Source organism: Lampetra fluviatilis, chromosome 3, assembly GCF_964198595.1.
Source record: "Lampetra fluviatilis chromosome 3, kcLamFluv1.1, whole genome shotgun sequence".
In the NCBI taxonomy this organism is placed as follows: Eukaryota; Metazoa; Chordata; class Hyperoartia; order Petromyzontiformes; family Petromyzontidae; genus Lampetra; species Lampetra fluviatilis.
The window spans coordinates 30391923-30536101 of NC_136277.1; the positions used below are offsets into that span (position 1 = coordinate 30391923).

At 49.5% G+C, this 144179-nt stretch overlaps 3 protein-coding genes across 3 annotated transcripts; all 3 read right to left on the minus strand.

The window, feature by feature from the left end:
• Positions 1-26569: 26569 nt before the first annotated feature.
• Positions 26570-44254, minus strand: SLC25A42 (solute carrier family 25 member 42). Its single transcript, XM_078854828.1, has 7 exons — positions 44148-44254; positions 40591-40696; positions 40200-40225; positions 38512-38678; positions 36708-36824; positions 33405-33556; positions 26570-32459 (listed from the first exon to the last, which is right to left on the minus strand). The coding sequence occupies exons 1-7, from the start codon at positions 44232-44234 to the stop codon at positions 32050-32052; spliced, it is 1065 nt and encodes a 354-aa protein (XP_078710954.1). The 5' UTR covers positions 44235-44254; the 3' UTR covers positions 26570-32049.
• Positions 44255-68701: 24447 nt separating this feature from the next.
• Positions 68702-87917, minus strand: LOC144949755 (ammonium transporter Rh type C-like). The gene is made up of 10 exons (XM_078879737.1): positions 87442-87917; positions 79886-80075; positions 78554-78704; positions 77368-77515; positions 74999-75165; positions 72339-72476; positions 71952-72088; positions 71322-71437; positions 71001-71074; positions 68702-69196 (listed from the first exon to the last, which is right to left on the minus strand). Exons 1-10 carry the CDS (start codon positions 87626-87628, stop codon positions 69098-69100), a joined length of 1407 nt encoding a protein of 468 aa, XP_078735863.1. The 5' UTR covers positions 87629-87917; the 3' UTR covers positions 68702-69097.
• A 13280-nt stretch (positions 87918-101197) lies between these two features.
• On the minus strand, positions 101198-118287 carry LOC144949771 (ammonium transporter Rh type C-like). Its single transcript, XM_078879738.1, has 10 exons — positions 117947-118287; positions 114165-114354; positions 111369-111519; positions 110291-110438; positions 109151-109317; positions 108529-108666; positions 108029-108165; positions 102371-102486; positions 101517-101590; positions 101198-101311 (listed from the first exon to the last, which is right to left on the minus strand). Exons 1-10 carry the CDS (start codon positions 118131-118133, stop codon positions 101198-101200), a joined length of 1422 nt encoding a protein of 473 aa, XP_078735864.1. The 5' UTR covers positions 118134-118287.
• Between the last annotated feature and the right edge of the window lie 25892 nt (positions 118288-144179).

Consider the following 144179-nt stretch of genomic DNA (forward strand, 5'->3'; position numbering starts at 1 on the left):
ATACTTGTGGTGAACATGCAAACAGAAAAACATGCTTTGCTAGTATATACTACCACAACTATATTGTGATTAATGCAGACATGAGTCCTTGCAAAAAGGTTTCAGTTTGGTGTTTTAACATCTTAACACAACTGTTGTATTGCAAAAAAGGGGCTAAACATATTCTTATATTGTGATTAAACATTGCTGGTTTCAGTCCAAATATCGCAGTAAAGCACGTGTTTACTTTTATCGGTAGGACGTTTAGTCCGTTAAGATGTTTGCTTTTTTAACTCTAACCCAGGGGTCCAGTGGCGCATAGCGCTGGTTGGCATGAGCCCTGGTGCAAGGATTTGAAGTGGGGGGGGGGGGGGGGGGGTGTTCCCCCCCCCCTGTCCACTGTCACTGGCCCAGCATTAGTGGCACCGGAAAATTTAGGAAACTCAGTGGCGTTGTATAGCGAAGTGTATGGAATGCGCGGGGTTCATGGAGTGTACGGGGTGGGTGGGATGAACGGTGTATGGGATGAGATGCACGGTGTATGGGATGAGATGCACGGGGTATGGGATGAGATGCAGGGTGTATGGGATGAGATGCACGGTGTATGGGATGAGATGCAGGGTGTATGGGATGAGATGCACAGCATATGGGATGAGACGCACGGTGTATGGGATGAGATGCACGGTGTATGGGATGAGATGCACGGTGTATGGGATGAGATGCACGGTGTATGGGATGAGATGCACGGTGTATGGGATGAGATGGACGGTGTATGGGATGAGATGCACGGTGTATGGGATGAGATGCACGGTGTATGGGATGAGATGCACGGGGTATGGGATGAGATGCACGGTGTATGGGATGAGATGGACAGTGTATGGGATGAGATGCACGGTGTATGGGATGAGATGCACGGTGTATGGGATGAGATGCACGGGGTATGGGATGAGATGCGTGGGGTATGGGATGAGATGTGCGGTGTATGGGATGAGATGCACGGTGTATGGGATGAGATGCACGGGGTATGGGATGAGATGTGCGGTGTATGGGATGAGATGCACGGTGTATGGGATGAGATGCACGGTGTATGGGATGAGATGCACGCTGTATGGGATGAGATGCACGGGGTATGGGATGAGATGCGTGGGGTATGGGATGAGATGTGTGGTGTATGGGATGAGATGCACGGTGTATGGGATGAGATGCACGGGGTATGGGATGAGATGTGCGGTGTATGGGATGAGATGCAGGGTGTATAGGATGAGATGCACGGGGTATGGGATGAGATGCACGGTGTATGGGATGGGGTGTATGGGATGAGATGCGCGTTGTATGGGATGAGATGCAGGGTGTATGGGATGAGATGCACGGGGTATGGGATGAGACGCACGGGGTATGGGATGAGACGCACGGTGTATGGGATGAGATGCACGGTGTATGGGATGAGATGCACGGTGTATGGGATGAGATGCACGGCGTATGGGATGGGTGGGATGCTCGGTGTGCAACGGGGAGCGATAATGGCGGCGCTGCCGGGCCGCGTGGAGCGCGCAGACATTTTAGAGATTTGGCCCCAAATCTTCGCCCAGCAGCGGCCTCTCGTGGCCGCGAGACTCCACTGCGAATGGGGGCAGAAACCCCCCTTACCCCCACACACGATTCGTCGTTCGTGTGCTGCATGCCAACGTCACCGTCGGCATTGTAATCATTATTGCCATTGCGATAATGACCCAGGGTCTATTCACTGCTGGATGAAATCCCCCCATTTCCCCGCAGTCCGTTGCCATACCCTGACAGCCCCTCGAAAATTAATTGCGCTCCTGCGCATTGGCCGATCTCATCGCTCCGTCTCCCACTGCAGTATACGCGCCCACCTACACACACATACAGTATACGCACGCACGCCATATACAAAGATACAATTCGGCAAAAAAATATGCCGCGTATAGCCCAACAGATGCGTAGTGGGGGGGGGGCAAGTGCTGTTAGCGAGCACCTATTAAGGCGATCGAGGGCAACCCAGCGAACGATCTGGCGGTGGTGACGGGACCACGCCCTCTCCCGCCTTTGTCTCCCCAGTGCCTGGGTGTTGACACACCGCTCCCGGTACGCATTTAATGGCCGCGTCGACCTCGAAAGAATTTCCAAAAAACCGGTTATCAATCGCCAATGATGGTAACCACCCCCCAATCCCCCCCCCCCCTTGGCCAAGAGTCGAACCTTCAGACCGCCGGGTCCGTAGCGTAGTGTGCAAACCGATGCGCCACCACTCCCCACACGTGTGTGTGTGTGTATATACACACACGCGTATATATACACATACACATATAATAGGCAATGTTATAATGAGCCGCTGTGTGTCCACTGCTAGATGAAGACATCTCTGTGTCTGTGTGTGTTTCGTAGATGCAGTGATGACCAGTAGAGAGCGGTGTCCAATCAGGGTCAGGGAGTCAAGGGCGCGGACATCATCAGAATGTTTATTTATACTGCAGGAGGAATCTGATGAGCTCTCAAGCTCTTTATCACTGATGTCCCGTAGTTTTCACAGATGTCCAGACGACTGGGGCAAGGGAGTTAGCTGCAGCCCCTGGGAACAGAAGGTGACCATCATCATAATCCGTGGTCTATCCACTGCTAGATGAACATTACAATGTATCAACGTGGATAATCTTGAACATCATTAAGTACAGCTTTGGAACATTCTCTCCCGTCCAGCAGGGAAAAAAAAAACTGAAAACACTCAAATGACAACAATCGACGGCGCGGTTGGAGGAACAGAATGGACGTCTTGTTCCATGTTCGCGCGAACGCCACCAGAACAGCTGCCCGCTTGTTCGGAGCGAGCGACTTCACGCGTCAACGCGTCTCTCATCGCGCATGTTCCGAACGAAGTCCCCGTTCGGTGCCTTCGTTCCAAACAAAGGCCGCCTCGTTCCGAACAAATGCTGCCTCGTTCCGAACAAATGCCGCCTCTTTCCGAACAAAGGCCGTCTCGTTCCGAACAAATGCCGCCTCTTTCCGAACAAAGGCCGTCTCGTTCCGAACAAAGGCCGTCTCGTTCCGAACAAAGGCCGTCTCGTTCCGAACAAGGACGTCTCGAGAAAACCCGCACGCGTCGTTCCCCCGAAACGGACGTGCCAAGGCGCTCGTGACGCAGCTGGAACTCGCCATGAGGAGGAACAAGACTTGTGCCGCAAAATAACGACAACTAAACGAGACATTTTTAGTTTTTTTTATTTCACCAGGTCAGGCCCACTGAACTCTAAAGCTCTTTTTTCACAAGCCACCTGGCGACCACAAATGTATCGCAGTAGCCAAATCCTCTCTAAACGCGTGGATGTTCATTCTAAATGTGGAGGGGGAAAAACCGGAGGACCCCGTGAAAAATCCACGCGACCACGGGGAGAGAGAAAGAGAGACACGCAAACTCCAAATATGCAGCAGGCGTCAGGGTCGAGATCGAACCCACGACCTCCTGTATACCAGGCGAGGTAGTTAACATCTTCTAGCCACCGTGATGATGATGAGCGAGAGAGACACGCAAACTCCAAATATACAGCAGGCGTCAAGGTCGGGATTGAACCCAGGACCTCCTGTATACCAGGCGCCGCCTTTTTGTGACGCCGTGTGACGAGGGGGGGGGGGTCAAAATCGTGCAAAATCGCGTGACGTCATTTATGGACGGCCCCTTACAAAAACATTTGTTTTTTATCGGTAAAGCTTTCCTCCATGAGGGGAATAGCATACAATTTTCAAGGATATATATATTTTTTATAAGAGTCTTTGTGCACTCGCATTCACGCAGGGCGAGTATTAGAAAGTCTGCTAATCGATAAACGATCGCGAACTGTGAACACGCCTCCTGTCCAATCGTCTCCTTCTCTCTCCCCGACCCCCTCCTACCCCTGTGCAGTTGCACCGCCTGCACACCCGACGGCTACGCCACCGTTCCTGCAAACGAGACTCCTGAAAAATCCCTCTCGTTCCTGTCGTCCTTTCCCCGCAACCTCCGATTAGCACGGTGGGCTACGTAGGGTGCGAAAGAAGTTCAACACACAGTGCGAAACAAAGGAGTATAAGGATTCATATTCTTGTTTTTTTCGGTAAAGTCACGTAGAAGGGAAACAATAAAATAAAAAATATATAAAACAATAAAATTCTCACGACGTTTCGACTGCAACACAAGCAATCGTCTTCAGGTGTGAAATCCACAGCAAGAAAATTTCACGGAAAATTTTCTAATTTTCTGCAACACAAGCAATTATCATCAGGTGTGAAATCCACAGCAAGAAAATTTTCAAATTTTCTTGCTGTGGATTTCACACCTGATGATGATTGCCTGTGTTGCAGTCGAAACGTCGTGATAATTGTATTTTATTATTGTATTGTTTCCCTTCTACGAGACTTTACCGAAAGAACCAAGAATATGAATCCCTGCAGTCACGAAAGCTTTAAATCAAGAGTCTCAGAATAGTGAGGTGGTTAGAGGTAGGACCCCAACCACACATCTCTCCGCTCTCTTTCCCCCACGCCCCCAGCCCCCACCCCCGTCCGTATCCCGATGACCTCGCCGCCCTCTGCTGTCCGCTTTGTAGCCGAGGTCACGGGGTCACGACCTGGGGGATGGAGAGGTCAAAAAGGCGCCGTTTATTGCCACCCCACGCGCCGACTCGGCGATTGTTTGAAGGCTGGAGTGGCCGCATCCATCACGAGCCGGGGTCCACGGGGGTCCAGGGGGGCTCACGGCGGACACGCGCAACGCAGGCAGGCGGGAGGGGGCACCGTCAGCCACGTGGACATCAACTCGGTGGCCGGCACCACGGTGCACGAACTGCTGCGATTTCTACTGCAGCAGCAGCGGCAGCCATGCCAATCACAGGAGCCGAGGTCAACGCAGCCACATCACACTAAACAAGATACAGTGACAAAGCCACCACGGTAAAGAAGATACAGTGACCCAGCCACCATATAAACAAGGTACAGTGACCCAGCCACCACAATAAACAAGGTACAGTGACCCAGCCACCAGGTAAACAAGATACAGTGTCCAGCCACCACGGTGAACAATGTACAGTGACCCAGCCACCACAATAAACAAGATACAGTGACCTAGCCACCACGGTAAACAATATACAGTGACCCAGCCACCACGGTACACAAGAAACAGTGACCCAGCCAGCACAATGAACAAGGTACAGTGACCCAGCCACCACAATAAACAAGGTACAGTGACCCAGCCACCACAATAAACAAGGTACAGTGACCCAGCCAGCACAATAAACAAGGTACAGTGACCCAGCCACCACAATAAACAAGGTACAGTGACCCAGCCACCACAATAAACAAGGTACAGTGACCCAGCCAGAACAATAAACAAGGTACAGTGACCTAGCCACCACAATAAACAAGTTACAGTGACCCAGCCACCACAATAAACAAGATACAGTGACCCAGCCACCACAATAAACAAGATACAGTGACCCAGCCACCACAATAAACAAGATACAGTGACCCAGCCAGCACAATAAACAAGGTACAGTGACCCAGCCAGCACAATAAACAAGGTACAGTGACCCAGCCACCACAATAAACAAGGTACAGTGACCCAGCCACCATATAAACAAGGTACAGTGACCCAGCCACCACAATAAACAAGGTACAGTGACCCAGCCACCACAATAAACAAGGTACAGTGACCCAGCCACCACAATAAACAAGGTACAGTGACCCAGCCACCACAATAAACAAGGTACAGTGACCCAGCCAGCACAATAAACAAGGTACAGTGACCCAGCCACCACAATAAACAAGGTACAGTGACCCAGCCACCACAATAAACAAGGTACAGTGACCCAGCCACCACAAAAAAACAAGATACAGTGACCCAGCCACCACAATAAACAAGGTACAGTGACCCAGCCAGCACAATAAACAAGGTACAGTGACCCAGCCACCACAATAAACAAGGTACAGTGACCCAGCCACCACAATAAACAAGGTACAGTGACCCAGCCACCACAATAAACAAGGTACAGTGACCCAGCCAGCACAATAAACAAGGTACAGTGACCCAGCCACCACAACAAACAAGGTACAGTGACCCAGCCACCACAATAAACAAGGTACAGTGACCCAGCCACCACAATAAACAAGGTACAGTGACCCAGCCACCACAATAAACAAGGTACAGTGACCCAGCCAGCACAATAAACAAGGTACAGTGACCCAGCCACCACAATAAACAAGATACAGTGACCCAGCCAGCACAATAAACAAGGTACAGTGACCCAGCCAGCACAATAAACAAGATACAGTGACCCAGCCACCACAATAAACAAGGTACAGTGACCCAGCCACCACAATAAACAAGGTACAGTGACCCAGCCAGCACAATAAACAAGGTACAGTGACCCAGCCACCACAATAAACAAGGTACAGTGACCCAGCCACCACAATAAACAAGGTACAGTGACCCAGCCACCACAATAAACAAGATACAGTGACCCAGCCACTACAATAAACAAGGTACAGTGACCCAGTCACCACAATAAACAAGGTACAGTGACCCAGCCACCACAATAAACAAGATACAGTGACCCAGCCACCACAATAAACAAGATACAGTGACCCAGCCACCACAATAAACAAGGTACAGTGACCCAGCCACCACAATAAACAAGATACAGTGACCCAGCCACCACAATAAACAAGGTACAGTGACCCAGCCACCACAATAAACAAGATACAGTGACCCAGCCACCACAATAAACAAGGTACAGTGACCCAGCCACCACAATAAACAAGGTACAGTGACCCAGCCACCACAATAAACAAGATACAGTGACCCAGCCACCACAATAAACAAGGTACAGTGACCCAGCCACCACAATAAACAAGATACAGTGACCCAGCCAGCACAATAAACAAGGTACAGTGACCCAGCCACCACAATAAACAAGGTACAGTGACCCAGCCACCACAATAAACAAGGTACAGTGACCCAGCCAGCACAATAAACAAGGTACAGTGACCCAGCCACCACAATAAACAAGGTACAGTGACCCAGCCACCACAATAAACAAGGTACAGTGACCCAGCCACCACAAAAAACAAGGTACAGTGACCCAGCCAGCACAATAAACAAGGTACAGTGACCCAGCCACCACAATAAACAAGGTACAGTGACCCAGCCACCACAATAAACAAGGTACAGTGACCCAGCCACCACAATAAACAAGGTACAGTGACCCAGCCAGCACAATAAACAAGGTACAGTGACCCAGCCACCACAATAAACAAGATACAGTGACCCAGCCACCACAATAAACAAGATACAGTGACCCAGCCAGCACAATAAACAAGGTACAGTGACCCAGCCAGCACAATAAACAAGATACAGTGACCCAGCCACCACAATAAACAAGGTACAGTGACCCAGCCACCACAATAAACAAGGTACAGTGACCCAGCCAGCACAATAAACAAGGTACAGTGACCCAGCCAGCACAATAAACAAGGTACAGTGACCCAGCCACCACAATAAACAAGGTACAGTGACCCAGCCACCACAATAAACAAGATACAGTGACCCAGCCAGCACAATAAACAAGGTACAGTGACCCAGCCAGCACAATAAACAAGGTACAGTGACCCAGCCACCACAATAAACAAGATACAGTGACCCAGCCACCACAATAAACAATGTACAGTGACCCAGCCACCACAATAAACAAGATACAGTGACCCAGCCAGCACAATAAACAAGGTACAGTGACCCAGCCAGCACAATAAACAAGATACAGTGACCCAGCCAGCACAATAAACAAGGTACAGTGACCCAGCCACCACAATAAACAAGATACAGTGACCCAGCCACCACAATAAACAAGGTACAGTGACCCAGCCAGCACAATAAACAAGGTACAGTGACCCAGCCACCACAATAAACAAGGTACAGTGACCCAGCCACCACAATAAACAAGGTACAGTGACCCAGCCACCACAATAAACAAGGTACAGTGACCCAGCCAGCACAATAAACAAGGTACAGTGACCCAGCCACCACAATAAACAAGGTACAGTGACCCAGCCACCACAATAAACAAGGTACAGTGACCCAGCCAGCACAATAAACAAGGTACAGTGACCCAGCCACCACAATAAACAAGGTACAGTGACCCAGCCACCACAATAAACAAGGTACAGTGACCCAGCCAGCACAATAAACAAGGTACAGTGACCCAGCCACCACAATAAACAAGGTACAGTGACCCAGCCACCACAATAAACATGGTACTGTGCTACTCGCAACTCCTTTTTCCAGGTTTGCTCCTGTATTTATTGAATTTCGAGTCCCGCCTGCGGTTGCCTTGGCGGGGCCACACCAAATGATTTTGTGGGCCTCATACGGCCCGCGGGCCGGACGTTCCCCACCCCTGATCTACGCGCACGCAAGTACACATGGATGTTGAAAGATCTATTTCTATCAAGAACGTCTGTGAATATTGCCTGGACTCGGTGCATATTTCAAACAGATATCCATGCACAGGAGGCTGATCGGGGTTTATGATCGGCGATTTAACGAGTTCTCTCTCGTTTTGAACGCGTGGAATATTTTTTCGAGGGCGCGTTTCTAAAGAAGAGAATTCGCACGTGGCGACGAAATGGCGGCAACGCTCGTACAGACGTAGTTACAGGGTGCGGGCGTTTGTGGGTTCAAGCAAGGCGCCTTTAAAAGCACAGCAAATTCCATCTGTCGAAATTGTAGTCAACGAGTCCTGTACCGACTAACTAGATCAACTACGTGACGAGAGAAGAACGAAGCAGGATGATGTCTCCACAAATCTGGCTGTCGCCTGATGATGCTAGTTGTCACTACTGGCGAAACCTCACGCTACTCGGATTGTAAATGCTGTGGGTTTACTCTCCAACACACCGGTGGTGCTGCACTAGTAACGCATTTGCCACGTTTTGTTCACCTGACAAACCTTACTAATTGGCTGTGTCGGGCGATGGCGGGTTTCACGGCACATTTATATTGACGCGATCGAATCCCTTAAAAAAACCTCTATTCTGGATATGTGATGTACGGTGAGAGCCATATCAGGAGCAAAATATCTTGAGCCATGGATTAGGTGAAACACATTGAACAGAAAAAGTGACACACGCAAACGAATATCACGAGAGATACACTACAGCAAGCCTGACTAATAACATGATACATTACCACGTAGTTAAAGAAACATATATAAACTCAATTAGATTTCACACGCTGTTGATGAAGTTTATATTTTTGATGATGAAGATGACGATGTTGATTACACAATGACGATTGGAGGCATCGGCGCTGTTCCGCCAAAAATGCTGACGGAAATAAAAGAAATTCGCCAGCTCCACGTGGATGGAGTTCAATGCTTGTGTACACCCCGTGGTCGTGTGTGTGTGTGTGCATCCCGTGTACGTGTGTGTGTGTGTACACCAGGGACGTGCAGTCAGGGGAGGCAGGGCCTCACCTGCCATACTCCAATGCAAATAGCTGTTACGAAAAGTAACAAAAAAGAATAATCAAATAAAATAAATATTAAGATTTTTCCACTGATCTGTGTTATAAATGTCATTTCTGTACGATTCCAATCATTTGTATGGTCAAAATCGCCAAATTTGCGGAGCTCCGCTGCAAATAGAGGAAGAAACGAGAGGTGAGGCAGCGACGAGCTCAGCCTCCCCTCTGATTGCGCAACCCCTCAGTAACTGGAAGGAGCGTGGGCAATAAGCGCGTGCCTGTTACTATCTCAGTATGTCACCAATGTAATGTTTGTAGACCCCTTCATTTCATATCCTCGCCTTCCATACTCCAGGTAACTTATTTCACGTATGTGTATGAAGATATTTAGGCTCGCTGGTCTCGTCATGAAACTGCAATGAAAAAGCACCAGGGGAGGCATCTGTCACATCTGCCTCACTGAGGGGGAAGTGTCTAACACGCCCCCCTCAGTGAGGACACGCCCCCTCTGTGTGAATCTGGCTCCGACACTTGCCAGTGCCTCCCCAGCCATTGACCTCACCGCACGTCACTCATCATCATCACGGTGGCTAGGAGATGTTAACTACCTCGCCTGGTATACAGGAGGTCGTGGGTTCGATCCCGACCCTAATGCCTATTGTATATTTGGAGTTTGCATGTCTCTCTCTCTGTGGTAGCGTGGATATTTCTCTGGGTACTCGGGATTTTTCCGCCACATTTAGAATCAACATCACGCGTTTAGAGTATTTGGCTGCCCCTATAAATGTCCACGTGATAACGAGCCCACTTCGTTGAGCTGTCATTTGTGGTCGCCAAGTCGCTTCTGAAAAAGAGCCACGTAGCTTCGTGGGCCTAACCTGGTAAAATAAGAACGTCGTTTATAGTTTTAAAATAGTAAAAAAAGATAAATGTGTTTGTTATAAAATTAAAATAGGTGATGTCGCTGCTGTGTCAACAAGGGGTGCACAAGAACGGTTCACAAAAACGCCCTCCGCCAACAATGCCCTGAAAGAAAATAATACATAATCGGCAACGTTTCGGGCAATGACCCTTCCTCATATGCTGTTAACTTTCGCAAGGGATTGTTTTCTTTTTATCTTACATGCAACAGTGAACATTAACTTTTGAAGGTGTCTAAATAAAATAAAGAAATTAAATAATTAAAATTGGAGAATTTTTTTTCCCACTTGATTAATCACTCCGTTTACTTAAAAATAGAGCATATTGATCCACTTTTAATTATTTCGCTACCCCTATCACCGCATCCCGTGATACTACAATCCCACCACCTGGCCACGTGTCGAAACAATCCCGTAACGTGACCATGTGAAACTACCATCCCACCAGCAAACCACGAGTTGGTAGTAAAACCGCTACTCGATCACGTTGCTACTAAAAAAAACAAAAAGTATGAATCCTTGCAGTCACGAAAGCTTCAAATCTAGAATCCTCCCTATGTTGTGTAAAAGCAAACGAACATTGGAACTAGGCAGTGCAACACGTACAGTCTACATGAACATAAAGGATACGCGTAAAGTAACCCATGCCAGATCGTGATGCCGAATTGGCTCGTGTGGGTCGTGACATCGCCGGAGAGCGAGGAATGGTGGCGGTGGCTTGGTGAGGTCTTCATCCAGCAGCGGATTGACCATGGCTGATGATGGTGATGGGAGGCTTGTGGGAGGCATTCATCCAGCAGTGGATTGACCCCGGCACGGTTTTTTCCGTACGGTGCGAAAGAAGTCCAACATACATACATTGTGACGACATAAAAACCGGCAGCTTGGTGCCTCTCTCGTGTTTACAGTCACCGAGAAATAATGAAGAATCGACGTTTCGGGCGATTGGCCTTGGGTGAAATATAAAGAAAAACCCCCTGCGGTTTATAAATTGTCCCTTACACTACACGCCGCGGACACTTAACCAATCAACGAGCGCGACGCGATGGCCACGAGAGGCTCTCGCTCTTTAATTACCTGCCGAGTGCTTTCGAGAAAGGGTCGATTACCCGGTCCCGCGGAGGTCCATTCAAAACGGGCAGCAGCAGCCATCAAGGACAACATTGCGAAGAGCGGTGAGGGAGTTGGTGGGGGGGGGGTGAAGTGGGGGGTGGGGGGAGAAGTGGGGGGTGGGGAGAGAAGTGGGGGGGGGAGGTCGAGAATATGAACGGAGTGGCAGCCCAAGGCAGGAGCCGCGTCCGACGAGATGGGGGGGTTGGAGTGGGGGGGAGTTGGAGGGGGGGTTGGAGGGGGGTTGAAGTGGGGGGGGGGGTTGGAGGGGGGGTTGAAGTGGGGAAATTGGAGTGGGGGGGGGGGTTGGAGTGGGTGGGGGTTGGATTGGGGGGGGATTGGAGTGGATTGGGGGGGGGTGGAGTGGGGGGGGGTTGGAGTGGGGGGGGTGGATGGGGGGGGTTGGAGTGGGGGGGGGTTGGAGTGGGGGGGGGGTTGAAGTGGGGGGGGGGGGTTGGAGTGGGGGGGAGTTGGAGTGGGGGGGGAGTTGGAGTGGGGGGGTAGCGATGATATCGCCTCGGTTCGTAAACGCGTTCAGGTGATTGCGACAGTCGCAAGGCCGTGAGTGATCGCGTTGTCGGGGCACGCGGCTCCCCACGTGGGTGCAGAGAGAGAGAGCGCGCGAGGGGGATACGGGGAATCTTTCTATATGTATCCTGTGTTTGTGTTTCTTGTCTAAACCGATCCTGGGCCTTCCCTAGGTCGATTCAGCCTAAAATGAGTACCTGGTGTGGTGTGTAAACATCGCCACTGGGGGAGACACAGGCGGCCCGGCGTTGGTGCTGGCCACCCCCCCTCGTGTACCGTTCCGGCCTTCATATGTGCTCCCTAACAGCACTTGCCCCAACACTCTGTTAGGGTTACACGGGGGATATTTGTCTCTTGTGTGCTGGGAGACGATTCCATTGTGAATGGGTACAGAGTTTTTGCGAAAGACCGGTGGAGTGATTGTTCCAACACCGCACATCCCGTTATCGCGGTTGGGTACGTTCCGTGCGAATGAAGTTCAACACACTACATACGTACATGCCAAGCGATCGCACCTGTGTACACCTTTACTGATCCGGTTCAGGAGTATTGCGTTTGGGAGGGAGGGGGGCGTTTGGGGCATAAGTGATTAGCCAAGGAGCTCAGGTGAGATGAGTTTAATCTCGTGCACGGGGGGCTTGGCTATTCAGAGGGCTTTAAGCACGCAGGTGTTTTAAGAGGAGATAATTTGGATAGATATACGATGGGTAGATAACCGGGCGCTTCAGGTACAAATGTGGAGAGGAAAACGGGGAAATGTTAAATAGCTAAACTATATGCGGACAGAAGGATTGGCCGCTTTAGATATTAACAGATATATTATTTTTCGTTTTAAAGCTTTCGTGACTGCAGGGATTCATCTTCTTGGTTCTTTCGGTAAAGTCACGTGACTTTACCGAAAGAACCAAGGAGAGATATATTCTTGGTATTCTAAATACATACATTAACTATACGGTATTTAGACAGAGATAGACATAGACACACGGCATTTTATACGTACAGTATATAGATAGAAATCATATTGTAGATAGACATATATAGAGATAGACTTCATATATGTTAGATATCAGTCGAGGACATGCGAGTTAAACCAGCGAGACACGTGAACACGCGCTTAGTTTGCGGAATTAAATCGTCAATTTATGAATACGTTGTTTCAATTACATCTCGTACGCAATCGCCCGTATCGCTAGCTCATTGCACGTGTTGCATGATCGCGTGATGACAACTCTTAAGTGGGCAGGAGCACGAGAAATGTTCATGCAGGTTAGCCAGGCGCTCGCGTTGTTCAGTCGGAGGAGGAGCTACCGGGAGAGTAGACCTCCATGGAGTGGATGGAGATGATAGAGGAGGATGAGTGCCTTTTGGAAATCAGAACTTGATCGTGAAGATTCGCGCTCGTTGCACAACACAATTGCTTGCTACAAATTAACCACGAACATCTCACTGCCAATCTCGTTAAAGAGCACAGACCATCATCACGTGAACTCCGCTCATCCTCGCAGCAGCAGCAGCAACATCGGCGTGTGGCTCAGCCATCGAGCAAAGACGGCGGTCACCGCATCGCGCGTTTTCAGATGCGCTTCTGCGGCCGTCTGGAACGCTCTCCCTTCCGATATCGGGAAGCCACTAGGAGCTGTGCACTTTTGAATACAGATTGAAAAGTAATCTATTAAGAACCGCTTTTGTGTTTGATTCGCTGTGCTCTCTCCGCACCTCCGATGAGCATGCTTGGCTACCTACGGTGCGAACGAGGTCCAACATACGCATTCGTAATGCATCAACTTCCAAGAGGAAAGTTTTCAATCGGTGCGTGCTACTTACTACCTGCCGCGACACATGGGTTCAGAAAAAGCCGTTGCACGGCCAGAAACGGGAGGGTAAAACATGCAAAACCAAAAACATGAAAAGTGCGCAAAGAAGCGTGGAGAGACGCGTGCCGAGAATGGCACTTGAGAGGCAGAAAGAGGAACGCCTGGGCGAGAGGGCGCGCGCAGGTTTTGCCACTTCATCCAAACTGTTCAGGAGAGGTGAGTGAGGCTTGGGCAGAGCGCGCCAGAAGGTACGAGGGAAGATGAGCCCAGAGTAATAATCTCAATTATTTAAACTAAAACTATTTTTTTCCAGGTAAGGTCCCCCCGCTGAGCTATGGAGTTATTTTTTTTTATTCAGAAGCGACCTGGCTATCGCGAATGATAGGTCAACGAAGTGGATCATCGTCAGAGTGGAAATAGTGCGACGTTGATTCTAAATGTGGAGGATGAAAAACCACGCGGCCGCGGGGAGAGAGACACGCAAACTCCAAATATACAGCAGCAGGCGTCGGGGTCGGCATCGAAGCCACGACCTCCTGTGTACCAGGCGAGGTAGTTGACATCTCCTAGCAACCGTGATGATGATGATGAGAGAGAGACGCCCAAACTCCAAATATACAGCAGCAGGTGTCGGAGTCGGCATCGAAGCTACGACCTCCTGAGTACCAGGCAAGGTGGTTGACATCTCCTAGCAACCGTGATGATGATGAGAGAGAGACACCCAAACTCCAAATATACAGCAGCAGGCGTCGGGGTCGGCATCGAAGCCACGACCTCCTGTGTACCAGGCGAGGTAGTTGACATCTCCTAGCAACCGTGATGATGATGAGAGAGAGACGCCCAAACTCCAAATATACAGCAGCAGGTGTCGGGGTCTGCATCGAAGCCACGACCTCCTGTGTACCAGGCGAGGTAGTTGACATCTCGCCACGCGCGGCGCCAAATAACGGAGTAGTAGCCAAGGCATGGAACGCGTCTGAGCGGACGTCCCGTGAAGGAGGAGATGGAGGGATGAAATCGGATCGTGTGCGGGAGTGGTTTGACCATGGCTGATGACATGGCTTAGTTGGTTGGTAGAAGATATGTATTGCCACGGGTTGGTGTGTATACATTGACACGTGTGTGTGTGTGTGTGTTTTACTTCTTTAGGTCGACTTAGCCCTTAATGAGTACCCGGTGCGGTGTGTGTAAACATCAACATTCGGGAGACAAAGGCGGCCGGGTGTGGTTCTGGCCACCTTACCACCTCGTGTGTCGCGCCGGCCTTCATAAGTGTTCGCAGACAGCACTTGCCCAGACAGTTTGTTAGAGACTTTGTCTGAGTGTAAGTCTGCGTGTGTGTGTGTGTCTTTGTACGTGTGTGTGTGTGTGTCTTTGTACGTGTGTGTGTGTCTTTGTACGTGTGTGTGTGTCTTTGTACGTGTGTGTGTGTCTGTGTACGTGTGTGTGTGTCTTTGTACGTGTGTGTGTGTCTTTGTACGTGTGTGTCTTTGTACGTGTGTGTGTGTGTGTCTTTGTACGTGTGTGTGTGTCTTTGTACGTGTGTGTGTGTGTGTGTCTGTGTACGTGTGTGTGTGTCTGTGTACGTGTGTATGTGTCTTTGTACGTGTGTGTGTGTGTCTGTGTACGTGTGTGTGTGTCTGTGTACGTGTGTGTGTGTCTTTGTACGTGTGTGTGTGTCTTTGTACGTGTGTGTGTGTCTGTGTACGTGTGTGTGTGTCTGTGTACGTGAGTGTGAGTCTGCGTGTGTGTGTGTGTCTGTGTACGTGTGTGTGTGTCTGTGTACGTGTGTGTGTGTCTGTGTACGTGTGTGTGTGTCTGTGTACGTGTGTGTGTGTCTGTGTACGTGTGTGTGTGTCTGTGTACGTGTGTGTGTGTCTTTGTACGTGTGTACGCAGAACGGTGTGTGTATTGGCACGGAGAAATATTTGGCAGAAATATTTTTCACCATTTTGATATTCACAAAGGCTCAATTATTTTTTTCTTTACGTATAACTTCAGCAAAGTCGCGCAAGTATAGACCACGTATTGTCAGTATGCTGTACGTATATGCTTGTATGTCCATCGGTATATTATGTATAGATTACGGTCGTTAGACGATACAAGAAAACAAAACCGTTCCCGGTCTAACTTTAGTGAACGAACGCGCCCGAGTCGCCGCGTGGCGTACGAATTGGCTCCGCACGTGCCTACCCAATCCATTCCGTACCTCCGGGTGCGATTTGTATTCGCGCGTACCTGTGCTGCACATACAACTGGCGGTGCGGGGATTTCGTAAAGCTCGCACCGTTGTTGCAGATGCCGCAACGGGAGGTCGAATGTATGGTTACTGATCGATAACCCAAGATCGCCAACCCTGCCTTTCGGTATACTCAACTAAGCACGTGATGTGTTCCATTGCTCAATAAATATTTCTATATACGGGGCAAACCGGTTAGTTTTTAATATGAACAGTGATTGCGTAGTATATGAACAGAACGTGTTTGTATAAGATGTGTTTACATATATTAACCTATTACCGTGTTAGCTTAGTGTATACATTTGAACATGATACCATATGTTGCAGTTGTATATGCATGTTTGCGCAATTAATAATATATTTTTTACACGGTTATGTTTTTTTCATATTTTTTTATAAATGTAATATTTCCTGTTGTGTTTATCGATGTACAATATTTATGTATATGTATAAACTACGTACATGTCGATGTGTAATTTTTTGTGTAAATGTATCTGTGTTTATGTATGTGTGTAATATTTTTGTCTCAGTTCTAGAACTATATGTATATTTATATTTACGTGTATAAATGCATGTGTGTGTGTGTGTATATATATTAAACAAAGACGATGATCCCCCGTGTAGCCTTAACAGATTGTTGGGGCAAGTGCTGTTAGCGAGCACCGATGAAATGCCGGAACGACACGCGACGGGATGGAATGGTCAGCACCACGCCCGGCCGCCTTTGTCTCCCCAGTAGCGATTTCTACACACCGCACCAGGTACTCATTTGAAGCTGAGTCGACCTAGAGGAGGCCCATGACCGGTTCAGATAATCGTCACTCGTGTTGGCCGTGAGCTGGAATCGAACTCGTGGGGTCAGGTTTGTAGTGCAGCGCGCTAAAGAATACATACACATACACACATATAAACGTGTATATATGTGTGTGAGCGTTCGCGTGGAGCGGTGGCGCAGTGGTTAGCGCCCGACGCGACGAAGCCGGCAACCCAAGTTCGTTCCCGCTCACGGCCAACATCGGCGAGGATATCTGAACCGGTCCTGGGCCTTCCCACACGATCGACTCGGCCTTAAATGGGTACCTGGTGCGGTGTGTAAACATCAGCATCGGAAGACAAAGGCGGCCGTGAGTGGGTGCTCCTCCTTCCACCCCCTCGCTGACGGCACTTGCCCGAACAGCCTATGTAGGCTGCACAGGGCATCTTTGTCTTTAATGTGCATGGTGTATATATGTGTGCGTGGGTATCGCAACATCCGGTGATATATTCCAAATTAAAATGAACGAATAAATAAGTACAATATAATAATTACACTCGTTCAATTAAGATTGTTAAAATCTCGTTTAATTGCTTACAATTCTAAGAAATATACAAATTATGACTTTATCAAATATAGAAGAGAATACACATCCACATTTATATCAACAAAAATTGTGTGTAACCGCGAGATAGCCTGAGCCCACCATCCCTGGGTGATCGTTTAAACGAGTAACACGTTGCGAGTGCAGTACTCAACAGGCGAGCGTACTGCGGATGGATGAACTGTCTCCCGACACCGGAACGTGGAATGTCCACAGGGGCTCAGAGGCGTCGTGTCCTGTTTGCTCGCTTGGGCAGGGATTCATTGTGATCGTTTGATCTCAAGAAAAATAATTTGTCGACGCATTTCATCATCCCCGTATACAAAACATTCATTCGATCCACTTGCAGTTCCGAGTCGGTGGTATAAATCCCACGGTGTCCTGTCTTAGAGTATAGGACTTTCCGGCGTAAGGTACTACCACGAGAGTGCAAGATACGCCTATCCAAAATATAATGTTACGTAATTTTTTAAAATCATATATTAGTATTGCTATAATCCTACGAACAGCTATAGGGTTGGGGACACAAATGAGGCAAGATGGGTCTGTGACTGGTCTGGTGTGGCCAAAACAATTCCCGTCACAGCATTCCGCACTTCTGGCTGATGATGATTGCTTGTGTTGCAGTCGAAACGTCGTGAGAATTTTTTATTGTTTTTTATATTTATATTATTTTATTATTTCCCTTCTACGTGACTTTACCGAAAGAACCAAGAATATATGAAACTGAACTATTTCTTATTTGAGCAGCACTCGGTTAAATCGCTTTTTTTCCAGAAGCGACCTGGCCACAAATGATAGCTCACCAAAGTGACCTATCGTCACGTGGACATTTATTGCAGCCAAATACTCTAAACGCGTGATGTTGATTCTGAATGTGGAGGGGGGGGGGGGGGGAAACCCGGAGGACCCGGAGAAAAATCTACGCGAACACGGGGAGAAGACGCAGACTCCTACATGAGTCGGGATCGGACCCACCACCTCCTCCATACCAGGCGAGGTAGTTAACATCTCGCCACAACGCGGCCCACCACTACTACCACTCCCCGCTGCTTTCAAATACAAATCAACTCGTTCCACGCCGCACGCGCCCAATGGTTGTTAAAGACGTCTCACGTGACGCGCGAAACAACGTAACATCACGTGGATTACGTGTACACGCACGTGCGCGCACACACGCGGAACACGTGGAATACGTGTACAAAGATCCCCCCGTATAGCCTTAACAGGCTGTAGGGGCAAGTGCTGTTAGCGAGCACCTATGAAGGCCGGAACGGTACCCGAGGGGGTGGGTGGCCAGAACCACGCCCGACCGCCTTTGTCTCCCCAGTGGCGATGTTTACACACCGCACCAGGTACTCATTTCAGGCTGAGTCGACCTAGGGGAGGCCCAGGACTGGTTCAGATAATCGTCACTGGTGTTGGCCGTGAGCGGGAATCGAACCCGGGTCGTCAGGTTCATAGCGCAGCGCGCTAACCGCGACACTATCGCTCCCCGCGGAAATACGTGCACGCACACACACGTGCACGCACACACACGTGCACGCACACACACGTGCACGCACACACACGTGCACGCACACACACGTGCACGCACACACACGTGCACACACACACCACGTGTACCACTTGCGCGCACGGACACAGATTTGAATCGTAATTCGAATCGCCTCGAACGCAGACGGCGGTTAATTACTCCGCGGGTCACGTGGGACGTGTTTAACAATCATCCGGCACGTGCAGCGTGGAACGAGTTCATTTTGCATCCCTGCAGTCACGAAAGCTTTAAATCGAAATTTGAGTTCATTTTTATTTGAATGTGGAGGAGTAAATTGGTGAAAGCGGAAAGACGGAACGTGGTGGTCGTGGTGGGTGGCAAGGATTGTCGTTTGGGAAACCCTGGCTTTAGCACTGCCCAGAGGTGTGGACTCGAGTCATGTGACTTGGACTCGAGTCAGACTCGAGTCATGAATTTGATGACTTGCGACTCGACTTGGACTTGCATAACAATGACTTTGTCCCACCTATGAGATGTGGACTCGAGTCATGTGACTTGGACTCGAGTCAGACTCGAGTCATGAATTTGATGACTTGCGACTCGACTTGGACTTGCATAACAATGACTTTGTCCCACCTATGAGATGTGGACTCGAGTCATGTGACTTGGACTCGAGTCAGACTCGAGTCATGAATTTGATGACTTGCGACTCGACTTGGACTTGCATAACAATGACTTTGTCCCACCTCTGCGCCTGATTTACAGTCTATATACACACACACGTGTGTATATAGACTGTATATTTCAACACAGACGTGTGTGTGTGCATATATACTGTATACTCTACTATCCTCTCGCCTTCTCTGCCGGTTCGATTCCATGTGGGCGCCACGGTGGCTAGGAGATGTTAACTACCTCGCCTGGTATACAGGAGGTCGTGGGTTCGATCCCGACCCTGACACCTGCTGTATGTTTGGAGTTTGCGTGTCTCTCTCTCTCATCATCATCACCACGGTGGCTAGGAGATGTTAACAACCTCGCCTGGTATACAGGAGGTCGTGGGTTCGATCCCGACCCTGACGCCTGCCGCTGTATATTTGGAGTTTGCGTGTCTCTCTCTCTCTCATCATCATCACCACGGTGGCTAGGAGATGTTAACTACCTCGCCTGGTATACAGGAGGTCGTGGGTTCGATCCCGACCCTGACGCCTGCCGCTGTATATTTGGAGTTTGCGTGTCTCTCTCTCTCTCTCATCATCATCACCACGGTGGCTAGGAGATGTTAACTACCTCGCCTGGTATACAGGAGGTCGTGGGTTCGATCCCGACCCTGACGCCTGCCGCTGTATATTTGGAGTTTGCGTGTCTCTCTCTCTCTCATCATCATCACCACGGTGGCTAGGAGATGTTGACTACCTCGCCTGGTATACAGGAGGTCGTGGGTTCGATCCCGACCCTGACGCCTGCCGCTGTATATTTGGAGTTTGCGTGTCTCTCTCTCTCTCACCGTAGTAGCGTGGATATTTCTCTGGGTCCTCGGGTTTTCCCCTCCACATTTAGAATCACCACCACGCGAGTCGAGTATCCGTCTGCCACAAATCTCCACACGATGATGCGCCACTAAGTTGAGCTACCATTCGACAGCCGGGTGGCTTCTGACACAAAAAAAATATCTCAGTGGGGCCTCACCTGGTCAAACAGAAAGTGTCTCGATTTGTCTATCGGTGAACCCGCAACACTCGAGCCTGTCCCGTAACCTCCTGCCACAGCAGAGCCTTCGACACTTCACATGGCCTCGGAAGTGCACCGAGTCTGGCACAAGCACCGCCGTGACGTCACCGCCACCTGGTAAAATAAAAACAAATATATTTAAATAGTTTATTTTAGACGCGGGGGTGTCATCGTTACCATAGCGCGCCCCCTGCTGGAAGGATCCAATAATTGGCCACCGCCTATACAGGGAAGGGACACGGCAGTTGAATCCAAAGCATCATCATCATCAGCAGCAGCCATGCTCAATCCACTGCTCGATGAAGGCGTTCCCAAGACGAAAACCATCTCCCACGCTCCTGCCACGCAACGATCCACCCAGCGCGGCTGCACGCGAATGTATCGCTCCATCTCCTACGGACGGAATGGGGTTCCTCCCCGTTTGCGGCACGCTTCCCTCCTTTGGCTGGCACTCACGACTCGGGCTTGCCCCGTCGGCCAACAGGAAAGCAGCGTGACGTTCATGAGAACCACATCGTGTTTCCGCATCGTCAATGCGTGTTCCATGGTCGTTCCTCCAGATGTAACTGTCCTGTATCGCAGCACAATCGAGTTTGCTCATACAGCTCTTACCACAGTTCATCACCATTCTCATCATCATAAATATCGCCAACATCATCATCACTCATCAAAATCATCGCCATCACCATTCCCATCATAATTATTACCATCATCAATAGAACCAACATCATAATCGCTATCATCATCAAAATCACCGCCATCACCATTAACATCATCACCATCATATTCACCACCACCAACAGCAACAGCCGCGATTCCTCACTTAAGTGGCGGGGACGTCATCACAGCGCTTGTGCCAGGTTAGGTGCACTTTGAGGCTGTCACGTTTAGTGGGGAAGGCTCGCTGGCAGGAGGTCACGGGACAGACCCTGGGGCCGTGGCTTTACAGTTTCACTAACTTGTTCCTTTTTAACCGCCCCGCACTCCGCTCGTTGTTGTGAGCATCGCTCCTCCTCTCTCCGCTGTAGTTAAGAGGGCGACTGCCTCCAACTGCCTAGCAGCGTCGTTCACGAGCCTTCCTCCACAGAGGCCGATCTTGACACCGCTGGTACCGGTCATCGGCAAGTCCACTCAACTCCACCCCCCCCTGTACCACATGAGCTCCATATCTTCTCACGCCCGTGCCGCGCCCGTTTAGCAGTTCATATTCACCACCAAAAACAACATACCCCTTACAACCTGAGAGACTGTTGGGGCTTGTGATGTTAACAAGCACCTACGCAGCCAATAACCACCGTCATCATCATGAACTGCGTTTTGTGTTTAGTGTGTTGCCCTTCCCCCGCACCTCCGGTTATTACGCTTGGCTACGTGCGGTGCGAAAGAAGTTCAACATACGTACGTACATCATCCTCGACAAATACCGTTCCACGCAGCTTCTCCTGCAATTCGTAAAAAGAGGATGTCAGGTGCAGTGGTCCCCAGATCTCTCTGCAAGCAAAGTCATTCGTTAACCAATTCAACCACTACCCAATGCCACGCGCGCACACACACACACCTGGGCATTGGTGTTGGGGTGAGTTGTGTGGCGAAGCTATGGTGAGTTTAGTATTGATGTTGGTGAGCTGTGTGGCGAGTTTGGTACTACCAGTGTTGGAGCGCGGTTTGGTGAGTTATTATTTTGTTGTAAACCTGATCATTACTTCCGATGTAATCTCAATCGTTTAAATAAAGGACAGCCGTTTATTGATCTCACGTTACTGTGCATTCAAAAAAAAAACGACGACGGATTCCACGTATAACAAAGACAAAGATCCCCCCCCCCCCCTTAAAGCCTTAACACACGTTCGGGGCAAGTGATGCAAGCGAGCAGAACGCCCGGCCGCTTTTGTCTCCCCAGTGGTGATGTTTACACACCGCATCAGGTACTCAAGTTTAGGTATTTTATTTTATTTAGGCTCCCCTAGGGGGAGGCACGTGACCGGTTCAGATATTCGCCACGGGAATTGAACTCGGGTCGCCGGGTTTGCAGCGCAGCGCGCTAACCACAGGGCCACCGCTCCCCACAGACACACACAACAACCGCCATTCGCCACGAAGTGGCAGTGACGTCACCACGACGCTTGTGCCAGGCCATGTGCACCTTGAGGCCACGTGAAGTGTCGAACGCCCGCTGGCAGGTCACAGGACAGACCCAGGTGCCACGGGTCGACCGACTGAGACGACTGGCTGATGCACCACCTGTGCCAACTTGCTGTGCTTTAGCCACCCGGCGCTCCGCTCGTTGTTGTGAGTGTCGCTCCTCCGCCCTCCGTTGTTGTTGGAGGGCGACTGCCTCCAACTGCCAAGTAGCGTCCTTCACGAGCCTCCTCCACAGAGGCCAAGACACACAGACACACACACACGCGCGCACACACACACCCTGTCGCGTTCAGTGCGCACGCACGCACCAACAGGGAGCCCTTTTAATTCATGGCGAGACGGGGCAGGCCCGTGCGGGGCAGGAGGAGGATGCTGATGATGATGAGGCGGTGGGATTGGGGGCAGGGGTCAGTGGGGGATTGTGGGGGGGGGAGGCGGCGGGGGGGGGTGACACAGAGAGGCCCGGCAGATCGAATGGTGAGGGACGTTAACGGGGCGGAGGAGGAGGATGCTGATGGTGAGCGGAGGTGGGGGTGGTGTTAAGGGAGGGGTGTGGGTGGGGTGGGGAAGAGGGGGGTATTTGTGGGGGGGGAGGGGTTAGTGGTGGTGGGGGGGGTGTTGGGGAGGGGAGGGGAGGTGATGGTGAGTGGTGCGACAGCTCTAACGGCACGGGACTTGAGAGAGGAGGATGCTGCTGCTCATGATGATGCTGCTGCTGGGGGGGTGTAGGGAGGAGAGGGATGAAAATGGGAGGGAGGGGGGGCAGTAGGGGGTGAGGGAGGGGGGGTGTGACACGGAGAGGCGAGCCCCGCTAGAATGGCTCGGGACGTGAGCGGGGAGTCTAAGGCGGAGCTTTTTGTGCGCTGATTGTTCGCGCGCGCCGGGCCCATGAATAGCGCCGTCGCGTTCCCACAGTCCCAGCAGAACCGGCTCCGTGAGCTCCTTCCGTAATGAGCTGCGACGGACGGCGGAGGAGACACGGGGGCGCACACACACACACAAGACAAAGATCCCCCGTATAGCCTCAACAGACCGTTGGGGCAAGTGCTGTTAGCGAGCACCTATGAAGGCCGGCACTGCGGCACACGAGGGCGTGGGTGGTCAGCACCACGCCCGGCCGCCTTTGTCTCCCCAGTGGCGGTGTTTACACACCGCGCCGGGTACTCACTTGAGGCTGAGTCGACCTAGGGGAGGCCCAGGACCGGTTCAGATAATCGTCACTGGTGTTGGCCGTGAACGGGAATCGAACTCTGCTCGCCGGGTTCGTAGCGCAGCGCGCTAACCGCTACACTACCACTCTCCCCACACACACATACACAGACCCCAATACAGACACGTGGAGGCAGACAACAGACACGTGCAGAGACAGGCAGACAGGCGGAGAGACAACACAAATGTAGAGACGGTAAGGTGAACGAACAGGCACGTGACTGGACCCAACAGGCAGACAGCCAGATGAATGGACACGCGTAGAGAATGTAAAGAGACGGGCAGACAAAGGAACGCTCAGGCGAAATGACAGGCAGACTGATAAATTCATTAAGGCACGTGAAGACACAGAGGCTGACCAATAATTATCAGAGACAAAGGGATGAACACACATACACAGTCACGTGAACGGACACGCACATGAACGCTTGGACAATCACACAACGGGTGTTCCCACACACGGAACAACTTGCACGCGAACCGCAAGACGGGTGGACGGAGGCAAGAATGGGCAGAGTTGATATGAGATGGAGGAACGGAAACATGCACACGAGCACGAACGGACGGCCATAGAGACAGCTTACAAGATCGTGACCGCGGTGGCTTACGAGATGTTAACTACCTCGCCTGGTATACAGGGATTCGTGAGGTCGATCCCGACCCTGACAACGCTTGCTGCTGTACATTTGGAGTTTGCACGAACATCCCCCTGTGGTTGCGTACATTTTTATCAGGGTCCTGCGGTGTTCCCCTCCACGTTCAGAAGCACGCGTCAAGAACCTCAAACTCGGCGCACCGCTCACGGATGGGGGAGCGCACGACGCGGAGATGGAGCGATTGGGTCGACTCGTTTGCACGACCAACGGTGGGATGACTGCGGGTCCCAGTGGCCTTCATCCGCAGCGGTGGCGAGATGTTAACTACCCTCGCCAGGTACACAGGAGGTCATGAGTTCGATGCCGAACCTGACGCCTGTTGTATATGTGGAGTCTGCGTGTCTCTCTGTCTCATCATCATCACGGTGGCGAGGAGATGTTAACTACCTCGCCTGGTATACAGGAGGTCGTGGGTTCGATCCCGACTCTGACGCCTGCTGCTCTATATTTGGAGTTTGCATCTCATCATCACGGTGGCTAGGAGATGTGAACGACCTCGCCTTGGTCCTCTGGGTTTTCCCTCCACATTTAAAATCAACATCCGTTTAGGGTAGTTTGGCTGCTCTAAATGTCCACGTGATAAGCCACTTCGTTGAGCTATCATTTGTGGCCCGGTCACTTCTAAAAAAAAGCTATATAGCTCAGTGGGCCCTATTTGGTCAAATAAAAATATTTAGTTCTGAAAAATAGCTACACGGCCCAGTGGAGCCTTACCTGGTAAAACAACAAAGTGTCTGATTCGTCCGCCAGTTAACACCCATAACACCAGAGCACGTCCCGTAACCTCCCGCCACAGAGCTTCCTGACACTTCACGTGGCCTCAAAAGTGCACCCAGTCTGGCACGAGTGGTCCGCACCACCGCCACCACCACCCACGTGGCGATCGGCGGCTGCTGTTGTTGTTGTTCCTGTGCTGACGGCGGTTAGCGCTGCACTGCGAACCCGGCCACCCGAGTTCGATTCCCCGCTCACGGAAGCGGTCACGGGCCCTCCCTCTAGGTCGACTCAGCCTCAAATGAGTACCTGCTGCGGTGTGTAAACATCGCCACTGGGGAGACAAAGGCGGTTGGGCGTGGTGCTGGCCAACCCACCCCCTCGTGTACCGTTCCGGTCTTCATAGGTGCTACTCGCTAACAGCACTTGCCCCTACAGTCTGTTAGGGCTATACGGGGGATCTTTGTGTGTGTGCGTGCGTGTGTTTCGGGGGGTGCGAGACAGTCCAGCAGGCGGGTGGGTGGGGAGAGTAGCGAGGTGGGGGGGGGTCGTGGGAGGGTGCGTGGTGGTGCGTGGTGGTGGGGGTAAATAGTGACGCACACCAAACATAAACCATCAGCTGCTGTCACCCACACGTCTGCTGGGCTCATTCTCCGCGTCTCCCCTTTAGAAAAGGGGGGGGGGGGGGCACGATGATGTTGAGCTCATTAGTAGTCATCACCGGCTGCGATTAGCGGCTGGCTTGGATTATTAATTATCGGCGTAAGGCACTACCACCAAGGGACGCCGCATTTTATCCATAATACTCCTCTCTGCTGTTTGATGCCCGATAGAGGAGCATTTACCGTGAGCTTAGCGACAAGTTTGTAAGCATGAAGACATCCACGCGGTGCGATGGGGACACGCCAAGGCGGCATGGATGCGGCTGAGTGCCGAAAGCGATTGCCGGTCCGGTCTGTTCCGGCTCAAACTAAGCGCTGGACATCACCATCGTAACCAACGATTGTCTACAACACATCCGTGGAATACGATCCTACAATGAAATCGTATCACACAACCATACACTGCAGCCATCGAAGACAACCATGTCATGCAATGTTACAATACAATACAAACGCACACGACAACCACACAATACTATACAATGCAGCCGTACAATGCAAACATGCGATACAATCCTTTAATAAAATCATACGATGCAACCATACAAGGCAATTATACAACACAAGCATAAAATACAACCATGCGATGAAAGCATATACTACCATACAAAGACACTCATACAATACAATTCATACAATACAATCACTATACACACACAGTGCGTACAACCCCTATGTTAATACACTAGGCTGCCTTTGGGGCCATCCATAAATGACGTCACGCAATTTTGGACGATTGACCCCCCCTCTCGTCACACGGCGTCACAAAAAGTCAGACCCCCCCTCAAATGACGTCAGAAAGCTCTGCCCCCCCCCCAAAACCATATTTCCATTTTGAAAATAAAACATGCTTCAAATCGCTTTAAACTATTGTCATTGTAGTGCGTATTTAATGTGGCGCTGCACTCTGATGTTGTAGGAGTGTTGTTCTAACAATTAGTGTTCTTATAAAAATTCTATATTTATTTAAAGTTGCGCATTTTGATGTGACGTCACATTTCTCAACCCCCCCCCCCGTCACACATCGTCACAAAAATCTGACCCCCACCCCCAAGTGCGTGACGTCATTTATGGACGGACCCTTTGACCATACTTCACCTCGCGCGAAGGGAGGCTGGGACGAGCAGGACCGGTTCTGACATCCGCCGCCACTGATGCGAGCCGTGGTCGGCGAATCGAACTCGGCTCGCTGGGTTCGTAGCGCATTGCGCTAACCACTGCGCCACCGCTCCACCCCACATGTGCACTCACTGTTAATGTACGTTGAACTTGAACCTCTTTCGCACCGTACGTAGCCAGCCGTGCTAATCGGAGGTACGGGGGAAGGCCGAAACTGCCGAGACCACCGTTTGTTTGCGAACACCTGGCACTCGAACAACAACCGCCAATCTCCACGAGGTGGCGGTGACGTCACAACGGCGCCTGTGCCACGATAGGTGCACTTTGAGGCCACGTGACGTGTCGAAGACCCGCTGGCTGGAGGTCACGGAACAGACCCAAGGTGCCACGGGTTGACCCACCGAAATGACTGGCAGATGCACCGGCCGTGCTAATCACTGTGCCAGCTCTCTGCGTTTTAGTCGCCCGGCGTTGTTGTGAGCGTCCTTCACGAACCTCCTCCACCGAGGCCGATCTCGACACCGCCGGTAACGCTCATCGGCAAGTCCAATCAACTCCACAACCTCCGTCTCTTCTGTAGGCCGCGGCACGTGCAAGTACCATGCACTGCCCATTCAGTCGTTCTGATGCTCACCACCCGAACAGTTACAGTCGACCTAGGGATGGCCCAAGTTTCAGAGGAACAATTTGCCCTATGGGTGCTGCGTAGGTTTAGGAAGGGCATGGGCGCTATCAGGTGCGACGATTCACAACCCTCGATTTCATGTTCAACAAGTCGGGTACTTTCGACTGTCGTGAGTGTAGCGGCCTCTAGCGGCTGCGAGGGGGTGTCGCGCGAACCCCAATGCGCGTAGACGCGTCTTGAAAACGAGCCTTACAGAATGTTGGGGCAAGTGCTGTTAGCGAGCACCTATTAAGGCTAGAACGGCACACGTGGGTGGTCAGCACTACGCCCAGCCGCCTTCGTCTCCCCAGCGGCGATATTGACGCACCAGGTTACTCATTTGAGGCCGAGTCGACCTAGGGGAGGGCCAGGACCGGTTCAGATAATCGTCACCGACGTTGCCGGCCACGAGCGGGAATCGAACTCGGGTCCGCCGAGATTCGTGGCGCGGCGTTATTTGACGCGCACACGCATCGCAAGCTTGCGGATATTCAATTCGCGACGCACAAAGGCAGCCTAAAGCACAGAGGAGCTGGGGTTATTCTAATGAGGTCCGCTCACTGATTGCTCCCAACCCCCCCCCCCACAACCCCCACAACCCCCACAAGGTCGCTTCTCCGATTTTCAATCATTGAGCGCCACCCTCAGGCGAAACGTTGTCATCATCGTAACAGCATCAGCCCGTGCAAATTTCCAGCAAGAGTGACTTGATTTGGCTCTAATGTTGCCCCCCACCCACTCATGCCTTAACGCAGAGCCAAACCATGACAGATAAAAGATACCCCGTACAGCCTGAACAGACTGTGGTGGAAAATTGCCGATAGCGAGCAGCGCACCGATGAAGGCCGGCGTGGCACATGCAGCGGGTGGGTGGCCAGCACCACGCCAGGCCGCCTTTGTCTCCCCAGTGGCGATGTCTACTACACCGCACCTCGGGAAGGCCCTGGACCGGTTCGGATAATCGTCACCGGTGTCCGCCGTGAGCGGGAATCGAACCCGGGTCGCTAGGTTCGTAGCGCGGCGTAGCGCTAACCGCTTGCTCCACCGCTCCCCACACGCTAGATAACACAGACACAGACTCATTGAAAACATTCGACAGGGACATACGACGTTGCTTATATACACAATGAATTGTATTTTAAAAACACCCCCCCACCCCCCCCTCCAACATCCCTCCAAATTTAAACTCATCATCGAGCAGGGGACACACACAAAAAGGCACTTCTGTGACTTTTACGCGTCACGTTTCACGGCAAAGGAAATCAAAACAAACAACAAATGAACAAGAGCAAGAGTGGGGCAACGACACATTCGTTTTGGCTCGTTAATAAAGAGCAGCAGCAGCAGCGGCGTACGGAAAACGGCGTCTCTGTCTGGAGTGTGCTCACGCAGCGCTGTGCTGTTGGACATCGTCACCTCGGCGCGAGGGTTCAACCGGCAGGGTTTTCCAAACGCCAGCCCTTGCCACCCACCACCACGCTGTTCAACAATCATCCGGCGCGTGCAGCGTGGAACGAGTTGATTTGAATGGGAGTGAGGAGTACATTGGTGAACCCGGATAGATGTAGCATTGTGGAGGCGGTGGTGGTGTGGAGGGGGGGGTCAGCAAAGACTCGAGTTTGGGACATCGCACGTGTAGCACCGGAGCATAAAAACACTGAAAGCTGGGCGTCGAGTGGCAACCCAACTATCGCACCATGCTCGCACACACACACGCACACACACCACGCGCACACACACATACGCACACAGACACACAAAGACAAAGATCCCCCATATAGCCTTAATAGACTGTAGGGGCAAGTGCTGTTAGCGAGCACCTATGAAGGCTGCAACGGTACACGAGGGGGTGGGTGGCCAGCACCACGCCCGACCGCCTTTGTCTCCCTAGTGGTGATGTTTACACACCGCACCAGGTACTCGTTTGAGGCTGAGTCTACCTAGGGGAGGCCCAGGACCGGTTCAGATAATCGTCACTGGTGTTGGCGGGAATCGAACTCGGGTCGCTAGGTTCATAGCGCAGCGCGCTAACCGCTACACTACCGCTCCCCATACAGACACACACACACGCACGCACACACACACGCGCGCACACACGCACGCACGTCATAATGGCAACAGGGCAGACTGCAGTTCGAAACTTGTGAATACACCACGAGGTTGGTACAGGAGTAAAGGGAGGGGGAAGAAAAAAACCAATAATACTCGAAGTGAAGAGGCAGTACCGTTCGCGTTCAACGTTCGGTAAAGATGTTCCGTAAATGTTTCAATTACAAAAACATAATATTCTCACTCAAACTTATTACAATTGCGCCATCGTGGACAGCATACGACGCTGTCAAGAATCCATCGGGAAATCTCGCCCCACGTGTCGGAGAGCGACTGTGGAAGAAGTGCTTCACAGGACTCCTCTACCGAAAAATCCTACGTGCGGCCTTTTCATCGTTATACACAGCAAGGTGGGCTGGGTCCACTTTTCCCCGCGAAAGCAAACGCAACGCGATGGATTTATTTTGTAGTCATTGTTATCCTTGTTGCTGCAATCTTTGGGGTGACCAGGTTGAGCGAGACCCATCACCTCGCCAAGACACGAGAATCCAGATTGATCATGGGGGGGGGGGGGGCAACTTTTAACCGGGATATACGAGAACCCAGGATCTCGACAGGTGCCGGGTCTCACGGCACTGACCGCACAGAGCCACCCGGCAATCTCGAACGTCCCGTAATTCTAAAACGCGTCATCTCCACAAATGATTGTCCAAAAAGTGCTAGTGCTCATTTACGGGACAAACGCAGTTAGAGAGGAGGTAGGGGCACGGGGGGGGGAGTGTAATACTGCGATCACACAAAGACACCGACAACCACATCGCCTTCTCCCCTTTTGATCTTTAAAAAAGCTCATCGCCACCGTTCAGTCAACTTTGGCACGCTCCACATGATCATAACAAACCACGGACAAGAACGCAGTAAAATACTCATCAGCACCGAGCAGTTTCTACCTCTCTCGCCGTTAAACGTTTAATACACTTTACATAATAAAATAAGGCCATCGCACGCGCCACACGAAAAAATATCGCGGGTCAACGAGTCTCATTTGTCGAATTCGCACGATCACCTCCCGACTCGTCGAAGTTGCATTGTGTGCTTGGAGTTGGCTCTTGGAAACGTGGACTACATTTTTCCCGCCGGCTAAGATTTTGTGCGGGGAAAAAAAAAACCTCACGGCAAAAAGAGGCGCCGGTCGATCGTCGCAACTGCACGGCGATCCGCCCACTGGCGGCGTTTGTTCTCCACCGCCGCCAAAAGGGCAGTCCCAGCTCCCCCCACCCCTCTTGTGACCTCTCGAACCACGAACATCGCACATCGAAACCCCCCCCCCCCCCCCGAGAGCGCTTGCACCAAACATGGCAACGTTCACGGGGCGTTAAATCAGCGCAGCGCTAGGGGGGGGGGGGTACGTAGGGGGTCTGGGGCAAAAAGAAGACGGGATGCACTTAGACTTGCATTGAAAAAAGAAAATTTTTAGTTTTTTTTTACTTTTAATCAAAAGAACCCAATTAAGTAAAACAGCCGTTGCACGCTGGCAAAAGGCACAATCGGGGGACCCACGCTCGCACGCTCGTCTGGCAGAGTGAGGGAGCAGGGGTTGCTTGAAAGCGAAGTTTACCCGACTCCAGACCTCGTGACCCACCGCAGAACGCCGTTTCCACGACTCGCCCACCTTCTCTGTTCAAGTGCAAAATCAGTCGCCGCATGTCACGCGCGTCCGACGATCGCCAAACGCGTCCCCAGGCACTCAAAGCGAGTGCCTGGCCCCTGGGGAGACAAAGACGGCCAGGGGCAGCGCCCTTCCAAATCTCAACAGGTGCTCGCCAACAGCACTTGCCCCAACAGCCTATTTGAAGGCTACAGCGAGATCTTGGTCTCCCGACTTCTTCCCCACGTGACTTACACCGCGTTTCTGGATTCGAACCAAGGCTCTCCCCGCGTCAACGTGGAACAGGTTTTAGCGACCGACCGACGCATCCGGCAAGCAGCGGACTCAACGTGCAATTGTGAACAATTTTAGAAGACTGGCAGACGCACATCGGCGGTACCCAGGGTGGGACGCGACCAATGGACTATGGGAAACCCCGAGTAAAAGAGAACGGAGAAAGGGGGTGCGTGCCCCCCCCCCACACCTCCCCTCACCCAAACGCGACTACGTGAGCCCGAGCCAGCGGAAGACGTCCTGGATGAAGTCAAAGGTGGTGAAGCTGATGCCCGTGCAGATGGGGCCCTTCACCCAGTTCATGCTCAGGCCCTTGTAGAGGCCGCGGCGGAATCCCTCCTCGCGCACGATCAGCCGCGCCGTCGACAGCACCGAGGTGTAGGCCCCTCCGGCCCGGCGAGGTTCGCCCATCAGCAGCATGGGGTGAGCGGTGGCGGCGGGGTGGCCGTGGCCGCTCCCCCCGTGGACCAGCGCCATGCGCGCTCCGCCCGTCACCACCGACGTCTGCATGCGACGCCGCACCACGTCCAGCGGGTAGGACGCCGTCTGGCTCAGGAGGCCCGCGCAGCCGCCAAACAGGAGACGCTCCATCGGGCTGGGCTCCCGGCGGCCAGAGTAGTCTGCCGACGGCGGACAAGGACGGACAGACAGACGTACAGGGACGGACGGACAGACGGACGGATGGATGGAATAGATGAGCGGACAGACAAGATGGATGTACGAACATGTCAGAATCAGAATGTTTCATCAGACTGGAGGAATCCGATGAGCTATAAAGCTCTTTTTCACAAATGTCCAGTAGTGGATATATGGACAGATGGATGGCGAAATGCACTTGAGATGTAAAATAGTCATCGATTGAAATCCATGGATTAGATTATATTTCTACAGAATCTAAATGAGAATGCATCCTGAAGTTGCCATACAACAAGAGTGGAACATGTGCACCATGGCAGAAATGAGGCACACATATGTACATCTCATGTCATCATCCGACATCTATCCACTGCTGGTTGAAATCTTCCTCAGGCCATCGCCATCCCTAAGGGTGTCATAATGCAAACATTCAACTGGGCTCCTGCGCATGAAGCTCATCTCATCGCTCTATCACCACGAAGGACGCCCTCACGAGCGCGTTCCCTCCTTTAGCTGCCACTCCATCATCGGTCTCATTTCTTCCGGCGACGCGCAGGGCTGCGCACGTCAAAGTCGTACGTCTACGCTCCCCGACTTCACCAACCCGCACGGTGAAGTACAGTCAGATCGCTCCCAACTAAAGTTTCGTCGCGGCAGGCCCTCATCCAGCCGTCGAAGGACACACGGGCCGCACGTGTTTACGTACAGACCACCACAAAGGTGGCGCAACAACAACAACAAACAACGACCAACTAAACTGCGACGATCCGTTGAACCTGAAGCAGCGTAACACAACTGAAAAAGGGTCGGGGGAATCGTGGCCCAAACTCGTATCGCGAGCTCCGGTGGACTGAGCGCGAGCGGGGACAGGGCGGAGCGGACAGAGTAGGCAACGGCATGCGGGCAGGCGGGCTGGCCGCAGCTGGCACCTCTGTGCAGGTTCTTGCACGTCTCGTAGGTGAAGAAGCTGAGGCCCGCGTAAGGGATGATGCCCAGGATCGTGGGGCTGAACCCGCGGAACAGCGTCGCCACCCCTTCCTCTCGCCGGATTCGAACGAACATGTGCACCACGCTGCTGTACCTATGGGGTGGTGGGGAGGGGGAAGGGTGGGGGGAGGAAGGTGGGGGGGGAAGGGTGGGGGGAGTGAAAGACCGGACCAGAGGTTCACGCTTAGAATAAACTACTAAACTATTTTATTTCCCCAGGTAAGGCCCACTGAGCAACGTAGCTCTTTTAAGGAACCTGGCCATCACAAATCATAGCTCAACGAAGTGGCTTAACATCACGTGGGAATTTGTAGCAGCCAAATACTCGAAACACGTGTTGATTCCAAATGTGGGGGGGAAAACCCGGAGGAACCTGGAGAAAAATCCACGTGACCACGGTGGAGAGACACATGCAAACTCCAAATATACAGCAGCAGGCGTCAGGGTCGAGATCGAACCCACGACCTCCCCCATACCAGGCGAGGGAGGTACCCCACCTCACCACCGTGGCGATCGATACAACGGCAACCCCGAAAAAATACCGCGGCGTGTGTGCGTGTGTTAACCGGAGAAAGATACGCGCCGTCTGCGTCAATAGTGGACGTTCACGATGCCGTGACGTCGCTTGCCAAGAGTGGGCCAATGCGTGTTGGCTTCATGCACAAATATTTGCCAAATTAGAAAAATTTACCGGCAAATCTCTCAATCATCGCCCCCTACCGGTGGACCACAGAGTTTTGGGCAATCGTTTCCACTGGTTTTTTACTGCCCTCCAGGGTTTCCTGCCCCGAGTGAGCTAGTTGGAACAAATAGCCCTCTCTTATTAGCGACCTTTATGGCGTTCCAATACGATACAATATATAACGTAACAAAACAATGGTAATCACGAGATCAGTTTCCCATAGCCTTGTAATCATATTGAAATGTTTTGTTACACCGTGTTTGTGCTGTAAGTCTGCCATCTGATATTCGTTGGAACTTGACAATCTGTACATCGCTTATATCGCGCGCACTGCAAGTCGCACACGGAATGATTAAGTAATTAAATGAACGGCAAAAATGATGACGTCTATAATCAACACGGTGTCAATTACTCCGGAAAATAAATTACAAAGCATTAACTTAACGGATAATAACCCTCACCATACAACCTAGTTAAATAACCACGATGAAAGCAATATTAGGCAAACCTTCACGATACAATTATTGTGTCACAAACATTCGACGATATCGAATTTAATTAATATTTATTATCCGTAATAAAGTTTTTTTCACGCTATCTATCCCAAAAAAAACCCTTTATTATGGATATTTGTCGCGAAAGCCTGTGCATTATATTTATTAATTCATATTTATAAAGCGCTTTCACTCAAGGTGCTTGACACAGCTTACAAAACGGTGACATAATGGAGAAGCGGTGAGGCTTTAAGAGAGGATCAGAAGGCGGTCAAGGAGGGGGACTGCTTCATGTACTGGGGCAGTGTTGAGTCTGTGGGCAGTGTTGAGTCTGTGGGCAGTGTTGAGTCTATTGGCAGTGTTGAGTCTATGGGCAGTGTTGAGTCTATGGGCAGTGTTGAGTCTGTGGGCAGTGTTGAGTCTATGGGCAGTGTTGAGTCTATGGGCAGTGTTGAGTCTATGGGCAGTGTTGAGTCTGTGGGCAGTGTTGAGTCTATGGGCAGTGTTGAGTCTATGGGCAGTGTTGAGTCTATGGGCAGTGTTGAGTCTATGGGCAGTGTTGAGTCTATGGGCAGTGTTGAGTCTGTGGGCAGTGTTGAGTCTATGGGCAGTGTTGAGTCTGTGGGCAGTGTTGAGTCTATGGGCAGTGTTGAGTCTATGGGCAGTGTTGAGTCTATGGGCAGTGTTGAGTCTGTGGGCAGTGTTGAGTCTATGGGCAGTGTTGAGTCTATGGGCAGTGTTGAGTCTATGGGCAGTGTTGAGTCTATGGGCAGTGTTGAGTCTATGGGTAGTGTTGAGTCTATGGGCAGTGTTGAGTCTATGGGTAGTGTTGAGTCTATGGGCAGTGTTGAGTCTATGGGTAGTGTTGAGTCTATGGGCAGTGTTGAGTCTATGGGTAGTGTTGAGTCTATGGGCAATATTGAGTCTATGGGTAGTGTCGAGTCTCTGGGCAGTGTTGAGTCCCTTGGCAGTGTTGAGTCTATGGGCAGTGTTGAGTCTATGGGTAGTGTTGAGTCTATAGGCAGTGTCGAGTCTATGGGCAGTGTTGAGTCTATGGGCAGTGTGAGTCTACAGGCAGTGTGAGAGTCTCTGGGTAGTGTTGAGTCTATGGGCAGTGTTGAGTCTATGGGCAGTGTCGAGTCTATGGGCAGTGTTGAGTCTATGGGCAGTGTTGAGTCTATGGGCAGTGTGAGTCTACAGGCAGTGTGAGAGTCTCTGGGTAGTGTTGAGTCTATGGGCAGTGTTGAGTCTATGGGCAGTGTCGAGTCTATGGGCAGTGTTGAGTCTATGGGCAGTGTGAGAGTCTCTGGGTAGTGTTGAGTCTATGGGCAGTGTTGAGTCTATGGGCAGTGTTGAGTCTATGGGCAGTGTTGAGTCTATGGGTAGTGTTGAGTCTATGGGCAGTGTGAGTCTACAGGCAGTGTGAGAGTCTATGGGCAGTGTTGAGTCTATGGGCAGTGTGAGTCTACAGGCAGTGTGAGAGTCTCTGGGTAGTGTTGAGTCTATGGGCAGTGTTGAGTCTATGGGCAGTGTCGAGTCTATGGGCAGTGTTGAGTCTATGGGCAGTGTTGAGTCTATGGGCAGTGTGAGTCTACAGGCAGTGTGAGAGTCTCTGGGTAGTGTTGAGTCTATGGGCAGTGTTGAGTCTATGGGCAGTGTCGAGTCTATGGGCAGTGTTGAGTCTATGGGCAGTGTGAGAGTCTCTGGGTAGTGTTGAGTCTATGGGCAGTGTTGAGTCTATGGGCAGTGTTGAGTCTATGGGCAGTGTTGAGTCTATGGGTAGTGTTGAGTCTATGGGCAGTGTGAGTCTACAGGCAGTGTGAGAGTCTCTGGGTAGTGTTGAGTCTATGGTCAGTGTTGAGTCTATGGGCAGTGTTGAGTCTATGGTCAGTGTTGAGTCTATGGGCAGTGTTGAGTCTATGGGCAGTGTTGAGTCTATGGGCAGTGTTGAGTCTATGGGTAGTGTTGAGTCTATGGGCAATATTGAGTCTATGGGTAGTGTGAGAGTCTGTGGGCAGCGTTGAGTCTAAGACGCAACACATGAACAAATACACGGTGCACGCCCTTACATCTCCTTATGCGTGACGGCCATGCACGCGCGCATCATGTCCAGCGGGTACGTGAGCATCACCGCCGTCACACCGGCAAATGCTCCAGCGAGGAAGCGCGGTAATGGGGGCAGAGGCCTGGAAGGGGTGGGATGTGGTGTCGGAGGGGTGGGGGTGGAGCCATTCGTAAAAATCAAGTGATTACAAATGTCTGAAAGTATCTCCACACTCTCCTGTGGAATGAAAAGAAATGTAAAAAAACAAATCACCTGCAAACAAACTTAAAAATGATTGGCAGCAAGTCACCGACACACCCACACACACTCACGCATGAATGCACACACCCCTTCTTAACTACAAAGATCCCCCGTATAGCATTAACAGACTGTTGGGGCAAGTGTCGTTTGGGAGCACCTATGAAAGCCGGCACCGCACACGAGGTGGGTGGCCAGTACCACGCCCGACCGCCTTTGTCTCCCCAGTTATGATGTTTACACACTGCACCAGGTACGCATTTGAAGCTGAGTCGACCTAGAGGAGGCCCAAGACTGGTTCAGATAATTGTCACTGATGTTGGCTGTTAGCGGGAATCAAATTCGGGTTGCCGGGTTAGTAGTGCAATGTGCTAACCACTACACTACCTCCCCCTGCACTTAACTACAGGCACATACCCATATCTAACCACATACACCCCACCAGCCCACATATTCACCTGCCTACATTTTTCACTTCCCCACCTGCACACACCCACCCACGAATGGACAGACACATGCATGCATCCACCTGCCCACACACTTCCCAGCCACACACAAAGATATCCCCTTGATTTAAAGCTTTCGTGACTGCAACACAAGGAATCGTCTTCACCTGAAGACGGTTGCTTGTGTGGCGATCGAAACGTCAGGTGAAGACGATTGCTTGTGTTGCGATCGAAACGTCGTGATCTATTATTTTTTATTTACGTGACTTTACCAAAAGACCCAAGAGTATAAAAGATATCCCCGTATAGCATTCAACAGACTTTTGGGACAAGTGCTGTTCGCAAGCACCACGCACATATACACAGGCACACACCTGCCCACACACTTTCCACACACACACACAGGGACCCAACGGCCCACACACTTCCTACCCACCCACCCACCCAGAGACAAAGATCCCCCGTATAGCCTTAACAGACTTTAGGGGCAAGTGCTGTTAGCGAGCACCTACGAAGGCCGGAACGGTACACGAGGGGGTGGGTGGCCAGCATCACGCCCGACCGCCTTTGTCTCCCCAGTAGCGATGTTTACACACCGCACCAGGTACTCATTGAAGGCTGATTCGATCTAGGGAAGGCCCAGGACTGGTTCAGATAATCGTCACTGGTGTTGGCCGTGAGCGGGAATCGAACCCGGGTCGTTGGGTTCAAAGCGCAGTGCGCTAACCGCTACGCCACCGCTCCCCACACACACACACATGGGGACACATACATGGGGACACACACACTTTCTACCCACCCACACACACATAGACACACACACACTTTCTACCCACCCACCCACACTCACACACATGGACACACACACACACACATGGGGACACACACTTCCTACCTACCCACCCACCCACACTCACACACATGGACACACACACACACACATGGACACACACACACACACATGGACACACACACACACATGGGGACACACACACTTCTTACCTACCCACCCACCCACACTCACACACATGGGGACACACACATGGGAACACACACACACACGGACACACATGGGGACACACACTTCCTACCCACCCACCCACACTAACACACGCAGGTACCGACCTGCCCGTGGGGTAGTAGTAGCGGCTGAGCAGGCGCTTGTACTGCTCGTGGGCGCAGAACTGGATGGCGGCGTAGGGCACGACGCGCGCCATCGTGGCCGAGTTTCCGCGCCACAGGCTCAGCAGGCCCTCGGCCTTGTACGTGGCGTAGATGAGGCGGTACGCTTCCTGCCAACGGGAACGCGAAAGACACAACGCGGGCCCAGTGCACGTGGATCGCGCGGGGAACGAGGGGAGCGGCGAGGGCACGGGTCGCGGGCCACCGACTGCGGCGGCGATTTGGGACGCGGGAGTTGGTGGAACGTGCCGCGATGAATGTGTTTGTTAGGAGGAGGGCGACCCACAAGTTAAAGACGTTGGTGGGGAGGCGGTTGTGCAGCTTTCGGCGCGCTGCGCTACGAACCCGACGACCCCGGGTCGGTTTCCCACTCACGACTAATAACAGTGGCGAATATCTGAACTGGTTCTGGGCCTCCCCGAGGTAGACTCAGTTTCAAATTAGGACCTGGTGTGGTGTGTAAACATCGCCACAGGGGAGACAAAGGCGGCCGGGCATAGTGCTGGCCACCCACCCCCTCGAGTGCTGTGCCGGCCTTCATAGGTGCTTGTTAACAGCACTTGTTCTTAGTATGTTCCAGGCTATAGTTCATCTACATACCTACAATTATCCATTTTGGCTCGTTTATTATTTACTTTGGCTCGTATTTACCATCTCGTTTACACTATTTTCCCATTTCCAAACTCATTTGTTCACTCCACAAGCCTTCATGCTGCACTGGCATATAATTTGCATAGATTAAGAATATATATTCTGACCTATGTATCGTAATCCTTAGTAATTAATCGACAAGTCAAAAGCATTGTTCCTTCCGTAATACACATACACAGTACGTGTATATATGTGAACAGACTCGAGTGTGGCTTTGAAGATGTGATTATTTAAATATTTCCATTTTTTCCCGGAGGCAGAAATCTTGGACTTAGACGTTAACATGTTTCATTCTTGGCCTTAATTGCACCACCAAACATCATTAATTATTTGCCTTAATTGCAATAAATACAATTAATCCTTGGCCTCAATCGTTCACAGCAACATCATTCAATCTTTGCCTTAATTGCAACAAACAAATAATTAATTAGTGGCCTAAAAATCGCAAAACAATCATCCGACTGCTGTTGGTTAGGGGGATGGGATGAATTTTACACCTGACCAGTTGTTGGGTCAACTCCTCGACCTTTGTGTGACTGGGATATTCATCCCTACTCGGAGCGGGGGAAGAGGACGTTATATTTTATATGCATTTAGATTATTTGGATTATTTTGCCTGCTATAAATGACCACGTGATAAGCCACTCTGTTGAGCTATCACTACGCGTGGCCAAGTTGCTTCTGAAAAATGAGCTAATCGCTCAGTGGGCTTTACCGGGATAAATAAATAATAGTTTAGTGTTTGTATTGTTTGTTGTTATCACGTTCTGATCTGCCCCGGTTGGACATTATGTGAAAAAGAGCTGCATAGCTCATCGGATTCCTCCAATATAAATAATCAGATTTTTGTTGAAAGACACAAAAAATAAATAGAAATACTAAGGTTAATAATTGTGTCGAATCCTTTCGAATACAGAGGTAATCACTCAAGCTTGGTGCAACTGAAAACGGGGAGCGGTGTAATTTATGCGAGGCCTCACCTTGGCAGAGAAGCGATTGGACGACACTGCAAAGCAAAACAACCAACATGGCGTCAAAGACGCATCCATCACGGGCATCGACGATGAATGAATATCGCCAAAAAGAAGGCGGGGGGGGGGCTTGTGTGCTTTCCCCAATCATTTATTTTATTCGAGGAGGGAATCTCCTGCAGCCTCGCGTCTGCAACACGACGGGAGGGAACGTGACCGACAGAGCGTCCACCGGGGAGACGGAGTGATAGAAAAGGACTAACGTACAGGCGCAAGGTGGATTCTCATATTGCAGGACCATGGAGGCTTTGATCGAGCAGCAGCGGATAGATCACGGCCGGCGAAAGATTCACGGCGAACGAATGCAGCGACCGTTGAATAGTGAGGCTCTTTGCCGTACCTTGGAACATGATTTTGGTTCTGTCCAACGGAGCGATGGACGTTTTCGCTACGGCCCCTGCCATCGCGCCCCCCACCAGGGAGTTCAACACAGGCTTGTGCTGCACCTGCGGCAACACAGCGAGCAGCGTCGTCAGCGGTGGTCTCCTCCCGGATTCCAAACCCTCCGCAGGTGAGCTCGGTGAATTTTCACGAGCTGCCAGCCAGGCGTTTCATCACTACCACCGTGAAAAATCGCTGCTCTCACGAACACAATATGATGCAGATGTCTCAGATGCTGGCTTTCGACTGCCCTGCCCTATCGTCCGTCTTTAATCTCGGGTCCCTATGAAGGAGAACTTGGTGATAAGTTTTTTTCTTTGGGTCTTTCGGTAAAGCCATAGAGATAGAACAAATAATAAAATAATAAAGATAATAACAATATCACGACGAAAAATATAACGCTATTTTTTCACCCGATGACGACTGCTTGTTGCGATCGAAACGTCGTGATATTGTTATTATTTTTATTATTTGTTCTATCTACGTGGCTTTACCGAAAGACCCAAAGAATATGAATTCCTGCAGTCACGAAAGCTTTAAGTCAAGATTGGTGAGAAGTGTTAAGCAGAAAGGGCTAGCGTGCCAGACCACGCACATTTAATGAGAGACGCTGCGACTCCGCCAAGATCAAAAGGTGCGCGCGGACGACTCACAGGAGGGAAGCAATTGTTCGCAAACTTTCTTCGACTTCAAGCTCAAGAATTCAAACCGAGTGCATGGTCACGTGCCGCCCGGTCACCAATGGGCATGCGTGTACATGCACAGCCCCTTTTGTCAAATCCACTGCTGGATGACGGCCTTTCCATATGCTGTGTGAGTCACCAATCACAAACTCATACTGTATAAAAACCGGTTTGTACTTAATCTGTTCTGGCCCTGCTCCGACTATATACTTGGGCAGATATGCTCTGGCAGAAACATGTGTGGTTCTGCTGTGTGTAGTGGGGGGGGGGCAAATCTGCAATGGATTAAACATAAAAGCTTTGCTCTGCTCCCAAACGCAGAGATCTCGGGGCATGCGATGACACTTCAATTCAACAATCAACAAGTATTGTTACACTCACAACACATGCATTGCATGGAGCACGTGTATTGCAATATATATTTTTTCAGGATCAGAAGTTTATTTCCCCGAGTAAAGCCCTTTGAGCTCAGAATCTCTTTTCCAAGGGTGACTCGGCTGGCAGACAATGTCAAAGCATTCCACAATTACCGATTAAAATTACATTCACACTTAAACTTTATAGATTTTAAGAGAGTCGGTTTAAATGAGGACAGAGATGACAGAATAGGGATCCCAAGACACACGAAACGTAGGCGGTTCCAAACACTTTGGGGCAGCTACACTAAAATGCTTCCGATCCAAATTGTGCACAAAATATGGGAACTATTAATAGACGATCAGAGATGCATCGCAGATAATATTCATAAGCAACATGCCCAAGAGTACGTGCACCGTGGAGGTGGAGCGATGGACTCAGCTCGCGTGCAGGAGCTCGCTGGATTACTACGTTGCAGGATCGTGAGAGATGGCTATGGCTTGGGAAAGCCTTCATCTAGCGGTGAATTGGTCATGGCTAATGATGGTTATTCTACTACACAAACCTGTGAATGGGGGATCACTATACATTACGTTTACAGCTCTCTGTCAATCCACTGCTGGATGAAGGCCTCCCCACGCCGTGTTGGTCACGGGTGAAGTGGGGGGGGGGGGGCTGAATCAAACTCAAGCGGCGAGGTTCAGAGCGCAGTTAGTTAGTCATGGGTAGGAAAATACGCTTCTGAATGAAAACAAAAATATTCTTTGGGTCTTTCGGTAAAGTCACGTAGATAGAACAAAAATAAAATAGATATTTTTTAATATACACAATTTTGTATTCACTTTATTTTCATTTTTATTATTTTATAGTTCTATCTACATGAATTTACCGAAAGACCCAAAGAATATGAATTCCTGCAGTCACGAAAGCTTTAAGTCAAGATTAAACAAAAAAATTCCATGCATTATCCATTCATCAGCTCCACTATGCGCGCAGCACAAAGGCGCATTATGCAACACCGTCATTACCGCACGCGGATTACGGTGCATGGTTGGCAATGCCTCCCAGGCAGAGGAACCTCTTCGCACGGAAGGTGGGCTCTGTGCGGTCCTAAACATGTTTTTCAGCATTGCGATAGGGCCCTTAGTATATAAAAAGTTAACTTCAAGCGATTTCCTGCACAAATGCGCACTGCGGCGGTGTTCTCCTCCCGTTCACAGCCCTGAGTCAGTGGTGGAAATTCCGCATTCGTATGGCGGGGGGACGAGTCGATGCATGTGTAGGACAACCATCGTTGACTTAAACCGCAAAGTGGGACTCGTTTTATCGACCCGGGAGGCGTGGTTCGACGCACGTATCGTAATCGTGAGGACCGATTTCTCAACCATTAAACCAATTCATCATTGCACGCCCCCTACCTCCGATTAGCCCCCACCTCCGATTAGCCCCACACCTCCGATTAGCACGGTTGGCTACATACGGTGCGAAAGGAGTTCAACATATCAAAAGCATGCAGCGATTCCCCCCTTTTGACTGCAGGAACTATCTCAGCGAACGCAAACCTCGGCCAGTACCGCCGTTAACTTACTTCTGCCCGAGCTCATCTCAGGCCCTCCATATACTGCCCCCCCCCCCACTCACCCCTATTTCCCCTCGTTAAGTTTCCAGCGATTCCTCTTGCGTTTGGCTTCATGTAACGTTTCCCAACCATTACGGGGGCGCGCCACTGTGGCCAGACATTAACTGCCTCGCCTGGTTTACAGGAGGTCGTGGGTTCGATCGGCCACGAGGCCTGCTGTATATTTAAAGTTTGCATGTTCTCCCAGTGGTCGTGTGGCTTTTTCTCTGGGTCCTCCGGTTTTTCCCTCCACAATTTACAAACATGCGTTCACAGTATTTGGCTGCTATACATTTCTACGTGATAAGCCACTTGGTTGAGCTATCATCTGTGGCCAGGTCACTTCTGACAAAAAGCGAGATAGCTCAGTGGGCCCTATTTGGTCAAATAAACATATTTAGTTTATATCACAAACACTAACATTTGAGATAAAAATAAACGATTGTTTTGTCAAAGCAATTGTTACTGCAAGAGTTCCACAGGAGATTTCCTACGGCCCAGCGATGCAATCCACTGTCTTGGTGAAAAACGAAGTCTTCTATTTCCAAGTTTATTTTCGACCCGCAGCGTTGTGGTCGGACACAGTGACGAAACGGGTCAGTCTGGTAGGCCCGAGTCGTCCACATGGGTGGGGGAATAAAATTGGCGCATTTCACGGCGACAGTAACAATCATTGCCGTGGCGATGGAAATTGGCGATGTTGTGGCGATCATCTGCCAGTGAAGTGAGCGATTAGGAGTGAATCGGTGAGTTCTGCTTGACGTTGAAGTCCATCCAGTTTGAAAAGGATCGCCAGCGCAGCACGCTGCGGGAGCATTCTTTGTGGCGAGGACCGGGCGGGCGGGCGAGCGACCTTACCTGGCTGGGCGGCTGAGTGGAGCGGACGGCGGTTTTGGTGTCATCGGGCACCAGATCCACCCGGCGTTCGTCCGCGTGTTTCCCCATGGTGAGCGCGGGGCCCCCACCACCACCCCCACCCGCCCCCCCACCCTCCCACCGCCCCCCACCGCTCCCCACCGCCCCACCTCAAATCCCTGTCACGTGGCCCGGGTGAGCTCGGCACACACCGGGCACCACCGGGAGCTGTGGCATTCACCGGAAGGAGGCTGCGCACACGCACACAGGCACACAGGCACACAGGCATGCACTTTAGTAGACGTCTGTGTGTGTGCGTAGCAGGTGTCTCCCACGTGTCAAATACCTCTGCGTTGAGTGCAGCTCGGGTTTCAAATGAAGATGTAGACCGCACCAACATCACCATCTTTATCAACACGGCCATCACAAAACGCAGCCAATGCCACGACCATCGCTACCGACACCGGCACTGTTGCTGCCACGGACAGCCATCACCAACATGACCAACGTGAACATGTAACTAAAATCACCTTCACTACCAATTACAAAGATACCCCGTAGAACCTGAACGGACTGTTGGGGCACCTATTAAGGATGGCAAAAACCGCGCACGAAGGGGTGGGTAGCCCACCACCACGACGGCTGGATTTGCCTACCTATTGACGAAGCTTACACATCGCACCGGGTACTCATTTGAAGCCGAGTCGATGTTGAGGAGGCCCAGGACCGGTTCAAATAATCGTCACTGGTGTTGGCAGTGAGCGGGAGTGGAACTCGGGTCACCGGGTTCGTAGCGCAGTGCGCTATCTGCCACACTGCTGCTCCGCACAAACAACAATTACTACCAACATCACTGCCACCAGCACCATTATCAGCACCGTCATTACCAAAATCGTTAATATCTCTATAAGCAGCAGTGCCAGCACAACCAACACCATCAGAATCAGCAGAAGTATCATCAGCACCACCATCACCACAATAATCCACACCATCATCACCACCATCAGGAGCATCTTCACCACCACCATCACCACTCCTACCAGCACCATCACCAACATCACCAGTACATTCTCTGCTCCCACCCACGCAAAACGTTTTCAGTGAACACTTCTGGGTTGTGGAAGGAACGAAATAACAGCTATCTTATAGATACTTACCCAGGTGTTGGGTCTCGGCTGGTCCGACACAAGTTTGAAGCTTCGGTTACGCTACGGCCAGGCGTACCACCACAACACCCTTGTGATGTCACCGCAATGTCTTAAAACTTAAGGCAGCGATGGTTACAGCGGTGTTACTCAAGTGCCATGATGGCACGGGCTGAAAGTAACTTCAGTCTCTTTTTCTCTCTCTCTCAATAACGAACTTCAAATGTGCGCCAGACGCCACGAGACACGCACACACGCACATCTACAAGACGCGAGTCAAAGTGACGTTTGCATCTCTGTCAAATGAGGTTTCATCAAACGCAGGTTTCGTCAGCAGCCGTGTCCCCAAAGGGTCCCTCAACCACAATGTTCCGGCACAGGCAGCACGGTGTGGCCACGTCTGCCTAAAAAGCAAAGTATATAACGTACAGAAATGTCACACCGCTGATATACAGAGATCACAATCGGCAATGGCATTTTAACTTATGAGGACAGCACAGAATGTCCCCTGTCGATATCGAGTATAAAATGACAAGAAGAATCATGACGTACAATTAAAGCGTTAACTTGTACGTCCTCGGCTGAAAGTTTGCGTGACGATCAAAACGATTTCGCGACTCTAATCGTTGTTAATGCGTCAGCACGCCCATGTGGGAATTGATCATGAGCCTACGCTTTTAACACGTGCTTTAAGTCATATGCCAAACACTTCAAAAATACCCAACCCTCATAAATCACTAAAACAATTCACCTCCTGTAGGGTTTGATGCTAAAGCAGATAGAGAAAAGCCTGCTACTTCCATATTCGTTGGGTCTTTCGGTAAAGTCACGTAGATACGAATATGTAAATGTGCAGTTGCACAATATCAGACGTACATTACAGACATTTTAAACATGAGGGTGATCATCAGAGCAATCGTGAAGTGTTTTCTTTACATGGACAATATATGGCCACCAATAAAGGCGAACAGTTCAGAAAAATACAATTTTTCGACATTTCTTGTTCAGGGAGAAACTCGTAAAATAACACGGTGAAAAATAAGAAGATATTTTACCCTTTATGACAATAAAACCGGTGTTAAGATGGTCAAACACCAAATAGATACCTTTTTGCATGGCATAAAGTCTGCATGAACCACACACACTTGTGACAAAACATGCAAACAAACATGCTCGGATAATATGTGCATTGCCTTGAAAGCCGATTGGCCTACATCAGAGACAGTCTTCTTTAAACCTATTCTTATTTTTCTCCATTTTTTTTATACTGGCAGAAAGATACCACATATATATAAATACCACGATGTTGGGCGTACTCAGACGAGCTGCCCATTTGTTTTATACAATAGAATGGTGGTCGCGATGGTGAATAAAGATGTGTGTGCAAGTCATCACTATTGGCACACTCCCTGAGCAAACCACATTTTCAAAGAAACTACAATTACGTTCAACATGACAAGACACCCCCAACACGCCTACGACTGGGACCGTTGTGAAATATTTCACCGGCCGAGACCGCCTCATGCTTGGGACGCGTCCGCATACGCAGAGAGAAGGCCCCAACTAGTGCAGTACAACGGGCGCAACAACTCATTCCCAATCTTGATTTGAAGCTTTCGTGACTGCAGGAATCCATACGCTTTAGTTCTTTCGGTAACGTCACGTCGGGTCAGGGGGGGGGTCACATGCCCCTGCCCGATGGCGCCAGTCAGCGGTCACAAGGAAAGAAACGCCGGGCCATACCGGGTCACTTTCGCAATGCCAACCGCGCCGATTCCAGCAAAGTCGTGCTACACGTACAACCCCCCGGTTTTTTTAGTCCCACCCGCTGCTGGATGTATGTACGAGCGCATGTTGAACTTCTATCGTACCGTGCGTAGCCCAACCGTGCCAATCTGGAGGTGCGGTGACATCCTCCTCATGCGTCGGGGGACATTTGACCATACTTCACCACGCTGGTCAGCACAGAACAGCGGGGTTTTGTTGTACTGGCTTCTACTGCACGCAACGCCCATTGCCACCTGTCTCCAATGCACGGGTGGTGGCCAATTCAAGCAACAAATTCAGGATCAAGCAAGTCTGCTCAGCTTCCGAGGTCTCACGAGATGGGGTGCACCCCCGGGTGATTTGGTCATGAGTGCTCTGTGAAATTTCGGACAACGTGGGGTTAACCGCTTCTCAGCAGTGCTCAAGCTTAACCACATACCATCAAACTGCCCCCCGCACATACCCCGACGCATCGCCTCTCCGCTCCACACCGGCATGAGCACCCAGTTGAGAGCAGCTTACGCCTCAGAGCGGTACGCACGCGACGACTGGCACAAGGCCGAAGCATTCATACAATGCCGCTGTCACCTGCCAAGCTGTTGCAAAGTCCAATCGAATTAAAGAGAGGTTTGGCTTGTGGCGTTCGGTAACAACTTGGCTCGTCCAGAAACATGTGCGGGCTTTGGTACATATTGTTTGCTGGGGGGGGGGGGGGGACTGCCCCCCTCTCCCCCAGTACAGTTTGTACCACCTTCTCATCCCCCCTCGCCACTGTTGTCAAGGCTTAGAAGGTACCTAAAAAGTGCTGATACAAACCCGCACAACAACACCAACACAAGTAAATACGCGTAGCAAGCAGCGCTTCAAATCCACAGAGAGTTTTTTTTTTACCAAGCGCTGGTGGTTAAGTAGGTGAAGGGTCAGATTAAAATGCACACTGAACGGAATGTATCCCTCCTCCTCCTCCGTCAAGACCAACAGGGGGCTTTGCCGCGTTGCTGCATTACGTAACACACGCTGCTCTCTCGGCTCCGTGAAAACATGGCTCATGCAGACGTGCCAGCAAGGGCAGGGAGAGGGACGCAGCACGGTGTAGAATTCCCTGCCCCCTATCCATTGACCGATTATATTATACATGTCCCCCTACTTCAATTTCAAATCCACCACTCGTCCTTTTTCCCCAAGGATATAGCCATGTCACCCACTCCAACACCTTCCACAACTATGGATCAGGAACATCCAAGGTTTGAATCGACCCCGGCTCTTGGATATGAGATATGCATTTGTTTTAATGAATAACCAAAGCAATCTACGAAGCACAATGCTTGTGCAATAATGCTTAGATTTGTAATTATTAATTCCCTCCACAAACTCTGCAACAGTGGTTCTATGAATTGTCAAGATTCTGGGTTTGGATACCATTGAGGAATCTTCATTATATTTTAGTCTTGCTTTCACAGTCTCTTTCCTACTCCTCATTTGTATAGTTTTGTCTGATTTATACAATTCTGTTAGCAATATTAGCCTGATGTTAATATAAGCATATTGGTGCATTAAGTGTATTGTTTTCTCACATGCACAATTAAAAGCATGTATTGGTAGCATAATTATCTCCTGGAATTAATCAATGCCTCTACATGCCTATCAATCTTATTTGTGTGTGGTTCCACGAACTCTCTGGCCTATCCATGAGCTATGAAGAAGGGCCGTTGCCCAAAACGTCGCCCATTATCTACCTTTTCCTTTTAAATCAACAGTCTTACTGACGAACGTGTTGAGTTGTATGTTATGTGTGCTTGCGCACCACTGCCAATGGAGTATCACCAAATAATTTGTTTACTTGTTAAGACACACAGATGACCTTACTATAAAGCCAGGTGAGAGCCCAGTAAGACTAACTCTGTATTTCCAAGAGCACACCGTGTCAACCTATACGATTTACCCGTAATCTTGCACAGGGAAACTGAGTTTTCAGGTCCATACGGCGTAGAGACGTTTCAATACGGGCAAAAAAAATTATGTTTGTTTATTTGTTTGTGTTTCTCCCTTGTGATGGAACTTTGTAGGATGAACGTTGAGATTTATAAGGGCACGGGGTGACCAATAAGGTCTGAATTGGTCTGTAATAAGGTTGGGCATTGATAAGGGGTTGACTGGTATGTAAGAGCCACATGACCCCAGTTTACCTCGAGTTGCCCACCCCGACATTGCATTTAGTCTTTGACATTCAACGTCAGAATCATAATATGTATTTATACTAGGTGGAATATGATGAGCAATAAAGCTCTTTTCGATGTCCAGTAGGGGCGGGTCAGAACGTTCCAACAACCAAGAATACAAAAACACGAAGAAAGGTAAGCAAACATCTGAAAAAAATACAAATAAACTTAAACAATTTTTTTTATCTTACCATGTAAAGCCCACTGAGATATTAACTTATTTTTCAAAAGCGACTGGCAACAAATGATAGCTCAACCAAGTGGCTGATCACGTGGAAAATTATAGCAGCCAAAACAAATCTAAACAATCTCAATGCATGAGAATTAGCCACCACCTCGGGCAGGAGACCAAATAAATGAAGCCAATTTCGCTTCAAGAGATGGCCTGAATTTTCAACGTCAAAATGCGGGCCAAGGGGAAATACATGTCAACCCATGAATGCTGTGGGTGGCAGGAAATGTATTTATTTTATTTCCCATTTAATGTGACGATAAATTGTGTCAGCCAATGGAGCTCTCTAGAAAAGACCTGCCCAACCCATGTGATGAGGCCACTTTTTGATATTTAAACAAGTCAAGATGCCCTTCAATGGGAACTTGAGTTGAAGTTGTCCTTCAACTCGAGATCAGACTAAACCGAGTGCACTCTCGTGAACTGGAATTCAATGTCCATAGAAGCTGGGCCTAAGAGCCTCTTTTTGAAGGGAGGACAACATCGTTCGGCAGAGAAACAGACGTCATACAGCAACAACACATTTAAAAAAAACACTACTTGCAGTGCACTGCTGACCCTTGCACTACAAAAAGTTTACGTTCTCGCGGATGTGAACGCTGCATTTAAGAGCACATGTGCCATTTCAACGTCAGAAAATAACATTTCGTCTCAAATGCTTCTAGTGACTTTTGAAGTTCTAACTCATTGTGCAGTTACAGGCAATCTTCAGCGGAGCAAACAATTGTTAACTTGTATAGCTGTTTATCTGTTTCAAGAATGTTCTTTGACAATTACGCATTGTGCACTCTGCAATCACTGCGTGTACCCCCAAGCAACTCATCTCAGGAATAACTAGGTGAGAGGTCAGAGTTAAATGCTTCAGAGAACTGAAGTTAAATAAAAGGCTTGTATATCAGGGTCTTTTAGAGGCATAAGCAATTAGAAAATAACACTTACTACCCAGGGACAAAAATCGTGTTGCAGAGTGAAAATAAATCTCCACGCTCACGAAAGCACAGCGAATGCAGTCGTACTCTTTGGTTCTTTCCGTAAAGTCACGTAGGTATAAAATAAAAATAAATCACGACGTTTCGGGCGCAACACAAGCGTCCGTCATCACGTGTTTTCATCTGGATATATCAACTGTAATTGGGTCACACAAACCCTGCAGCCAATAGACACTCCACATTGACGGCAATTGCGGGTGAAAAACGGATTATTAATTAATCGAATCGTGCCATTGAATCGTAAAAAACCCATAAAATCATCAATGGGGGTTGAATTGTAACACGCTTAACCTGTGCCTACTCTGAGTCTGTGGGTGGTAGTAGGGGGTACAGGTGGTGGCATCGGTCAGTCACCTGTCAGTCGACCCATGGGCACCCGCTGGGTCTGTTCCGTGACCTCCTGCCAGGGAGCGTTCGACAACATAACGTGGCCTTAAAGTGCACGTAGCCTGGCACAAGTGGCCGTGGTGATGACACATTTATATTTACGCTATCTCACCCAAACCCCACTCCCACCCCCCCCCCCCCGTTTGTATCACAAAAGTAACTCATTCTGAACGAGATACGAGTTAATAGTGAGTTGCGTGAATTGAGCACGCTTTGATTCGTGTGATGATCATCACAGAGGCGCTGTGTAGCCGGCGTTTCTCGCTTTGTGACAGACGAGTAACAACGCAGCCAAGCAAATGAGCGGCTTTAGAAGAGATATATGAAGTGTGGGAACAGTTTATTCTCTAAGCGTATGACAAGCTTGCCTACGGTAGGGCTGAACGATGTGGGGAAAATATCTAATTGTGATTTTACTGATATTGCGATTACATTTTTTTAAGTCAAGCTCCAGTTGAATATTCACTGTGTAATAGATTTAAAACATGTGATGGAGCATTACCACGTGATACCATCAAAATATGAACTTATATATTATAATGCAAGGATGAGAACTTAAAATATATGAATTGCTTCCCACATGTATTTATTGAAATGTTTTAATTGAAATGTTTTGATTGAAATAGAACAATCAAACATAGACCAATTGTTAAGTTAACTAAATAAAGTTATAGTAATTAAAAACAATTCCAATAAGAAAGAACACTAATAGGACTTTTCAAATCTCAAAAAATCGCAGCCTTTGGGATTTGCTAATGACATTGTTTCAAATTGCGATTTCGATTTTAAATCGATTAATCGTTCAGCCCTAGCCTGGGGGGGGGGGGTGTATGTTCGCCCGCAAAGTGCCAAGGTTGTTAACACAAGGCCATAAGTCAAACCGGGTTCGTGTTTGTGGCAAACCTACACCAGCCCTTCCACTCCAATAATGAATAAAATTAAACTCCCGACCCTGCTCACAGATCCGTCACCAAACATAAACCTCCTACGAAATGTGTACATCTTGGTCGTTGTATTGTTATAGTGCATGGGGTATATTTATTATCGTTGTGATGTTGTAATATACAGCGTTATCACTGGGTCCAGGGTAGCATTACATAAGTTGTCACATCGTTATACATATTCTGTACAATGTGTGAACGTTATTCACGCAACATTGTTATTCGTATACAGCACTAATGTATCATAACGGTCAGGGCCTTATGAAATGTATGCATTCTATTCATGTTGTCATATTTTTGTTCTACAGCTATTGTTACTTTAAAGGTATATGTTATTGTGACACACTATTGCTGTTGCGTTATGTTACAATGTTACATTATGATGTTGTTATTGCTGCTGTTATATTGACATTATTGCCACAATGCTATTGTGTTGTACACCTTTTATTATGACCATACTTTAACACTACAGTGCGCATCGTATCGCTACATTAAAACATACATTTACAGCCAAGCGACTATAACAACTACTGTTGTACAACTTGTACAAGTTTAACTTGTACAAGTTGTACAACGACAATTTGTTTCGCGTTTCTTGAAAACGCATTCCACCGGTACTTAACGCATCCACACGCTCTTACCATCACGCACAAGCCACACTCGCAAGTTGACAACAACGCCACGTGTTGTTATTGTGAATGTAACGTTATTTACCACCGCACTGTCCTACTACCAACTCCGACAGTACACAATGTGTTATAACTGTCACGACGAAAGGTCGTGGGTTAACGGAGGGATGTGCACGTATTGACGCTCACAGACCTGTCCGCGCAGACTCCGGCCGACGACACGAGGGCGCAGCTGTGCACAATTAGCAATGCAATTAGAACAAAACCCGGGCGGGTCGAACCGAGGTTTTAAATTTTAACAACGAAACGGAGTTTAGTTGACCGCTTCGCTCGAGGCCCTCGAATGTTGTGAGGCCGACTCCGAAATGGCTAGCGAGGATAGGCGCAAGCCGCGCGCTGATTGGACGAGAGCGGGGGCGGGGTAGAAAGTAGGCGTGGCGTAGGAAAGCTGTAAAATTTGAATAAGTGACCACGCCCCTCACCCTCTCTCCATCATCTTAGCGCCTCCCCCCCCTGCACAGCCAATGGAAGCGATGGTAAGTGAGAATCAGAATTCATCTTCTTGGTTCTTTCGGTAAAGTCACGTAGAATGGAAATAATAAAATAATAAAAATAAAACATAATAAAATAATTACTTTAATAAGAATGAAACATAATACAATGATTATTTTATTATGCTTTATTTTTATTATTTTATTATTTCCATTCTACGTGACTTTACCGAAAGAACCAAGAAGATGAATCCCTGCAGTCACGAAAGCTTTAAATCGAGAATCAGAATATTTATTTATCACTTAAGGAATCCGATGAGCTATGAAGCTATTTTTTTTTCCACAGACGTCCAGTAGGGACGGGCCAGACACTTACAACAACGAACAACACAGAAACAACGACAGGAGCGAAAAGTAAGGCAAAAAGGTTAACAAATCACTTAAAAAATATACATAATACAAATAAACCTAAATACTTTTTTTTTTATCTTACAAGGTAAAGCCGACTGAGAAGCCGTACGTTCAGGTGATGAGAATAATTTATTTAGACCGGAGAAATCCGATAAGCTATGAAGCTTTTTTCACAGAAGTCCAGTGGGGGTGGGTCGGCAAAGTTACACACACATTAAATAATAATATAATACGACGTTTCGATTGCAACACAAGCAACCATCATCAGGTACAAATGAACATAGTAAACTTGGAAATATAATGCAAAACAACACAGATTATTATTCAATTGAATTTCTTTCTACGTGACTTTACCGAAAGAACCAAAGAGTATGGATTAAAATAAAACGGGGAAAGTAAATGAAGCATTTTCATTTAAACATTTTTTAAATTAAGTTTATGTTCTTCTGCACTATTGACAACATGTCCCACCGTGGTTGTCAAGGGGCTCTCCCAACTCGTAGCTTTGGCTATTCGAGTTACGCAACTCTCTTTCCATCATTCCTCGACTCCCCTCCGTTCGCTACAGCGAACTCCGATCCCCCCCCTCCCTACCCTACCCTCCCCTACCCTCCCCTACCCTCCCCTACCCTCCCCTACCCTCCCCTACCCTCCCCTCATCCGCTCTCACCGAGGCAGCCAGATCGCCGTCTCATTCGCGGAGTCAAAACAACAGAAACGACAGCAGAGGGTGCTCACGTCACACGCACCAACACTCAACTGGCATGAACCCACCCACTCACTCACCCACTCACCCACCCACCCACTCACCCACCCACTCACCCACTCACCCACCCACTCACCCACTCACCCACCCACTCACTCACCCACTGACTCACCAACCCACTCACTCACCCACCCACTCACCCACCCACTCACTCAATCACTCACTCACCCACCCACCCACCCACTCACCTACTCACCCGTCCACTCACCTCCTCACCCATTCATTAACCCACTCACTCACCCATCCACTCACTCACCTACTGACCCGCCCACTCATCGGCTCATCCAGTCACTCACCTACTCGCGCATTCATGAACCCACTCACTCACCCACTCACTCGTCTACTCACCCACCCATTCACCTCCTCACCCATTCATTAACCCACTCACTCACCCGTTCGCCCACCCACGCACTCACATACTCACCCACTCACTCACCGACTCACTCATTCATTAACCTGCTCACTCACACGCCCACTCACCCACCCACCCGCTCACTCATCTACTCACCCGCCCACTCACCTACTCACCACTCACTCACCAACTCACTCATTCATTAACCCGCTCACTCACCTACTCACCCACTCACTCATGTCCTGATTCATTCATTAACCCACTCACTCACCCACCCACCAAGTCAAGTAAAAAATGTTCGTCCAAATGCACTTTATTGCGTATTATTATTGATTTACCCAGCAAGGCCTCACTGAGTCTCGTTCATTTTCTTTCCATCACCTCCTCCCGGCTTTGACATTCCTCCTCGAGAACACTGGCGTCGTCAGCACTCGAACATCATGAACGGAAGGCCGATGCGCATGTCTCCTTCGTGAGTGGAAAATGAGAGACATCAGCCAGAGGAGTGCGATTGTGGCCATGCAACCCAAACTATGTAAACCGTACCGCGAGCCGCTGTTAGTCTGCGCTTCTTCAACGGAGCAGGAAAAGCAAATCGACGCGAACTCTCTCTCTTTCTCTCTCTCCTGAAGCCCTCTCGCCGTGGCCAGGAGACCTCGACAATGGGGTCGAGCTCCTGAACCATATTGCCAAACGCAAGAATATGGCAAGCTGCCGCAGTAGGGGGGCGATGATTACTATGTACGGTAGGTACCTACGGGATAATCAATTTAATCAGAATATTTCTAGAAACGAGGAGGAATCGGATGTCCAGTAGGGGCGGGTCACACCTTTTATAACAACAAACAAGACAAAACACGATAGCAGTGCAAAGTATAGGAAAGGTAACAAAAATACTTAAATAAATACACAAATATGATTGTTTGTATCTTACCAGGCAAAGCCCACTGAGCTATTAACTTACATTTTTTAGAAGCGGCCAGGCAACAATTTATAGCTCAAAAGCACAATAATTTTCACAAGGGACTCAGCAAACGAGCCACAGAATGTACGATCAGCAAAAGCAGATCGCGCCGTTACTCGTTCCGTGTTAAATCCTTTAAACGCGTGCCCGTTTAACGTTGACCGGGGTCACAACGCACGGAGAACAGTGACGTCACATTGCACGCGGAGCACCCTGTGACGTCACCGCAACGTCCATTCGCTTTCGGTGATCGGGTCGGCAATGCCTCGAACCTGCTAAAGCTCTCTGATCCACGCGTTCCTCCTCCTGTCTGTCAGTCGAATTCGGCACACTTCTTATTCACACTCGCCAGCGTGCGTCCCATTTCCCTTTGTCAAATACAAGTGAACATGCCCGATACAATATCCTCAGTAGTGTAATGAGCGTGGGGGCAGGGGGTGCCTTGCACCCCCCCCCCCACACTGGTACGAGTTGGGGCCCCCTTGACAACCACCAGTGGCTGCATTGTGCGAAGACGGAGCGCCCCTGCAGCGCTAAATGTTCGAGACCGTGAGCGTAACGGCGTTGTGATCAGGGCAAGAGGAGCTGCGATATATAACAGCCTCGGTGCGAGACAAATCAAATATTGAGGCCCCACCTGACCGATTACCGCACCCTCTGAGCTGATCGTGTAGTTACCACGCCACTGAATATCTTCCATAGGCCATGTTAAATGAAACAATGCAAAACACTACGCATACAATTAAATATTATTTGGTTCTTTCGGTTAAGTCACGTCTAAAGATAAAATAATAAATTAAATTAAATAATAGAATACGACGTTTCGATTGCAACACAAGCAATCATCATCAGGTATAATGAAATAGCGACATAAAATCTAACCAGAAAACTATAGACAGACATATTAGCAGACAGATATCACCAAGATACATAGCGGGAGCAACACAGGTAACAGAGAGGGGTGATCGTCTCTGTGGGGTGGCCTTAAATAGACAGAGGGGGGGGCGGAGGCAGAGAGAGGGAGGGGGGTTAGAGAAAAAATTAGCATATCAATGAGTGGTCAACAGACGTGGTGCTGCACGGCAAGTAAGCCTGAAAATCAGGAGGACACACTAAAATTAAATAACCTAGTAAAATATCGAAATGTAATGTAATACAACACAGAGGGTCGGTCAACACACAATTAACGCATAGCCTGGTTGATTACGTATTTCAAAGATTGCTAAGTTAGAATTTAAGTGTGAACATTCTAAAGAGAGGACACAGGCAGAGAAAACAAGTCGCCAGAGAGAGAGAAAAAAGATAAGCTTAAAACTTCCCCGTAGAAGTGGTTCAATCTTAATTTTAGAACTTTCGTGACTGCAGGAATTATTATTTGGTTCTTTCGGTTAAGTCACGTTAATTGTGTGTTGACCGACTCTCTGTGTTGTATTACATTACATTTCGATATTTTACTAGGTTATTTAATCTTAGTGTGCCCTCCTGATTTTCAGGCTTACTTGCCGTGCAGCACCACGTCTGTTGACCACTCATTGATATGCTAATTTTTTCTCTAACCCCCCTCCCTCTCTCTGCCTCCGCCCCCCCTCTGTCTATTTAAGGCCACCCCACAGAGACGATCACCCCTCTCTGTTACCTGTGTTGCTCCCGCTATGTATCTTGGTGATATCTGTCTGCTAATATGTCTGTCTATAGTTTTCTGGTTAGATTTTATGTCGCTATTTCATTATACCTGATGATGATTGCTTGTGTTGCAATCGAAACGTCGTATTCTATTATTTAATTTAATTTATTATTTTATCTTTAGACGTGACTTAACCGAAAGAACCAAATAATAATTCCTGCAGTCACGAAAGTTCTAAAATTAAGATACAATTAAATAATAGGGGTTTCCACTTTTTTCTGGCAATAAAACTGAAACATTTCTACGAGGAATCATGTCTGCATTAACCACAATACTTGTGGTCAGAATGCAAAAAAAACCACACTGATAATATATGCATTGTCCTTGAAACTGATTGGTTCACACCACAGACGGCTTTCTTTTGAGCCTCATCTCAATTGGTGTTAGACCAAAGAACGCCAAAAGGCGGACAGCTCAAAGACAATGCACTATCAAAGTAATGAGGGCTTGTGGTAAGCATCTGCATAATTAGACCTCGTTTGCCAGAAAAAGGGGAAAAACCCTATTATTATATTTTGGTACTGGCGAAGGAGGTCTAATGATGTAGATGACTACGCATACAATATAAGGCAGGGTTTTGGGACCTCCCTTGCCAGTATCAAAATATCAGAATAGGTTTCACCCTTTCTGGCAATAAAACAGTTGTGTTAACAAACAAAAACCTTTTGCAACTGCAATCATGTCCGCATTAACAAAATACATTCGTGGTGAACATGCAAACAAAAAATATTGGCAAGGGAGGTCCCGTGATGTAGCTGCACACCCCGAGCTCTCAATGTCCTGAGAGTGGCATTGTCTTTGTGCTGTTCGCCTTCTGGCGTCCGCTGGTCTAACACCGTGTGAGACGAGGCTCTAAAGAAAGCTGTCGCTGGTGTGGAGCAATCCGTTCCAAAGACAATGCACATACCGTCAGAGCATGTTTTACTGGTAGGAACGAAGTGGACCAGACCACCAATAGATTATATCGTCCGTCCGTCCGTCCGTCCGTCCGTCCGTGTATCAACATCGCCCCCTACTGCAAACACTTGGCAGGACCCTACAAAAACCTTTTGATTCAGTGGGGCTTTCCTGGCTTAACAAGTGTAATAATACATTATGTTTATATTCTTTGGTTATTTGTTCCTACCAGCCCACCCCGCAGGGTCCTGTTTTTTCGTTTGCATGTTCACCGCAAGTATATGCGGTTAATGCAGAAGTGATTCCTTGCCGAAGCTTTCTGTTTGGTGTTTGTTTTATTGCCAGAAAGGGTAAAACCTCTTCTTATAAGGCAAAAAGGTTTGTCTGCTCCAGTCAGGATGTAATTCTAGATTTGAAGCTTTCGTGACTGCAAGGAATCATATTCTTAGGTTTTTTCGGTAAAGTCACGTAGGTAAAACATCAAAATTAATAAAAAAAATAATAAAAAAAAAATAAAATAAAAAAAAATATTTTATTTTATTTTTATTCATTTTGATGTTTTACCTACGTGACTTTACCGAAAAAACCTAAGAATCAGGATGTAATCTTGCCGCTAGGGGGCGGTATTTGTCCACGTGACGATCAAATATGACAAAAAAAAACACAAGACATCCGTCAATAACAGTCAACTTGAAAAGTAAAAAAGACTTTATTATTTGATTATGCTTGCTCTACCTAGGAAAGCCTCACTAAGTGTTACGGCTCTTTTTTTCAGAAGGGTCCGAGAAACCCCCCCTCCCCATCTTATTCGAGATCCGAACATCGCATCACCTCCTGACTTTGACATTCCTCCTAGAAGACACTGCTCAACTATTTATAAACTAAACTAAACTTTAACCTATTTTACCAAGTAAGGCGCACTGCGCTATGCAGCTCTTTTTCCGTATCGACCTGGCCACAAATAACAGCTCAACCCACTGGCTCATCACGTGGAAATGTACAGCAGCCAAATACTTTCGGCGATTCTAAATCTGTAGGGAAAAAACCGGAGGACCCGGAGGACAATCCACGCGACCACGGAGAGAGAGAGAGGGAGACACGCAAACTCCAAATATAGATCAGCAGGCGTCAGGGTCGGGATCGAACCCACGACCTCCTGTATACCATGCGAGGTAGTTAACATCTCCTATTCACCGTGATGATGAGATGCAAACTCCAAATATAGAGTAGTAGGCGTCAGGGTCGGGATGGAACCCACGACCTCCTGTATACCAGGCGAGGTAGTTAACATCTCACGCCGTGGCGCGACTGATGGTGGAACAATGAGAACATCAACAGCACGCCGATGCGCACACCTACTTCATCATGCAGTGACGAATATCGGAACCGGTCCCAGGCCTCCCCTAGGTCGACTCAGCCTTCAAATGAGTACCTAGTGCAGTGTATAAACATACGCACTGGGGGAGATAAAGGCGGCCGGGCGTGGTGTTGGCTATCCACCCCCTCGTGTGCCGTGTCGGCCTTCATCGGTGCTCGCTAACAGCACTTGACCCAACAGTCTATGAGAGGCTATACGGGGGATCTTTGTCTTGGTGTGTAAATAATACGGGCAATTATCTACCCAGTAAAAGCCTGAGTCTCAAGACGCTTGTTTAGAACCCTTGGGATATTTGGCCAATTCCATTGTAATGAGTGTTTCACTTTGCGTGAGCGAACACCCAAAGAAAGCCCACTGCGCATAGAAGACAATAACACGAAGAGCTCCACACAGATAGATTCAATCATTTATTGCTGGACTTTTCTCTCTTGGCCACCTTGCAGCGTAAAACCTCATACGAGACCGGATATCCACAGGCCGTCTCCCATGCAAGTACGTCTTCGTGTTTAACACGGCTGATTTAGATGCAAAGGATCAATCACAATTTCACATTCAGGTGGTCATGACCAGACAACAGCGTCAGGGGCAGCGGGTTGTTAGCGCTGTGATGTCTCCTTCGTATTTGTGCATCGGGCATTGCGTCGTCATACGTTGTCACGGGCTGTTCTGGATGACCACAGTTTTTAATTTTCCCATTTGTGCATCAGGTGTCCGCGTCTGCCATGGTTCGTGCAGTGGATGCGATGTAGGGTGGACCGTGAGCTTCGTGGAAGATCAAAACCCAGAGGGGATCTCCTGCGTTGGGTCTTTCACGAGTCCTAATCAAGCTCAACCCCTGCGCTCATAGCTTCACGCTCTCTGGCAAGATCGGGCTCACTCAGAGCGATTCAAAGGTCCAATTTTTTTTGAAGGCCACGGATTGTACACACAACGTGTTGTTGATTTTGTTAGCCATCACTGCACTTGATTCCAGTGAGTGCAATCGTAAGAGTACAGCAAACACATTATGATCAGTTGGTGACGCGGCCGCAGCCCCCGTTGGCACTGGTGTGCAAACACGCGTAACAGACAGCACATGTATACCTGTAATCTTAAGTAAATACAATCCTAAATTCATTCAAAAAGAGAATTCACGCGCGCGTTAATGCAAGTCAGTTTTGGACACTTGTTAAAGCGAAATAACCAATTGTGATTTGTTAAAATAAATATCATAAACCTTTGTGTCCCCACGTGTTGAGCCACCCTTCTGCGTACATGGTGCACAGTGGTCAGCCGTCCAAACACGGCCCAGCCAGGCTCAAAGCCCCGCTTAGCTTCCGAGATGTGACGAGAGATTTGGGCGCACTCCGGATGATTCTGTCAGAGGAGCACATCAACAACCCACGCGCGCGCGCACCGGCCATGCGGACTGCAAAATAACATCGGCGTCGAGCTAAAGAATGCAGTGCGCGAACGATATTGATCGATCGTGTTTTTTTCTTCTTCCCTTAGCTACCACCACGTGTTCCCACGCAAACACTCGCGCGCGTGCGCGCGCGCGTGCGCGCTCTCAAATCGAAATAAATCAACACACGCACGAGCTCCCACAATGCGCGCATACATCTCGTGGCGCTGTCACGGCGAGGTCAAACACCTGACGCTCCGCCTGTGCTCTTCAAAGTAAAGTGTCCACGACGTTTCGCTGACGCGCACAACCGCGCAAGACACGGCAGTGGCGGTGCATCGTAAATCGTCATCGTTAGACAAAGTGGGGGCGGGGGGGCTGTCCCTGCGCGACGCAGTGTTGTGCTGCGTGATGTGGTGGCTACGCTACTGCTGCTTCCGCTGCCGCCGCTGCTGCTGCACGTGGCTGCCCGGAATCATCCGCCAACTGTTGCAGGCAGCAGCGAGGGGATGGTGGATCACACCGCGCAAGCACCAATGTTGCGAAACTCCATTCGCGTGGGCGACGAGGAGGAGCCGTAGCTCCGGGTTCGTCAGAGAGAAGGCGGCGCAGCAGAAAAAGGGGGTCCGTGCTTCATGTAATCTGCCCCTTCTGTATGGGATAGAGTGTTGCCGCCTCGCATGCGTGCGTTTTCTCCAGGTGCTGCGCTTTCCCCCCCACCCCCCCCCCCCACGTGTTTTAATACGCACGATTTGGCCGGACACATCTTAATACATATATATGGAGAGAGAGAGAAAGGAACTGCAGAGCTTGGTCCATTGTTGGCGGCTCGTCCCTGCGTCTCCTCGGTGACTGTGAGCTGCAATTTGCGCCAACGACGACGCAAAGTGCCGTCCGGCAGCGATGTCGCCACGTGTCACCGCGTCGCCGTCAACCTTTCGTCAACGCCCTGCTGCTGGGTCAACCACGAAGGCCTCCTCCTCCCCCGAGCGCGTCACCATCGGCGCGATTCCATGGTACACCAAGTGGCGCCGCGCGCGTCTCGATTCCGCTGCTCCATCGCCACGCGCGCGGGACGTCGTTCAATCCGGGCCAGTGGAGGCTCTTGATGACCCAACTTTGCCGTTGTCGTACTTTTTTGGGGTTTTTTAGGTAAAGTCACGTAGGTAAAATATTAAAATAAATTAAGTGTGTGGACACACCTTAAGCGGTTGCGCTTTCGCTAAGTTGTCCCCACCTGAAGAAGGACGCTTGTGTTGCGCCCGAAACGTCGCGATTTTTTTTTACCTACGTGACTTTACCAAATAAATCAAAGAGTATGAATCCTTCAAATCTAGAATTTGCCGTTGTCACTTTCTGACCCCCCCACCCCACCCCTTACTGGACACCTGTGAAAACAAGACCTTTATAGCTCATCGGATTCCTCCGTTGTGAATACATATTCTGATTCTGATTGACTTCTGTCAGTATCATTACGTGGCATAAACAAATGTGGACGGGGAAAATATTTTGCTTGAATCGGTGAATCAATCAACACATTAGCCTGTGCGCGTGTCTAAGCCCTCCGGCATTCTTCGGACCAAAAAGCCACAGGGCAGCTGAAGTTAAACAGCCGCAACAGCGACACAAAGAAAGGAAGCCACGCTTTGTCCCCTTTTGGCAACACTCACATCGCTGCAAATGTCCCTCCGTCGAGGGTTTCTAAACCTCCACTAAAGTAAACTCTGCAAAAAAAGCTCAACGAAATGGAACGCCCTCGCCCGCACGATGTTGATGCAGCAGCAGCAGCAGCACCAACAACAGTGCTCCATCCGATGTCAAGCATTGAGAGAGAGAGAGAGAAGAAACGCTCTACGCGTTCCTCTGCAGAAACACCAAAAGATGATCACTGGGGAGTCGGTGCGGTGCCTGGAGTTATAGGGGCTCCCTCAGGGTGGCTTGGTGGCACTGATGGAAGACTTTGCTGTTTTCCCCTGGATTTTCCTGTTGCGTGGAGTCACTTTAAGATGTTTCTTGTCCATGTTTTTGTTTGTTGCGATGGCGCCCGAGTCAAGAGCCCCATGGCTCACAGGGTTATACCTAATAAATTAAAATTTAATGAAATTGATGTGAAACTGATGTGACCAGGCCGTGACTTTGAACAGTGGGGAAGCGTGGGGGGGGGGGCAGCTATCCACACGACGATAAGCCACTCCGCTGAAAAAGAGGCATCTAGCTCAGTGGCCTTCACCTGGTAAGATATGTTTAGATATATACATTTTAAAGTGATGTTTTAACCTTTTCTATAGTTGTCTTGTTCGTCCGCGTGTTTGGGGTTGGAGAGCGAGAGAGAGAGTTCGAAAACAAACGGCGACAACAAAATTCCGGTCCCAACCGGCTCTCGTCCGGCTCTGGGGGAAAGCAATCAATCAATCAATCGCTCACGTGGCAGCAATTTAAAGAGCATCACCTCCAAGGAGGATGACAGTTTAGTGGCCCCCGCGTCATTTAGAAGGGCAACAGGTGCAGCCCTGCAACTTACGTGCTCGCTCTACTGCTGCCGGAAGAGCTTGAGAGGGCTTTTCTTGAGAGTGCTAATCTTCCACGCCGGCCTGGGAGGGCCATCACCACCGAAACGTCGCCGATTATATACTTCTTCTATTTTTACTTAAACGAAAGTTTTAATTGATTTACTTTTTTTTTTATCAGGTAAGGCCCACTGAGTTATATAGGTCGGCTCAGAAGCGACCTGGCCACAAATGATAGCTCAACGAAGTGGCTCATCGCGTGGAAATGTATAGCAGCCAAATACTCTAAACGCGTCACGTTGAATCTAATTGCGGAGGAAAAAAACCGGAGGACTCAAGAGAAAAATCCACGCGACCGCAGGGAGAGAGAGAGATGCAAACTTAAACTGTACGGGCGTCAGGGTACGGATCGAACCAACGACCTCCTGCATAGCAGGCGAGGTCGTCAACACCACGGAACGTGTTGAGTTGTTGTTGTTGTTGTTGGTGTTTGTGCTCCACTTCCAACGCAGCAACAGCAGCACCGAACAATGTGGGTCAACGTTGTACGCATACACGCATGGTAATGAACGTCTTGAATCGTTGGCTACGTTCATACGGGATCGTCCATTGTCGTGATCCAGACTATTCTATTCCAGAAACGATCAAAAAGCATTGCGAATGCAAAGTCTTTTGTGGTTACAGAGGCCACGTGAACCGATCAACAACCAAATAAGTCATAGCTCTATTTAATAAGAGGGTAATTTTGTTCTGTTTCACTCGTTTAAAATTTGCACGCGGAGCGAAACGTCGGACATCACGCGGTACAAGCCGACTACAGCACGTCGGAGATCCGTGCAACAGCACAACCGCGACAACCTCCCCGTGCTGTTGGGACCTCTGAATAGTCACTGTTACTCAGGGCAGAGGCGTTTCTCGGGTACTTCCGAAGCGGAGGACAGTCGCGACATTTCAAATTCTCGAATTACTTACAGGGCCCTACATTTATATGGTGGGACGGTTGGAGGAGGTTGGGGGGGTACCCAGCCCCCCACCTCTTTCAAGCCCACCCCCCTAACTGGAGTGGGCAAACCCCTCCCCCCAGCCCCCCATCTCTACTCTCGGACCCCCCCCCCCCCCACCACTGACTCCGAGTAGGATATGTTCGTGTCCTACCCCTGACTGCCATTGCTTAACCGGCAAATCCGTCGGCGTCACGAGAAACGAACGCACGGAGCTTGAGGGGGCGACAGACAGCCCCGTGACGAATTCCTTCCTAAGAAAATGACGCGCGACTACGACGGGCGAGCGAGCGAGCGACTTTACAAACTCAATTCCTTCCACGCTGCGGGCAGTGCTTCGGGTTCGTCGCACGTCAAGGAAAATAAACCGTCGTCATCGCGAGAACTTCGGTCATCCTCGCAGCAGCAGCAGCAGCAGCAGCAAGAGCCTTTTGGCTTCTGGTCATCGAACAAAAACGGCGCTCACCGCATCGCGCGCTTTCCGATGCGCTTCTGCGGCCGTCTGGGACGTTCTTAGTTCCGATGTCAGGAAGCCACTGGGTGCAATGCACCTTTAAATCTAGACTGAAAACTCTTTAGAACTGTTTTTGTTTGTTTGATTGTCTTTAATTTATTGTCCTTCTCCCCGCACCTCCGATTATCACGGTTGGCTACATACGGTGCAACATAAGTCTAACATACGTACATACGTATGAGAGAGAGAGAGAGAGAAAGGGGAAGGGATCGATGGCCACGCCAAAGACGAAGCGACGCTTCAACAGGTCGACCAAAATAAATCGATCGGGAGGACCGCGTCAAGATCATCGGCGATTCGGCACGAGTATCACGGCCCAGGGTGGGCCCAGTTGGGCCAGAGCGAGCGTGCGTGTGCGCCCGTCTCCACAACGAAGTATTGCCTGAAATTCCCCCCACGTGTCGTCTCGCGCGTTTCTCTGTTTAGGGTGGAGTGATCCGCTTTCCGAAGGCAAAAGGGAGGGGAGTGATCTCGGACCGGCACGGCATCTTCGTCAGGCAGAATTTGCGGCGCCCGCATATTTGGGATTCCTAGAAATTTCGTCCAGAGCGTGTGCCCTCGGGTGGTCAAACGCACAACACCTATGCTTCCTGCCTTGTGCCAATAACACGGGGTGGGTATGAGGCAAGCCCGCAAGCCGGCGAGCCAGCAACAGCCAAGCGGCGTTAGCTGATGATGAGAATCAGGAGGTTGAAGCCCGCTCCAGAGTTTTCCTCGCTTAAAAACAGATGCTGCTCGGTAATTAGTGTGGGGATGCAATATGGCCATGGCTTTATTTATTTACGCGTGTGTGTGTGTATATGCGCAGAAAGATATTGGAGTTCTGCTTAGATTTTACTTGGAATGAGATAATCGTGTGTGTGGTGGGATTTTCCCCCGGGCACGCTAGTTGCCTCCCGCATGAAGCCAAAACACCCATTTACTACAAACATTTCAAACAACCCAACTGTGGCAGGTGCCCTCCGGAATAAAATAAAACGTCTTGAGACTCATATTCTTGGTTCTTTCGGTAAAATCACGTAGAAGGGAAATAATAAAATAATAAAAATAAAACATAATAAAATAATTCTCACTAATTCTCACTTGGTTCTTTCGGTAAAGTCACGTAGAAGGGAAACTAGTGAGAATTAGTGAGAATTATTTTATTATGTTTTATTTTTATTATTATGTTATATTTTTATTATTTTATTATTTCCCTTCTACGTGACTTTACCGAAAGAACCAAAAAGATGAATCCCTGCAGTGACGAAAGCTTTAAATCGAAAAGTCTTGAGACTCGGTTAGATTTTTTTTGTATATACCATAATTGTCATTCATAATCATGATGACAATAATAATAATAAACCACAGACCTTGTATTCATCTTGGGTCCACCTCGGACAATGTATAAACCCGCGCCAGGCCATAAGAACGTGGAATTTCTACAACTGACTCTGCAAGGCTGCACGGGAATATAGCGTTGCCCCCTCGCACGCGCGAGGTTTTCTCCGGATGTTCCCGTGTCCTCCCACTGCTGAATTGAGCAGCAATTCGCTTTGGCGTTTTTTTTTACCTTGGCTCGACACAGCCACCGTTAGCAGGGCACAGTAAAGAGAGTCGATGCACAGGCGTTGAAAATGACTGCTTTATATCAACACCCACGTACAACAAAAAAGCGATTCTTAATCTGAGCGCACGCTCGCCTGTATTATCGCAGGCAATATTCACTACATCCGAAACATTTAAACAGATGCTGAAACACTTGCAATATAATAATTATTATCATCAATACTACAACAATCATATGCTTTCTCAGTACATTCCAATTTCCGCGAGAAATGCTCCCATAAGTATCCCCTTCCTGCCGTTATTTCAGTTTTATCTCAATAAAAATATATATGTTTGTTAAAAGATATGTTTAGTAGAGAGCGCGGCGATCCGACCAATTAACCATTCGATTCCCAATACTGCACCGCGATTACAACACGCAATGGAACTCCCTCCCAAATCGCCCGAGTCAACAAAACGTGTTCAACTCGTAATCTACTACAACTTTAAAAGTGCTGCTTGTTGCTGACCGCCTGTCGTTTTGGGAGGGGGGGCTGTTACTCAGCAATCTTGATGCAAGTTAAATACATAAATACACACCGCTGAGTGTGCATTGGTGAGGGCGAGGAATGGAGCCAGGACGGGTTCAGGTATCATCACTAGCCACTGATGTTGGCCGTGACTGCACAGTATTACACGGTGGCTAGGAGATGTTAACTACCTCGCCTGGTATACAGGAGGTCGTGGGTTCGAGCCCGACCCTAACGCCTGCTACTGGATATTTGGAGTTTGCGTGTCTCTCTCTCTCATCATCATCACGGTGGCTAGGAGATGTTAACTACCTCGCCTGGTATACAGGAGGCCCTGGGTTTGATCCCAACTCTGACACCTGCTGTATATTTGGAGTTTGCGTGTCTCTCTCTCTCTCTCCGTGGTCACGTGGAATTTTCTCCGGGTCCTCCGGTTTTTCCCTCCGCATTTAGAATCGTGCGCTTACAGTCTCGGGCTGTTATACATTTCCACACGATGATAAACCACGTCGCTGAGCTCTCATTTGTGGCCAGGTGGATTCTGAAAAAGAGCTCCATAGAGCTTAGTGGGCCTTGCCTGGTAAAATAAAAAAAAAACTCGTTTAGTTTAAATTACTTTTTTTACTTCGTTATCCAGGAAAGCCACGCTGAGCTGTCTGATGCTCTCTTTCAGGAGGTTCCCACCCAAGCGACATTGCATCTTTATTTAAAGACGTTTTCAGCCAATTCACGACGAGTTGTGTTTAGTAAACAAGCAGTGGGGAGGAATGCGGATGGCCCAGAGAAAACTCACGCGTGCGAGGGAGCAACGCTCTATCCCCCATACATATGGAAACAGATGGCGATTAGTCCGCTTGCTCAGCACCGCTTTCTCCTGGCGAGCCAGGGGTAGATGGGCACCCCCTCGACGCCCGCGGGAAGGGAGTTTCACAACATCTGAGTGTGCGGTGATCCACCAACCATAACCTCCACGGTGCTGGCTTACAGGCCACGTGCAGCATTGCCGCCACCGCTCATACGTGGGCATCACATTTACCGGCTGATAAGAAACGATATCCGATCGATCACACACAGGAAGCAAGTCAAGTGGGCAATGCCACTCGTGAAAAACAGATATGTATACGCATTTTTGTATCCTTTCACCATCATTTGTTTCTCTTTGGTTTATTTTAAGCTTCACATTTGTACGAAACATCAGGCGGGTGCAGGCGTGCAACGACTGACGTTTTTTTCACGTTGAACAGGGAACTGTGGTCAACTTGTGAAGAAGTGCAGTGGTGGGTGGTGCAGAGGACAATTTGGGGAAACCCTTGAATTAATATTATTTATTCGTTAATTATGACTATATAATCATCATTATCATTGTTATAATTCCACCTGTTTACCCAGGAAATCCTCACCGATTGTCCTTCCAATTATTGTTTTGTTTGTGGTAGGGCGGGCGATGATTGCCGTCAGCACAATCCCGATTGAGTTAAAAAAGTAATTGGAGAGGTAAAACAACAAAAAATGTGGACACTTGGACCGTGATGCTGGAAGGCAAACGGCCAACACTTGCGAATGAGGTCACGGGAACTTTGACCACCCTATGACAGCCGGTACAGCACACGAGATGGGGGGGGGGGAGGGAGTTGCCAGCACCACGCCCGACCGCCTTTGTCTCCCTAATTGCTGATGGTTACATACCAGCGCCACCTACTCATTTAAGACTGAGTCGACGCACACAAAGACTGAGACAAAGATCCCCCGTATAGCCTTAAACAGACTGTTGGGGCAAGTGCTGTTAGCGAGCACCTATGAAGTCCGATGCGCGCGCGCACAGACACACGTACACGTAACAAAACACAGACAAAGATGTCCCGTATAGCCTTATCAGACTTCTGGGGCAAATGCTGTTAGCGAGCACTTATGAAGGCCGGCAGGGCACACGAGGGAGTGGGTGGACAACACCACGCAGCCGCCTTTGTCTCCCCAGTGGCGATGTTTACACACCACCGCACCAGGTCGACTCATTTTAGGCTGAGTCGACCTAGGGGAGGCCCACGACCGGTTCAGATAATCGTCACTGGTGTTATGCCGTGAGCGGGAATCGAACCCGGGTGGCCGGGTTCGTCGCGCAGCGCGCTAACAGCTGCACCACCGCTCCCCCAACACGCACACACACACGTATGCACACGTACACACACACACGTACACACACACACACACGCAAGCACCACACCTCGCTTCTCGCTGGCACTAAGAATCAACCTTGGAGTTCTCGATCGTCATCTGGAAGTCCTGGTTGTTGCGGTCTTTAGGCGCCGGAATGTGATCCTCCTCGTCGCTCCCGGGCACCTGCAGAGTGGAGGACGAGGTGAGGCGGGCAACACTGGGCTGACTCGCTCACGACACAACACAGGCGCAGGTGCGGCCGCTGTAAATATTAAGCGAACACGCGTTCAGAGCGGTGGTCTTTGTTGCAAGGCCCGTGGGCCATTGGCGGCCCCTGATGGCCTTGAGTGCCTCCCCCCCCAATCCCCCGGCAATACACAAGATGTGGAAACACGCCCTTGCAGGCGGTGTGGCGGCCCTCACGCCGATGATGTCTTAACGGCGAAAGTGCCCCCCCCCCCGCCCTCTGAAAATCAGTGAAGAACACTGGTTTAGAGTATTTAGCTGCTACAAATGTCCACGTGTTGATAAGCCACCATCATTTGTGATGGGCAGGTCGATTCAGATAAAGAGCTCTATTTATATATAGCTTAGTGGGCCTTGCACGGTATAAAATAAAATAAAAACTTGTTTAGTTTAAATTACTGTGTTTACGTCGTTATCCAGGAAAGCCACGCTGAGCTGTGGTCTCTCTCTCTTTCAGGAGGTTCCCACTGCTGCGACATTGCACATTTATTTCAAGACGTTCCCAGCCAATTCACGACTAGTTGGGTCTAGTATACGTAGCTCAGTAGGTCTTATCTGCTAAAATATAAAATCGTCAACAAATTACATGCTCAACCCACTGCTGGCGGAGAGGGCCTCCATTATAGCGGGCGTTTTGTCTACTCCACCACAACTGACCAGGTCACGTTGGAATACGCACCCACAGTTTACTCCACCGCACGCGAGCCCTGCCGATCGTCGACTAACCGGTGAACCCATTAACGCTGCTGCCGGCTTGGGCAGAAGGCGGTAGGGGATAAGGATTGAACGAAAAATTCGCCCCCCAATGTTTCAACTGCCCAGCCGGGATACGGGACTCGAACCCTCTGGACTGCGAGCCAAGTGCCCTCGCACCGCCGATTATTACGGTTGGCTATGTTCGGTGCGAAAGAAGTTCAACATACGTACATACATGCAATAATCATTAACCCTCTGACCAGGGGTAATGGTTATCGGGCTGCCGGGGCATATTACACACTGTGTGCCCCCCCCCGCTCCCCCCCCCCCCCCCCGACGTTTTCCAAATAAACCGGAAATATTGCATCTGACACCGCAACATCAAAGCCTGTGGGGCCCCCCAAAGCATGGGGCCTGGGGCGGTCGCCCTGAATCGCCGTGACCCTAGAGGGACGGCAGCCTCCTCACTCCGTAAGATTCGGCCTTGAAAGTGACACCCGTTGAGGAGACCGCGGTACGTACTGTACATACATGCCCTACGAACAGCACATTCACTGGAGGCGTAGACGTGCGATCTCCCTGTGTATTGTGGCCTGAGTAACATGGTGGTGAGGAGGGCGGGAGGGCGACCAATGGTCTTGTTTGTGGGGGAGGGGAGGGGGGGTGAGCACCATTACGATGGGGGGAGGGGTGGTTGAGAAAACATTTCCATGAGGACTTAAAGCTTTCGTGACTGCAGGAATTCATATTTGTAGGGTCTTTCGGTAAAGTCACGCAGATAGGTTCAAAGAAAATAACCAAAAGATAACAAACCAAAAACTACGACGATTAGATGACAACACAAGCGATCGTCATCAGGGAGGCATGACAGACGATCACTTGTGTTGTGGACGAAACGTCGTAGTTTTTGTTGTTGTTATTTTCTTTGAACCTACCTCCGTGACTTTACCGAAAGAATATTGCCGCGAGGTTCGAGCGACTCGCGTGGGAGTGCGTAAGCGACGTTGGCCGAGGCGACCCTGGAGGCGACGCTGGCGGCGCTCACCTCCCAGTACGACTCGTCCTGAAAGCACTCCTCGTCCTCAGGGAAGTCCCAGATCGGCAGCTTCAGCAGGAAGCCTTTCAGAGACAGCAGCAACGCGAGGCAGCGTCAGGCGCGGCTGTCGGCTCTGACGGCTCTCAAGCACGCACGGCTGTTGATTGGCACGACGCAAGCCACCCATGTCCCTCCACACTCGATGGTATCAATATTCGCCGATTCGATATTCGCGGATTCGATATTCGCGGATTCGATATTCGCGGATTCGATATTCGCGCCGCCTGTCGGATCAGTGCCCCGCGAATACCGAGGGCCCGCGTGACCCACCTACGATGGTCCCGCCCACGAGACCCATCGCCATGGAGACCATGGTGCCTGCCATCTGGTACCCGCCGATTCGCCTGTCCGGATATTCCTTGAGGACAGGGAAGGTATCGGTGAGCCTGTAAACGACAAACAACAACGAACGTCAATCTCACCTTTACTTAACCTGAACTTAATTCGCCGTGACGTCACTTCACTCACACTCACTCTCACTCACTCATTCTCCTACCTGTTCCTATGCTCACTCACCCACCCACCGCTTCACCCAACACTCGCCGACCCTCACCCATCCTCACCTACCTGATGGATGTGTAGCTTTAGTCGTCTCTGGCTATACTCCTGTTGATGATGGTGACGATTTGCCCTTCACGCTGGTGCATCTCAGAGCAGTTTGCACGCAATAAGTGGCTTCCATCGCATCTCGCATACAACATTTAAAAGCCCCCCCCCGTGTGGCAGCTGTCTCTGTGCAGCACAAGGTGCCTCAGTCCCCGTCCTGCGCGGGGGCATTCATCTGCCAGGAGGGGGCGATGATGGCCGCTGTGTGTAATCCCAATTGAGTCATTTTGTTGAACTCTGGGTGGGCTCTGTGTGTACTCTGGGTGTACTCTGGGGGAGTGGAGGCGCGCTCACCCGAGGCCGTAGGTGCCGCTGTTGGTGGCGGTGGCGGCTGTGACGGCCCCCACGATGCCACCGATGAAGCCCGGCATGGCGTGCAGGTTGTGGATGCCGCACGTGTCCTGGATCTTGAGCTTGGAGTCCAGCAGGGGCTGTCACGTGGTGGAGAGCCGGGAGTCCAACGTTAGGAAGTTTTATTTTATTTATATAATATATCATCGTCACGATCCGGGGGTCATTGGCCCGTAGGTGTAACGCGTAAATATATGAACCTTGAACGAATTGCAGTTAATGATGATAATGTTGCTGATGGTGATCATGGCATCTAGTCAGATGATAATGCTGCTGCTGATGATATTGCTGCTGCTGCTCATGCTCATGCTGATGACGATGACGACTCACAGAGAGATACTTGAAGCCCAACGTGGAGATGGTTCCGGCGATCAAGCCCACGATGAGCGAACCGTACGGCGTCACCATCATCTCCCCGGCCGTGCCCATCGCAACCCCCCCTGCCAGCGTCGCGTTCTGGATGTGGACCTGAGACACACCGGGAGGGGGTGGGGAGGGGGGGAGGACAACACGAGTAGGACACGTGGAGACACGGGGGTCACAGGGACACGGGAGCACAGCGACATGGAGGCACTGAGACATCAGCGGTGGTGAGATGTGAACTGCCCACTGAGCTGTACAGCTTTTTTTCTGAAGCGACGTGGTCACAAACGCTGGCTCGACCAAGCGGCTTATCACGGAGAAATGTATCGCAGCCAAAATACTCTCAACGCCTGGATGTTGATTCTAAATGTGGAGGGGAAAAGCGGAGGGCTGGGATACAAATCCGCGTGACTGCGTGGAGAGAGACATACAAACTCCAAATGTACAGCAGGCGTCGGGGTCGGTATCGAACCTACAACCTCCTGCATATCAGGCGAGGTCGTTAACATCTCGCCACCGTAGCCACTCATACACGGTTCGACTCATACACGGGTCGACTCATACACAGGTAGACTCATACACAGGTAGACTCATACACAGGTCGACTCATACACAGGTCGACTCATACACAGGTCGACTCGTACACAGGTAGACTCATACACAGGTCGACTCATACACAGGCAGACTCATACACAGGTAGATTCATACACAGGTAGACTCATACACAGGTAGACTCATACACAGATAAACTCATACACAGGTCGACTCATACACAGGTCGACTCATACACAGGTCGACTCATACACAGGTCGACTCGTACACAGGTAGACTCATACACAGGTCGACTCATACACAGGCAGACTCATACACAGGTAGATTCATACACAGGTAGACTCATACACAGGTAGACTCATACACAGATAAACTCATACACAGGAAGACTCATACACAGGTCGACTCATACACAGGTAGACTCATACACAGGTCGACTCATACACAGGTAGACTCATACACAGGTAGACTCATACACGGGTCGACTCATACACAGGTAGACTCATACACAGGTAGACTCATACACAGGTAGTCTCATACACAGGTAGACTCATACACAGGTAGACTCATACACGGGTCGACTCATACACAGGTAGACTCATACACAGGTAGACTCATACACGGGTCGACTCATACACAGGTAGACTCATACACAGGTCGACTCATACACAGGTAGACTCATACACGGGTCGACTCATACACAGGTCGACTCATACACAGGTAGACTCGTACACAGGTAGACTCATACACAGGTATACTCATACACAAGTAGACTCATACACAGGTAGACTCATACACAGGTAGACTCATACATGGGGAGACTCATACACGGGTCGACTCATACACAGGTAGACTCATACACAGGTAGACTCGTACACAGGTAGACTCATACACAGGTAGACTCATACACAGGTCGACTCATACACAGGTCGACTCATACACAGGTAGACTCATACACAGGTAGACTCATACACAGGCAGACTCATACACAGGTCGACTCATACACAGGTCGACTCATACACAGGTCGACTCGTACACAGGTAGACTCATACACAGGTCGACTCATACACAGGCAGACTCATACACAGGTAGATTCATACACAGGTAGACTCATACACAGGTAGACTCATACACAGGTAGATTCATACACAGGTAGACTCATACACAGATAAACTCATACACAGGTAGACTCATACACAGGTCGACTCATACACAGGTCGACTCATACACAGGTCGACTCATACACAGGTCGACTCGTACACAGGTAGACTCATACACAGATAAACTCATACACAGGTAGACTCATACACAGGTCGACTCATACACAGGTAGACTCATACACAGGTCGACTCATACACAGGTAGACTCATACACAGGTAGACTCATACACGGGTCGACTCATACACAGGTAGACTCATACACAGGTAGACTCATACACAGGTAGTCTCATACATAGGTAGACTCATACACAGGTAGACTCATACACGGGTCGACTCATACACAGGTAGACTCATACACAGGTAGACTCATACACAGGTAGACTCATACACAGGTAGACTCATACACGGGTCGACTCATACACAGGTCGACTCATACACAGGTAGACTCGTACACAGGTAGACTCATACACAGGTAGACTCATACACAAGTAGACTCATACACAGGTAGACTCATACACAGGTAGACTCATACATGGGGGAGACTCATACACGGGTCGACTCATACACAGGTAGACTCATACACAGGTAGACTCGTACACAGGTAGACTCATACACAGGTAGACTCATACACAGGTAGACTCATACACAGGCAGACTCATACACAGGTCGACTCATACACGGGTCGACTCATACACAGGTCGACTCGTACACAGGTAGACTCATACACAGGTCGACTCATACACAGGCAGACTCATACACAGGTAGATTCGTACACAGGTAGACTCATACACAGGTAGACTCATACACAGGTAGACTCATACACAGGTAGACTCATACACAGATAAACTCATACACAGGTAGACTCATACACAGGTCGACTCATACACGGGTCGACTCGTACACGGGTCGACTCACCATGTCGAGTTTGCCGTGCTTGTCGGTGAGGCTGGATATCGCGTAGGTCATGACCACGGAGGCCATGAGCGAGTAGTAGGTGTTGATGGAGGCCCGGTGCTGGTCGGCGCCCGCCGCCGAAATCGCCGAGTTGAAGCTCGGCCAGAAGAGGAAGAGGAAAATGGTCCCTGCGTGCGGGACAGCCGTCACGTGGGCAGGTGGGCAGGAGGGGGGGGGGGTCACGGGGTGGAAGTCGGGGGGGGGGGGGTGCGATGATGGGGGGGGGCATGGAGGGGAGCGGTAGTGTAGCGCTCAGCGCAGCGCTGCGCTACGAACCCAGCCACCCGAGTTCAATTCCCGCTCAACACCGGGTGACGGTTACCTGAACCGGTCCTGGGCCTCCACTAGGTCGACTCAGCCTCAAGCAAGTACTCGGTGCGGTGTGTAAACATGGCTGCTGGGGAGGCAAAGGCGGCCGGGCGCGGTGTTGGCCACCCATCCCCTCGTGTGCCATGCCGGCCTTCATGGGTTCTCGCTAACAGCACTTGCCCCAAAATTCTATTAAGGCTACACGGGGGATATTTGCCTTTGATGTGGATTGAGGCAAATCCACAAATAGCAGCTATCATCATCATTATCATGTCATCATCATCATCAGCAGCAGCATTGTCGTCATTACCATTATCACCATCTTCATTGAAATCAAATCATCGTCGTCATCATTGAATTCTGGTCAATTAAGTGAGAAAAATTAACGCGGCAGTCGTTGGGAACCGAGGCGAGACCTCCGACTCACTGCGCTTTTTTGAACGCCGGTTAATCCAGGAGGCCACACGCGCAGATTGGAACCCAACAGCTCTCAGCAGTGCCGACTCAAAGCACGGAACTCTAAGCCACCTCTTCATAGGTTTAGAGTATTTGTTTGCGATAAATTACAACGCAATGAGCCACTTCGTTGGGCTATCATTTGTGATGACCAGGTCGCTTCTGAAAAAAAATATATATAGCTCAGTGGTGGGCCTTAAATGAGTATAGTTGGGGTTTTTTTTGTAGCTACACAGCGAGTGAGTTTAACACTTAGGCTTTCGCGACCAATATTTCTATATATATAAAAGTAAAACATTGTCTGTTTGTGGGTTTGTGTCTGTTCGCGCGCTTGCGAACAATTTTCCTCTCCAACGGTGGGGTTTACAGTCGGTATGCACTGCTGTAATCATAACAGGTACCACCACAGTATGCACTGCAATCATAGCAGGTACCACTACAGTCAGTACGCACTACTGTTAGATTTTTCAGAGTAGTTTTGAAATATTTTTAAGACCCGGGTAACGGCGGGTACTTCCCGCCAGTTCATAATAAAGGGTTATATCGCGTAAGTGTAAATGTGTCGTAACTCTCCACCACCCGACACAGCCAATTAGTAAGGGATTTGTCGAGTAAACAAAACGCCAATTGGTTACTACTTCAGCCCACCGGTGTGTTGGAGAGCAAATCCACTACATTTACAATTTGAGTACGAAGTTTCGCTGGTCATTACATCATCCAGCATCATCGGGCGATTTGCCAGAATAGTGAAGCAATCCATCTGGTTCCAAGTTATAAATAGAGCAGCAGCAGCAGCAGGAGGACGTCATCACAGCGAGTGAGTCGTATGCATCCGTAGCAAACAGGGCCAATGCGTCCCAACGGAGAGGCGACACTTCTCCGGCACGTCGCGCCGTGTTTGCAGACGAGATTTATCTTCGAGACGGACCGCAAACAGCCGGCGGGGGATTTGCCGCCCACATATTAGCGGTGGCCTAAATTGCATCCCGCAGACGCGTGCGTACGTGTGTGCGATCACGCACGCGCGCGCGCGTGGGCTGCAGTGCGCGGAGCGGTGGGTGCAGCGGTTAGCGCGCGACGCTCATCGAACCTGGCCACCCGCGTTTCGATCCTCGCCCACGGCCAACACCAAGGTGCTCGCTAACAGCACTTTCCCCCAACAGTCTATTAAGGCTATACGGGAGATCTTTGTCTGGGCTGCTACCCCTGATCTTTGTCTTTGCACTTGCTGGCTGCTGCGCTACGAACCCGGCGACCCGAGTTCGATTTTCCCGCTCACGGCCATCAACACCGAGTGGCGATTATCTTCACCGGTCCTGGACCTACCCTAGGTCGACTCGTGTCTTGTTTTGTTGTCCTTCACTCCCCCCCCCTGCAACTCCAATGAGCAACGGTTAACTACGTGGGGAGGGGGGGGGTGCGATTAGCAGTTCAACCCGCGTACATACACATGAGTACCTGGCCGGGTGCGTAAAACATCTCTGTACCCTAGGGACAACTCTGACCCTGCGCAGGAACGAGACTGAACCCCTTTGCCGCGAGTGAGAAGAAGTGCCCGCACGCACCGATCATCGCGAAGACGTCCGAGTGGTAGACGGAGCCGTTCTTGGGGTGCCCGTTCTTGAGTCCCGGGCGGTAGAGCACGCGCGACACGGCGAGTCCGAAGTACGCGCCGAACGTGTGGATCGTCATGGAGCCGCCGGCATCGTTGCACTGCACCACAATAGCGACAGCAGCGGCCACGTGGCGTCAACAATTGCCTCAAGCTCTGCGGCGCTCCTTTGTGTTATAGTCAGGTGACATCGGGCAGGAAACCGGAGCACCCACAGAAAACCCACGCACGCGAGGGGGCAACACTCTATCCCATACAGATGGAGCAAATGCAATACGCATTTGCTGTACTGCCTTCTCCTGGCCACGTCCACGGGAGGTTCGTAGCGCGGCGCGCTAACCGATGCACCACCGCTTCACCACCAGCGTCATTGCACAACTGAATGACTGCAACAATAACAACTACAATAACAACAACACGAGATTATTGGCGTCCGTCTATACAATGAATGGCAACAGCAGCAACAGCAGCAGCAGCAAACGTGTGGCTATAGCAATCCTGGCATTCCTACACCCTCTTGCAAAAGAGTCGCAACAACAACAACAAGAGTTGCACGTGGTTGACCGGCTGTGCAAGAGTGGGCTGCCACAATACCTGTAGGCTGAGAGCCAATGGGGTCAAGCGATTCGCGTACGAGAGTGACAAACTCTCCATCTACGGCGGCCTCCTGGGACAATGCGAACTCTCAAGATGAAGCGTCATCGGGGGCGCTTCGCCGCTGCTTCATCTAAACAACGATGACGCGGCCGGGCGCGTGTTACATCAACGAACTCTGACGCTGAACCGCAACGCAATGCAAAGCAACCGCAGTACGGACCGCGAGTACTCATATAACTCGACTGCCCTCCGTCAAAGGGCTGCTGGATGAATGCCTACCCGCCTCTTACGGTTGCAGCCTCTTAGGTATCTATATATGAACAAGTGCGAGTGAGAACGACGAGGGTTCAATAAGGGGAGGCTGAGTGAGTGAGGATGGTGGTGATGATGATGACGGTGATAAGAGTGAGTGAGCAAGTAAGAACGAGGAGGAGGAGGGATGAGGAGGGTGAGTGATAATTCCGATGATGATGACGATAACAGCGAGCGAGCGAGTGCGAACGAGTAGAGTTGAGGGCGAGGAGGGTGGGATGAGCTCGCACCCTGAGGAGGTGCAGGACGATGTACTCGTTGACCGCGTACAGAGTGATCTGCGGCAGGGCCATGAAGAGAAGCTGCACCGGGGTGGTCTTGCCCAGCAGGGCGCCGAACGCGATGAGCACGGAGCCCACGCAGAAGTCGGCGTTGATCATGCTGAGCGGACACGGGAGACACACGTAACATTGCATATGTACGTATGTCGAACTTCTTTCGCACCGTGCGTAGCCAACCGTACTCATCGGAGGTGTGGGGGGAAGGACAACAAACTAAACACCAAAAGGAGTTCTAAGGAAATTAGTTTGTCAATCGAGATGATTTAAGAGCGCATAGCTCCAGTGGCATCCTCATATCGGAAGGGAGAGCGTTCCAGACGGCCGCAGAAGCACATCTCTGAAAGCGCGCGATTGGGTGACCGCCATCTTTGTTCGATGGCCGAGCAGCTAAAAGCCGCTGCTGCTGCAAGTTTGACCAGAATTCACACACAACAACAACAACAACAACAATAGATCAACAACAACTCGCCACTTGTGCCAGGTTATGTGCACTTGGAGGCCACGCGGGGGTGCCGTCGAAGGCTCGCTGGCGAGGAGGTCACGGGACACACACATACACACACAGACACACAGACACACACACACACACAGACACACACACACAGACACACATCTCCTTCGCCACCGCACAACCGAGCCAGCCCGGCACTCCGGCTCACGAGAGGCCATCGTGGGTTGTTGTTTTGTTTCCACTTCACAAGCCGAGCCGTGCCGCTTATGTCACGTGCAACGAACGAGCCGAGACGAGTGTAGGTTTGGGGGTGGTGTTGGACCATACTCCGCGGTGATCAGTGCAGGGGTGGCGGAGTCGACCTACCCCGATGTGTGTGGTCCTGGGCCTCCGCTAGGTCGACTCAGCCTTAAGAAATTACCTGGTGCGGTGTGTGGGGAGACAAAGGCGGCTGGGCGTGGTGCTGGCCACCCACCCCCTCGTGTGCCGTTCTGGCCTTCATAGGTGCTACTCGCTAACAGCACTTGCCCCAGCAGTCTATTAAGGCTATACGAGGGATCTTTGTCTTTTGCAATTTGATGCATTGCGCGACTGTGATTAATTGTATGTCTCTGTAATGATTCCATGGATCGTGTGTTCGAGTGATTGCTTGAAAAATTATCTGTCTGTGCGATTTGATTATTGCTTGTCTGAGCGTTAGACTGGTTTACTGATGGATTGTTTGATTGGTTGTGGAATAAATGGTAACAGCATTTGCCCCTACAGTCTGTCACTGCCTATACGGGGGGGGGGATCGTTGTCTTTGTTTTGCGTTTGCAGTGCCCCCTCACTTGATGACTCCGACTCGGATCTTGCCGTCCGGACCCAGGTGCCAGAACCAGCCCTGCATGAGCGTGGCCCACTGGATGCCGAAGGCGGCGAGGAAGAAGGTGTTCCCCACGCTCGTGAAGCCGTAGCGCTTGAGGAAGGTCATGAGGAAGCCGAAGCCAATGAAGATCATCACGTGCACGTCCTGGAAACCTGCGGTGGGTTCACGGGGACGGAGGTGTTGGGGGGGGAGGAGGAGGGAGGGAGGGAGGAGGAGGAGGCGTCAGTGGGAATCAGAAGGTGTTGGTGGAAGAGGGAGGAGGAGGAAGAGACACAAAGATGCGTTTATGCGAACGGGGTCAACCAGGCGTATATTGTAAGCGATTTGTTTACATTTCTTATACTTTGCACTCCTATCGAGTTCATTTCGTATGGATTCATATTCTTGGTTCAAGAATATGAATCCCTGCAGTCACGAAAGCTTTAAATACAAATTCGTATGGGTTGTTGTTTGTAACGCTCTGATCCATCCCTACTGGACAAAGAGCTTCCAGTATAAATACATATGCTGATTCAGCTTTCGTGTTTATGCCGTGTCCATTAACTCTCGCTGCCGTGTCTGTCTGCCGGCCGAGCCATCATTGAAAGAGAGCTGCAAGCTTCAGTGGGTAGATTTGAAGCTTTCGTGACTGCAAGGAATCATATTCTTAGGTTTTTTCGGTAAAGTCACGTAGGTAAAACATCAAAATTAATGAAAATAAAATAAAATAAAAATAAAAATCACGACGTTTCGGAGGCAACACAAGTCTCCGTCATCAGGTGGGACCGTCACAGCCGAATTAGCTGCATCAAGTGAGGCAATGATTCAAGAAGTAGCTGTTGAAGGGGGGAGAAGAGAGGGGGGGGAGCTCATCAGAATATGGTAGCCAATGATACGTTCCATTCATTGGCTACCATATTCTGATGAGCTCCCCCCTCCCTCTCCTCCCCCCTCAACTCGCTTTTAAGGGATTACATCTTGAATCATTGCCTCACTTGATGCAGCTAATCTGGCTGTGACGGTCCCACCTGATGACGGAGACTTGTGTTGCCTCCGAAACGTCGTGATTTTTGTTTTTATTTTATTTTCATTAATTTTGATGTTTTACCTACGCGACTTTACCGAAAAAACATAAGAATATACTTCAGTGGGTAATTTACTCGAACAACAACAATAATAATCGGCTTCTGATTCTGAAACGTCTGACTTCGGAGGGGAGGCACGTGGTGATTGGGTGACGCAGTGGTTGGCACTCGTGCGCTACGAACTCGCCCGCCCTCCAGTGGCTTCCGTTCACGGGCCACGGATAACATCAGTGGGCAAAGCGATTCGCGCGAAACCAACAAACACCTCCTCCCCTCCTCCTCCTCCTGCCTCGAGACCTGCGCCTCGCTCCCCCAAGCCGCAGCGAGTAGAGTGGGCGGCGAAGGTCGGTCGGTCAAACAGCTCCCGCTACGGGACACGGCTTAGCGGAGGCCTTCAACCAGCAGTGGATGTTGACCGTGGCCTCTAAAGCGGTAGTGGCAGAGCTGTGCACGGACCTAAAACGAAGCTCCCACCGAGCGTTGCTGGGTCACTCTAATGTTCGTCAATAACAACAACAACAACAACAAAAAACACGAGAATCTCTCTTGCATATGAAGAAGGGTCATTGCCCGAAACGTCGCCCGTTTTTTTTTCCTCGTGGAGCAGCGTTGCTATTAACGGACGAATGCTGCGCAGGGGGTCTCTGCGGTTGGCAGCGGTGCTCTGTGGACCGATTCGCCAACGCAGCATCACGAACAAAACGTCACTCAAACGTCTCTGGGCGCTCTTCATGGTCACGCGTTCTCAACAACAGCGCGCGCGAACTGCACGGGGCGGTGCGTCTCGTGTTGGTGCTGTGTGCTGGGCGTGTGCTTGCGCGCCATTGCACCCCTGCCCTTGCTTATCGTACTGCACTAGTACAACAGCAACAAAATATTAAAGTTTTACAGGCTGGCTGGCTGCCTGGCTATGATGACGCGCGGTGGTGACGTCACCGCGCACATCTGCGCGGGCAGTGCACGTGGTTATTTGCCGGATAGCGAGACGATGAACATCGCTAACAAACAAAACAACGAGCAGCGGAATATTTAAAGAGGAACAAAAATACAACGTCTGACGAAGCAACCTCTTTCAAATGTATTTTCACGAGAAGAGTCCTGCAATAGTCGACAGAGAAAGCAGCAGTAGCAAAAGGCAGCAGTAGCAAAAGGCAGCAGCAGCTACAGCAGCAGTAGCAACAGCAGTATCAACGGCAGTAGCAACAGCAGTAGCAGCAACGGCAGTAGCAACACCAACAGCGGTAGCAACAGCAGTAGCAACACCAGCAGCAGTAGCAACACCAACAGCGGTAGCAACACTAGCAGCAGTAGCAACATCAGTAGCAACAGCAGCTGAAGTAGCAACAGCAGTAGCAGCAAAGGTAGTAGCAACACTAGCAGCAGGAGCAACAGCAGCAGTAGCAACAGCAGCAGCAGCAGCAACGGCAGTAACAACACCAGCAGCAGTATCAACAGCAGTAGCAACATCAGCAGCAGTAGCAACAGCAGCAGAAGTAGCAACAGCAGCAGCAGCAACGGCAGTAGCAACACTAGCAGCAGAAGCAACACCAGCTGTAGCAACACCAGCAGTAGCAACAGCAGTAGCAACACTAGCAGCAGTAGCAACACTAGCAGCAGTACCAACACTAGCAGCAGTAGCAACACTAGCAGCAGTAGCAACAGCAGTAGCAACACTAGCAGCAGTAGCAACACTAGCAGCAGTACCAACACTAGCAGCAGTAGCAACACTAGCAGCAGTAGCAACAGCAGTAGCAACACTAGCAGCAGTAGCAACACTAGCAGCAGTACCAACACTAGCAGCAGTAGCAACACTAGCAGCAGTAGCAACAGCAGTAGCAACACTAGCAGCAGTAGCAACACTAGCAGCAGTACCAACACTAGCAGCAGTAGCAACACTAGCAGCAGTAGCAACAGCAGTAGCAACACTAGCAGCAGTAGCAACACTAGCAGCAGTACCAACACTAGCAGCAGTAGCAACACTAGCAGCAGTAGCAACAGCAGTAGCAACACTAGCAGCAGGAGCAACAGCAACGGCAGTAGCAGTGGAAAGAACAGCACCCACAGCAGCAGACACTATTGCACAACTGGAGACACGTGATCAGCTTCGACTCATGCGGCTCCCAAGCCGCGTGTGGCTCTTTAAGGGCTGCTGCGCGGCTCTTGATAGACAAGGAAGTGGCTCTTCTTGTTATTTTGGTTGGCGATCCCTGACCATGGGAGTCCAGTTCACCATGTGAGTCCAGTTTACCATGGAAGTCCAGTTCACCATGTGAGTCCAGTTTACCATGGAAGTCCAGTTCACCATGGGAGTCCAGTTTACCATGGAAGTCCAGTTCACCATGGGAGTCCAGTTCACCATGGAAGTCCAGTTCGCCGTGGGAGTCTAGTTTACCGTGGGAGTCCAGTTTATTATGGGAGTCCAATTCATCATGGGAGTCAAATTCATCATGGGAGTCCAATTTACCATGGGAGTCCAGTTCACCATAGAAGTCCAGTTCACCATGGGAGTCCAGTTCACCATGGAAGTCCAGTTCGCCATGGGAGTCCAGTTCACCATGGGAGTCCAGTTCACCATGGAAGTCCAGTTCGCCGTGGGAGTCTAGTTTACCGTGGGAGTCCAGTTTATTATGGGAGTCCAATTCATCATGGGAGTCCAATTCATCATGGGAGTCCAATTTACCATGGGAGTCCAGTTCACCATAGAAGTCCAGTTCACCATGGGAGTCCAGTTCATCATGGGAGTCCAGCTTACCATGGAAGTCCAATTTACCATGGGAGTCCAGTTCACCATGGGAGTCCAGTTCACCATGGAAGTCCAGTTCGCCATGGGTGTCCAGTTCACCATGGGAGTCCAGTTTACCATGGGAGTCCAGTTCACCATGGGTGTCCAGTTTACCATGGGAGTCCAGTTTACCATGGAAGTCCAGTTCGCCATGGGTGTCCAGTTCACCATGGGAGTCCAGTTTACCATGGGAGTCCAGTTCACCATGGGAGTCCAGTTCACCATGGGAGTCCAGCTTACCATGGAAGTCCAGTTTACCATGGGAGTCCAGTTCACCATGGGAGTCCAGTTCACCATGGGAGTCCAGTTTACCATGGAAGTCCAATTTACCATGGGAGTCCAGTTCACCATGGGAGTCCAGTTCACCATGGGAGTCCAGCTTACCATGGAAGTCCAGTTTACCATGGGAGTCCAGTTCACCATGGGAGTCCAGTTCACCATGGGAGTCCAGTTCACCATGGGAGTCCAGTTTACCATGGAAGTCCAATTTACCATGGAAGTCCAGTTCACCATGGGAGTCCAGTTTACCATGGGAGTCCAGTTCACCATCGGCAGGGGTCGGCTCATGAAGGAATGCTTAGTGACTTTCTTTATTAAAGGTCCCCACCGTCTCGCATTCACCACAGTGTGCATTGCAGCTCTTGAAACATTGGGGGGGGGGGGGGGGGAGTTGCCGATGTGGAAAACATCGGCCGCGTTTGGTGGTCACTTTTTAAAGAAAAATAAATGTCAATGTGACAAAATTTCACCTCGATTACACTTCCTCTAAGTTCAGAGCTAAAAATATATTTTAAAAACCCCACTCTACTTGTCTTTCTGTCTTTTTTTGTTTCCTTCCAAGGCAGTCTTCCGGAAACATATTTAAAAATATATATATACATACATATAGTTTGCTTAGCAAACATATGAAATCGTGTTAATGTTATATTTCATGCCAAAACATTTGCGCGTGTGAATCGCTTAAACGTCACAATTAGAATTTCGACAGCGGCTACTTCACTAAAGTGCTGCACGTTTGGGTGAGACCGACGTTCACCCTTAACATCCGGGATTGTCCCGAGCGATCACGCTCGACCCCCACTATCACTTCTTCTAGATTTTAAGCTTTCGTGACTGCAAGTATTCATATTCTTAGGTTTTTTCGGTAAAATCACGTAGGTAAAAAAAATTATTAAAATTAATAAAAGTAAAAAAATAAATAAAAAACGTCGTGATTTTTATTTTATTTTTATTTTACTTTTATTAATTTAAATTAATGTTTTACCTACGTGACCCCACTATCACGTCTGTGCCTCGAGAATTCCAACTCTGTCGCCCACCACGACGAGCCTCGTTGGAACCGGCGCCGTTCACTCCGTCCCGCGATCGTCTGTACTCATCATGCAAACCACGGTGGCTTGGAGATGTTAACCACCTCGCCTGGTCTGCAGGAGGTCGTGGGTTCGATCCCGACCCTGACGCCTGCTGTATTTTTGGAGTTTGCGTGTTTCTTATAATCACCACCACGGTGGCTAGGAGATGTGAACTAGTGTGTTGTAGTAAAGATGATTTACCTAAGTTATCAACAGAAGGTGTTTATCGGATCAATTGCTTATGCGGTTAATGCTATATTGGACAGACGGGACGTAACATTATCGTAAGACTAAAAGAACACCAAAGGAACATTACATTATCTCAAACACAGCTGTCGGCAGTGGCAGAACATGCTTGCCAACAAGAACACTCAATGGATTTTGATCACGTTGAAGTGAAATTTCGATTTAAAGCTTTCGTGACTGCAGGGATTCATCTTCTTGGTTATTTCGTAAAGTCACGTAGAAGGGAAATAATAAAATTAAAAAAATAAAACACAATAAAATACAATTCTCACGACGTTTCGGCCACAACACAAGCAGCCGTCCTCAGGTGAAGAACAGGTCTGTCGGAAAACGTTGAAGTATTATGCAAAACTAATTACTGGCCAAGACTAATTAGAAAATCCATCGAAATTGAGAGAAATACAATAATTGTAACCGTTCCGATTGCTACATACTTAGCGCCAAGGGTGACACAGTCGGGTTTTTTACAATCGGTTTTAATTGTCTTTTTATATTAAACCCGATCATCTGAGATTGGGAGAAATCCGGTGTAATTAGTTCTAATTGCAGAACCGCACTTCGCCAACTTCTCAACGATGGGCTTCATCCATTCCAAGCGAAGGAACTCACTGGCGATGCCCACGATTGTGGAGAAGCTCGTGTTCATCAAGACCAACCTGCCCGCCGCATTCTACGACTACCCCGTGCCCGACGCCCCCCCCCGAGTACGATAGCAGCACCGACGAGGAAGCAGCCTAAGCCTTGGATCAGAGTTTCGTATTCATTAAACCAGCTTTTAATTCCCCGAAATCGGGTTTAATTGTATTAAAGAAAAAACCCGATGCCTGCCGCTGAAAAAATCGGGGTTTTTTCACCCATGCTTAGCGCAGCCTGGAAGCGTCTTATTAAGTAAATACACAACACCTATTACAATTCCTCATATAGGAATCCCATACTAATTAACTGATTACTAATCTATTATTTAATTACAATACCCCCCCACCTCCGCCTTTGATCTCGAAACCTGATGGGGTTCAATGATGATGACGTCGTCCTTCTGCACTATTTAAGACCGGAAGCAGGTGGATGGCTTCACTATTCTGGCAAATCGCCCGAAGATGCTGGATGTAATTACCAGCGAAACGGCGTACTACTCAAATTCTAAATGTTGTAGATTCACTTTTCCAACACACCGGTGGGCTGAAGAAGTAACTAATTGGCAGTTTGTTAACGTGACACACTTTTTACTGATTGTCCGTGTCGGGTGGTGGAGGGTTGCGACACATTTATACTTGCGCGATCAAACCCCAAAAACCATTAATATGAATAATACTCGTCGCGAGAGCCTACGTGCTAAACTTAGTTTAAGCCAACATCGTGATATCCCGCCTGGCACTGGTAACCAGACACAGACGGTAGCAGCTACAACACGCTGCTCAATGACACGGCCCTTAAAAGTAAACTATATTAATAATAGAATCGACGGTTCGAGCAATGGCCCTTCTTCATAGCACATAAGCTCTCTGGCTTTTAATACGCGACGTTTCAGGCAATGAACCTCCGTGACATAGATGCTTTCCGGATCTCAATAGGCGACGTTTCAGTCAATGGCCCTTCATAACACATAATCTTTCGATTTAGAGCTTTCGTGACTGCAGGGATTCATCTTCTTGGTTCTATCGGTAAAGTCACGTAGAAGGGAAATAATGAAATAATAAAAGTAAAACATAATAAAATACAATTCTCACGACGCTGTCTTTCCGACATACCTGTTCTTCACCTGAGGACGGCTGCTTGCGTTGTGGCCGAAACGTCGTGAGAATTATTTTATTATGTTTTATTTTTATTATTTTATTATTTCCCTTCTACGTGACTTAACCGAAAGAACCAAGACGATGAACACAGAATCCATCTGCGTGTAAGCAAATTATCCGACGGTTCGGGGCAAGGCCCTCCTTCGTAGCAGCGCAATATGGAGACGCCAGAGAATCTGGAGCGGACGACAAGAGTCGTAAGACTGCGAACTTCTACATCGGATGGGACGATGACCCCCCCCCCCCCCTCGGCCCACCACCGAGTTGAGGACGAGGCTTACTTGGGTATCTGAAGTAGAATTCGTTCTTGGCGACTGCTTCTCCCGTCAGGTTCTTCTCGTAAGACAGAATGGGGTCCGAGAAGTCGTCGTATCGCACGAACACCCCAAAGAGCACGATCATGCTGAACTGGAAGAAGATCGCGAGCGCCGGCAAGCGGATCCTATACATCGTCGGATTAATCCCCATGATTCGGATCGCGTACGGTCGCGCGCGGTCGCGATTTGCGTGTGGTTACGCTGCCGTGTGGCTGTCCGGCTCTGCGTGGTTGCGTGTGGTTGCGTGTGGTTGCGTGTGGTTGCGTGTGGTTGCGTGTGGTTGCGTGTGGTTGCGTGTGGTTGAGTGTGGTTGAGTGGCTGTGTAATTGCTTGTGTGGCCGCCTGTGATTGTGTGGCTGTGATTTGCAACTTCTCACAGCGATGGTCTCACGACGCGCGTGTATTTGAAGGTGCGTAAATGTGTGTGCTTTGTGTGAGTGGGTACGCGTCCCGATGCGTTTGCATATACTTGTATGCTTGTGACTGCATATGCGAATATGTATATTCTGTCTGTGGGTGTGTTGGTGTATGTATATTTACATATGCGTCTGAGTGTATAGTGTGGCTGTGTACGTGTGCGTACAAACGCGGCTCTATAGAAACGTATATATGATGTTTTTGTAAAAACAAAGATTAACGGACTAGCTCACTTCAATTTTAAGACTCAATTACAACGCAACTTTGATGAGTTCAATTTGTTATGTCAGATATATATTTTCACACACGCAACCTTTAACAGACTGTCGGGGCAAGTGCTGTTACGCAGCGAGCACCAACGAAGGCACACACCCACACCCACACACACGCGCGCACTCGCTGTCGATCATGCGTGCGGTCTGCACGATCGCCCTCACTCGCATTGCCCTTTGTCCGCGTGTGCCCACTTATATAGGAAACCGAGTACTCGAAAACCAGTCTGGCTGGCTTCTTATTCTTCTTTTTTAAAACGATATCCACAACATCTGCATCACCCGCGCTCATTCGGCTCACGTCCCAGCCCGCATCGCGTGGATTTATCTCCGTCTGACCGGTCCGAGTGGCGGGGTATGTTGTTGTGTTGTTGTGTGTCTTCGCTGGGTGGGGAGCGGTGGTGTAGCGGTTATCGCGCTGCGCTATGAATGCGACGACCCGGGGTTCGATTCCCGCTCACGGTTCAACACCGGTTACGATTATCTGAACCGGTCCTGGGCTTCCCCTAGGTCGACTCGGCCGCAAATGAGTGCCTGGTGCGGTGTGTCAACATCGCCACTGGGAAGACAAAGGCGGTCGGGCGTTGTGCTGGCCATCCACCCCCTCGTGAACCCTTCCGGCCCTCATAATTGCTCGCTAACAGCACTTGCCCCGACAGTCTGTTAAGGCTATACGGGGGTTCTTTGTCTTTGTGCCTACAGCGAGGCGTGGGCCCCATAGGTCCATTAAAAACAAACGTGGTTTAGTCATTCCGTCACCTTCCTCTTTCAAATGCGAGGCAGGGTGTTCGTCTTCTGTTTATGTTGTAGCCTCTCAAGCCAGCGGGTGGCGATTCACATTCTTGTGGCGAGGGTGAGCCCATTCTATTTCGTGCAGGTGATTATCATTCCTTAAACTATATTTTAACAACAAAAAGTTTTGCTGGCTGGAGACCGACAGTCACGTGCAAAGAACGTGCTGGCTGCAATTTATGATATACTTTCTTATATAGATTTAGAATAGCGCATCATTCCCAGGCGCTTTACGTACATTAAACAATCGTACGTACAATGATGGTGGTTGGGATAATAAAGAGTAGTGGGGTTGTTATTACAAGTAGTGGTGGTGTAGTTATGGTGACAGTTAGGAGAACCGACAGGAGTGGTTCAGGAAGAGTAGTGGTAGTGCTAGGGGTAGTGATGGGGCTAGTGATGGGGCTACTGATAGGAGTCCTGATAGGAGTAGTGATAGGGGGTTGAGTTAGGCCAGATCGTAGCTGGGGGACGAGCGCAGGGAGTCGGAGCTGCCGGCTCTATTTATTTTCTTGCCGGCTTCGCCACCACCGTCAAACGCCAGGCGGCGAGGATGAGCGGCCGAGGAGATGGCAGTGGTGAGTGCCGTGGCTGCACCAGCTGCGTCTCGACACCTTCGAGCGATCCTGACCGCACGCTCTCATTCTAGACCAGGGGGTTCGACACCTTGCGGTTTCCTGAGCCGCATGCGGCTCTTTCAGGGCTGCTTCGTGACCGTTAATTATCAAGGACCCATGCCGTCTCGTAGTCGCACACAACGCAGCTCTGGATATATCTAAATACACTTTTTTTTAGATCAAATTCGAATTTTTTTTTAGCTCGTCTTGTTATTTCGTTTGCCGGTCCCCTGGTCTACGCCGAGGAGAGGAAATGTCAGCTCCCGCAACATCATCATCATCATCACCATCCGCAAGCTACCACGCTCTCCACGGGGGAAGCAAACCCGGCCACAGTCCAGGCGTCAGAGGCGAGAGCATTGCGCTACTCCTGCGCTAGAGAGAGACTGCCCAGTCTGGGATCGATTGGGGCCAATGCAAAAGGCAAATGATAACAACAACAACAGCAACAACAACAGCAACAAAATCGACGCTCCACTCAACGACACCTATCGCACGTACGCACGTGCTGTGCGTTGAACTTTTTTTGCGCCGTACGCGGCCGACCGAGGCGCGAATCGTTCCAGGCCGCCTCCAACAATCCGCACAGCGTCACCGGACACCCTCGGAGAGAGAGGGCCGCGTCGAGTCGAGCGGAGAGGCTGCGACCACGACGAAAGAGACACCGAAGACACGAGACGGACCCTCTGACACGAGACGGACCCTCTGACACAGCCAACGCAGCTGCGGTCAAACGCCTCGAGGTCACGTGGGAGCATCCTCAACACCGCCACCACAGGCACTTAGCAACACCAAAGACAAAGATCCCACCCCCCCCACCCCCATAGCCTTCACAGCCGTTTGGGGCAAGTGCTGTTAGCGAGTAGGACCTATGAAGGCCGCTACGGAACACGAGGGAATGGGTGGCCAGCAGCACGCCCGACCGCCTTTGTCTCCCCGGTGTCGAAGTGTATTCATCGTACAAGGTACTCATTTGAGGCCGAGTGGACCTGGGGGAGGCCCGGGAGCGGTTCAGATAACCGTCAGTAGGCGGCCGTGAACGCGAATCGAACTCGGCTCGCCGCTCCCCATGACAACACCGCGAGGTCGACGTGGTGGGAGCGACTCGGACGCAATCTTGATTTGAAGCTTTCGTGACTGCAGGAATCCATACTCTTTGGTTCTTTCGGTAAAGTCACGTAGGTATAAAATAAAATTTTGTTTTAATAAATAAAATAAAAATTAGAAAAAATAAAATTCAAATTAAATAAAATTTAAAAATTGTAATAAAATATTTTTTTTATAAAATTATTTCTTTATAAAATATTTTTTAATACAAATGAAATAAAATTTTATTTTTAAAATAAAATAGAATAGTATTTTTATTAAATATTTTTTGTATTAAAAATAAATAAAAATAATTATTAAATAAAATAACATTTTATTTTATACCTACGTGACTTTACCTAAAGAACCCCTTTGGTGTTGAGATCGCCACCGGCATCGTTCAGGCGTGTGAACAACTCCATCCCCCACCGCCACCACCCCCCACCGCCACCCCCCACCGCCGCCACCACCCACCGCCGCCACCCCCCACCGCCACCACCACCCACCGCCGCCACCCCCACCGCCGCCACCACCACCCACCGCCACCACCCCCCACCGCCACCACCCCCCACCGCCGCCACCACCCCCCACCGCCACCACCCCCCACCGCCACCCCCCGCCGCCACCACCCCCCACCGCCACCACCCCCCACCGCCACCACCACCCACCGCCACCACCACCGGTGGTCACTTGTATGTATAGTGACTTATTGTTAGTAGCTCAGCTGATTGGAGAGTATATTGAGTTTATTGATTATATTGATGTAATTTATATTTTTAGTTTTTTATCAGTTTACTATATGGTAGTCATTATATAGTGTAATGTATACCCAGTTACTTAATGTTATTAGCTCATCTTATTGGAGAGTTTATTAAGTACATTGATCATATTGATGTAGTTTATATTTAGTTTTTTCACATCGGTTTATTGTTTGGTAGTAGGGTATTTGTAGTTCTTTAGAAACTTCCTTTAAGTTTTCCACATCATGCACTAGCTTGATACGCGGTGGTTTGGCTGCTGCAGTTCTTTAATATTAAAATTTCCCTCCCTTTATCACTGCTAATCCTACATAATACACTATTATAACATGACTTTGAGACCCCCCACTGTCTACACATTCCGCAAGGAGTGACTAAACCCATATCTGCATTTCTCATCAATATGCTAAATTTCTCTGTTGATATGTAAACTCCTTTGTCAAGGCTCTCTGCTCCTCCCACCCAGCTTAAAATACGCTGCCAAGGTTAGCTGTTTCATTAGGACGCTGTCTTTCCGACAGCTCTGTTTCTTCACTTGAGGACGGCTGCTTGCGTTGTGGCCGAAACGTTGTGAGAATTAAATTGTATTATGTTTCTTTTTATTATTTTATTATTTCCCTTCTACGTGACTTTACCGAAAGAACCAAGCATATCAACAAAGCTTGTTTTTTGTTTAACCAGGTAAAGCCCATTCGCTATTTATACAAGCCACAAAATGATAGCTCAACAAAGTGGCTCACCACGTGAAATATGTAGCAGCCAAATAATCGAAATAATCTAAACGCATGTTTCTAAATGTGGCAGGAAACCCCCAGAGGACCCGGAGAACATGCAAACTGCAACTACAGATAGTCCCCGAGTTACGATGGTCCGACTTACGATATTTCGATCTTACGATGGCGATACGACAAAATGCACGTTAAAATCTTCTTGGTTCTTTCGGTAAAGTCTACGTGACTTTACCGAAAGAACCAAGAAGATGAATCCCTGCAGTCACGAAAGCTTTAAATCGAAAAATGCATGTTAAAAGTTTTTTTTTTATAGCACATAGGATTGTTTCCTGAAAAAAACTTTCTATTAAATTGCAGTTCATATAGGTAGGCTAAGAATTAACCTTGTTTTTTTTACTTTACATTTTACTGTACAATACAGTAAATACATACAGTATATAGTTAATACAGTACGGTACTGTAAATTTCTCTGTTTTGCTAAATTATCACCATTCTTTAAGACTTCTGGGTAGGCTAGGCCATCTTCGACTTACGATATTTTCGACTTACGATGGGGTCGTCGTAACGCATCTCCGTCGTAAGTAGAGGACTACCTGTATACAGCAGGCGTCAAGGTCGGGATCGAACCCACAACCTCTTGCATACCAGACGATAAAGTTAACATCTCATCGCCACCACGGCACCCACTGGGAGGACTTTTGACTTTGGTGGGAGGACTTTTGACTTTGGTGGACGGACACGACAAGAAGCAGTACGGTCCGACCTGTATGCGGAAGCTACGCAAAGTTAACAACGATCATGATTTTCGTTCGATATATACATATATAGTTCGAGGTTTTTTCGTTTAAACCAAACGACAATTCACAAGAGGACAGGCTGAATGAGTCTCACGTACAAGAGTGACCCGGGTCACAAGACATTTCAAGAGAGGAATTAAAAAACGAATCTCAAATTAGGTTAGGGGGCAATGAAGCAAACAGAAATATGCTCGTGAAAAACAACAACAATTGCGTCACACGAGTCATCAGAAATATTGTACAAACGTGAATCTGCGCGATTCGCATCAATTGCAAATACATGCATCGTCTCACCGCTTCACTATCAGTGTTATCGCCGTCGCCGTGGCTGCAAGTATGCACTTTATACAACAACAGCAGCAACGACAACAACAACAACAACAAACTTAAAACTGAACCATGTTTTATTTTATTTTACCACGTGACGCCCACTGAGCTATTTAGTTCTTTTTCAGAAACAACCGGGCCACAATTGATAGCTCAACGAAGCAGCAGCCAAATACTTTAAACGCATGTATCTAAACGTGGAGGGAAACACCGGTGGACCCGGAGACAAATCCTCGTGACGACGTGGAGAGAGAGAGACACGCAAACTACAAATATAGAGCAGCAGACGTCAGGGTCGGGATCGAACCCACGACCTCCTGTGTACCAGGCGAGGTAGTTAACATCTCCTAGCCACCGTGATGATGATGATAAAGAGAGACACGCAAACTCCAAATATACAGCAGGCGTCAGGGTCGGGATCGAACCGACGACCCCCTGTATATCAGGCGAGGCAGTTAACATCTCCTAGCCACCGTGATGATGATTAGAGAGAGAGATAGACACGCAAACTCCAAAAACACAACAGGGGTCAGGGTCGGGATCGAACCCACGACCTCCTGTATACCAGGCGAGGTAATTAACATCTCCTAGCCACACCACCACCACCACGAACTCCCGGCCACGTGGGCTGCCTTGCTGAGTCTGGAGGGTTGAGGAGCCCCCCCCCCACCCCACCCCATACGAGGGTGGCGTTGTCACGCGGCTCTGCGCTGTCACACAAACACGCGAGGTCAAGCAGCGCGGAGCGTGGCAGCGTCTTATGCATTCCCCCACGGGGAGCGCTGCGTATTCTGAGCCGAGGTGTTCAGACCCCCTCGGGCAGGGAAGGAGAGAGAGGAGGAGGAGAGAGAGAGAGGATTGTCGAGTGTAAGGTGGCTGGGTGGCTCTGGGCGTGGGGCAGCCCTGTAGCTTCGTGGTGGCGGGGGGTAGGGGAAGAGGGGGGGGGGCATTTACGGCGGTTGTTAAAATATGTTTTTTTATTTGACCAACTCAGGCCCACTGAGCTATATATAGGTCTTTTTCAGAAGCGACCTGGCCATCATAAATGATGGCTCAACGTGGCGGCTTCATGATCACGTGGACATTTATGGCAGTAGCCAAATACTATGAACGCGTGATGTTGATTCAAAACTTGAAGGTAAAAACCGGAGGACCCGCAGAAAAATCCATGCGCCCACAGAGAGAGAGACACACAAACTCCAAATATAGAGCAGCAGACGTCAGGGTCGGGATCGAACCCACGGTCTCCTGTCGACCAGGCAAGGTAGTTAACATCTCCTAGCCACCGTGGTGATGATGATGAGAGAGAGACACACACAAACTCCAAATATGAAGCAGGCGTCAGGGTCGGGATCGAACCCATGATCTCCCGTCGACCAGGCGAGGTAGTGAACATCTCCTAGCCACCGTGATGATAATGAGAGAGAGACACGCAAACTCCAAATATACAGCAGGTGTCAGGGTCGGGATCGAACCCATGATCTGCTGTCGACCAGGCGAGGTAGTTAACATCTCCTAGCCACCGTGATGATAATGAGAAAGAGACACGCAAACTCCAAATATACAGCAGGTGTCAGGGTCGGGATCGAACCCATGATCTCCTGTCGACCAGGCGAGGTAGTTAACATCTCCTAGCCACCATGATGATGATGAGAGAGAGACACGCAAACTCGAAATATACAGCAGGTGTCAGGATCGGGATCGAACCCATGATCTCCTGTCGACCAGGCGAGGTAGTCAACATCTCCTAGCCACCGCGATGATGATGAGAGAGACACGCAAACTCCAAATCTACAGCAGGTGTCAGGGTCGGGATCGAACCCACGATCTCCTGTCGACCAGGCGAGGTAGTCAACATCTCCTAGCCACCGCGATGATGATGAGAGAGACACGCAAACTCTAAATCTACAGCAGGTGTCAGGGTCGGGATCGAACCCACGATCTTCTGTCTACCAGGCGAGGTAGTTAACATCTCCTAGCCACCGTGATGATGATGAGAGAGAGAGACACGAAAACTCCAAATCTACAGCAGGTGTCAGGGTCGGGATCGAACCCACGATCTCCTGTCTACCAGGCGAGGTAGTTAACATCTCCTAGCCACCGTGATGATGATGAGAGAGAGAGACACGCAAACTCCAAATCTACAGCAGGTGTCAGGGTCGGGATCGAACCCACGATCTCCTGTCTACCAGGCGAGGTAGTCAACATCTCCTAGCCACAGTGATGATGATGAGAGAGAGAGACACGCAAACTCCAAATCTACAGCAGGTGTCAGGGTCGGGATCGAACCCACGATCTCCTGTCTACCAGGCGAGGTAGTCAACATCTCCTAGCCACCGCGGCGCATCGTTTCGTAGAGGCCCTTCCATCAGCAGTGGCGCGAGAAAGCAAACGCAGGACTACGCCTTTATCTTCATATAGACCGGATGTGCGCCTCATTATGATGGACGATTATTGTTGTTGTTGTTGCACACACAACAGGAAACAGAACGCCCAACAGCGGTTCATCAATCACAATGCGGCTTTAATTCAACGCCGGTGCTTCTTCGTGTCCGACATGGACTCGGTCGTTCAGAGCAGACAGAGAGAGAGAGAGAAGGGGGAGTTGAGGCAGAGGGGGGGGGGGCGATCTCGTACCAACAACATCTGGGAAACAAGCAACGCTGGTTTGTCACGCGAGATGGCCTCCTCCGATGAGGCCAGAGAAGAGGGAGAAGCCACCCCAGAGGTTTACGCACTCGAATACAGAATTTTAAAAACCACCGTGCACCAAGGCCGTAGCCATGGAGTCAACATTGGCGGGGACCAAATCTTCCAGGGTGTCTGGGGGTCCCAACCCAGAAAAATATCTAAATTTGAAAACTAATTTCCTGCCTAAAATATTTAAAAATTCACTAACACATGGGAAGGACTTTATATTCAATTTTTTACAATAATGTCTAATAGTGTATTGTATTACATTGCTCTGTTTTTACTTTTTACCATTTCTTGTTTCATTGTATGTAATGGCAGAGATTAGGGATTAATAAAGTAGAACCATAATAAAGTACAACCATATCCACAATCATATTAACATAAATCTATGCATTGATGTATATGAAGACAAGTCCAGATATTGTGACCAAGGTTTAGCAAATCGTTTCTTTTATTGACACATATCAATATATTGGAGGGAACATTGAGCTGATTTGAATATATATTGAGGGGGGATGTGTCCCCCCCCCCCTCAATATATATTATAATTACGGCCTTGCTGTCCACAGAGGAGCGATCGATATGGGTGGATGGAAGTGAAAATGTTTGTTGCGGCTGGTTTTTGCGGGAGCGTGTGCGTGGAATGCCCTCAACTGAAGTGCATTGAATCGATTAATTATACTTAATTTTTTATTAGAATGAATATTTTAATATTATACTAATATTATTACTTAATAAAAGACAACGTCTAAAATGTACCTTGTGGTATACACAAGGTATTAAAATATATATTAACCAGTCGACCTAGGGGAGGCCCAGGACCGGTTCAAATAATCGTCACCGGTGGTGGCCGTGAGCGGGAATCGAACTCGGGTCGCCGGGTTCGTAGCGCAGCGCGCTAACCACTACACCACCGCTCCCCCCCTCCACACACACACACACACGCGCGCGCGCGCGTGCGCGCGCGCGCGCATCCATAGGTACACATACACGCGCTTGCAGCAGACTCACACAACTTTCAGGTTGCGTACGGCAGTAAACGACTCAAATAATAAAGCAATGCTGCGCAAAGAACGCCTTAGACCTGCAACACATTTGTATGGCACTTTACTCGCGGAGGGTTGGGGGGGGGGCGTGACGTGAGCAGGCACACTGCGTTACGCTTCCGCATGCGGGTGACATTACGTGCAAAATATATGCATTATTGCGCCCCCCTCCCCCCCCCAAAAAAAAATACAAAAGTGTATTTTTATAATTATTGCATGGTGTACAGTCTGGAAAGTACCCACATGGCAAATTTCAAGTTTATTGCATGTCGGGAAGTACGCTAAACATTTTGGACACACATAATCACAAATTTCCCTGTTATATAGATGAGGGGAGCTGTTCGATCTGGAGTGACGTCACCTGCTCATGAATATTAATGAGGGGGGCTGGTCGATGGAGTGACGTCACGAGCGTTAAGGACATTCCTGGGCGATTATAGTAGGTATAATATTAAGTATACTGCTTTTGTGCGCGTGGAATATACGAGTATAATTTAATACTTAATAATATGAAGTAATATAATGAAGTGCAAAGTAAGTATAACAGTATTAATAATATATATTAATATTATACTAGTAGGAACCTCCTGGTTCCCCTTAGTCCACAGGGGATTATTGTGTCTGTCCGTCGTGCAGGGAGGGGCTGGGTGGTGAGGGAGGGGCTGGTCACCCCGTGGTGCCCTTATAAAACTCAAGGTTTAACCTACTCACGCCGGCTTGTGCCAGCCCTCACAGTCGGGCATATTTGTGGAATACACCACACCGCCGTTGACCCTGGCCATTGACCGAGCAACCCAACGTTCCTACCAGCTCCCTCCGCAGGAATGTGTTTATTGTGGTGCACGGAGCGACGCGCGTCGCGTCGTCTCGCGGCTTGTTAGTTCCGCGGATGTTGAGAAACGAAGACAAACCAAATAAAACATCAACAAGGCAATACATCTCGGCACATCAAAAAACTCCGGACGTCAAAAAAAATACATTTTGTTCCTGCCCCGGGGTCGTCACCTGCCGCGCCCTTGGGGCTCCTGGCGGTAACCACGAGTCGGGAAGTTCCCGGTTCGATCCCTGCTGAAGGAACATTTCTGCTCCGACCTCGCGACGGCTGCTCATGGCTCTGGGACCCGAAGCGCTCTGAAGTGGAGTTTGGAGATCTCTGTCTGGGGGGTTCGTCCCTCCACTGGCTCCCAATCCGGTCCCGCATCAATTTCACTCTCAGCGTCTTCACGATCTTCCAATAACTCACCTACCACTCCCCTCTCATCTCACTCTACTCCCCTCTCATCTCACTCTACTCCCCTCTCATCTCACTCTACTCCCCTCTCATCTCACTCTACTCCCCTCTCATCTCACTCTACTCCCCTCTCATCTCACTCTACTCCCCTCTCATCTCACTCTACTCCCCTCTCATCTCACTCTACTCCCCTCTCATCTCACTCTACTCCCCTCTCATCTCACTCTACTCCCCTCTCATCTCACTCTACTCCCCTCTCATCTCACTCTACTCCCCTCTCATCTCACTCTACTCCCCTCTCATCTCACTCTACTCCCCTCTCATCTCACTCTACTCCCCTCTCATCTCACTCTACTCCCCTCTCATCTCACTCTACTCCCCTCTCATCTCACTCTACTCCCCTCTCATCTCACTCTACTCCCCTCTCATCTCACTCTACTCCCCTCTCATCTCACTCTACTCCCCTCTCATCTCACTCTACTCCCCTCTCATCTCACTCTACTCCCCTCTCATCTCACTCTACTCCCCTCTCATCTCACTCTACTCCCCTCTCATCTCACTCTACTCCCCTCTCATCTCACTCTACTCCCCTCTCATCTCACTCTACTCCCCTCTCATCTCACTCTACTCCCCTCTCATCTCACTCTACTCCCCTCTCATCTCACTCTACTCCCCTCTCATCTCACTCTACTCCCCTCTCATCTCACTCTACTCCCCTCTCATCTCACTCTACTCCCCTCTCATCTCACTCTACTCCCCTCTCATCTCACTCTACTCCCCTCTCATCTCACTCTACTCCCCTCTCATCTCACTCTACTCCCCTCTCATCTCACTCTACTCCCCTCTCATCTCACTCTACTCCCCTCTCATCTCACTCTACTCCCCTCTCATCTCACTCTACTCCCCTCTCATCTCACTCTACTCCCCTCTCATCTCACTCTACTCCCCTCTCATCTCACTCTACTCCCCTCTCATCTCACTCTACTCCCCTCTCATCTCACTCTACCCCCCTCTCATCTCACTCTACTCCCCTCTCATCTCATTCTACTCCCCTCCACGCACTCTCCTACCTCTCCCCTCTCATCTCACTCTACTCCCCTCCACGCACTCTCCTACCTCTCCCCTCTCATCTCACTCTACTCCCCTCCACGCACTCACCTACCTCTCCCCCTCTCATCTTCACCTAGCAGAGGCCCAGGACCATGAGCGGGAATCGAACTCGTGTCGCCGGGTTCGTTGCGTAGCGCGCTAACCACGGCACCCCCCCCCCCCTCCATACACACAAAGACAAAATCCCTTCGTATAGCCTGTAACAGACTGTTGGGGCAAGTGCTGTCAGCGAGCACCAATCAAAGCCGGCACGGCACGCGAGGGGGTGGGTGGTCAATGCCACACCCACTCACACGAAGTCTAAAACTGACCTTGTGTTTTTACACAAATTATGCGCTGATTCGGCATTGCCTCGTGATGGACCACTGCCCTCAGCGTCGCTCATTGTACATTTTAGTTCCCTTTTAAGGCCATGCGGTGTTATTGAGGAACGTGTTGAGATTGAGCTGTTGTGGTTGTTGTTGTTGTATGATACACAGACTTTTCAAAGAGAAGCGATGCCACTGGCAATGGGTTCCGCGAAAGAATTCGTTATCAGCCGCGTCCGTCTTGGGCTTGGGACCCCAAAAAAAATGATCGTCTCTCTCCGCTCTCACCACTCGCCACGTGATAGTTAAAAATAATAACAATAATCATAATTACAATGCAATTCATAACGCGCATAAAATGACTTTAGTCTTTTAAGACTGCAGCATATAGATGGCACGTGACTGCGAGCAAGCTACAGGCGCGTGAGTTATAATTTCCCATAAAGCTCTGCGATCCTATACACATTAAGGTGTTTGTCAATTAAAATGGAGGCCTTCCACGTGGCAGGAAACCGCAGCACTCCGGAGTAAATCCCACGCCTGTGAGGGGACAACGCTCTATCCCACACGTACGTACACAGTTGAAGTATTTAATTCACTGTACTGCCTTCTCCAAGGCAGGCTCCTCCTTGACACCCACGGCAAAAGAGTTTGACAACACATTGGTGTGTGCGGTGACCCACCAACCCCTCGCTGCTGCCTTCAGAGAGCCGGATGTCAGGCAGCCACGCGCAGCAAGCAGCAGCATAGCCACCACCACCACCACCGCCACTACCATTGCAACTACTACCAGTCAGTTAAATACGTAGGCTTTCGCGACCAATATTATCCATAATAAAGTAATTTTTTGGGGGTTATATCTCATAATTATAGATGCGTCGTTAAACCCGCCACCACCCGGCACAGCCAACTAGTAAGGTTTGTCACGTAAACAGAACGTGGCCAATTCGTTACTAGTACAGCACACCGGTGTGTTGGAGAGTAAACTCACTGCATTTTACAATTCGAGTACGACGTTTCGGCAATAATTACAATTAGCATCATCAGGAAATATAAATGTGTCGTTAAACCTGCCACCACCCGACATATCCAATTAGTAAGGTTTGTCACGTAAACAGAACGTGGTCAATGAGTTACTAGTTCAGCACACCGGCGCGTTGGAGAGTAAACCCACCGCATTCACATTTCGAGAACTGTGACGCTTCGCTGGTCATTACAACACCGACAGCCGACTTCATCGGGCGATTCGCCAGAATTGTGATGATGATGAAGAAGACCTCCAGTCTCGGTCTTAGCAGGTCACGTGCCACCCTCCTCGAGTCTTTACCGTGGAGCCGGGAAGTCTTGAGCGACACGTGCCAAGGCCGTGCTCGCGGGTGATGCACTGCGCCATGACAGTGCGGCACGTGCGCGGTGGTGGTGGAGGAGGAGGTGGTGGATGGCGATCTGTGTCGGTGGAGGGCCACCCCGGGGTTGTTGATCAGCGCCTACACCACCCCCGCCGCCCGACCGCCCGTCCCCTTCCCACCACACACTACGCGGCCGCCTTGGCGTTCTCGATGGTCATGTTGAAGTCCTGCTCGTTGTTGTGTTTGGGTGGCGGCTGCGGCGACACCGCGGGCGTCGACTCCTCGTCGCTCTCTGGCACCTGGAAAGTGGCAAAAAGGCAAAGGTTCCCCCCCCCCCCGTATGGCATAAACAGACTGTTTGGGGCAAGTGTGCACACAACAGCAAAGATCGACCGCACAAAGTGCAGCGCGCTAACCGGCCGGCAAGTGCGCGCACACACACGCGGCCACGTGTTTTACACACGCGCCATCGACTGACGCGTTCCGTGCGTGTGGGGAGCCCACCTCCCAGTAGTGCTCGTCCTCATAGCACTCCTCGTCCTCTGGGTAGTCCCAGATCGGCAGCTTCAGGATGAACCCTGCGCGATCACAACGGGCACAGATTCCACCTTCATCCAGCAGGAGATTGACCATGGCTGACCACGACGATGATCATGATGACGACGATGATGCTTATGCGTAACGCGTCGACACAATTTGGATCAAGAAATAAAGGAGGTTCCTTTGCCTGATGACGACCGCTTGTGTTGCGATCGAAGCGTCGTGATTTGTTTAATTTGATTTCATTTCTACCTACTTGACTTTACCGAAAGAACCAAAGAACATGGATTCCTGCAGTCACGAAAGCTTTAAATCAAGATTGGATCAACAAGTTTTTTCTCTTTCACGCATATGCCCCAAAGTGTTTCGAACCACTAACATCTCGTCTCGTAGCATCTCTCCAATCCTGCCTCCTCTGTCCTCATTTGAATTGACTCTCCGATCACAGTCGCGAGAGTTTAAGTGTTGAATGTAATTTTGCCACACAATTGCCATTGTTAAGTTTCTTTGTTCGTTTTAAGTCCGCAATTGTGGAATGCTTCGATGCCGTCAACCTTTTTCCACTTCTGACGTGTGTACAATGAGCGTATGTACGTTGAACTTCATTCGCACTACCGTACGTAGCCAACCGCGCTCATCGGACGCGCGGGGGAAGCACAACAAACGAAACGCACGCAAAAAGAAAAATCTGCTCGAAAGATTTTTTTTTTAAATGAGCGTGCAACGTTATACTGCGGTGTTGGGACTACTTTCGGTCGACGTCGCACACTCATTGATGGGCACGGGGTGGGTTCCTGGTGCTCGACAGCAAAACTCACCCACGATTGTTCCGCCCACGATCCCCATCGCGATGGCCACGAGGGTGCCGGCCATTTGAAAGCCTCCCAGCAGCCTCTCGGGATGCTTGGTCAGGACGGAAAACGTATCCGTGAGCCTGCGACGCAAACAACGTGGGTTCGGTTAAAATAAATGAAAATAAAGAAGAAGAAAAAAAGGCCAAAAAGTAGTCCCACGCTGCATAGCGAACGGCGCGTTACGGCGTTCGCAATGCAACGCAGGACTACTTTTTGCGCGTGTGATGAGGCGGTCGACGACGAACTACTTTTTTGAGCTGTGATGCAGCACGCGGAATGATACGGGAACGCGGCGGCATACACTCAATTGTCTCCCCATCTTACGCTGTGCGTAGTACATCGTGACTCGTCAAACTTTGTCGTTATATCATTTATTGTCAAATTATTTTCGCCTAACGCCTCTTTCCGCTTAACGCGGCGCTTTGCAGGAACGCATATATCGCGTTAAACGAGGACTACCTGTCTTAATATCACATTGTTCTTCTCCCTTGTTAGGTGGCATTTAAAAATGTGACAGAAAACGTACTCAAAGACGAGCGAGTTCGATTAGTTGACGTGTATGCTAAAGAAGGCAGCTGAAAGCAATTAGTTAGTACGCCTTCTGGTGTCATCTGGCCCTACACCAATGGGGACTAGGCTCTAAAGAAAGCCGTCTCGGGTGTGGGCCAATCAACTTCAAGGACAGTGCATATTATTATCCTTATCAGAGTTGCTTCTTTTTGTTTACTTTATTGACTACTTGTGTTGTGGTCATTGCAAACATGATGCCTTGAATAAAGGTGTCAGTTTTGTACCAGTTAAAAGGGTAAAAACCTACCATTATATTTTGCCACTGGTAAAAGAGATCTCATAGTGTAAATAGTTTGCGGTAATTTCGTTTTGTCGCCCTTCCCGATTAGCACGATAGGCTCCATACGGTGCGAATGAAGTTCAACATGCATACATAATGTTTCAACAAAAAATCCTAAATTAATTTCAAAAGAGAATTCGTGCGTGTAGAAATGTGAACGGAAGTCAGCTTGAACGTTTGTTAAAATACAAATGAAATGATCCTAAGCGATCTGCTTAAATAAATATCATAACCCTATTCGTCCTGACTTTTGGGCCAGGCTGTATATATATCCTTGTCTGTTCACATACTAGCACAACCGTCACCCTATATATGTCGACTGCTTATGTACCTTAACGTCGTAATTGTGCTGTGATCGGTCTCAAACGCAATCTTCCATTCAATCCTTTTGCTGTAACTTCATTTGACTTTTCTTTTGCCGCTTCGGTGACCCAAATCACTCTTGCAAACAGCCTATCTTGCAAGTTCTCTTTGAATTATCACCTGGTTGCAAGCAAAATAAACTTAAACCCATCCATATTTTTGGTTCTTTCGGTAAAGTCACGTGACTTTACCGAGAGAACCAAGAATATGAATCCCTGCAGTCACGAAAGCTTTAAATCGAAATTCCCCTCATTCATTCACCCACCTCACTCATTCACTAAATCATCCGCAGGAGACTGTCCTGCAGTTCTCTTGAAGTTTTCACCTGGTTACACCAAAATCCACTTGAACTCATTCACTCGTTAATTCACTCACCCACTCATTCACTAACTCATGCACAGGAGACTCTTTTCCTGCAGGTCTCCGAGTTCTCACCTGGTTACACCAAAATCCACTTGAACTCATTCGCTCGTTCATTCACTCACCCACTCACTCACTCACTAACTCATGCATAGGAGACTCTATTCCTGCAGGTCTCTGAGTTCTCACCTGGTTACACCAAAATCCACTTGAACTCATTCACTCATTCATTCATTCACTCACCCACTCACTCATTCACTAACTCATGCACAGGAGACTCTTTTCCTGCAGGTCTCTGAGTTCTCACCTGGTTACACCAAATACACTTGAACTCATTCGCTCGTTCATTCACTCACCCACTCACTCATTCACTAACTCATGCATAGGAGACTTTTCCTGCAGGTCTCCGAGTTCTCAACTGGTTACACCAAATACACTTGAACTCATTCGCTCGTTCATTCACTCACCCACTCACTCATTCACTAACTCATGCATAGGAGACTTTTCCTGCAGGTCTCTGAGTTCTCACCTGGTTACACCAAATACACTTGAACTCATTCGCTCGTTCATTCACTCACCCACTCACTCATTCACTAACTCATGCATAGGAGACCATTTTCCTGCAGGTCTCTGAGTTCTCACCTGGTTACACCAAAATCCACTTGAACTCATTTACTCATTCAGTCACTCACCCACTCACTCATTCACTAACTCATGCATAGGAGACTCTTTTCCTGCAGGTCTCCGAGTTCTCAACTGGTTACACCAAAATCCACTTGAACTCATTTACTCATTCAGTCACTCACCCACTCACTCATTCACTAACTCATGCATAGGAGACTCTTTTCCTGCAGGTCTCCGAGTTCTCAACTGGTTACACCAAAATCCACTTGAACTCATTTACTCATTCATTCATTGACTCACCCACTCATTCATTCACGAACTCATGCACATGAGACTCTGTCCTCATCTTTTTGAAGTCTCACCTGGTTACATCAAAGTAATCGTGAAACCTGACATCACAAGACACTTCAGCTTTATCCGACTTTTAATTAATTTACTAGATGGAATTCAGCATTTAGTTAATTACATTTTCCGTTCATTCGTTTCATGAGGTATCGTTCTGATGTCTGCCGCTGTGTCTTGTACAGTGCTTTGAAATCCTTCCAATCAGGTACTTTATGAACACACTTATTATTACTGATATTATCTGTTCGCCTGTGAGTGTGTGTTTGTGGTAGTGCAACGGTTAGCACGCTGTGCTACTAATCCGGCGACCCGAGTTCGATTCCCGCTCACGGCCAACTCCAGTGACGATTATCTGAATCCGTCCTGGGCCTCCCCTAGGTCGACTCAGCCTTCAAATTAGTACCTGGTGCGTTCTGTAAAGGTCACCACCGGGGAGACAAAGGCGGTCCGGCGTGGTTGCTGGCCACTCATCCCCTCGTGTGCCGTTCCGGCCTTCATAGGTGCTCGCTAACAGCACTTGCCCCAAGAATCTATCTTTGTGTGTCAATGAGGCATATTCTTGGTTCTTTCGGTAAAGTCACATAGAAGGGAAATAATAAACATAAAACATAATAACATAAAATTCTCACGACGTTTCGACCACAACACAAGTAGCCGTCCTCAGGTGAAGAAACAAAGCTGTCGGAAAATACGCTGCCAAGCTTAGCAGTGTTCATTAGGACGCTGTCTTTCTGACAGCTCTGTTTCTTCACCTGAGGACGGCTGCTTGTGTTGTGACTGAAACGTCGTGAGAATTTTATTATGTTTTATTTGTATTATTATATTATTTCCCTTCTACGTGACTTTACCGAAATAACCACGAATATGAATCCCTGCAGTCACGAAAGCTTTAAAACGAAATTGAATGAGGCATGTCACTTATTTTAAAAAATCTCATCTCACTGAGTGAAGGGCTTATCCTGACCAGAGGGCACCAAAGACCTATGGAATTGATGACGAGCTGTTTGCAACTCATGACTTGTGACCTAGGTCACACCAACCCCCCCACCCCGACCCTCAGCAGCTAAAGACATTTACCCTGGTACTCTCATGTGAATTTAAAACGTGAATAAACCCCTCTTTCTCGTTTCGAGGGTTAAAGAATTCGCCTTTAAATTTTTAACAAAAAAGGTTTAAAATGTGGGGGACACACGGAGGCTTTTGGGAGGGACTTGGGAGAGATGAAGGCAAAGGAGCCGCCCTGACATTTTGTAACATTCTAACCCCTGCTGGACATACCTGAAAAGGAGCTTTATAGCCCATTGCAAGGGCGTAATTATAATATATATTGGGGGGGGGGGTACACACATCCCACCCCCAATATTCAAATATGCTCAAAATGTCCCCCCCAATATATTGCTATAAAATAGATTTATATTTATATGATTGTGGTTATGGTTGTACTTTATTAATCCCTAATCTCTGTCATTACATACAATGAAACAAGAAAAGGTGAAGAAAAAAAGCAATGTAATAACATACACTGTCTGAAAGGTCTCTTCCATGCTGGCCAGGCCCACGCTTTAGCCCACCACACGGGGACATTCCGATCGACGAACTCCAACACGCCTGAGAGATAAGTTTAAGCGATTCCCTGCTCCGAATGACCATTGATGTGTTGTCGCTCATCTCATGTCTAGAGCCCCGCCTGAGCCAGTGGTGACAATCCACATCCCTACGGCGGGGGCGAGTCTCTTACCCATAGGACGACGATAACTGCTGACTTCCCCACAAAGTTGGTTACTGGTGAGCTGCGTCAACCACCAACCAGAATTTTGAACTCGAACTCGAAACAAGGGAAATACTGTTTTGATATCAAGAAGCTGCCGGTCCGTGATGACTTCTCAGTGACCTCTCCGTGGCACCCTGTTGTTTACCTGGCAAGCTAATCGACGACTCACAGAATTACTCAACCTGCATATCGCACAAGGTGCCTTTGTGACTTGCCATTTCATTACCCCCACACACCTCAATTGCCAACAACAACAGCATCAGCAGTGGCATCAGTGGCAGAACCATCAGCAGCACCATCAGCAGCAACAACAAGTGGCTCTCCACACTGCGGGTGCATAGGGGAGTGAGGGCGAGCAGGAGCTAGAATGGAATAGATAAGGGTAGGACGCCATTTTGTTATGCAAATAAGAACGCCATCTTGCCTGGGGAGGGAGTTATGTTTAGTCGAAGTTACATATGAAATAAATACTATTTCAAAACCTATATATTATTTTTGTATTGAAAATATTAAATTATACTTTTAACGTATATATTCAAGTGTTGTGAATTTGTATATAACAGTATTAATACGTTTACTGAACTAATTTCTCTATATCGGATCCTATTTCTATTGATCCATTAATTACTGTAGCCCACACCCCCCAGGTAAGATGGCCGTCCGATTTACACACAAGGGGCCTGCCAAGTCCAAATCTCATTTGCATGAGTTAGTGAATAAATTAGTGAATGAGTGAGAGAGTTCAAATATCAAGTTTATTTTGTTGTAACCAGTTGAGGGGAACTCGAGAGACCAGAGTAGGAGTCTCATGTGCAAGAATGACGAGATGTTAACTACCTTGCCTGGCATACAGGAGGTCGTGAGTTCGATCCCGACCTTGATGCCTGTACATATGGAGTTTGCATGTTCTGCCCATGGCCGAGTGGATTTTTATCTGGGTCCTCCGGAATTTCCCTCCCCATTTTAGAATCATGCGATTAGAGCATTTGGCTGCTCAGCTATGTAGCCAAGTGGTGCCTTATCTGATCAAGTAAACAAATAGTTTATAGTTTAGTTTTACAGTGACCTGGGTCACACAAGTGACAAAAGCGAAGACAAAGTACCATAATAAAAACAACGTACGGCAAAAAGCAAACAGAAATTATTTTATTACTTCCCTTCTACGTGACTTTACCGAAAGAACCAAGAAGATGAATCCCTGCAGTCACGAAAGCTTTAAATCGAAACTTGAGCAGTTGTTGTTATCATCTTATCCCACTCGTGTACCGGATGATTGGGGGGATAGTGGAGGGATCACAAAGGCTCTCACCGCTCGCCATAGGTGCCGCTGGTCGGCGCGGTGGCGGCGGTGATGGCTCCGGTGATGCCCCCGATGATCCCCGGCATGCCGTGCAGGTTGTGGATCCCGCACGTGTCCTGTATCTTCAGCTTAGAGGCCAGGAAGGGCTGCCGGGTTATAAAGGGCAGAGGAGGAGGGTGGGGGGGGGGAAGAGGATGGAGACATGGATTAGGAAGGAGTAGATGAAGGAGGAGTAGGTGGATAGATGAAGTGAGGGACAATATAAGATGTTGATTTAACGATTAACGTTAAAGCATCAAAATTACATAAATGTAACATAAATGTATCGATGTGTTGTTCATACCACTTGTAACTTTATTATGCTGCTGCTAACAATGATGATGTTGCTGGTGATGAAGATGATGCTGTTAACGATTGTGATGATGATGATGATACTGCTGCTGCTATTAGCAATGCTGCTATTGCTGCCGAGAGCGATGATGATGCTGGAGGTGCCGATGATAACTCACGGTGAGATACTTGAAGCCCAACGTGGAGACGATGCCGGTGACAAAGCCCACGATTAGAGCTCCGTATGCCGTGATCATCATCTCCCCGGACGTGCCCATCGCCACTCCCCCCGCCAGCGTCGCGTTCTGGATGTGGACCTTGCATGGAAACGGAAATGCCCGTTACATCGAGGTACGTAGAGACATAGACTCGGGTTATTTCAGCTGTCCGTAAATATGCATGTTGGACTTCTTTCGCGCCATACGTAGATACCCGTGCTAATCGGAGGTGCAGGGGAAGGGCGACAAACCAAACACAAAGAGCAGCTCCTCTACGGAAACAAGTTTTCCATCTCACAGTCGCTGCTGAGTGGTTTCCTAATGGCTTCCATAACTTTCCGTATAATGTGTCAGCCAATTCAGTTAAGTTATCATTCGCGATAGCCAGCTCGCTTCTGAAAAGGAGCTAAACTACATATATATATAAAACTCCATGGGCCTTAACTGGTAATATATAATATAAATCCAAATATAAAAAGAGAAGTAAACATTAAAATAAAACAAATTTAAACATCGTTTTCATTTTAGCCCTGTCTGCCACATCTCTCCATCCCCTCCCCCCCCCCGGGGGTTCGCCACTAACCATGTCGAGCCGCCCGCGCTTGTCCAGGAGGCTCGACATGGCCACGGTGGCCAGGACGCACGCCGTCAGTGCGTAGTAGGTGTTGATGGCCGCGCGGTGCTGGTCGGCACCCGTCACCGAGATCGCCGAGTTGAAGCTCGGCCAGTACATCCACAGGTAGAGAGTGCCTGTTGGGCGGTGGCGTCGCATACGTGAGCTGGGATGAGAGGGAGCGAGGAAGGGAGGTCGCGGGTAGTGGTGGATGTGGTGGTGGTGGTGGAGTCGCACAGGTGAGCAGGGATGAGAGTGAGCGAGGAAGGGAGGTTGCGGGTAGTGGTGGATGTGGTGGTGGTGGTGGTGGTAGATGAGGGTGGTGGCAGTGGAGTCACACAGGTCAGCTGGGATGAGAGGGAGGGAAGGACTACAGAAGTGTAACTCATTAGCATGGTTGGCTATGTACGGTGCGAAAGAAGTTCAACATGTATGTACCTGTGTGTTGAACTTTTTTCGCACCGTAAGTAGCAAACTGTGCTTCCCCGGATATACGGGGTAGTGGTGGAGATGGTAGTGGTGGTAGATGATGGTGGTGGTGAGCGGTAGTGTAGCAGAGCTATGAACCCAGCGATCCGAGTTCGATTCCCGCTCACGGCCAACACCAGTGACGATTATATGAACCGGTCCTGGGCCTCCCCTAGGTCGACGTCAGCCTCAAATGAGTACCTGGTCCGGTGTGTAAACATCGCCACTGGGGAGACAAAGGCGGCCGAGCGTGGTGCTGGCCACTCACCCCCTCGTGGGCTGTGCCAGTCTTCAAAGGTGTTCGCTAACGGCACTTTCCCCAACAGTCTGTTAATGCTACACGCGGGGAGATCTTTGTCTTTTTTTTTGGCGGCGAAAAGATATCATTATCATCGTTTTGCCAGGGCGGTGGCGGTGGTTGTGGCCATGCTGCCGCACGTGGCAGCCAGTAAGTAATCGAGCACCGTGGAGGCGGGATTGAGGGTTTGCGAAATCACCGCAACATACGAATTGAGGGTTTGCGAAATCACCGCAACATACGAATTGAGGGTTTGTGAAATCACCGCCCATGGGGGTCGAGCAGGACTCTCAACTGTTTCCGCCTGTCTGGGATGGAGTGTTGTCGCCCTGGCAAAAGCGCACCGATCATCGCGAAGAGGTCCGAGTGGTAGACGGAGCCGTTCTTGGGGTGCCCGTCCTTGAGTCCCGGGCGGTAGAGCACGCGCGACACGGCGAGTCCGAAGTAGCAGCCGAACGTGTGGATCGTCATGGAGCCGCCAGCATCGTTGCACTGCACCACAACAACAACAACAACAGCGATGACAACAGCTACAACAACAACAACAACGCACTATGATACTATAAACTACTTGAACTCTCAGCTGTTGTTTTATTTTAGCAGGTAAGTCCCACTCAGTTGTGTAGATCTGTTTCAGAAGCAGCCTGGCCGCACATAATAGCTCAACAGAGTTGGTTATCATGTGGAAATGTGTAACAGTCAAATTATGTTTATGTTAAATGGGGAGGGAAAGACCGGAGGACCCGGAGAAAAATCCACACGACCACGGGGGGAGCGAGACACGCAAACTCCAAACTCTACAGGCGTCAGGGTCAATATCGAATCCACGACCTCCTGTATACCAGGCGAGGTAATTAACATATTGCCACCGCAGTGCCCAGCCAATAGCGTCACTTTATAACAACAACAATAATAGCGGCGATGTCATTGCATGGTGACATGGCCCAGTACGAGCGCGTTCGCCCCCTCCGCTTGTTTTGCAGAGGTTCGCGGTTCGAAACCCAGCGCCCGCCCCGGTCAATATCATGAGTGCATGAGAACCGTGAAACATTACTATGCACCGTCTGCTTCACGGTGGATGTTCAAGTTCCCCGCGACTTCATTCGCCGTTCGCCGAGAGTCAAAAATCTTTCCAAGTGTGAACAATTACACCCCAAATGATGACGAGAGAGGATGTGATGATGATGATGATGACGCAGGGGGGAGATGGAGAGAGAGAAAGAAGGAAGAAGCAAGCAGGAGTGAGCCGCACGGAGCAGCGTCTGTTGTTACATTTGGTGGGGAAGAGGGGGAGGGGTTCCAGGGTGGGGGTGGGTACTCGTGAGTCACGTGATTCTACCGGAGGCTTTCACTGATATATATATACACACACACAGGTGAGTAACGGACTGGAAGCGAGGACTGGGGCCGTCAGGGACTCACGTGGAGCGGGTGCAGGATGATGAACTCGTTGACGGCGAAAAGGGTGACTTGGAAGATGGCCATGAAGAGCATCTGCACCGGGGTGGTCTTACCCAGCACGGCCCCGAACGCGATCAGCACGGACGCCGTGCAGAAGTCCGCGTTGATCATGCTGGAGTGGAGAGCCGGCACCATCGTCATCATCACCATCGTCATCATCATCATATACCGTCAAGCGAACTCCGGTCATCCTCGCAGCAGCGGCTTTTGGTCAACCGTTGAACAAAGACGGGCAATGCATCGCGCGCTTTCAGATGCGCTTCTGTGGCCGTCTGGAACGCTCTTCCTTCCGGTATATGTAAGCTACTGGAGCTGTGCACTTTTGAATCCAGATTGACAAACTCATTTATTTTAAATCTGCTTCTTGCGATTAGTTTGTTGTCCTTCCCCCGCACCTCCGATTAGCACGTTCGGCTACGTGCAGTGCGAAAGAAGTTCAACGTTTATACATCGTTATCAGCATAATTGCTGTCATCAATGTCGTCATCGTCAGTCTACCGTCATCAGAGACACATCATCTTCATCAATCAACATCATCGGCATCATCAGCATCATCAGCATCATCATCATAAGCGTTCATCGTGCTCAGTGGAAACAAGAAACACGTCGTCAACATGAACATCGTCATAATCATCATTCACTGTGATCTTTGTGACCGCCAATGTCACGATCATCGTTGAAGCAGCATCATCATCATCATCGCCGTCAATCATCGTCATTATCAACAACGCCATCACCACCTTTAATATCATCATCATTACCATCATCATCAACAGCAGCACAATCATCATCATCATCCTCCTCATCGTCCCCAAAGTCATCATCACGAGCCAAAATCGATCAATCGGTGTGAAATGTCGCGCCTCGAGTGGCTGCGAGATCTCCGGGTGACGCGCATGACGGTGACGCCATCGCGACGCCACTCACGTGATCCCCGTGGTATTTGTCATTCGAACGTCGGTACAATGCCCCCCCCCTGGTCTGCACCCTCTTCCCCCCCGCCCCCACCCCCACCCCACCCGCCCCTACTTCAACCACATCCCAGCGTGAAGACGCAAAACGGTGGCAGCCGCTACAGCAGTTTGCTCCGCGGTCGCTAATTTGACTTCGCGCACAATCGCGGCACCGGGAGCGTGCAGCACTCCACGTGTCCGGATGCACCCCTCTGATCATCGCCCGTGGCTACGTGCGCGTGTGCGAAAGAAGTTCAACGTACACACATCGAACTACTCGTGTGGCTCAAGCACAGGTTCAAGTGTTTTTGGTTTAGCGGTTGAGATATCCAGAGTGCCAGGATGCGTCTGATTTGCACTACGGGGGGCTGGGTCACCGACATGATAAAGCAAAACAAAATAGTTAAATAAATAAATACAAATTACAGCAATGGAGCCAATGGCAATCGGTGCAACAAAGCCTTAGAACAAAATCTCCGCCACAGTTTGCCTGTCTGTCTGGTAATGCAAACAAGCAAAAAAAACCCAAAATGAATCCATCACTGTCATCGCCAACGCACCCGGTTAATCTCGCTCGCTCGCTCTCTCTCTCCCACGCACAGTCGACGAGCCAAGGCACAAATTGGCAACTCCGTGACATTGGGGAGGGCACTTTTGGAGGGGGTCACTTTTTGCGTGTTTTTTTTTATTGCCCAGTAACCGTGAGATTGCGTGGGATTAGTCGCACGCGTGTGTGGTCGTTAATTAAAAATAAAAACAATCACACGATTCACGCGCATCTGTCACGTGCTTCTTCCCTTGCACGGTCAGGTGACCCTGCTGCTACCCTCAGCTTCTCACACGTGGCCATTAAATAAAATGACACGCACACACGGCACGCACACACGGCACGCACACACGGCACGCACACACGGCACGCACACACGGCACGCACACACGGCACGCACACACGGCACGCACACACGGCACGCACACACGGCACGCACACACGGCACGCACACACGGCACGCACACACGGCACGCACACACGGCACGCACACACGGCGCTCTTGTCGTGAATATCAAAACGATTACACTTACGGAACATTACTCATTGTACGGCTGAGTCGAACCTGATGAGGGGAAGAGGCCCCAGGGCAAACCGGTTCAGATCATCACCACCGCTGTCGGGTCATGAATCGAACTCGGCTCGCCAGGTTCGTAGCGCCCTGCAGCGCTAAGCTATATAAAACATTTTTTTTACCAGGTTAGACCCCACTGAGCTATATAGATTTTTTTCAGAAGCGACCCAACCACAAATGATGGCTCAACGAAGTGACTCATCATGTTTTAATTTATAGCAGCCAACCAAGCGAAACGCATGTTGCTTCTAAATGTGGTTGATAAAACCCGGAGGAACTAGAGGACCCGGAAAAAAAATCTACGCGACCACGGGGAGAAACACGAAAACCCTAAACATATAGCAGGCATAAGGGTCAGACCCGAATCCACGACTTCCTGCATACCATGCGAGCTAGTTAACGTCTCGCCACCGTGGCGCTAACCACTGTGCCACCACTCCTCTCACTCACTCACTCCACAGTCGCAGGTCGCGGCTTTTCAAAGACTGCCCCGTGACATTATTTCGCATTGATTGAGGGTCTTGAAATATTGAAAGTTGACTTTTAGTTTTTTTGCACCGAATTCGAAAGACATGTCTCCTGATGTTAAATTGCTGGTCGAACCCCTGGGCTATACGGAAGGGGGCAGAGGGGATCTTTATATTTATGTCCTTGCGTGTCCGTGTGTTTGCAGTGCCCCTCACTTGATGACTCCGACTCGGATCTTGCCGTCCGGACCCAGGTGCTCGAACCAGCCCTGCATGAGCGTGGCCCACTGGATGCCGAAGGCGGCGAGCATGAAGTTGAAGCCCACGCTGCTGAAGCCGTAGCGCTTGAGGAAGGTCATGAGGAAGCCGAAGCCAATGAAGATCATCACGTGCACGTCCTGGAAACCTGCAGGACCACGAAGACGACGGCGACGACGGGAGGAATGAGGATATGGTGGAGGATATGGTGGAGGAAATGGTGGAGGATATGGTGGAAATGGAGGACGGAGTGAGGATGAGTTCGGAGGAGGAGGAGGCAGTGAGAATCAAAAGGAGGTGGTGAAGTGAAGAGGAGAAGCGAGGGGGGGGGGGGGGGAGGAAGAGGAGATGGAGAAGGAGATGGTGGAGATGGAGTAGGAAGGCGGAGATCGAGGTCACGGAGGTGGTGGAAGAGGTGGAGGGAGGAGGATGAGCGGGGGAGGGATGAAGGAAGAGGAGGTGGACGAGGAGGTGGTGGAGATGGAGGATGGGGAACGCGGAGATGGAGGTCATGGGGGAGGAGGTGGTGGAAGAGGTGGAGGTTGGCCGAGGATGAGATGGGGAAGGATGAGGTGGAGATTGACGAGAAGGATATGGTGGAAGAGCCGGAGGAGGGGCGAGGAGGAGGACACGATTTCATGAAATGGCCTGATACGATCAAATTCCATACCGGATTAAATTGCACATAAGCAGAGATGTTTGGTGTTCGATTTCGGCACAATGCGCTATCGGTTACTGATACGAATCAAATTCCGGACCGGATTAAAACCAGTGTCAACCCGAGGCCAAAAAACGACTTCACAACGTGAGGGGAGTGATCGTGAGATTTTACAAGAAGGGTCAGATTCACATCTTTACGAGCCGACTGTCACCCCCCCCCCGCCTCCCTCCCCCTCCTCTCCCTCTCTCCCCCCTTCCAACAATGAGTAAATAAATACCCCAAACAGCCTCTAAGCACGGACAAGCACATGCACACAACGAGGCCATCCAACTCACGAGGAGCAATCAGACAACATCCGAATAAAATAATTCAGGCAATCAAACATCGGGATAATCGGCCAAGAAAATCATCAAATAGGTATATTGCGGTATGTAAATCAGCTCAAGCGTCCTATAGAATTCCTTGCGTCTCCGCATGGGGGAGGTTGGGTTGCCACCTTTCCTACATTTCACTGGGATCGTCCTCCTAATATTATTATTAGTATTAAGGCAACCGTCCTGGCATATCTGTAAATCTTCCTGAGACATTAAAGTGTCCCGGTAATTGTCAGTAGCGTAGCTATATATTTCAATCAGGTGAAGCCCTCCCGTAAACCATGTGACTTTTTCGTGACCACGCCCATTCTGAACCCCTCCCCTTTCCCCGCCCCCTGTCAAAACAGACGCTGCTACTCCGTACAGTACCAGCGTCGAGACCCTGATGCAGCCTCTTCCTCCATCTCCTCCTCATCTGTCCTGACCCTTTGCTCCCGTTTCTCCGTTCCTCTTCCTGGTATGCAGGAGGTCGTGGGTTCGATCCAAACCATGAAGCCTGCTGTACATTTAGAATTTGTATTTTCTCCCTGGGGTCTTGTGGATTTTTCTCCAGGTCTTCAGGTTTTCCCCTCCACATTTAGAAACATCCATTTAGAGTATTTTGGCTGCTTTAATATTCCACACGATAAGCCACTTCATTGAACTATCATTTTTGGCCTTGTGGCTTCTGATAAATAACTATATAGCTCAGTCGGCCGGACCTGAATTTTCAAGATCACATTCATTATATTGGTAAAAAGACAAAATAAAAAAATTGGTTTTGTGTATCGACACAAGCACTGCTTCCCCCCTATGTTCCGCTTGGAATTGATAAAAGCTACCGTACTGCCTCTACTTGATTACTGTAACATCGTATATAAATCAGCCCCCAGTACTTTACTGAAGAAGCTTGACTCAATGTATCACTCGGCCTTAAGATTTGCATTGAACTGCCCAAATAGGACCCACCACTGCGGTCTCTACATTGGGTCAAACTTAAATTATCTTAATGATCGACGGCTTGTGCATCAGATCTTATTTATTCACGATGTACTTACAAAGAAAATCAGCAGACTACCTGCTGGATCTCCTCACTGTTTCGAAGAACAAATGTGACCAAAGGTCTTCGCTCATTTACCAGTTTCACATTCCTTATTGCCATACAAATACTGGAGGAAGGGCCTTTTCTATTGATGCCCCCAGGGTCTGGAATGCTATCGTCAATAAACTGCAACTTGGATCACTACCTGTGAGATCTTCACTCAAAACTGCTCTAAAGGAATTGTACACCCCTAGCTGCAACTGCTATTCAGAATGGCTTGAAATCAAATGTATCATTTCGGATGACCACTGCAAAGTACGATCTTGAGTTTTGATTATAGTGTGTTGATCTTTAAAAGGTGTAGTTAAATATTTGTATTCTGCTACTGATACTCCTGCTGTTATGGAGTGACTCATGCAGCCAGCTATGGCTGCAAAGTTTGGTCGCACATGTTATGTATATAGTTTATTGTTAAATTTGAATCACAGTTCCTATGATCACTGTTACATTGTTTTTGTAGCTTTATTTTGGTGACTTTGAAAACGTTTTGGTTTAGCCATGTGTGTTTGTTGTAGTACAGAGTTAGCCTGATAAGTTTAATCTACATTGTTTTATGGTTGTTATTGTTTGACTTGCATCCCATTGGGATTTTTGTAACACAGCGTTGAAATACGGTGCTTTTTCTGGAAGACTTTGCTGTTTTTTCCAGGATTTTTCTGTTGCGCGCAGTCACTTTAAGATGTTTCTTGTTCATGTTTTAGTTTTGTTGCGGTTGCACCCGAGTCAAGAGCCGCATGACTCACAGGGTTACACCTAATAAATGAAACTGAAAACTGAAACCTGGGAATTTTTTGAAAAATAATGTAAGTTTTTAGTTTCCTCCTTTTCCCCATTCCCGCTAGTACACACAAGCTAGTAATCAAACAATGCAACATTCAGATCACCAAGCATAGGTACAATTTATTCCACAAGCAATCAAACAATCCATCAGTAAACCAGTCTGACACTCAGACAAGCAATAATCAAATCGCACAGACAGATAATTTTTCAAGCAATCACTCGACCACACGATCCATGAAATCATTACAGAGACATACAATTAATCACAGTCGTTCAATGCATCAAATAACAAAAGACAAAGATCCCCCGTATAGCCTTAACAGACTGCAGGGGCAAGTGCTGTTAGCGAGCACCTATGAAGGCCGGAACGGTACACGAGGGGGTGGCCAGCACCACGCCCGACCGCCTTTGTCTCCCCAGTGGCGATGTTTACACACCGCACCATGTACTCATTTGAGGCTGAATCGACCTAGGGGAGGCCCAGGACCGGTTCAGATAATCGTCACTGGTGTTGGCCGTGAGCGAGAATCGAACCCGGGTCGCCGGGTTCGTAGCGCAGCGCTAATCGCTACACTACCACTCAAACACACGGAACACACAAGCAATGAACAATCAAACACATAGCTGTTCAATCGATCAACCGAAACAGACAATTCGTACAATCAATCAATCAATCAAACGGACTATCGATCAAGAGAACGGACAGTCATTCAACCGATCAATTAAACAAGCACCTCCACGTAGATTGTCCACTGGTTCGCTCGCTCACTCACTCACTCATTAACACGATCGCTCACTCACTCACTCATTAACACGATCGCTCACTCACTCCTCGCTCACTCACTTGGGTATCGGAAGTAGAACTCGTTCTGGATGGTCCGTTCTCCGGTGAGGTTGTGCTCGTTGCTGAGGATGGGATCGGCGTTCTCGTCGTAGCGGATGAAGACCCCGAAGAGGATGATCATGGCGATCTGCAGGAAGATCGCAAGCGCCGGCAGCCGGATCCGCAGCCGCGTCGGATTGATTGCCATGACGTTCGTGGGATGATGACGATGTTCAGAGCGGTGGAGTGAGTTAGCGAGGAGAGGGTCAGAGTTTGATGAGAGCAGATGGGAAGGATGGTGTGTGTGTGTCGTGGAGTGAGCGAGATTGACAGAGTGTGAGGAATGTGTCAGAGAAAGTGAGTGTGTGTCAGAGTTAATTGGAGTGTGTGTGTGTGTGTTTGTGCCACAGAGTCAAGAAATGTAATGAGCGTGCGAGACGGTTGTGAGAGTTCGAGGGTGATTAAAAAGTAACTCTGTTTGGAAGTGATAAACTCTGAATGTCTAAAGAATGTTGTCGCTTTAGTTGAGCGAGATTCACGCTGTGTGTGTCGCTGAGTTCCTGAACAGTTAATCGAGTGTGATTGTGAGTGAATTTATGGAAATTGTTGGAACTTTTGTTTTACTTTTCCTATGTGATCGGTCACGTCTAAAGAAGAAAAAAGAGAGTAAAGATAGCCCCGTGAGAGACAGCGAGATGGATGAGTGACTGGGCTATCGGCAGAGTGCAAAAAGCAATCGTGAAAATGATCCCCGTTAGCCAGACAGACAGAAAACAATCGTGGATGTTCAACTTGACGGCAGTCACAGAGTGGGCGAGCGAACGTAACGCGTTGCGAGCCAAGGAGAAATGTATCTATAAACCCCGATTCAGCTCCCCTTAATAAACAATGATTGAACGATGCTTTCGCGTGCAGGGGGGGGGGGTGTCTAATTGGGCTAATAAATTGGTCTGCGCGTGGGTGCGGCGATGATGGGGGAGGCTCAGGTGAGGGGGGGAGGGGAATCTGCGACGCTCACCTACAACGCTGCTGCGTTTTATAGCGAGCTCGGCCGCTATCATCATCATCGCATCGTCAGTACGATCGTAGTGGTTGCTGAAATTACATTTTTTGTTCGACTAATCCTTTGGATGTCATTGCTGTCATTCCAACTTGCACGCCGCGTATCTTACACCCCCCCCTCCCCCATATCCCTCTACCAGCAACTCCCCCCGCTCCACTCACCCGCACGCATGTACGTAAGCAAACTCACACCGGGGGGCTGGTACGGCGTGCGCCAATAGCTGAGCCACCTGAAGGAGGGTGTGAACCCGGAGTTGCGAGTTGAACAGGTTTGCTTTGTGGGGGGAGGAGGGGAGGGGAGGAGGGGAGGAGGGAAGGAGGGGAGGGGGGGAGAGATGCAATCGTAAGTTTCAGTGGCCTCTATTGAACCACGTGAGCGCGCATCGCGGAATCGAAATCGTCTCCGGTGGGGTGTTGCCAACTCTTACGTATAAATTAATTAATTAAAGCTACCACGGGAACTTCGGGATAATATTAAAGATGACCGTACGCCGGGAGAGAGGGGACGGTCACGCGTGGATGGCATGGCTGGTCTTGAGTCGTGCTTTATTCCAGAATTTCGCCAGATAGATATAAGAGTAAATGAATAGATAAGCCGGGACGTGTGATATTCCGGGGAAGACTTTGCAGGTTTGCCATGGACAGTTGGCTTGCAAAATATATTCAATATACACACACACACAGATGACTATTCTGGGAAAATCCGGACAGGTGGAAACGCCAAAATTGAGTCTTCAAACTGTACAAAAAAATATTTGGTAATATATAATCGGTGACGTTTCAGGCAATGAGCCCTGGGGGGGGGGGGTGAGTCCATGCTCAGAAACCGTGAGAAGAGGACACGCACATCAGCAATCCTCAAAGTTTTCAAAGTTTCAAGTTTCATTTATTAGGTGTAGCCCTGTGAGCCATGCGGCTCTTGAATCGGGTGCAACCGCAACAAACAAAAAACAAAAAACATGAACAATAAAACATGTTAAAATGACTATGTGCAAACAGAAAATCCAAGAAAAGACAGCAAAATATTGCAGAAAAAGCACCATACACCAACCCTGTGTGCAAAAATCCCAGTGGGATGCAAGTCACACAACAACCACAAGACAACTTAGATTAAGGCCATCAGTCTAACTCTGTACTACAACAAACAAACATGGCCAAACCAAAAAACTTTTCGAAAATCACCAAAATAAAGCCATAATAGCAATGTAACAGTGGTCATAGGAACTGTGACCGAATTTTCACAATAAACGACGTTAACAACATGTACTACCAAACTCTGCAACCATAGCTGGCTGCATGAGTCACTCCACAACAGTAGGAGCATCAGTCGGAGTGTCAACATTTTTCAATGCACCTTTAAGATCAGCGCACTAAATCAAAACACAGATCATACTTTGCATACTTTAATATCCTAATATAGCCGTGCAATTAAGTACAACACCATCAATCAAGTCACCAACAGTAAATGATGCCACCAGCAATGTAAAATATCTTGGTCGTCAACAGCGTAATGCCTCTGCGGGGTAAGTTCCAGCAGCCAAAATTATTATTGATGACGATATTTTTTTTTGGGGGGGGGGAGGTGGGCGAGGGTTTGGGCGAAATGACTAAATAATCTTGCTAATATTTGCGAAGTCAAGTCGGGAGTTCTAGCGGCGCTTCCAATGCCACAGCGGGATCGAATGCGGCGCGCCACTTTATAACGAGAAGCGACGCCACCCGGAATGGATTCCGCGGAGGGATTGGTTTTCAGCGGCGTCCGTCTGGGTTTGGGACCGCAGAAAAAATATTTCGTATCTCTTTCCCACTACACTATACACTACTCTACACAGACTCAAGCTCTACATTACTATACACAACACTATACACTACACTATACACTACACTATACACTACACTAAACACTACTCTACACAGACTCAAGCTCTACATTACTATACACAACACTATACACTACACTATACACTACACTATACACTACTCTACACTGACTCAAGCTCTACACTACTATACACTACACTATACACTACAATATACACTACACTATACACTACACTACACAGACTCAAGCTCTACACTACTATACACAACACTATACACTACACTATACACTACTCTACACTGACTCAAGCTCTACACTACTATACACTACACTATACACTACAATATACACTACACTATACACTACTCTACACTGACTCAAGCTCTACATTACTATACACTATACACTACACTATACACTACACTACTCTACACTGACTCAAGCTCTACATTACTATACACTACATTATACACTACACTATACACTACACTATACACTACACTATACACTACGCAGACTCAAGCTCTACTTTACTATACACTACACTATGCGCTGCACTATACACTACACTATACACTACACTATACACTACACACTACACTACACTATACACTACACTATACACTACACTATACACTACACACTACACTATACACTACACTATACACTACACTATACACTACACACTACACTATACACTACACTATACACTACACTATACACTACACACACACTACACTACACTATACACTACACTATACACTATACACTACACACCAGAGGTGTGGACTCGAGTCATGTGACTTGGACTCGAGTCAGACTCGAGTCATGAATTTGATGACTTGCGACTCGACTTGGACTTGCATAACAATGACTTTGTCCCACCTATGAGATGTGGACTCGAGTCATGTGACTTGGACTCGAGTCAGACTCGAGTCATGAATTTGATGACTTGCGACTCGACTTGGACTTGCATAACAATGACTTTGTCCCACCTCTGCTACACACTACACTATACACTACACTATACACTACCCACTACACTACACTATACACTACACTATACACTACTCTACACAGACTCTAGCTCTACATTACTATACACTACACTATACACTACACAGACTCAAGCTCTACTTTACTATACACTATACACTACACTATACACTACAATATACACTACACACTACACTACACTATACACTACACTATACACTACTCTACACAGACTCTAGCTCTACATTACTATACACTACACTATACACTACACTATACACTACACAGACTCAAGCTCTACTTTACTATACACTACACTATACACTACACTATACACTACACACTACACTACACTATACACTACTCTACACAGACAGCTGAGCGACATCGTCCCGCCAGCGTGTCCTGGGCCGGCCCCGGAGGTCTTCGGTCAGATGCGTGAAGCTTGCGTGACCCCAATGTGTGCACATTATTTAATGCGTTGCGCAATGGGGGTATGTGTCCCGTGCCATTTCCAGAGTCTGATATTATTCTGCCGACGTCTCTCTCTCTCTCACCCTGGCACCCCCCCAACCCCCAGAGGATTATCGCACGCACATTGACGTCACCCCATCATCTATCCCTTCCCCTGCTTCGCTCGGGTAAATTCCATCGTTGGAGTTGTGCCCACGTCGTCGGCGGCGTCACGACTGCTATCGGCGTCGCGAGTCGGGACAACATTCATCCGTCTGAGCTATCTCGGCACGTTGGGCGCGTTGTTTTAGAAATACTTCCGCGAAAGACGACGACCACAGAACCACTCATGAGGTCCGTGCAAGCGTCGCCTCTGAGCCGGTCACATGCGCGGCTGTTGAGTTGTTCGTCGGGTGGCGGTCCTCACTCAGAGCAGGAGTGTTCAGCCAATTCGTAGCCAATTCGTAGATGAACACTAACTTTGATGCCATGAGATTGTGTGCGCGCTGGCCACACATCCCACGTGTGCCACCGTGCCGGACTGCATAGGTGCTGCTCGCTAACAGCACTTGTCCCGAAAGTCTGTTAAGGCTATACGGAGGATATTCGTCTTTGTGTACGTCATCGATTACTGGGTTGAAAGCCTGGAAGCCATCGACTCGCTATAAATGAGGACCCGGCTTAAGTTCGAGTTTTTAACACAACCACTATCCCCCTACCATGCTCTGAACCTTTCGTGAAGGTGAGTGTCTCCCCACCCGCTCTCGTCGTGGTCCACCATCCCCCATCTCCCAGCAGGTGCGCTAGATGATGCATACGTCACCGCCAGATATGTTAACTACCTCGCCTGGTATACAGGAGATCGTGGGTTTGAACCCGACCCTGCCCGCCTGTATATTTGAAGTTTGCGTGTCTCTCTCCACGTGGTTGCGTGGATTTTTTTTTCTCTGGGTCCTCCCGTTTTTCCCTCCACATTTAGAATCATCGTCAGGCGTTTAGAGTATTTGGCTGTTGTGCATTTCCACGTGATAATCAGCCCCTTCTTTGAGCTATCATTTGTGGCCAGATTGCTTCTGAAAAATGAGCTATACAGCGCATGTGGAGAGGCCTTCATCCGGCAGTGGATTGACGAATGGATGTAAATTATTACGATTATTATAATTATTTCCCTTTTGACGAGGTCAAAAATGGTAACGGACAAGAAGCCGGTAGATAGAACGGGGTCGATAGGCGATCCATTGAGGAGATGGAGCGTTGAATTTAGCGGCTAGGGGAGGCATTCTACTGAAAATCTGTAAAAAAAAAACTGATTCACGGCTGCTGCTGCTGCACTCGCGTGGCCCATAAACTCCGCGTTACCCTCCCGTGTGGAAAGCCGCGAGATCAGAAGGTGGATGGGCTGGGTGGAGGGGCTGGGTGGAGGGGCTGGGTGGGGAAGGAGGACGCGAGGAGTGGGGGGTGTAGAGACAGATAAGAGGTCGCCCAGAGTTCGACTCCATACGCGGGTCTCGTGCGGGCGATGGTGGCTCGTGATTTGAGCGACGCGCGGCGCATACCTTGGTCGTTCGACTCGCGTCACATGGAACATGCATACATACACACACCACACACACACAACAAACACACGGAACATGCGCGCGCACGCACACACATAATGCACACACAGTGACGGAACGTGCACACCGCTCACGTGCGCACGAAACGTGTGCACACACGCACACACACGCGCACACTGAGATCGCAGTATTAATTGGAATTGTTCATATTAACGCAGAGACGGCGTTGATCGCTTATCGCGTCACGTGGGACGTGTTCAGCAATCATCGGCCGCGTGCAGCCGCGCAACGAGTTTGCTTACTCTTTGGTTCTTTCGGTAAAGTCGCGTAGGTCGAAAAAATAATAGATCACGACGTTTCGATCGCAACAACAAGCGACCGTCTTTTTTGTTCCACCTGCGATCGAAACGTCGTGATCTATTATTTTATTTTCTACCTACTTGACTTTACTGAAAGAACCAAAGAGTATGGATTCCTGCAGTCACGAAAGCTTCACATCAAGATTGAGTTAATTTGTGTTTGAATGGAGAGAAGTTTGTTTTGGGACACTCCGCCGTACACCCCCGCAATGATGTTCGACGTTTCGCTGTCCGAATTCAGTTCAGTTCAGGAGGGTCCCGCGACAATTGGGATGTTTTTGGTCAATCAGTTCCACGAAAGAAGTGTTTGGCGTCACGTGGGAGGACCCGGAGGAAACTCCACCACGCCGGTCGCCTCCGAAACCAAGCCGAAAGGACCTGCCACTCTCAGACAACCTCCCGTTCACTTACGTCATGTTTACAACCCTGAGCCGACGGTGGAAACTCCACATTCATATGGCGGGGGCACGAGCCGATCAATCACAGTACGGACCAGGCTAAACGTTTCTTTGACTTCCAAAGCTCCCGCGACATCGGTGATGGTCCGAAATTCTTACCACTTTTAAAGGGGACGATCCGGGCAGCTTCATCCCGGTCACTCATCATCAATGCCTTTCTGCGTCTCTGGTGGTGAAATATCAAGGAAGAAAAATCACGCACACGCATAGATTCTTTGGGATTCGAGTATTTGACTGCTACACAATTCCACACGATGATGAGCCACTTTGTTGAGCTACCATTTGTGGCCAGGTCGGTTCTAAAAAAGAGCAATATAGCTCAGTGAACCTTACCTGGTAAAATAAAACAAAAATAGTTTAGATTCGGACCTCATTCACTGTGGGACATTTTAAATATAAACTGAAAATCAGAAGGTGTGGCTGTGGATTCTGCTGTACGGGCAAGCTACCGCATAGCTGGCGGAGTAGCCTAGAGCACCTGTTAGGCGCGCGTGCACGCCAGCTCACAATGGGGGGTGGGAGTGTGGGGCTTTGGCTATCGAAGTCTGACAAGTCCGGGCGCGTTCCACGTGCTGCGATCATCACGCGCGTGGCACGACAATCCCCGAGTCGTGATCTGTGTGTGTATATGTTACGAGGCAGTGTCAGTGACTAACGTCGTGAGATTTATTTGTTGTTTAAAAAAGTATATTTATTGGGTGCATTCTTGGCTGGCTGGCTGGCTGGCCTGGTTCGCGCAAGGTGCAGCCACGGCACGGATGACGCGTCGTGTGTCAATGCGTGCGTACCGCGTGAGTGTGTGTGTCTCTCTCTGTGGTTTGGCAATGACAAAGATCTCCCGCAAAGACTTCAAAAGAATGTTGAACCAGTGCCGCTGAAATTTGCCACGTGGTTGACGGTGAGGAATGTGTAATACATACTATAATTTATCGGTGGTTCTTTCGGTAAAGTCACGTAGGAGGGAAATAATAAAATCATAAAAATAAAACATAATAAAATACAATTCTCACGACGTTTCGGCCACAACACAACAATACGTCGCCTGCTTATTTATTGTTACTGATAGTATCCCCACAGTAAGAAAACGGTTGCTGTGGTTTTCCCACCTGATGATGATTGCTTGTGTTGCGATCGAAACGTCGTGATTTAATTTATTTCATTTTTTACCTACGTGACTTTACCGAAAGATCCAAAGAATATGGATCCCTGCAGTCACGAAAACTTCAAATCGAGATTATCCCCACAGTGACACGCGCGCGATTACACGACAACCACAAAGATCCCACCGTATAGTCTTGAACAGAATGTTGTGGGCAAGTGCTAGTGGCGAGTAGCACCGATGAAGGGTCGGCACGGCACACGAGGGGGTGGGTGGCCAGCAGAGGTGGGACAAAGTCATTGTTATGCAAGTCCAAGTCGAGTCGCAAGTCATCAAATTCATGACTCGAGTCTGACTCGAGTCCAAGTCACATGACTCGAGTCCACACCTCGGGTGGCCAGCACCACGCCCCTCCCCCCACCACACACCCGTCAACTTTGTCTCCGCAGGCAGTGGCGATGTTTTTAAATCCTTTATATTAAGTTCGCTCGCTTGCTTGCTTGCGTGCTTGCTTGCTTGCTTACGACCGTGCAAATCTTTCGGTCGTTTTTTAACCCACTTCCCGTGATCCAATCGAGCTGACATTTTGCACACAGACTCGTTGTGCGTGACAATACATTTTTCCAAAATTTTACACTGTTTAGGGAAAAATAAATAAATATTTAATTACCAATTGCTTAATGGTGGCAGACAATCATCTGACCCATAGGTGGCAGCCATCTCAAGCCAGAGGACGAGAGGACTCTAGCCGCCCGTTTCATGATGACGCAAATGTTGACTAACCACATGGCATGAAATCCCTGCCCCCACGCTGTACAATGGAGACTATTTATAGAGCAGTTAAATTGAAGCCGCCAGGTTCTTGAAAGTGGTAAAACGGGTCAACGCTAGTGCCATCGGGAATAAACGGGGCATGTCAAGAGGTGATCTTACATATAAAGGATTTATAGTGAAAAACTTTGTTTTTACGGATTAATTTTTTACACATCACGTCGGGTACGCTTTTAAGGTTGAGTCGGCCTAGGGGAGACCCAAGAGCGGTTAAACTATTTCTCTTTTGTCATCCAAGTGGCGTGAGAGTAAAAGCCAGAGTCGGATTTTTTTTTATGTTCGACTGGTGGAATCCCATGACCTCATTTTTAAATCCTTTATATTAAGTTCACTTGCTTGCTTGCTTAGGACCGTGCAAATCTTTCGGTCGTTTTTTAACCCACTTTCCGTGATCCAATCGAGCTGACATTTTCCACACAGACTCGTTGTGCGTGACAATTAATGTTCGTGGAAAAAAAATTCAAAAATTTTACACTTTTTAGGACAAAAATATTATATTTAATTACCAATTGCTTAATGGTGCAATGCAATCATCTGACCCATAAGTGGCAGCCATCTCAAGCCCACGAGAGGACTCTAGCCGCCACGCATATAAAGGATTTATAGTGAAAACCTTTGTTTTTACGGGTTATACTTATTATGCTATCGGCATACCCCATTTTTATTGATTTTACCCGAAATTAACTCTATCACTTATGATTACAAGTTGTTGCGAGTCAGTGACTGCTTTAGTGTTAAAATGTGGTGCTGTTTTTTAGGTTAGTGTGTTTATTATATCATTTCATGTAAATATCCACATTTATTTAATATTTTTCTTCTGCAGTTTTTATTGAAAATGCAATATTGGATATCTCAAAAACCTGATGTGATAGACAAAAACTGATGCCAGATTTGAAATCAGCACCCCAAAATTACCTTAAACCCGTTGGAATACCTTATGCCAGAAAAAGTGTGTTGACCAGTGTTAAAGGAGCCGCGAGAGAGGGGGCTCGAGGCTGCCGGTTCTGGGAGTGGACTCGCCTCGGCGTCGCTGTCGTCTCGTCGCCATCGTCGCTAAACATCTCTGCTAGACATTGCGCTACCAAGGATAGTAGTTGGCGATCTCAGTCAGCGCCATCAGTGTTAGATGGCTGGTGTTGTGTCCAGGCTAGGCTGAGCTAGTGTGGAGAGTGTGCGGACGAGGCCGTGAAAGTTGTTAATTAAGAAAGTGCCTCCTAGAAACGCTGTCTTTGAATCGTTGACACGACACGTGTGCTCTGCGCAGCATTGCTTTGTGCGCCAGGTATCATCTAAACAACAAAAATAACATGTTTTAGTCTCGGCGACTTCTCGCCTGCTTTAGATAAACTATATGTTGTGTTTGGTGTGTCCGTTTTTTTTTTTATTTAAGATGTCCTGCTACTGGGTGCTTGAGAAGCAGAAAGCGCCGGTCTCGGACACGTTTCTCCCGACCGCCTTCCGCTCGCGCGCTCCACGTGCCACCAAGCCGCCTACGCCATGAGCGGGTGGGGGGTAGATGATACACACGTGTCTTTGTCCCATTGAATCTGTGTAAATACTATTTGGTTCTTTCGGTAAAGTCACGTAGGTATAAAATATTTTATTTTATACCTACGTGACTTTACGTGACTTTACCGAAAGAACCAAAGAGTATAGTTTCCTGCAGACACGAAAGCTTCAAATCTGTGTAAATAGTTGCGGCAATTTAGACGGTTCGTTTTTAATGGACGCGCAGAGCAAGCACGTCGCATCGTTGTCGATCTTTCTCTCTCCCTTTGCACCCTTCCACCGGAATAAACTCCCCCCCCCTCCTTCACCTCATTCCATTCCTCTTAAAGCCGCACCACCTCCCCGTTACCCATTCTCTTTCTCTCTCTGCCCCTTTCGTGACCTCCACGTGCCCTCTATTTTTTGCTACCGCTTCCAAGCTATGAATATAAAACGAGATAGCATCACGAGATAACCCAGCACTGCAGAGGCAGCGAGGGATTGGTGGATCACCGCACACAGCAATGTGCGGGATCCCCTTTCCATGGTGGTCGAGGAGGAGTCATATAACCCTTGGCTTGCCGGGAAAAGTCGGTACAGCACGTGGAATAGTCGCCATCTGTTTCAATCTGTACGGGGGATCGAGCGCTGCCCCCTCGCACGCGTGCGTTTACGCCGGGTGCCCCACTCTCCTCCCCACTGCTTGCATAGTAAACACAATTAATTAATGAGTTGAAAACATCTTAAAATAAAAAAAAAACCTCGATGCAGCAGCAGCACCAGCAGGATGCTTTAGTGCGGCTCTCTCTGTGGATAAATAAGCACAATTATTGTTGATTTAATTCTTTACCCTAGGAGAGGTTACACGGCAGCGAATTTGGCAGTTTTACAGCAGCAGCGGCAGCAGCAGCGGCAGCAACAGAAGGACGCGGGCAGTGATGCGACTCGACGATACGGGCCCAACGTCACAGTTGCGCCCTCGCGATGAACCTGCGGTTATTTTAGTTTTTACGATTCGCGCGTTTGTTAATCGTCGATTTGCTATTTAATTATTTCCACTGCCCTTTTAGTTGTTTATTGTTTTCTACTCAGGAAAGATTCGACCCGAGTCCCACGATTCCTTACCTCGGAGGGTCCCCTGCCAAGTATCCGTGGTGGGGTGGCGATGATCGCCGCTACCTTTGTAATCCCAATTGAGTGACCCCGAAGGGGTGATTCGTGAAATGTCGATGACGTATAACGGGATTTTTGTTTATTTTTTTATACGTCCAAAGTCATCTCTTTATCGAGATAATAAAACCATCGAATGGTTGCATCTCGCAAAACGTTGAGTAGAAAACCCACAGACCAAGGTGGAAGGCTGGCCGGTGGTGAGCCGGGCGCTAGCAAAAAAACATTCTGCGGTTCTTTACACTTGCTCTCAGCCAATTAGTGAGTTGTTAGTATACATTGGGGGGGGGGGGGGCAGGGGGGACACGGGGGGGGGGGGGCAGGGGGGGAGAAGAAACCGGATGAATTACACCCGCGGTAATAACCAGGGCGGCCGCCGGACAAGAACCGCGCAGCTCTTCGACGCGCGGCGACATAACACGCCGATGAGGCGCGGTGTAAGCTCGCGAAGGGCGGGCACAGGAGCCCCGGCAGCAGGGTCAACCAAGTCGCCAAGTCCAACAACAGCAACAGCAGCAGCGACTTTACGACCCATTAGGAGCTACGCCGTCTCAAACCGGCCACCGTCGCTCATGGGGAATTCTGAGCGCGCGATTCACGACGCTGGCTCGTACGGGTTGGTGTAGGCGGGGGTGGGGGGCAGAAGAGACTTGGGAGCGCAGGAGTGCAACTGTACTCTCGTGTGTTTTTGTTTGCTGCCCTACCCATGCACCACGTGTACTGCAACTCGCGCGCGTGCGTTTGTGTGCGCGGTGGTCGCGGTGGCGCGGCGGTTAGCGCGCTCGCGCTACGAAGCCGGCGACCCGAGTTCCGATTCCCGCCCACGGCCAACACCGGCGACGATTATCTGAACCGGTCATGGGCCTCCCTTAGGTCGACTACAGCCTCAAACGAGTACCCCGGTGCGGTGTGCAAAACATCGCCACTCGGGACACAAAGGCGGCCGCGAACGGCAACTTTGACCCCGACGGTCTGTCACAGGCTGTTTGTGATCGCCCATGCAAGCACTGGGCAATGCTTCGCTTCCGAGCTGTGCCAAGAACCGGTGCAATCCGGGTGCTCTGACCGCGGGCATGTGAGCGTGTGCACGTGCTCGCGTTACTCAATTACCATTCGCTTGTGCACTTACGCGTAAATCGCCCGCGCGGCTGAACGAGTGGAGTGCCTCGGTGCCCGTTCACAAACAAGCGGGTAATCTCGAGCGGAGCGGGGCCGTTGTTTTCATTGCTTTTCCTGAGGTTTAAGTGCCAAGTTGAAGCGCCGCCGCCCGTGCCGAGGAGATGTTTGCGCGTGTGGGTGTGCGTGTGTGTCCCTCGCTCGCTCTCGCCTGGTGTGCAGCAGGAGGTCGCGGGTTCGATCCCGGACCACGACGATGCCCTTTTATTGGTGAATATTTTTTGAGTTCGCGTGGTCTCCCAGTTTCTGTGGTGGTCGCGTGGAGTTTTTATTTATCCGGGTTCCTCCGGATTTGCCCCCCCCCTCCCACTTCACATTTAGAATCGAAATAGTCTAGCGTCTCGATTATTTGGCTGCCACTATAAATCACCACGTGTGATCATGATGATATCAGCCACTTCGAAGATAAGCTATCACCACGATTGTGGACAGGTCGCTTCTGAAAAAAAGCTCATCGCTGAGTGGGCTTTACCGGGTACCTAAAACAAATAGCTATATTTTTACAAATGCAGTTTGAGAATGGAGGAGACACTTGTGGGCCCTATTTTAACTTAAATATATATTTTTAAGTTTTACATTTTTTTTAACCCCCCCCCCCCCAAATAATTCTCGAGTGTCAGCAAACCCCCTCGTGTTCGAGAACGGCCCGCGAAAGCAGATGTCACAGAGCTACCTCTGAGACCCCCCCCCCCCAACCTCCTTCTTCAAGGCACCTCTGGCTCACAAAGCAGAGGGCAGCACTTTCTCGTCTGCTCTGCCGAATATGAGGGGACAGTTCGCCACACGAACGGTCACATCCACGTATTCCATTGTGAAAGCCGGAGTTTAGTCCAATTCAACGCAAGACCAATTTCAATGTGACGCGTCTCGTCCATTAAAAAATAAATGATCTAAAATAATTTTCTCGCGCCCAATGAATGCACAAATAAACATCGTGTTCAGCCACCATGCGCCTATCCGAACACAGCCCGTTGTCAAATCCACTGCTGGATGAAAAGGACGTCTGACATCACGCCGCACAACCCCCGCCGAACGCGGCCCAAGCGAGTGGCGATGACCCCCTGCGGGAATCAGAAAGACTCGCTGCTTCATCAGCTGCGCGCCATCGTAATTCGTGCTGTGAGTTGCCGGCTTAGACACTCTCCCCCCCAACCCACAACCCCCCATATCGTCGCCTCGCTCCAGCCCCGATGTCCAGTCTACTCCCACGTGCACTCAAGTCAGCCCCGCTCAATTCCAGCCACGGGCCCGGCTCTTATCTGCTCTGCAGGCCACCGGTGCCTTAGAAACCTGTGGGCTTATCGCGCTTTGCAACTGCGCTAAAAATTCCCCCCAACCCACCCCCCACTGCTACCCCCCCCTCTCCCACCCACACCACTGCCCCCCCCCCCACTGCTCCCCCTCCTACCCACACCACGGCCCCCCCTCCCCTATCCACACACCGCCAACATTGAGCCCCCGATCGCTTCGGCGACGCGTCTCGGCTGTTTTTGCCAAGAGGTGAATGTCTTCCACGTGCCGATTGGGTGTGGTGGTGCTGGTGTGTGTGTGTGTTAGTGCAGTGTTAGTGGTGGTGGTGATGTGTGTGTTAGTGCAGTGTTAGTGGTGGTGGTGTGTGTGCGTTAGTGCAGTGTTAGTGGTGGTGCTGGTGTGTGTGTTAGTGCAGTGTTAGTGGTGGTGCTGGTGTGTGTGTGTTAGTGCAGTGTTAGTGGTGGTGTGTTAGTGCAGTGTTAGTGGTGGTGGTGTGTGTGTGTGTGTTAGTGTAGTGTTAGTGGTCGTGGTGTGTTAGTGCAGTGTTAGTGGTCGTGGTGTGTTAGTGCAGTGTTAGTGGTGGTGGTGGTGTGTGTGTGTTACTGCAGTGTGATGGTTCTGATGTGGATTAGCGTAGTGTGGTGGTTGTGTGTGTGGTTTTCGCGATGTACATATCAGGGTTTATAGAGTCATATTATTCTGGCTGTCTCGTGAGGCTGTTTTGGGGGGGGTTGCGTGTGTGGGGTGTTGTTGCGGTCGTGTTGTTGTGTCTATGATCAGGGATTGTTTCTGGGGGGGTGTTGTTGGAGGTGTGTCCTATGTGTCGTCAGGGGTGTGTGTAGGGGTGTGTGTGTGTAGGGGTGTGTAGGGGGGTGTGTGCGTGTAGGTTTAACAGCAGATGTCTCACTCCGAATCAACCGAGCGGCAATATCTTTTCATCGGTTGCGCAACGCTGTGTGGAAGCTACCTGGTCTGTCGCTCCGCACGAAGCTTCAAGTCTTCTCGGCCACGGTCATTCCCTCCCTTCTCTACGCTTGCGAAACATGGACCCCGCTAATGGAGCATCTTCGCCGGTTGGAAACATTTAGGCTGGCCTGCCTACGATCCATCATGGGTTTTACCAGGCTGGATTGTGTGAGGAGCTCACAAATCTTTGAAAGATCTGGACAAAGTCCCATCGGTGAGCTCCTCCGGCAGGCAAGGCTGCGTTGGCTGGGTCATGTAGCCCGCATGCCCAGCCACCGCATGTCTTAACAGCTTTTGTTCGATCTTAATTTTAGAACTTTCGTGACTGCAGGAATTATTATTTGTTTCTTTCGGTTAAGTCACGTCTAAAGATAAAATGATAAATTAAATTAAATAATAGAATACGACGTTTCGATTGCAACACAAGCAATCATCATCAGGTATAATGAAATAGCGACATAAAATCTAACCAGAAAACTATAGACAGACATATTAGCAGACAGATATCACCAAGATACATAGAGAGAGCAACACAGGTAACAGAGAGAGGTGGTCGTCTCTGTGGGGTGGCCTTAAATAGACAGAGGAGGGCGGACGCAGAGAGAGGGAGGGGGGTGTTCGGCCAGATAGAGGGGGATAAACGGGCGCGGCACGGTCTAGAGAAGAGATGGAGTGATGTGGTACAGGAGGAAGTGGAGCTGAGTGGACTTGTCTATGACTGGTACCAGCGGTGTCAAGATCGCCCTCAGTGGAGGAGGCTCGTGAAGGACGCTGGGCAGTTGGAGGCAGTCGCCCTCCAACAACAACGGAGGGCGGAGGAGCGACGCTCACAGCAACGAGCGGAGCGCCGGGTAGCTAAAGCACAACAAGTTGGTACAGTAGGGGGCACAGGTGGTGCATCAGCCAGTCATCTCGGTCATCTCGGTCAGTCGACCCGTGGCACCTGCTGGGTCTGCCCCGTGACCTCCTGCCAGCGGGCGTTCGACACTTCACGTGGCCTCAAGGTGCACTTGGCCTGGCACTAGCGTCGTGGTGACGTCACCGCCACTTAGTGGCGAATGGCGGTTGTTGTTGTGTGTATGGGTGTGTGTAGAGGTGTGTGTGTGCGCGCACGTCTGTGGGGAGCGGTGGCGTAGCGGTTAGCGCTGCGTTACGAACCTGATTACCCGAGTTCGATTCCTGCTCACGGCCAACACCAGTGACGATTATCTGACCCGATCCTGGGCCTCTCCTAGGTCGACTCGGCCTCAAATGAGTGCCTGGTGCGATGTGTAAACATCGCCACTGGGACAAAGGCGACGAGGCGTGGTGTTGTCCACGCACCCCCTCGTCTGCCCTGCCGGCCTTCATAGGTGCTCGCTAACAGCACTTGCCCCAACAGTCGCTTAAGGCTATACGGGGATATTTGTCTTTGTTGTGTGTTCGGGGCGTAGTGCCGACCATTGGGGGGGGGGGTCCGGGGCAAACCCCACCTGTGCCCCCCCCCCTACACACTAAGCAGGAAGTATTAATCTAACACGGTGACGTCAAAGCGACCCCCCCCCCCCACCCAAATCGCGGGGCCCGGGGCGGTCTCCCCGATTCGCCGTACCCTACGGAAGGCTTCGTCGTGAACCGTGTTGGCGGACAGTCAATGATGAATGAATGAGTCAAAGGCTGACAGCCGAGTGGAACATTATTTGTTCCCCTAGACCCGGGGCTCCGCGTGTGATGTCCCCCCCCCCCCCGTACTCAGTTAACTCGCGCGTGCGCGTGGGGAGCGGTGGCGCAGCGGTTAGCGCGCCAGCGCTACGAGCCCTGGCGACAACGAGTTCGATTCCAGCCCACGGCCAATACCTGCGGCGGTTATCCGAACCGGTCCCGGGCCTCTCCTAGGTGGACTTTGAGGGCGTCCGCGTGAAGTGTGGAAGATTCGCTGTTGGCGTGAGGTCACGGGACACACCCACGTGTTGCGTTGTTTACACGTTGAGATGACTGACGGATGCACCCACCGTGTTCTCCCCAATGTGCCTAGAAAGGGGCCGTCCATAAATGACGTCACGCACCTAGGGTAGGAGGGGGGTCAGACATTTGCGACGATGTGTGACGAGGGGGGGGGGGGTGAGAAATGTGGCGTCACATCAAAATGCGCAACTTTAAATAAATATAGACAACACGTTCTTTTTAATACATGTTTTCTCCTACAACATTAAATGTGCACTACAATGACAATAGTTTAAAGCGATTTGAAGCATGTTTAATATTTTTTTTTGGGGGGGGGGGGGAAGGGGGGGGTCTGACTTTTTGTGACGCCGTGTGACGAGGCGGCGGGGGGGGGGGAGGTCAAAAAACGTCCGAAATCGCGTGACGTCATTTATGGACGGCCCCAAAGACAACGATGCGAACTTGTCTCGGACCTCCCCAGGACACGTGAGCACTGCACCTGGTGCCACGTGTCGCAGTCAGCACTGGGGAAACAAAGGTGGCCGGGAGGGGCGCTGGCCACCTTTGTCGTGTGACGCTCGCTTTGGGCTCTGGACCCCAACAATCCGTTTGTCTTGTAGTCTTTGCGCGTGCGACTGTGTTGAATAATATCAGGAGCAATGAATACGCAGGCATTGTATAGATCTCCTTCACGCATCTGTCCCTACGCATGAACAAACTAAATAAACGCATTATTTACACCTCCTTTAACCATCAACCACATGGACAATTGTAGCAGCGTTGGTTCAATACAAGCAATACTCAGTCTAACACCCAGGAGGTTTTCGCGATGAATATTTTTCATTAAAGAGGTTTTTTTTGGGTTAGATCGCGTAAATATAAATGTATCGCTAAACCCGTCACCACGTGACACAGCCAATTAGTGAGGTTTGTCGCGTAAACATGAATTGGCATGTTCTGTTTACGTGACAAATCTCACTAAGTAGCTGCGTCGGGTGGTGGTGGGTTTAACGACACATTTAGATTTACGCGATCTAACCCCCCCACCTCCTAAAAAAAAACTTATCTTAAGGACAAGCAACACTCTGGGACAGATTTCGACGTAAAGTGTCGCATCAGCAGCCGGACTTATTTCAAACGCATGCTGGTGTACTTGAACAGATGTTACAGGCAAAGGGGACCTCTCTTGAAGATATGGGATCCTGGATCGACGCATAATTATATAATACACAATATAATCATTATAATTCTTATCTCAAATCCGGCCCAACTTTTTGTCGAGTAGTCTCTGTTTCTAACGAGATGAATCCGATTTAATTTTTTTATATATATTATTTTGGTTCAAGGCGGCAGGCGGAGGGGGGGGCACGGGGGGGGGGGGGTAGGCGGGAGCCTTCATCCAGCATTGGATAGACCTTGGCCGACGAACGATCGATGCTTGCGTGTAGAACTTCAATGGGGTTGTTCCACCACGCGGCCTGACCCTGACACGAGGCTGTATCGGGCTATCGCCGGGCGCATCTCTCTGCAGTTCTGGTTTTTTTTATTGAACGTCATCAGAATGTGAGAGGTGTGGATTTTCTTTTTTTTTGTGCCTGTTGGGTTTTAATGCGCATTCGAAGTCGCCGACAATGTGCGGGTGGCGTCAGGGTCGTGGCGAGAATGCGGCCGGGCCAGACTGCGGAAACTTTTGCGAGGGCGAAAACGGCGAATTGCGCGCCCGTGCACCGGGGCCGGAGAGAACAGAACACAACGTGAATGTTCGTCTCTTATCGGAATTCCGTGCCTCTCCGGAATGTCGTGACCCAAGACTGACCCCCCCCCCCACACACACACACACCCATTGGCATTTATCGTCGTGTTCATCGTCGGTTCAAAAGTTTGTCACGTTAACCCGGCTCGCGATGATAAGGCGAGCTGCTTATGGGTTTGTTTTTGAGTCATATTTCGAGTTGCCTGTCAGGTTTATTAATCTTGTCCGGTGCTTTTTGCGGCAAGAAAAAAAAACATGCCCCAGGATGTGCCCCGGGGAGATTTTATCGGAATTATGGGTCAACGATCTTGAAGAGGAGCCTCGCCGTTCGCAAGCTGAGACCAGACGAGCTCGCCCCTCCGTGCCGTTCAGTGGCCGATCCAACCCGGCGAATGTTGGTGGATTGTCCTGAAACTCCCACTGCTTCAGCGGAACCGACAAATGTAATCGAATTTTAGACGTATTTACGTCGAACGCGTTCGCAACGAGGCGCTCGACATCGCTTACAAAACGGTGCCACAGAGTAGAATTGTTTAGATGTCAGGGGCGTACTACGAGGACAGAGGAATGAGTGACGGGTGATGGAGGGGTACTTGGGGGATCACGAAAGGGCTACAGGGGAGGGACGGGAAGGAGTGGAGGGCGAGGGGACGGAAGCAGATGAGAATGGGCACTGGAGAAGAGGTGAGGCTTGAAGAGAGGGACGTGAGGAGGTTAAGAGGGTGGGTGGAAGGGGGGGGGGCGACTGCTTAAAAAAAACGAGGCTTTATTTTGAAAACAAAAGTAAGTTACATTTTGAGTGGCACCCTGACCCCACGTGTTAAAGAGACGACAGCCTTTGCCCGTAAACATCTGGGCAGTTCACCAGCATCGATTCCAGCGAGCTGAACTCCGCCGATGAGACACCGCCTGTTGAAGCCGGTGCAGTGTTTTGCTAGCACTGAATCAATGCTGCTGAAATGACACCCTCGCGGAAGACCGTAGTCCCATTGGGTTGTGTAAGACATACTTTTAGAGACAGACATATATATGTGTGTGAAGGAGATGTATTGTTTGCTTATCTATATTGTCGTTCTTTCGCCGTTATCAAGATCACAAAGGGCAGCCTTTGAACTTGACACCACCCCCCGGTTTAACGTACGAACGAGAGTGGGACGTAGGGACGCACGCTACCCCCAACTTGAACTACAACTAACAGTGCAGCCGTGAACTTGAACACCGCACCTCCGATTAGCACGGTTGACTACGTACGGTGTGAAAGAGAGTTCAACATACACCACCACCCGGGTATAACGTACGAACGAGGGGGTGGGTGTAGGGGTGCATAGGGATCCACTATATATCTGAAAGATAACAAGGTGCCAAAACTATTTTTAACACACACAAAAAAAAAGATTAGCGTCTTTAACGTGCATTCTGCTTTGCGCACGCAGCCAGGGATTGGTGGTTGGAGAACAGCAGCGGTTTTGATCGACGAGGAAGATTTGGTGCCGCATGCGAGGCGAGTACAAACAACGCGTGCGGTTTGCTTGAATACCTTTCGCGGATGACAAATCGGCCATGAGACCTCGAACTTTTTTTTTATTTTTTTGCTGTGGGGGGTGTGGAGAGAAGGGGGAGGGGACGGGGTTAGGATTACCTCTTTGATGCGTGAAGTGCATTACTCAGTTGACTGACATTGAACTCGGAAAAATGCTAATGCGACACGAATGCAGGTATTTTTTGAAATACGTGTCCCGTCTAAGTACTGTACAACCTCGATCGTGGCGTTCTGTTGCTGTTCGCTTGTAGTAATCATGGGGGTGGGGTGGGTGGGCGTGAGGAAGACCACCAAAAACATTACGAAAGGAATAGGGCCAAATGTATTAAACATTCCCTTCGTAAAACAATATATTCCAAAAACTCCTCTTATATGGATACAAAAAGGCGCTTTGAAATATTTTTTTCGGGAAAATTCCGATGCGTGTTGACGGGTCAATTCCGCGGTGAAAAGCGTCGGCATTCCGTCCGACGTTTTTCAGGAACCGTATTCGATGTTCGGTAATTGTGTCCGACGTTTCGCTGCACGCGCCCGAATGGAAGCTCCTTCGCCGAAATGAATGGAAGAGGCTCCCGGGCACGTGGACCATCACGTGGTGACCCCCCCCGCCCCCCAACCCCCCCGAAAACCACGTGGCAGAGCCGTGCAGCACGGCCGCACAAACTCCAACACAGCCCAACGTTTTATTAAGACGTCTCCCGCAGTGCAGGCGGGCCTCAACTAAACTATACAAACGAAACTATCATGTCACCAGGTAATGCCCACTGAGCTATATAGAGCTCTTTATCAGAAGCGACATGGCGATCTCAATTGATAGCTCAAGGAAGTGGCAAATGCTCTAAACGCGTGATGTTGATTCTAAATGTGGAGGGGGAAAAACCCGGAGAACCCGGAGAAAAACCCACGCGACCACGGGGAGAGAGAAAGAGACACGCAAACTCCGAATATACAGCAGCAGGCGTCGTCAGAGTCGGGATCGAACCCACGACCTCCTGCGTACCGGGCGAGGTAACTAACATCTTCTAGCCACCGCGGTCCGCATTCACGCCGCCTTTGGCGTCTGCCGGGGAATCCTTTGCCACTGGGATTTGTGCACACAGCGTTGGTAATTTTTTTCTGCAATATTTTGCTGTCTTTTCTTGGATTTTCTGTTTGCACTTAGTCACATATTCACTTTAAGATGTTTTTTGTTCATGTTTTTCTTGTTTGTTGCGGTTGCTCCCGATTCAAGAGCCGAATGGCTCACAGGGCTATACCTAATAAATTAACTTGAAACTAACTTGAATGTGTGGGGGGCGCTCAGCGACGTCTGGAACGCACCACCCGCACGGCGCGCACGGCGCGGAGTTGAAGCGAGGCCGCGAGGAGGCGGCAATGCGCTCGCGATGGAATCTCTCAGCACCACCCCTGCACTCTGCAGAGTCTACGCCATGCAACGCTGAACTCTTTAGTTCCCCCCCCACCACCCCCGCCCCCCTCCCCCGCTCCCCTCCCCCGCTTCTGCGTGACCCCCCCGCCCCCACGGGTGGCGCAGGAGCGGAGCGGCTCCGGCCCGAGGCGACTCGCGCTGGTTTCAGCCGCGGCCTTTATCGCGATGCTGGCGAATGAATGAACAATGGATGGTGAACAATGGATGATGAACAATGGATGGTGAACAATGGATGATGAACAATGGATGATGAACAATGGATGATGAACAATGGATGATGAACAATGGATTATGAACAATGGATGATGAACAATGGATGATGAACAAAGTTTCAATTATTGTTTTACGTTTGACACCACTCTCGAACCCACGACCTCCTGTATACCAGGCGAGGTAGTTAACATCTCATAACCACCGTGGCGCCCCGTTGGGGGGAAGGGGGGGGCACGGGCAGCTAGCGCCTTGCTCTGTGAATGCCACTCCCGTACGTTGAACTTCTTTCGCACCGCACGTAGCCGACCGCGCTAATGGGATGCGCGAAAGTTAAGCAGGCGAAGAGGGCTCCTCTGAGATGCATCGATTGTTGGTCTCGTCAAAGGACCCGAGACTCGCGCTAGATGAAGTGGTAACGTTATCTCCGGGGGTAATCACAGCACCACACTTGAGATCACGGCTACTGCTGACCAACAACCCCAGATCTTTATCAACTCCTGTAAGATAATGAGGGCAAGCACATTGTCCACGTCCTTCGGTTAAAAGAAGAAGATACCAGTTCGCAGGTATTGTATTGTATACATCTATTGGTGTTGTTATTATCGTTGTTATTATTATTTGTGTTACTGATATACAACGACGCTAAATACACGCGGTTTACATCGGGGGTGCTTTCCCGAAAGGAAGCGACGACGCATATCGAAACGACGTCAATCAAAAAGTGATTTACTACAGGGCTGGAGGTGGTGGTGGTGGTGGTGATGAAGGTGGTGGTAGAGGTGGTAGTGGTGGAGGTGGTGGTGGTAGAGGTGGTGGTGGTGGTGGTAGAGGTGGTGGTAGTGGTGGAGGCGAATGTTGAGACGGCGGACACGACAAAGGCTCGTTTGTAAAATGTGAATTGTGAGTTTGCAAGTTATTAATGTTTTACACGTGCTGGCAATAAAACAGGAGGTGTTCAGATGTTCGAATACCAAATAGAAACCTTTTGCAAGGAATCAAGTCTGCGTTAAGCACACGGAGTACTTGTGGTGAACATGCAAACAAACATGCTCTGATAATATACGTGGCATTGTTTTTTGAAAGTGAACATCTTAGCACCTGTTTTATTGTCGGAAAGGGTAAAACCTATTCTTATTTTTCATACTGTCAAAAAGGTCCCATAGATATAGTGTCAAGTTATTTCTACGCATAGTTTAAATTGCACTTCAAGCATCATCATCATCATCATCCGTCATGATCAATCCACTGCTGAATGAACGCCTCTTCTACCGAGCAATCGAAATCTCTCTCGACCCTGCGACGTGATCATCTGCAATCTTCGCGATGCAAAATATGCAACAAATTGTTCCAGATATGCGGAACGTGAAGGAACGTTATTTAAACTTGCTATCATTCATTCATTCATTTGTTCATTCGACGCCGTGGGCTGTTGAGTCAGTTGAAAACACCCCCGTGGAGAGACAGAGAGATCTGTGACGAGTTAGCGGCGTGCGGAAGAGTTCAAGCCACGTGCCAGCTACATCGTGATATTCCAGATCATCCCCACACCTCCCCCCCCACCCCCCACACTCAGCCCCTCCCACCCCAGACAGCCACTCCATCCCCCGCACATACAAAGGCTCCTGTACCCCCCCAGATGACACCACCCTCCTCAATCCAGTGCCGGATTAAGCTAGTGCGGGGCCTGTAGCATGTGTTATGAAAGAAAACACACGTAAATATTAAAACACATACATTTTTTACTTGCATAGTAAAGTCATTGTATTTTTTTCATTTGCTGTACAGCCAGATATTACGACATATTGCTAACCTTAAACACCCAGTCGTTCAAAAAAGTTGAAGGGCGGTACTATAGTAGAGCAAGTGCAGAATCACTGAACCGGAATTGATAGGAATTGATAGCTTGAAAGCATTTAGCGCGGGGCCCTTGAAAGGCGGGGCCCGTAGTTACTACATATGTAGCTACTTGTGCTACTAGGATCATTCGGCACTACCTCAATCCCATTGATTATCGAGGGTCGGGTGACGGGTGTCCGTGTTGAGCTTCTCGAAATTCTTCGGTTCTCTCACCCCCCCTCCATCTCCCTGTCTCACTCTCTTTTATTTAACGATCAGAGGAAACAAGAAGATGGTCGATGTAGTCGGCACTTTGCTTCGTTCATCATTTCGTTTTCTTTTTTTAATGCTTTGCTTTATGTGCCCCCCACCCCACCCCTTTTTAAATGAAAGATTTCACAAAAAATGTCCCACTCTCATCCCGTCCGCCACCCACAGCCAAAACCGACTCCTCTCTCCGATTCTGTACCTCGCTGACCGTGGTCCAAACATCACGCGCGTATTTGTTTGGCTCAGAGGTTTAGGAGTGAGCATCTCTTTCCCGAGTCTCTTCCGCTCACGTTCAAAGAACTCGTCCTCACAGCGCCGTGGTCAGAGCTCCAGCCACAGATGTTCCTCGCGCTGTAATTTGTCTCTGGTGTTTTGAGTGTTTGTGTTTAAAGCTATTAGAGATCACACGCGTCGTTCTGGTTGTGTCCGCCCGCTGTCAGCCACGGGGGGAGGCGTGGGAGGGTGGCAAGAGGGGGGGGGGCATCATCATCATGTTAGCAGTGCTCAACTGGGAACATTTGCGCACTTGTCACGAACCTGTTGGGTGCTTGACAGCCGCACGCGGTCGAGGTTACAGAGTCAAAAAGTCTCTCGCGTCTCTCTGTCTCTCTCTCACGTCTCTCTCTCTCTCTCTCTGATCTGTCTCTGTGTGCGTGTCTCTGTCTCTCTCTCGTCTCTCTTTCTAAGCGCAATGACCTCGACAACTTCGCCTGTGCTCAGGCGAAGATGGCGGTGTACAGAAGGAGGAAAAATATGCTGGAAGGTGACACTGACGGCTGCTCTGTGCTTCCAGTGTTCAGAGGCGCGGCTTCGGCTGGAGCACGCCATGTACCACACACATGTCGGTGATGTGCACGTCTTCTTCGAACGCTGGGGAGCCGGAAAAGCCCCTCTCTGTACCAGCGTGGACGGCACCCTCGTATTCACCTTCTGAGGCGCGCGCTCGTCACCGTGGCGTGCGCGATGACCACCACCACCACCACGTGGCTTTTCTTTCGTGTTGTGCGCGCTGCATTTAGCGCCACAGCGCGTGGATTTATAACGTTTGTTATTTGTCTGCTGGTGACTTTGTGTATTTCATATCGGAATCGCCTCCAGTGCTGTTGCTGCTGGCGGCAATAAAAGTTGTTTAAAAGTCAAAAAGTCTCTTTCTGCCTCTCTCTCGATGTCTCTCCCTCCGTCTCTGGCTCGTCTCACTCTCTCTCTCTGCCTCTCTCTCTCTGTTTTTCTCTCTTCACGACGTCGTTCATTGTCCGCGGGCGATGCGAACTCGACACTAACACTCCTCAAACCCCGGCGCTCTTCGTTTTAGTTGTTCCGCCTTTCCTTGTCAATCCCATTTGGGGTCACGAGACGCCACCGGCTCAGCGTGGATCTGCACAATGCCATCGATTATTGCGCGCGTTTGTAGGATCAATTTGAGTCGGTTTAACACGTAGCGGTAGTTGGCTCCCGCGACAAAAAAATTATCCATGAGAGGTTTTTTTTGGGGTGAGAGCGCGTCAATATAAATGTGTCGTTAATCCCGCCACCACCCGACACAGCCAATTAGTAAGGTTTGTCACGTAAACAAAACGTGCGAATTCGTTGCCAGTACAGCACCACCACCACCGGTGTGTTGGAGGGTAAACCCACAGCATTTACAATTCTAGTACGACCTTTCGCCACTTGAGTCGGCTCATTGGGAGCGCCGCATCCACACGCAGCGCAATCATCTCGTTCAATATTTTTAGAGGCGCCTTAGCTGAAGGCGCTTCGTGACATTGTTAAAATAGGCGGTAACACTAAAAAATAGAGTGATTGGGGTGACAGGTGCAGTGCAAGGGGCCGAGGAGTGAGTGATGGTAACGGAGGTGCAGCGTGGTTCACGAAAGGGCCATCGGAGGAGGGTACGGGAAGGCGGAAGGGAATGGCCAGTGGAGAAGAGGTGAGGCCTTAATGTGCATGGGGGCAGTGTTAGGTCTACAGGCAGTGTGAGTCTATAGTCGATGTTGGCATATGGGCAGTGTTGAGTCAATGGACAGTGTTGAGTCTATGGGCAGTGTTGAGTCTATGGGCAGTGTTGGGACTATGGGCAATATTGAGTATATGGTGCAGTGTTGAGTCTATGGACAGTGTTGAGTCTATGGGCAGTGTTGGGTCTATGGGCAATATTGAGTATATGGTGCAGTGTTGAGTCTATGGACAGTGTTGAGTCTATGGGCAGTGTTGGGTCTATGGGCAATATTGAGTATATGGTGCAGTGTTGAGTCTATGGGCAGTGTTGAGTCTATGGACAGTGTTGGGTCTATGGGCAATATTGAGTATATGGTGCAGTGTTGAGTCTATGGACAGTGTTGAGTCTATGGGCAGTGTTGGGTCTATGGGCAATATTGAGTATATGGTGCAGTGTTGAGTCTATGGACAGTGTTGAGTCTATGGGCAGTGTTGGGTCTATGGGCAATATTGAGTATATGGTGCAGCGTTGAGTCTATGGGCAGTGTTGAGTCTATGGGCAGTGTCGGGTCTATGGGCAATATTGAGTATATGGTGCAGTGTTAAGTCTATGGACAGTGTTGAGTCTATGGGCAGTATTGAGTCTATGGGCAGTGTTGAGTCTATGG

What these genes read in the sequence shown, in the direction of transcription:
- SLC25A42 (XM_078854828.1), bottom strand. Translation starts at nt 44,234, where the DNA reads ATGGGGAAACACGCGGACGAACGCCGGGTGGATCTGGTGCCCGATGAC. An exon ending in AACCAAAATCATGTTCCAAG is followed by an intron (nt 40,226 to 40,590) that starts GTACGGCAAAGA and finishes TTTGCTTTGCAG; the next exon opens with TGTCGTCCAATCGCTTCTCT. An exon ending in GCCGTCACGCATAAGGAGAT is followed by an intron (nt 33,557 to 36,707) that starts GTAAGGGCGTGC and finishes ACCACCCCATAG; the next exon opens with GTACAGCAGCGTGGTGCACA.
- LOC144949755 (XM_078879737.1), bottom strand. Translation starts at nt 87,628, where the DNA reads ATGGGGATTAATCCGACGATGTATAGGATCCGCTTGCCGGCGCTCGCG. An exon ending in ATCCGAGTCGGAGTCATCAA is followed by an intron (nt 78,705 to 79,885) that starts GTGAGGGGGCAC and finishes GTGTCCGCTCAG; the next exon opens with CATGATCAACGCCGACTTCT. An exon ending in AGCGGCACCTACGGCCTCGG is followed by an intron (nt 71,438 to 71,951) that starts GTGAGCGCGCCT and finishes TGTCGTTTACAG; the next exon opens with GCTCACCGATACCTTCCCTG.
- LOC144949771 (XM_078879738.1), bottom strand. Translation starts at nt 118,133, where the DNA reads ATGGCAATCAATCCGACGCGGCTGCGGATCCGGCTGCCGGCGCTTGCG. An exon ending in ATCCGAGTCGGAGTCATCAA is followed by an intron (nt 111,520 to 114,164) that starts GTGAGGGGCACT and finishes TCTCCACTCCAG; the next exon opens with CATGATCAACGCGGACTTCT. An exon ending in AGCGGCACCTATGGCGAGCG is followed by an intron (nt 102,487 to 108,028) that starts GTGAGAGCCTTT and finishes TTTGCGTCGCAG; the next exon opens with GCTCACGGATACGTTTTCCG.